Source organism: Hoplias malabaricus, chromosome 5 (assembly GCF_029633855.1).
Source record: "Hoplias malabaricus isolate fHopMal1 chromosome 5, fHopMal1.hap1, whole genome shotgun sequence".
Taxonomy (NCBI): Eukaryota; Metazoa; Chordata; class Actinopteri; order Characiformes; family Erythrinidae; genus Hoplias; species Hoplias malabaricus.
In genome coordinates, this window is record NC_089804.1 from 52,011,088 (window position 1) to 52,151,985 (window position 140,898).

The window sequence follows — 140,898 nt, forward strand, 5'->3', positions numbered from 1 at the left end:
ACAGGAGCAGTTTATAGTTCTACAGTTACAGACTGTAGTCCTTCTTTGGCTCATACATGGTTTGCCTCCCTTCACCCTGTTCTTCAGTCTTCGGGACCACCACAGAACAGGTATGATTTGGGTTGTGGTCATTCTCAGCGCTGCAGTGACACTGACGTGGTATGAAGTGGTGTGCTACTGTGTGTTGTGCTTGTATTTAGTGGATCAGACACAGCGGTGCCACTGGAGTTTTTAAACACTCACTGTCCACTCTGCCTACCTCATTTGTACCGTCAGAGACAGTAGCTCACAGTTTGTATGAAAGCTTATCTGTAGTGATAACATTCTGTTAATTAAGATTACGTGGTGATTAAAGCTGTGAGAGGAACATGTTCTCGAGGGTAAAAGTGCTTCAGAGATAGAAAGAGAGAAATATCTGATGATAAATTCATTTCATCTGAGCCTGCAGGGCCTGTGCAAGAGTAAGTGCTGTGACCGACTCTTCAACACAATTCAGCTGCTCTCGAGAAAATCCAGGAGCAGAAACACACAAGAAGCGAAATATTTCTGAATGTAGAAAACGAGTGACCCATCTGCTATCTTCCTTGTTTATGAACTCATAAAAGCATTAAGATATTTCAAGGAGCTCAGGGAACTTGAAATATCCATGAACAAACAATGTGTCACAAAAAAGGCTCTTTTAAATCTCAAGTGTTCTCTCCATGGTCGTTAATTACCCCTCCAATGAGACACAAGGCTATTCAGCGTGCATTACGGTGTGTTGAATAGGGTTAGCCTGTCCTTTAGGCCCTGTGTATTTTTAGAGCACTAGTATGCTGCTGGAAGCTGTGTTCGTGCCTGGACCTTGTGAAGAAGAGAAGTCCAGCTTAATGGACAGAGCCAGTTTACGCTGACAATCACTGTCACTGTCTCTGACTCAATCAACACTACACACGCACCCATAGCCTAAAGACATCCAGAAGTTCCGTTATGTATAAAGCATAGTGAGCATAGCTTCTATTTTTATGACAGATTAATGAGTGTTAACAACTGTGTGACGTTAATGTATGACACTGAACATGTTTCTGTGGGCACACCTGATATTAGCAGCCCTGTAGGATACAGCAGTGAATGGCCAGCATACAGTGGAGAACCCTCAGGGCAGTTTGTATGTAATATAATCATCTCTGTTTTTTCACTTCAGCTCTATAAATGTTCAGATAACTCTCTTGTTTTGTTAATTTTTGGTTGTGTTCAGATCTTTAAATGCCCAGTAGGAATTTTCAAGTTTTCTGGTGTATCTAGTTAAATACAGCAGACAGAGCAGGTTAGTGTCGCAGTCACACAGGTCCAGGGACCTGGAGGTTGTGGGTTCGATTCCCGCTCCTGGTGACTGTCTGTGAGGAGTGTGGTGTGTTCTCCCTGTGTCCGTGTGGGTTTCCTCCGAGTGACTGTCTGTGTGTTCTCCCTGTGTCTGCGTGGGTTTCCTCCGGGTGACTGTCTGTGAGGAGTGTGGTGTGTTCTGCCTGTGCCTGTGTGGGTTTCCTCCGAGTGACTGTCTGTGTGTTCTCCCTGTGTCTGCGCGGGTTTCCTCGGGGTGACTGTCTGTGAGGAGTTTGGTGTGTTCTCCCTGTGTCTGCGTGGGTTTCCTGCAGGTGCTCCGATTTCCTCCCACAGTCCAAAAACACATGTTGGTAGGTGGATTGGTGATTTAAAAGTGTCCTTAGGTGTGAGTGTGTTAGTGAATGTGTCTGGTGCTCCCTCCAGGGTGTGTTCCCGCCTTGCGCCCAATGAATCCAGTTAGGCTCTGGACCCACCGTGACCCTGAACTGGATAAGCGCTTACAGATAATGAATGGATGGATAATTGGGAAGTGACAGTGAAATAAGACAATAATGATTTGATTTACAGGACGTGGTGCCAGGAAAACCCCTTGTTGAAATCACAGATACATCACCGTCTGTGAATATGAGCTGTAGACAAACCAGGATTCAATCAATTGTTAGAAATACAGCAAAATAAGTAAAAATATTCATTAAATCACTCTAAGAAAACACTAGATAAGAATTTTGAACTTCTGTTGAAATAAAGCTGCACATCTTCATCAGTGTCACTTTATATAAAACCATAAATGGGACATTATTATTCCCTGTCTTCCACAAGCTAACATGGTTAACATCCCTGGGGTTTGAATGAAAATGTGACATGCTTTGGGCCAAAAACCACAAGGATCAAACAATACAGCATTGTTCCTCCCCCGTCTAAACAGCCATGTTCAGGGCAACTGGTTTCAGCACCTGTTCCTTTAAATGAGGATGAGCCACAGCTCAGTTCAGCCCAAGATCTCAGGAGCGAGGAACAGAAACTCTGACTTTTAGCCTTTTTTACTTAGTTCTCTTTCTTTTCGTTTTTATTTCAACAGCGCTGTGATTGGAGAGACTCGGGTGAGGAGGCCAGAAAGCTCTGAATTGTCTGCCCTTCATGTAGGACACAGCACAAAATTTAAATGGCTGACAAATAACTGCCAGGGTTTTGTTTTGATGGGCTCTGGATGCCCAAATTAATGTGCACATGTATTGATTTTTTTTTGTCCCCTTGAATGTTTTTAAAAATTTTTACAAATTGCCAGGAACACTTCCATCTTCAGTGGAACAGACATCAATCAAGAAAACTGTTGAATATATGTGCATGCATGGTCCCTCATGAATTCTGATATGATTATCCTAATGTTAGCTAGCAATGGCTAATTTAACTGTGCTTGTATTTTGTAACAGAATTTACCAGTAAGAATGTACTCAAGACTGGAATTATACGCAATAAATAAACACCTAGGGTTAAACATATATAACTGAGAGTAACAGAGATAAGTGTTTAATTACCTTCTACCAAATGTAGAACATAAGTGGTAGCAAAGCTAGCTAGTTGCTAATTGCTACATACCAACAACATTTAACATTTTTATAGAATTTGTCTTTGTACAGCAAGGGTGGTTGTTGTTATTGTTTTTTTTTTTTTTGTAAGTAGTAAAGGAATAAATATTAAACAATATAATAGCAATTAAAGGCAATTTTGTTCAATGTTAATTTCTTAATTTCTCGTTCATGGCAGGCTAAGGCCCACTTTAGTGTTGAATTAATGACGCTATGTAACAGGCTTTTACATAGATGCGACTGACTGGCAAGCAGAGGGGTACAGCTGTGCCTCTCTAAATTCCATGGGCCAGAGTGCAACAAGTAAACTAACAATGCCCCAGAAATATAGAGTTAAAACTTTAATATCACAATGATTTTCTTTGCTTTTTCGCTAAAATTGAGCCCTGTGTAGAACAGCTGTAAAATTGTTTTGGCACCTAATGTTAACCCACCTGCTCAAGATGCTGATCAGTGACTAAATGTCATGGGTGACAGCCTTCAAATCAAAGGGCAAGTCTGAAAAAAAAGACAAAGTGATGCTGTGAGGCTGATTGCTTGTTTAAACACGAGCAGCAAATTAGTATAAGCCCAGCTCATATCCCAGCACTATTTTCAGCTGTAATGTGACAGTCCATAAATAGGTAATGTTAGAGGAGGATTCTGAGCTGTCTCCTGACAGTGTTCTGAAGGGCCAAATCAAAATTGCAGTGGTGATTCCCAGCCTCTAGGATCCACAGATTTGAATGCTGTAGTCATGTAGAACACTGCTGGATGTTGAGCAGTGTTGAGTGGATTACAATACAGATAAAAGCTATAACAGTGTTTAACGTTGACCTAATGATGTAACTGCGCAACATTTTAGTAAAACTATTTACAGCTCTACTGTCCTTGTTCTCTAAGATCACTGTTGCTCTGTGGTACTTTACAAGCTTTGGAATTGTTGATGGTGCTATCAGTGACAAATTAACATTTAGATGACTGTGACACTGAGGTTTTGAAGAGAGTGAACTGTTTTGAAAGGGTAAGGAGAAAAAAAGAAAAGGGTTAGGATACCTAACCCCCAGAGCCAGAAGGCCAAAAGAGTGTGGATTGTTTATGAAGTCCCTCAGCTCATCACAGCCTATTAATCCAATTAGTGCTGAGTTTCACATACAGTGGGGAGGACTAGGCTTCCTCTTATTGGCTTTATTTTTGGCACTGTCGTGCAGCATGGGGCCGAGACAGTGTGAGAGTCCCCCGTGTCGCTCAGTGAGCTTCTCTGCTCGTCTGACACGTCTCTTATACACCGCTCGCCTCAGGCCTCTGCGACCATCGATCCCCTGGTGCCTGATGAAGCCTGTTCTGAGTCCTCACGTCCGCTCTGACTGGTCCCGATTTTAATATCACATTTCTTGCATATATGCAATAAACTTTTTCTGAGACTCCAGGGAAAGTGTCAGTTAGATTTTAATAGAACAATCAATTTCAGGTTTTTAATTATAACTAACAGCATTATTTTCTATCTTGAGTCTTGAAAACGTTATTCACACACAGTTTTCTCTTTCTGGCACCTTCCTTTTCATTTGTTTCAAACAAAACATGTTTTAAAAGGATTCTTTTTACTGTATGTGTCCCCAGAGAACTTTCCATGGTTGGTTATTAAAAGATTTCATTTTATTGGCAAAGTGAGAACCACCTTTTTTGTCTATACTAGGGGTGGGACACAATATTGATACAGTAATATATTGGGTCAGTCCCAAAACCTAGTGAGCAGTCTAACTAGAGAGCATTTTAAGTCACAATTAGGCTGTCCCGGTTCTTAGATACCTCATTATGCTGTCTACTAATATATCTTAATTTGGGCAGCATCGAACCCTTTCTTAGTCGTGAAGGCATTTCCCAGTATGCAAAGCAAGAACAACTCCCGCCCATTTCGCTCTTGTCCCAGAGCAAAATAGTTAAAATCACAATAAAAACGGGAAGATTAGAATTCACCGCGCTAAAACTGAGGCAATGCTAGCCGCTGAGGTAAAAAAAAAACACCGGTTGTGTGCAGTGGGCGGGAACAAGCGTGACGCAATCGCTGTCTGATTAGAGCGTCTATTATTCCGCCTCAGGACAGACGACCGTTAGAATGCTGTCTACTTAAACAGCTGTCTATGCAGTTAGTGCCTACCTAAGCAGCTCACTAGGCTTTGGGACAGAGCCATTGTATTACATTCTTTTACAATACATTGATGATACACTGGCACCAAATAATGACTCCTCCTCCAGTTTGACTTATCAGAGTCACTACTTCATGACTAAATGTGGTAGCACAAATTAAATGAATAGGGTAAAACTGTGTCTTTCAGGTCAAATGTCTGGGCCCACTTCAGCTTTTTTCGAAAATGAAGATACAAACTAATAGACGAAACCTGCAAGAACATTTTGGTTATATAAAGTATAAAGTTCTGATTTCTGGAAATTTATTTTACATTAGAAAGATGACCCGTCGACATGGCAACTGGAGTCGTGAAGTGTTAGAGGCATGAACCTAAACTATGCAGTTTGTCTCATACTGGTTTGCAGATTCACACGGCAAGGTAGGTACGAGGTAGGTGTGTCTAACAGGACACTGAGTGGACAATGAGTGGACACAGTGTTTAAAAAAAATCAAGCACCACCTCTGTGTCTGATCTACAGGGGGTGGACAATGAAAGTGAAACACCTGGTTTTAGACCACAATAATTTATGAGTATGGTGTAGGGCCTCCTTTTGCGGCCGATACAGCGTCAATTTGTCTTGGGAATGACATATACAAGTCCTGCACAGTGGTCAGAGGGATTTGAAGCCATTCTTCTTGCAGGATAGTGGCCAGGTCTCTACGTGATGCTGGTGGAGGAAAACGTGTCCTGACTCGCTCCTCCAAAACACCCCAAAGTGGCTCAATAATATTTAGATCTGGTGACTGTGCAGGCCATGGGAGATGTTCAACTTCACTTTCATGTTCATCAAACCAGTCTTTCACCAGTCTTGCTGTGTGTATCGGTGCATCGTCGTCCTGATACACGACACCGCCTTCAGGACACAGTGTTTGAACCATTGGATGCACATGGTCTTACTGGTGCAATGTGTAATAAATGAAGATTGGCCACCAGGCTGCTCCAATTTAGCCATGAAACCTCCCACACTACAATGACAGGTGTTTCAGTTTCATTGTCTAACCCCTGTACTCTAACACCACCACCACATCAGTTTCATTGCAGGGGAACAGGGGGAAATAAAGTATACAGAGCAACAAATTTTATAGATTAATTTCTGACCTTGATGTGGTTTCTTTTTGGTTGTTGTTATTTGTAGATCTTTTTAACGGACCTGTTCCTGATACACCAGGGGTGTCAAACCAAATCCACGGAGGGCCGTGTGGGTGCAGGTGTTCTTTTCAACCACACAAAAGCCCCACACTACTGAAAGTCAAGGTCTATTGATTAGATCCAATGTTTAAAAACAGGTGGAATGAGGTGTGGCTTCTGCGTGGTTGGAAAGAAAACCTGCACCCACACGGCCCTCCGTGGATCTGGTTTGACACCCCTGTGATACACCAATGGTAGGTTGTGTTGTTCTTTTTAGACTTGTCTTACTCACCTGTTTGTCAGGTGTCAATGCTAATATTAATGGTTTAAAAATAATCAAGCCTCCTGCAGTGCTCTACTAACTCCAGCTGTGAGGTAAAGACAGACTGAAACATTTAAGCAGATTGAGGAAGAGCAGTAAGGACACAGGAGATTCATCCTGTCCTTCAATCTCTGCATATTGTAATCCATCAATATAAAGGGCTTTAAACTGTCATGTGTCCATACAGCAGTCAAACACAAAGTAGCAGCGATAGGGGGTTTGGAGGCCTTTAACTGCGACTGGAGACGGAGTGGGAAGACGAGCACAACAGCTCCCTGCCTCTGCAGTGCTGCTACCGTACACGTATAATCAGCACACAGACCTGCAGGTCAAACTGCTTGCTTTCATTTACCATCACCTTTCCTAACAGTCTAGCAATCAAGGTTACTTCCCATTCTCGCCGTTTCAATAAGAAGGCTTTTTCACATCAAGACGAGGCTGCTCACAGAAATAGTACAGGATGTTCTGAGCAAAAACCTTGCGAAAGTGAACCAGAAGCATCTGATTAATTAAACCAGCATTAATTAGGACACACCTCAAGGGTTCCCTTCGATATTTTCCAAGAAGGTAAACTATAACATCTGCAGCTGACTGGTCTGTCACTATAATGGCGGAGATATCTGTAATAGAAACCCCGCTCCAAGGTTAGGGCTGGATGCTGTAGCAACTCAGTTCAAGCTTGTTATCTACTGCACAACTCACATCCTTCCTCTGATTGCAGAAAAAATGATACGGCAGCAGAGACGCAGAGTCCTAAACAAGAACGGAAAGTGTTTTAATTAGAGACGCAGGCATATCCCAGGCATATTCATTAGCCTATGTGAGGACAGTGTGAATAATAAGCAGGAACAACTGTGGCAATCTATATTTCACCTCTCTGAGCTGAAAAAGAGCATTGTACATAAGCTGATGTGTCACAACATGAAAAGACACAACCTTAAGGGCTCTATTGATTTCACAAAACTGTTCAGAAACAAGTGGAAAGTCATACACCATCAGTTCATGTTGCATAAACATTTCCTAAGACTGATTAATGCCTTTTAAATTGATGTATCACAACTGTTCGAGCAGCAGGTAGTGTCACAGTCACACAGCTCCAGGGACCTGGAGGTTGTGGGTTCAATTCCCGCTCCGGGTGACTGTCTGTGAGGAGTGTGGTGTGTTCTCCCTGTGTCCGCTTGGGTTTCCTCCGGGTGACTGTCTGTGAGGAGTTGGTGTGTTCTCCCTGTGTCCGCGTGGGTTTCCTCCGGGTGACTGTCTGTGAGGAGTGTGGTGCTGTGTCTGTGTGGGTTTCCTCTGGGTGCTCCGGTTTCCTCCCACGGTCCAAAAACACATGTTGGTAGGTGGATTGGTGACCCCAAAGTGTCCGTAGGTGTGAGTGTGTGTTGCCCTGTGAAGGACTGGCGCCCCCTCCAGGGTGTATTCCCCGCCTTGCGCCCAATGATTGCAGGTAGACTCTGGACCCACCGCGACCCTGAACTGGATAAGCGCTTACAGATAATGAACGAATGACAACTGTTCGAAGAAAAACTAAATAGTAAATTTCAATGGAGGTCAATGAAAAAGGTTATTTCAAGAAATTTGGCAGCATTTCTACTGGTCCATTGAAGTTTTCACCCAATGTGAAGAAAGCCTGCTGTGTTGCTGTGTTGTATTTGAATTTTTAAGGTGTGTATATGTACAAACGTTTTTGTCCTTCTCCTGTAATGTTACTGTTTTAGAGATAAATGTTTTTCTTAGGACAGCAACAATATGCAAATGAGCTCAGTTCTGATTGACTGTCCAGACCTTATCACTCCTTGTAACTTCAGAGCTAATGGATGGGGATAAAGTGCTGAATAGGGAAATATAAATGCATTGGTTTTGGTGAAATCAAAAAATAAAGAGGAAAAACAGCTTAGTGTAGCCTACTTTCCAAGTAAAGACTGGGGATTAAACTGTATGCCTTGAAATGCACTAAACACTGTTAATATTCATGCATCAATAGTAATTCTTCAAACTCTTTTTGCACAGTGCTTTTTCTTTGGATCTGAAGTTCAACAATGTCTTTTGTTTAGGTGCATTGCCTGTTTTCTCTCTTGTGGTGTCGACAAAGGCGCTTGATATTCCTTTTTCTTCAGGGAAGGTACGTTTGGAAAATGGAAACGATCTTTTGGTTGTGCACCTTCTTGACTGTGGAATTTGAATAGAGAACATTTTTACCACTCGCGGATTGTTCTCATTCATTTTCCCCGTGACTCAGACTGAGATTCGCTTTGCTCACTGGTGACTCAAACTTCAGAATGGACTACTCTTTCAATTTATTGAACCCGATCATTTCTACACTGTGAGGCCAAAAGACCTTGAACGCTTGTTCAATTACTTCCTCTGAAATCAAAGGCATTGACAGGCACTTATTATACTTTGGCTTCAGTGATAGCATCTGCACTTCTTGGAAGCTTCTAGATGTTGGAACATGATTGTGAGGATTTGATCCATAAGCTGTAAGGATTTCAGCCAGGTCAGTGTTGAATGACACCACACCAACTCATCCCACAGGTATTGGATGGAGCACCAATCCAGGCTCATATCAGTGGAGGATTTATACCCCTCTAGTCCACGCCTGGCATAGAGCATGGTGACATCAGGTAAGTGTGTAACTGCTCTAAATGTCTTACTTAATTTAACGCTGTTCTACAGAATTTATTAAACTGTGTGCACTACTAAACACATGTCCACAATTGCAGAATTACGTTAATGCACCTGAAGTCATTAAATATAATGGGTGTCTACCAAATGTTTGCACATATAGTGTTTATGTGCCTGTACTCTTATCCAGACAGACTCCTATGCTCCGTGCTTCTCAGCACCCCACTGTTACTGAGCCAAGTACTGTGACCATCAATCTGAAATGTCAGCCACCATCTCATCAAGTGTCATATCTCATCTCTCTCTCTCTCAGTGGAGAGCAAAACATCTCTGAGCAAATGAAGTTAGCAAGGTGCAAACGCCTCTTAGCTATTCAAACCTCACAACAGAGAGCAAACTTCAACAGCTAGAACTTTTATGTGCATGAATAGCTTTATATTCTACTCAGCTGGAATTATATGCAGATGACCAGGGTTTGGTTCCAGAGCAGGCATGACCCCTACCACCACACTCACCAGTCTCTGAGACGTGGTTAGAACTCTAAGTCTCGCTGTATGTGTGTCTGCTGTACAGGGTTTGTTTGCCATAATGTAAGGACCAGCTGAATTTAATTATTCCAAAAACTTCTGCTGGAAAAACTGAAAATGACCGATAAAGAGTAATTTTGAACTATAAATAGTGCTCCAGTGGCCTTTCATTTTAGGAGAAATCTCACAAATGTAGATAAGACTGTTTGCTTGATATCTGCTACTGCAACTGAACCAGCTGCAGTCACTCAGATCTCATTTAAGAGGAAAAGAAGCTCTGGCTCCAAGACAATCGAATAAAAACACGTTCAGAAAGATTTCATTCTTCACAGCAACTGATTATTGCATTAATGCACAAATTCAATTCTGCTGTGGTTCGTTAAAAGGGAATTCTGTTGCTTTTTTAAATTAGGTTTTAAAACCCCCTCCAGTTTTGTTAACATGTCTGTGTGGTGGAAACTGAAGATGTATCATGTGCCAAATTATGAATCAACACCATGGCTGAGCATTTTCAATTTGGAACTGTAGTGTTTCAAATACCGTTTCAAACCGGCGAATTCAGACAGACGTCTGTGATGGCGTTTGTGATGTCATCTGACCGTAATGTAGAGGTACAATATTGGTCACGAAAGGTACACTTTAAAGGTTCTTAAAGTCCAGTTGAATTCCCTAAAGGTAGGTTACATTCTCTTCTCCCAAAGGAGATGTGAATATTTGTATCTTTCATTATAGAACTGGGTAAATAAATAAATAAATACGGGAAGGGTCACAGTCACACAGTTCCAGGGACCTGGAGGTTGTGGGTTTGATTCCCGCTCCGGGTGACTGTCTGTGAGGAGTTGGTGTGTTCTCCCTGTGTCCGCGTGGGTTTCCTCTGGGTGACTGCCTGTGAGGAGTGTGGTGTGTTCTCCCTGTGTCTGCGTGGGTTTCCTCCGGGTGACTGTCTGTGAGGAGTGTGGTGTGTTCTCCCTGTGTCTGCGTGGGTTTCCTCCGGGTGACTGTCTGTGAGGAGTGTGGTGTGTTCTCCCTGTGTCTGCGTGGGTTTCCTCCGGGTGACTGTCTGTGAGGAGTGTGGTGTGTTTTCCCTGTGTCTGCGTGGGTTTCCTCCGGGTGACTGTCTGTGAGGAGTGTGGTGTGTTCTCCCTGTGTCTGCGCTTACAGACAATGAATGAATGAATGAATCCTGGAGATGAAAAGGGGAGTATGAAATCAACAATTTTAAAATCTAGTTACAGAGTAAGGTACAATTATGTTCCCTAACTGAAGGAACTGAAATGTAACCTTCACGGTACCACCACAGTGACAGTTTTTACTTGAACACAAGCTCATTTTTCCTGATGCTGCTCCCTAAAGAAATCCCCACACTCAACACAGCTTTTTCAGTTCTTGTGTGTCCTTTCAGATACACGCCCGTACACCCGAGCTGGAAATTGATTTTTAAAAAAAGCCCTGGCAACCACCAAAATGTTCCTGCATTTACCAAATCCCACATCAACTCCTGCATAACCCTGAGCAACCAATCGCATCAACAAGCAGGGTGGAGCTTTTAGCTTCAGGTGAGTGGTGGAGGGGCATTTGGAGATAGGGGAGAGTAATTGTATAATTATAGATCCATGCTTCCTCAGTGAAGGTGAGGTTTTAGTGTTAAATCTAAGCCATTTTAAGGCATTAGGAGATTTTGACTCTGAAGTTACTTCTACATTTTTCCTTTTGTTAAACAGAGATGCATTTTTAGGTGTTTAATCTATGGCCAGAGGGGGGTATAAGATGTCACTCAGAATGATTTGATGTGAAATGCTTCGATCTTGAGAGACAGAATTGTTCACAGTGTAGATGATAGGAACCAGACATCTGAAGATCTTAATGCCTCCAAAAGATCCTTCACAGAATGTTGTTATATAAAATGACTGTGAACTTTGTATGATGCCGGAAATACTGATTTAAACGTGTTGTGAGTTTATCTTGGTTTACAATGTGGTTCTATGTATTATGAATTTAATCATTTCCAGATGCAGATGTAAATGCAGTGTGTAGGTTCACTGATGAGTTTACATAGTAATTAAAATGGCTACATTTGAGTTGCAGACACCACGACGCCCGGTTCCTATCGCCACTGCTGTAATGAAATCTGAGTCAGTAAGTCTCTCCGTTTCACAATGTCATCTCATTGTTAATATCAGAATGATTGGATTATACCAAATGCTTAAAGATCATTGTAGTTCTACTTTTATAAAAACATTTCCTCTGTCAGAACATCACCTCAGCTCATTTCCCCATGGTCTACGTCATGTAACTCTTCCAGCAGCTCTTAGCGTTATATAAACTTATGACCAACAGGCCATAGATAGGGCCATAGATTAAAATGCCCTTCTTTTTTATCAAATATATACACTTTATATTTCTATAACTGCACCATTGGCTCCCATCCCAGGTCTGGGCAACGGGTCTGTGCTACACCAATAAGACTCCTTGGGCAAGACTCCTAACATACATTGGCCTACCTGTAATACCAGTAATCTTGTAAATCGCTCTGGATAAATGTAAATAACTCTCTGCATGTTGGGTATTATTTGGATGGTTTATGATTCTCAGCCTGTGGTGACACTGACGAGGTTTTGAGTGTGTTGTGATGTGGCCTCCTCTTTCTAAGCAGCTCCTATACTGTAATATAAGGACAGATGTCAATTTGCACCCACACAGATGTGAACGTCCTCTTCCTCTCGTCTGTGGCCTAGTAGCGGGGGGGACCTCCTACTCTCCAGCATGCTCTAAATAAACAGCCCGTGGCGTTCTCCCGTGGGTCCTCATTGATAGCATCAGGATATGGCTCTTTGATTAAGGGGAGGAAGGAGTCATTAATTATGAAAGAATGCGATTAATTTATTTTCCCTGCCCCCGCTTCTGTTAGATCTCTCCGTCACCCTCGACTCAATCCTCATCTCGACCCACTGAGAGCCACACAGAGCAGGAAGACGCAAATATGGCTTTGTGCTCATTACTAAAACATCAGAATGATAATGTGTTAACCTTTGGGGGAAACAGAACATTCAGACCCCTGCTCACCTGTTATTGTTCAAGATACATGCTCACACTAAGTCCTAGGATGGATTCGGCATTTCTTCTTTGAAGGTATAGCTGGGCCTTCTGCTGCAGCAGTGGCCTTTACTCTTCTATGACGGCTTTACGCTAAACACTGTGAAGATTGGATTGCAGTTCAGCCTCATGAGTGTTAGCGAGGTCAGGAGCTGATGTTAGACAGTTGGGTCTGGCACAGTTCCAATGCTCTAGATCCTTAAAGACATTACCGTGTCCTTCCAATACATGAACCCAGTGATGAATCTCCAAATAAAGCCATAGACAAATTTAGACATTAAGACATTTTCTCTTCTCAGTGGGAAGTGAGAAGCAGAAGCTATGGCAGATCTCTGTATTTAACTGTGTCAAACAATAGCTACACAGTGCTAATCCTGCCATAGCCGTCTGCACCACTAGGGGGCCAGGGAAGCGCCAGTCACAAAATGGCCGCTCAAACATAACCTGCTTTTGTGGACTGGTTCTCTCCTTTTAGTTAAAGCTGTCATAGTGAGATTTGCCAGAGTCATTAGCCACACTCTGGACATGTTCACATTTTTTGCTTTACAAACACCAAACAGTTTAAAACGAATTCCATCCCTTTACCTTTTTCCGAGTAAACGACCACTCACCTGTCCGGCTGGATGCTGATGGATGACTGTCGAGCTTCTCCTCCGCGCTTTACACCAGCTGCCCACGCTCCAGCGACCATCAGTTGCCTTGGAGCTGCCCCTACACTGAAGTTTTCACAGACTCCTAACTATTATCACCAGTAGATAGACCAGAGGTGGATAGGTCCACTGTTGTGAGCCTTGGTTCCTCCCAAGGTCTCTTCCTCAGCTGAGGGAGTTTTTCCTTGCCACTGTCGTCCTTGGCCTCGCTCACCTGGGGTTTTTACATCTTTATATTCTTTACATTTTTACATTTCATGTCAAAACTTTCAACAAATTCTGTGAAGCTGCTTTGTGACATCATCAGCTGTAAAAAGCGCTATACAAATAAAATTGATTTGATTTGATTTGATTTGAACTCTACCATGTCCATGAATGTTCTCATAGAATCAGTGAAGCTCTGCTCTTCATTTTAAAGAGCTATTAAAGGAAAAATAATGTCTTATTCTATATTTCAAAATAAAAGTCCATTTTAATTGTTCTTAGATTGAATGGACAGTTAGGAAGAACCTTTAATTTCTTATATATATATATATATATATATATATATATATATATATATATATATATATACAGAACATTCTTGGCTCTATTTTTTCATATATTTCAATTTCAGGACTGTGGACCTCCCTTAAATTCGGCCGCCCACCTTCTCACCTGCACCTGCTCGCATCATCATATTACACCTGTCCTTTATAATCTTCCCTGGTTCCCTGTTAAATACAGCATCCAGTTTTAAATCCTGTTGCTGACATGCTTGAATAAACCTGCCCCTTCCTACTTCTCACACCTTCTTCAGTCTTATAGACCCACCCACACTCTTAGATCTTCCACACCTGGTCCAATATCCATTCTCGTCACAGCCTATAGGAGACTGGGCTTTCTCTCGAGTCCCTCCCTGTCTCTGGAACTAGCTTTCCCCAGAAATCCAGTCTTCTTTCAAAGCTCATCTTGTGACTTGTGTCTGTGGATTTGTGTATAATATGATGCCTTTGTTTATTATTATTATTATTATTATTATTATTATAAACAAAACAACAGTAGTAGTAATAATAATAATAATAATAATAATAATAATAACCAATAAAGACATTCTGTGTAAGACTGAGTCAGGACTGACCATCTTACTCACCCTGAGAGTAAAGCCAGTTGTTCTCCCTAGGGTCCTTGGCCTTCAGTGAGGCATCATTGAGGATCAGACCAGTGATCTCTAGATCATAGGACTTCAGCACCACTCGGGAGCGCTGGAAAAAATGTCTCACTCTAAGTCTAGTAACAAGACACAACCTTCCAAAGATTAAAACTAGGCCACTGAGCCCTCCTCCCACATACTGCTTAGGCTTTAAGAGCCTTTCCATCAGACATCGATCAATCAGCATCAATGGCTACAAACTCTTAATGAAAAATAATTTACCATGATTGTTCTGTGTAGTAAATATACATATATTCAAAATTTCTAAACGTCTAGTGTCCTTTTACCTGTAAAATTCACTATGTTCTATAACCCCTCACAGTCCATCATAAGGCATTACACACTCACTAAATCAGCTATAAAGTTAAATATTTGGAGTTAATAATAATAATAATAAATATTTATATTGAAATTAGTTTAAGGTACAAACACTCCATAGGAAGAAAACAATTGTTTGTTGTAAAACACAGATTCTGTTTTAATATATCATTCAGTATCTGTAACCCTTATCCAGTTCAGGGTCACGGTGGGTCCAGAGCCTACCTGGAATCATTGGGCACAAGGTGGGAATACACCCTGGAGGGGGCACCGGTCCTTCACAGGGCAACACACACACATTCACTCACACCTACGGACACTTTTGAGTCACCAATCCACCAACCTGTGGGAGGAAACCAGAGCACCCGGAAGAAACACGGGGACACGGGGAGAACACACCACACTCCTCACAGACAGTCACCAGGAGTGGGAATCGAACCCACAACCTCCAGGTCCCTGTGTGACTGCGACACTACCTGCTGAGCCACCGTGCCACCCTTTAATATATCAAACAAAAACAAAGTGCTCTGTCTGTTTGTAAATGTGAGAATACTTCTAAGATAAGGTTGATTTTAAAATTTTATAAAGAGAGCTGGGTGTTTTTTTAACTTCTTATTTACAATAACTGCTAGAGAAAAGTTTAGAAAATATAGTCATTTTGTAATGGATTTCTTTTATTATTAAAAACGGGATAAAAAAAAGAGTAACATTGAGATGGAAAGGCAGTTTAATATGATTATTCTCAGTAGATGTGTTAATGGAGCGTGTGCTATGGATAAGTGCTGTAGTTTATGAACACTAATCACAATGCCTCTGGTTCTATTACAAAGTTGTGTGTTGCAGTTCTATTGCAGTTGTGTGTTAAATAAATACAGTGAATAAAAACAATTAGTTTAAGAAGAGATTTGAAGGTAAGACATATTTATGTTTTCCACAAAACACTTCCCAACAGCAGCAAATATCCAGAACGAGACTCAAGCTGGCAGATGTTTAATTTTTTAAGTGTATTAAAGTGGGGTAATCTATGAATTAGACTCTTGTTGGTTGATGACCGGCTGCATGTTCCTCTGTGTGTTCCGTTGAATCATTGCTGTATAAAGTTCGGGTTTCAGAGGAAGAGCTCTGATGTAAATGCAGCTCATCTGCCCAGATGACCTTTCGTCCATTAGGAAAGACACAGTCACATTGAGGACACTAGGAATGTTTGTTTATATTCTGGTCAGACTTTATGAATGGGCTGGATATCTACTCTGCTGCTTGCTTGAATTTCAAACAGGAGATTCCATAATTGGATCATCTGAAAAATGCCCTCTATTTGATCCATAATAAGTGACTATATCACATCTTCTACTGAGTTAATTTTTCTTGACGTTTAAAAATAGAAATATATTCCTTCCAGCTCTTGGCGAATACAGGAGGCAAGCACAGGTGTTAAACACCATGGTCATCTATAAAAAGAAACGGTCTGTTATATGTTTAAATTGGGAGTCAGAACTGTTTATCTGTAAATCGTACAGCCGTGAAAATGTTCTCACAAAGACACCTTTGGACGCATAGTGATACAGAGCTAGGCATTTTCACTGCAGGAAGTGTGCCCTGCCCTTTTCCAAGCTACTACACTGTTACACTGCATTCTCCTCACTGTACACTCAATGTAGAAGCAGTGCCCTCACTCCATTCACCTCGTCTCAATAGAAACCTTTGAAAAGACTTTCATTCAAAAAGAAAAATCATGTTTTACAAACAAGCAGTTTATATTCTAGTGATCACGAGCACTGTGCTGTTTAAACATGGATCTACAAAAGACAGAACTTGTATGGAGTGTTGGTGGTGGTGATGATGTTGCTGCAGTGGGTGAATATAATAGTGATGGTGAATAATGATAATAGTTTTGATGATGATGATTTTGAAGTTGATTTAGAGAGTAACAATGATGAAGCACGGTGGTGCAGCAGGTAGGTGTCGCAGTCACACAGCCCCAGGGACCTGGAGGTTGTGGGTTCAGTTCCTGCTCCGGGTGACTGTCTGTAAGGAGTGTGGTGTGTTCTCCCTGTGTCTGCGTGGGTTTCCTCCGGGTGACTGTCTGTGAGGAGTTGGGTGTGTTCTCCCTGTGTCTGCTTGGGTTTCCTCCAGGTGACTGTGAGGAGTGTGGTGTGTTCTCCCTGTGTCTGCGTGGGTTTCCTCCTGGTGACTGTCTGTGAGGAGTGTGGTGTGTTCTCTCTGTGTCTGCGTGGGTTTCCTCCGGGTGACTGTCTGTGAGGAGTTGGGTGTGTTCTCTCTGTGTCTGCGTGGGTTTCCTCCTGGTGACTGTCTGTGACGAGTGTGGTGTGTTCTCCCTGTGTCTGCGTGGGTTTCCTCCAGGTGACTGTCTGTGAGGAGTGTGGTGTGTTCTCTCTGTGTCTGAGTGGGTTTCCTTCGGGTGACTGTCTGTGAGGAGTGTGGTGTGTTCTCTCTGTGTCTGCGTGGGTTTCCTCCGGGTGACTGTCTGTGAGGAGTGTGGTGTGTTCTCCCTGTGTCTGCGTGGGTTTCCTCCTGGTGACTGTCTGTGAGGAGTGTGGTGTGTTCTCTCTGTGTCTGCGTGGGTTTCCTCCGGGTGACTGTCTGTGAGGAGTGTGGTGTGTTCTCCCTGTGTCCGCGTGGGTTTCCTCCAGGTGACTGTCTGTGAGGAGTGTGGTGTGTTCTCCCTGTGTCTGCGTGGGTTTCCTCCGGGTGACTGTCTGTGAGGAGTGTGGTGTGTTCTCCCTGTGTCTGCGTGGGTTTCCTCCGGGTGACTGTCTGTGAGGAGTTGGGCGTGTTCTCCCTGTGTCTGCGTTGGTTTCCTCCGGGTGCTCTGTTTTCCTCCAACAGTCCAAAAACACACGTTGGTAGGCGGATTGGTGACTCAAAAGTGTCCGTTTGTGTGAGTGAATGTGTGAGTGTGTGGGTGTTGCCCTGTGAAGGACTGGCGCCCCCTTCAGGGTGTGTTCCCGCTTTGTGCCCAGTGATTCCGGGTAGGCTCCGGACCCACCGCAACCCTGAATTGGATACGTGGTTTCAGACAATGAATGAATGAATGTTATTGATGATGATTATAACAGTAGTGATGTGGTGATGATGAAGATGAAAACAGTATTAATTGTGATGATGTTGAAGCTGATGATGATTGCCACGATGATGATGATGGTGGTGCTAATGAAGATAATGATTATGGTGGTGGAGATATTATTGAAGAAGATGATGGTGATGATAATGTGCTGAGAATGCTGCTGGTGCTGATGAAGATAAGAATTATAATTGGTGTGATAGAGATAATACTGATATGGTGATGAGGACGAGGAGCATGATGGTGATGATCAAAGTACAGGTGTTGGTGAGTAAATCTTAGTCATGTTGTTCTGAAGCTCTGTGTTTGGTGTGGGTGGTAGGTAATGTCCATGGTCAGTCAGTTGACAGTCCACCTTAAGAAGTGTGTGTAGGCTAAGACACTGCTGAACTGCTATCTCTGTAATTGCTTCCTACATTCTCGCCAATGGCTCGGTCAATTGCACAGACAGGCGGAAAAAAAGGACAATAAGACCCTACTTAGCAAAGTTAAGAGTTCAGATACACAGAGTCAACAAAGATTACATTTCAGTACCATGACCACTCTTACGTAGAGCTGGGGGAGGAGGGGGTGCAGAAAAATCCAAATAAACATATATAGACACTAATATAGAAACATGTACAGTACCCATCAAAAGTCTGGACACACCCACACAGGAAGGGTTTCCTTTGTTTTGGGCCATTTTCCTCATATTGTGACTGTACAGTACCAGTCAAAAGTTTAGACACATCTCATTCCATTTTCTACATTGTAAATGAATGTGGAAGACATTAAAGCAATGAAGGAACACATGGAATGATGCAGTAAACAGAAAGTGTTTACTTTAGATTCTTCAAAGTAGCCACCTTTTGCTTTGATGACAGCTTTGTACTGGAATGGTTTTCAGCCTCATTAACAGTTCATTTGTACAACTGCTCGCCTTCTTAATGTGTTTGAGACCATAACTTGGCTTGTGCAGAGGTAGGGGCTGGTACAGTGAAGAGCCCTATTCCACAAATGACTAATGACATGTGTCCAAAGCTTTGATGGGTACTGTACACTAACATATACACTTTATATATGTTACACAGTCCAATGGTTTGGACATCATTAATAAAACCATATAAAGTTGTGTGTATATAAATGGTCATTTGTGTTCAGTGTTGGAATGATATGGTCAAATTGTGTTCGTATATTTCAGAATGTAAATACAAATATAAACTAGAGGTCTGCATTTCCAGGAGGAAACGCGAGATGTTGCGCCGCCTAAACCCCCGTCCCCCGATCCGCGTCTTAAAATGTGGAAAAGACAGCCAGTATATTGTGAATGAGGCATTCTTTAAAAATTCCACCTTAAGAAACCCTGGATAATTAAGACGTCCCCCTTAAAAATGACCTTTAAAGTGTTACAGACTGCCTGTGTATTTCTGTGGCCCTCACACCTCTCCCCCTCAGTGTCTGCCTCTGCCCCTCCCCCTCCCCCCTCTCTGTCTCTCTCACACGCACGCTCACAGAACACAACTGACAGACTCAGGATTCAATGAATTTCGACCGGGGGGACCCTTCAAAAAATGACCCGTAGCTCGAAAACTTTTCCCAACCAAAATTGAACGAAGCATACCGTAGCGACAAGGAGAGTCTGGCGCTCGAGATGGTGTAAAACTTTTTTCAGTTTGAGCGAGAATTGATGGTGTAAAGATGAGTTAAAAAAGGGCAAATTTGAGAAAATTTGGCTTTCTGAAAATACATTGAACTCTATGGGAGCCGAAACGTCCTACTGCCAAACAAATCTTCATAACTCCAGAACCGTATCTTCAAATGATTTCAAATCTACATATTTTAGAAAGGGGAAGTTTCTCTACCATTTGAAAGTAAAATGAAGTCTGTAGGTGAAAGTATAAGGAAGTTATGGCAAAATGTTCGGCTAAAAGTTGAATATCGAAAAAGGACAGGCATATTCATTTCAATGTATTCCTATGGGAGCGTACCCACCCTCCGAACAAATGCTTATAGCTCAGAAATGATATCCCAAATGGCTAAACTGCATATACCGTTGCGACAAGGAGAGTGTAAGGAAGAAGCTGGTATAAAAAATTAGCAGTTTGAGCGAGAATTGACCGTGTTATGACGAGTTAAAAACAGGAGAAAAATTTAGAAACCGCACTCTGAGCCGCTCCAAAAATACATTGAACTCTATGGGAGCCAAAACCCTCCCTAGTGCCGAACAAAAATTCATAACTCAAAAACCGTATTTTCGATTATGTTCAAATTTACAGATGCTAGAAAGGACAAGTTTATGTACCATTTAAAATTTAAATGAAGTTTCTAGGTGAAAGTATGAGGACGTTATGGCGAATTGTTCTGCTGAAAAGTGAAAAAACGGTTTTGGCCAGTGAACCCAGAGTGTCTATGACGTCACCCACTGTAAATGTCTTCCATACAAGTGAATGGAGGGATATTCAAGGAGGAATAGAAAGAGAAGGATGAGTGCGAGAGGTCCGAAAACGGAAGTGACGGGTCCCGGTACGCCCGGGTCCGACCGTCTGAAATCTCGTGTCCGTAGCTTGAAAATTGACCGAGTTAGAGCAGTTCGAAAATTAATTCCATAGAAATGACTGGGGAAAAACAGAGCGAAAAACGAGTGTAGCGGACGAACGAGTGCGGGTATCGGAAAGCTGTATACAAGCCCACATCGTCGCTATAGGATGCACGATTTCCAGGTGGAACGGAGTCGATAGCTCGAAAGCTGCGGGACTAGTTAGGCGGACAAGGAAACGTGGAATAATAATAATAAGAAGAAGAAGAAGAATATGACTTTCGGATAACAATATATTGCGCGCTGCTGAAGCAGCTTGCGCAACATAAAAATAAAATATATTTGAAAAATACTAAAGCTCTCCAAAAAATGCATTTTTTTTTCTTCAAAACTTTCTGCTATAGCAAAAGGCCTGATTGCACAGGTATACATGTGTGTTTTTAAACAGAAATATCCTGCTGTAGATTGGGTGCTATCCATGGTGCTGGAAAAAATCACATCCAAGGTTCCAGTTCATTTTATTGAAATTCATTCATTCATTATCTGTAAGCTCTTTTCCAATTCAGGGTCGCGGTGGGTCCAGAGGCTACCTGGAATCATTGGGCGCAAGAGATATAAGGACTGTCCCATGATGCCCCACAGCTCCCACTGAATATATATTGTTATTTCATAGAGTTGTTGTTATTGTGTTTTTACTGATATATTTATGTGGTTTAGTGTGTGGCCTAAGCAGCCCTTCGAACTCGGATCAGGTTGTGCCTCCAAACATGAGGGAGATGAAGAGCAGAGCCCTGCTGCTCACATCCCTGAAGAATAAGTTAAGGGGTGTAGGTAACTTAACAATGCATGTGAATGACTAATCTGAATATAATTAACATACTAATACGTGGGAACAAGTTAATAAGGCAAGTGGACTCAAAAATGACTCAATAATGTGTGGGAATGACTTAAAAAAAATTTATTAATTCATACCCATGCATTAAATATCTCGTCCCCACGTATTATGAATTGTTTTGCAGGCTTTAACAGACTAGGCCGGGACGTCAGCGGTAGTGCTGGGGGAGGAGGTGTTTCCGTGAGTAGAAGCGACTCCTCTTCAGAAAGTTTTGCTCCCAGTGAAAATGGGCTCCAAAGCACGCGCTGTTTTGCCCTTTTAAGGAAAGGCTCGCGCTGGTGATGTCAGGATGCTCGTGTGCGTGGTCATCTCGGCTGGAGAGCGGGGCTCTGTCACCTCAAACCACACCTACAGCTCGGCGTCTGATTGGACTTGCGCACATGTTGCAGTCATTTAACTGCGCGAGGAGCGCGCATCTGGATCTGTGTGCGCCTCTCCTCACAGAGCTCAGCTTTACCTGGGAACAGCGACTCCGACAGACAGGTAAGAGCTCTACCCTGCTGCAGAACACCGTTTCAGGTGTCGTCTGTTCTGTGCGTCTCTGGGAACCTGCGGAGTTTAACATCCTGCAAAAAACTCATCAAAGGCAAAAGTGTCCTGATCTTTGCACGGGTCACGTTTTATGATTTTTCTCTCTATTGTCTTAAATTTAGAAAAGAAATCGAGAAACTGTGCGTTAGTTTGTTGTCAGTGAAGGACGTGCGGAACTTACGTTCACGTAGAAACCAACAAAAACCTGGTTTGACCTGAAGTGCAAAAACTTTTGCACGCGACTGTAGTAATGCATTATAATGACGAGTTAGCATACAGGCCTATTTAAATTCATCCTACGAAACATGGAATTAAAGTAGAGGCGATAAAACAGACTTCACAAACGTTTCTGAGCTCTCAGAGAAAGATAAAAGTCATTAGAGAATACAAAGATTTCATAGGAAACAAACAAAAAAAAAACGCAGGGCGTCACTTAAAACACACTTTAATATTGTTACTCAGTAAACTCGTTTTAATTTTGTAGTTCGGTGTAAAGCCGTTTTAATTACGAGTCTGTAAAGGTCGCGGTGCGCAGTGGAGACGCCGTTATTTGAGGAGCTCACCCAGTAAACAAGGTTCAAAATAGGTCTAAAAGTAGTTTGTCCGTCAAGGACATATTTTAAACGTCAATGGACGTCCATAATAAGCTAGTTATCAAGTGGTGACCAATCGATAACGTCAGTGGACGTCCAAAATGCGTTTTATACAGGTAATTTATTTCGTGACCAATTATTAACGTCAATGGACGTCCAAAATACGTCTAATAGTCGTCTTTTCAATGTCTGTGTTTGGACGTCTTTTCAACATTCATTTTCAACCTTAAGAGAACGTTGATTAGACGGCAGTCATTACGTTAATTCAACGTTGAATCAACAGCTAAATGTTTACTGGGCACGCGCCACAGGTTTTATGAGAGAATTTGTGGCGGCGTCCAACACCACTGATGTTAACAGACTGTACTGTCTTATTGTGTAGTGTGCTTTTCCGGTTTTTAATCGTAAATGTATCTGTTGTATTCACCATGTACTACACATTAGGACACCCACGGGTCAGGGTCACGGCGCTGTGTCTCAGCTCTAACTTTGAAACCACCCTTCTCCCTCAACACTCACCCTAGACCCTCACACTACACTAACGATAAACTTAACACCGACCCTACAACAATAATTCAAAGGTATAAAGCCTTTGTCGTGGGTAGAAAGCGGCTTTATTACACGTGTTAGGCGCGATACTGCGGGTATTTGGCGCAGTTTCTGTGCATTCAGTTTCTCTCTCTCTCTCTCTCTCTCTCTCAGTCTGTGAGGATGTACCGAGCTTTTTTATTGTTCGCGCTCCTGCTCCTCGTGCTGGAAGCTCGGGTCAGTCACTCGAGCTGCGAGGACGGAGAAGCACACAGAGCCCAGTCTGAGGTAAGCCAACGTCCCGAATATTGCCAGTAATTTACACAACACACAATGCTGAGGTGATATGCTCTCAACGGAAATTAAGAGCACACACCATATATATTTTTTTATTTTGAATTATTTATATTTATATTTATATTTATATATATATATATATATATATATAATTAAAACTAAATTAAAAAATGGAAGAGAACTGGACACGAGACCAGACGGCATTATATTCAACGATACACGTTTAAACCTGAGCTGTGATTTGGTCCAAATTTACAGGGACTTCTTTTTTTAGGACGACATACCCCCTTTTAATCCGATGTAGACAACAGAGTGACGTCTTTTCACCATTCATTTTTCAAACAACTCTCAACGTTGGAACTACTTTCCAACTAGTTTTGTTGAGTTGCTGGGTTCCAAATAGCAAATGAGATAGAGGCTTATTGACTCCGACAGAAATTAAATATAGAATAGCAGATATCAGACTAATTTACTAAAGAGTGTACTAGAAAACAGCACTTAGAGCATTAGTGTTCCTTCTTTAGTGCAGTGTGTGATTTACGACAACGTTCCATTTTGAATATGTTCGTTTACGTTAAAAGTGTCACGTGATTTCACACTCCGTTGGCCTGTATGTTACATTTACACAGGGCTTGTCAGAGGTGTAAAATGAGTAATACATTATGTAATTAACTATTTATGTAATTAATTATTTCACTAAACTTTTAACAAGCATAAAAAGGGCAACATTTTAACCATACAAAATAAGAGCACCTGTCCCTTGCCAAATACTGAGCCCACACTTTTTTTTCCTTATCAGGCCGCAATATACCAAGAGGATTTCACTTTTTAATTATGTTACATTTACTTATTAATGTTTTTACAGTGGCCGTGACATGATTACAATCCATAATTAAACCATAAACATTTTGAGCCATTCATAAGCCCTTTATATGAGCCGTCATGTCATAAAGTGTAACCATTTCTAATTTGTGTGCAGGAAGATCCAAGCTTTCGACTCTCAACACGGAACTTCCTCAAACGATATAATGACATTGATTATGACAGTTTTGTGGGTTTAATGGGGAGAAGGAGTGCAGGTAAGTGTGACTCTTTAACCCTTTAACTGCATGAATCTTTAATCCCTGAACACCTCCTACTCCCTAGTCATAGTGCACTACAGTTCATGAAACTGGGTTCTTCACCCAACGCACCTAATGCTTGAAAGAGTGGTGCAGTTAATGGCTGAATATTAATATATTTATATTAGACAAATAAAGCCCTTTGGATGCAGCTAACATTTCAAGACCAGTGCACTACTTAGAGCAGCCATTTGAGATTCAGTCTTTAATTAAACAGTATTTTCTCCTCTGTGTTTATGTCTAAGCCTAAGTGCTCACTCTTGATAACGTTTGTGTTATTTGCTTTCAGATGCTGATGATATTCCGCCTCAACGCAAAAGTAAGAGCAGTCTCTTTTTTTCTGTTCCTCTCAGTGCACCTCTCTCTGAAATGGCTCAATGTGCTCATTTTCTGTTCTTTCAGGAGAAATGCATGACATCTTTGTTGGACTCATGGGCCGACGGAGCAATGATGCTGGTGAGCTTTCACTGATAAAAGCAGTGCATTGAATTCAAATGAATATGGCCTGGATTCCCACTTGAAAAATTATATCAGCTAATTCTAAGTATATTGAAGAACAAAACCGTGTTGATGTGTTTTACTGATATTGAATCAGACAAACATCTGTATCAGGTAAATAAAGTGAAATTGATTGAAATCAGATTTACTCCAAAAATGTGTACATCCATGGAAACTAGTTTTTGAAAAGGAGAGTAAAGAGAATAATATTTTCTTTCTTTTCTCCATTTTTTTAACACAGAAGCTGTTCTTCACATTGTGTGAAATTCTCATGATGAATGGACTTGGAAATGTTCCAAATTTTTTACACTGATTACCATGTGAAGTCAAGAAGGGGTTGGACGATGAAACTGAAACACCTGGTTGTAGACCACAATAATTTATGAGTATGGTGTAGGGCCTCCTTTTGCGGCCAATACAGCGTCAGTTCGTCTTGGGAATGACATACACAAGTCCTGCACAGTGGTCAGAGGGATTTGAAGCCATTCTTCTTGCAGGATAGTGGCCAGGTCACTACGTGATGCTGGTGGAGGAAAACGTTTCCTGACTCGCTCCTCCAAAACACCCCAAAGTGGCTCAATAATATTTAGATCTGGTGACTGTGCAGGCCATGGGAGATGTTCAACTTCACTTTCATGTTCATCAAATAAATCTTTCACCAGTCTTGCTGTGTGTATTGGTGCATTGTCGTCCTGATACACAGCACCGCCTTCAGGATACACACATGGTCTTACTGGTGCAATGTGCAGTTAATGAAGATTGGCCACCAGGCTGCTCCAATTTAGCCATGAAACCTCCCACACTACAATGACAGGTGTTTGTCTAACCCCTGTAGATATATATAAGGTAAAGGTACAAAAAAAAAACATTGACTTCGTGGAAATGGAAACTTGGAAATTAGTGTAAAAAGATTTTATTCCAAGTAATTTTGGAACATTTCTGAGTGTGTGTGTGTGTGTGTGAGAGAGAGAGAGAGAGAGAGAGAGAGAGAGAGAGAGAGAGAGAAACATTGTGGTGGGCACTTACTTCATGTCACACTAACCCTATCACATTGAGTGAGCTGTGCTGTGTTTACTCTGACAGATTCTGGCCGTCCTTGGAGGAGAGAGCAGCCAGATACCAGAGGCTTGTTCTTTAACAAGTGTAGAATGAGGTTAGTTCTGGTATTTGTCATTACAACCCCTCAAATACAAGTGTGTCAGAAATGGTTTTTGGAGCAATGCCATGGAAGAACCACATTTGATCTCCTAAAGCAGTGGTTTTCAAGCTACACTCAGGTTGTCCACATTTTTTCCTATACTTTCAAGGGTTGTGTGATGTGAATAACCCAAAACCATGTGGGGTCCCTGTGGCCAGTGTATCGACCACTGCCCTAAAGAGTCCTCTGCTGAAAAGAAACGTTGGACCTAATTTAATGAAGAATCTTGACGCTTTAAGAAAATCCACTTGGTGTAAAAGGCCAGAGCCATACATTTAAGCCAAGAACTATGTAAAATGTATCTTACTATTTTAGAATGTGATTTGAAGATTTTAAAAGTGACGGACATTTTCTGTGCTACATGCAGAGAGTCAAAAAATAATCACTTAATGTAATTTACTGTAGAGAGTTTATTCCATATCATTAACTGATCTACTCATGAAACATTCATACAACATAAAGGATAGATGCTGTGCTCAAATCACAGAGAAATGATACATTATTTCTGGCGGCAAGAAAATAAACAGAAACAAATGACCTGAAAGATGCCAAAAGTGTTCATTAGAGATGAAGTCATTCATTCAAAAAAGGTGACACTTGTGGCTTTTCTGTTTCAGATTTCGTCGTGGGTCATAGACAGCGATGTTACTTCCCACCCTTAGGACCATCTGCACCTTTCTCTCAAGATCTTTCCTCATCACACCACACCGTGGTGCAAGATAAAAGAGCGAAATACTAATTTAACCGAGGCTAACAATCAAATGAAATTGATCAATAAAATATGACTTACTTTGATTTATGTTGACCTGCAGCTTTAAATGACATAGACTGTATATACACCAGTAGACAGAATTAAACCTCCAGATACACCCTCTTAATTTTGAGTATTTTCATTTTCCACCATTTATTTTTCTTTCTAATGTACAAAAAAAACATGATTTTTGTAAATAAAGATATTATTTAATTGATCTCGTCATCACTCAGTTGCTACAAAATATGCAAAGTCAACACGTGTGGTAATACATTTGAAACAGCAGTATGAGTAGCGTGTGGAATATTATGCTGTGTATTAGATCAGCTACTGGCGCGTTTTGTTTTGTTTCTAAAGCACAGTATCAGTTCGAGAGCACTGTAAACCCACATTATTCAGCTACAGTTATAAAGCCAATTCACAAAGGTTTGTAAGGCATTAGATGCAGCACATCTAAAGTTCACTATGTAGATCAGCCCTTAAAACTGTCACTTGGTATAAAGCAAAGGCCTAATACAACCCACAAACTGAGGGAATGCCTTGTCTTTCTATTGTTTGGAATAAACCTGAAGCCTAACACCCATTGGATAAAGGTTAATCATGTGACCAGAACCAAGCCACTAATACACAACTGATTACATGAGAGATATGAAAATTACTTGTCATTTAACTGTCACTGATGTGTAGAATTGCTCAGTTTGAGGCAGTGTTATAAAGAGAAATAAATACTGGCCGACAGTTTAATTTTACTCAGCCAACAACAATCAGTTTCAATACATTTCAATAAACTTCACAGATGTGATTCCTTAAGTAAATAAGAAGTGCAGAAAACTCAGGGCGCTTAAGTACACCACCTTACAATTATCTCTGATCTGCTCCTCAGTATTCTGACCAATCCCCTAACTCTCAAAAGAATTAAAGCAAAATTGAATTATTATAATATAAAATTTAATTGAAATAATAATAATAACTGAAAATAATGCCTCTCATGAAATAAATAATTTCTGTTGTTTTTTTTTAGAATATATTTTTGTTTCTTTTTTAGAAATTTGATATTCAGGGGTATTTCTGGATATTCTGGTAGAGAACCAACACTGTTATCATCCAACAGACGGTACTTAAAGCTTTTGCCCTTAAAAGAGATGAGAGAAAATCACCCAAACCCTTTATTGAGACCTAAAATGCACTAGAGTTTCTGCCAGTCCTTCCACTATGAGAAGACAACTCAACACTGTGGGTCTGAAAGGAAGTGTAATAATAAATTACATGTATTTATCATAAATGTAGATAGCGTAGTAGGGAAATATCACAATCCAAAATGCTGTGTAGCCCAGGACTAGGCTTAATCCCTGTCTGGAAAACCATCCCTGAAAGTATTAAGTCTTACTAGGACAGGATTAGTTTTACCTGCGGACACTGGACAAAATAATTACTATCACAGTATCTTGATCAGATTTTATTAGTCATTTTTCCAGAGTGCGCTCCTGTTTCAGAAAAGATTCTGGAGTCATTTACCTACTGTAAAACAAGCAGAGACAAATAACCCCAGGTTTATTAATCCCATGCAAACTGACGTGTGACCCAAAGGATCACTCAGTGGAGAGAAATTCTGGTGGCTGTAGGTAGGTTTAGGACACAGTAGAAGCTACAAACATGTTATGAATGTGTCTTACTCATTAAGTGACTCCTGACTGTTTGGTGTGACTGTAATTGTACACCTAGAGACTCGTGTGGTAGGTGTACCAAAGGAAATGACTGAGGAGGAGTATTTTAAGAGGCATTTCACCTGTATTTTTTAGATTTTGGTGTTCGATAAGCTGAGCATTCCTTCGAAAATATTTGTCAATTTCCAGTCTCTTGGTACAAAAATATTTCAGTCCTTTGCTGAAAATCTTATTTTCCTCTGAGGGAGGATTAAGTGTATCCAGCTACAGTAAAAATCATACGCACAGTGTATTTCATAAGGACATTTGCTCTCCCTGAATCAATGGAGTAAATAAAGATGGAGAATATCAGGAGGTGAATGACTTAGAGGAAGAACACAATATACTTCAATGTGACAGAGACAATGGAAACTGATGACAATGCTAATACATGGCTAAGGTCCCTGTGACAATGTTATTTCCATTATATTGCCCATGCATACATTCCCTGTCGCCCACGTACAACACAATCATATCAGCTTCTTCCCAGCTACACTTGTTTCTGAGTAGTGCTGTTGTCTGCTGCCTTTTTTTCTGGAGCTTCTTTTGCTACTTTGTTCACTTCTGTTTGTCCATTTAGTTCAGCCTTGTCCTGGCTGTTTGCTTTTTGTTCTTTTGCTACTGGAGGAGACATATTCTCAGTGGCCACCACTGTCCTTTCAGTGTGAACGGCTGTGTTAAGAATGGATGGTTCCGGAGGCCTGTAGCGATGCTGGTACCCATATGGCCGCAGGTGGTAGGTGTAGTACTCTAGAGTGTACATCAGCTCAGGGTCCACATAATGAAAAGATACAGCAAGATCAGAGCAGCACTGAGGGCCCTGTAAAAGAACATTGAGGATGAAGACGGCTAGAAGTTTGCAGTTTGGAAAATGCAAATAATAATTATGAAGAAATACACAGTGTTTATTACATTTACTTTGACTTCTCCATCATTGCACATATTTCCTAACATCCTACACAATGTACATAGAGCAGTTTCTGGACTGCTGAGTCCAGAGTAGCAAAGATAAAGTGGTTGTGGATATGGCAAACATTAGGCCTCTTTTGTTGCAGAGTAAAGTTTAAGTGGCATTTGTGAATGCAAATCCTTATTGTAGTACTTTAAAGAGTTTTGTCAAATAATCCCTTGTCCACCTGGTTACAGCAGCTATTGATGAATGACTGTTCTTAATGCAGTGCTGTCTGAGGGCTTGAAGTTCACAGGTGTTCAGTGTTTGCTTGCGCCCTTGCACTAAAAGTCTTCCCAATTCTTTGAATTGTTTATGCACTAGAGGGAGAAATACACAAATCCCTTCCCATCTTTCTTTTGAAACACTGTTTTTAAACGTCAATACGCTTTTCACTCGTTTATTGACAAACTGACATTCAGTCAGTCACAAATCAGACATGACTCACCCTTAACTGCCCCATCAAAAGTTTCTTGGAATGTCTTGCAGGCATGAAATGCAGGGCTGCGGTGGGTCTGGGGCCCAACAGGAACCATTGGGCACAAAGCTGAACACACCCCAGAGGGGGCGCCAATCCCTCACAGAGTGACAGACACACAAACACCCACTAATACAGCCACACTATGGACACTTTATAGTAGCCAAACCACCTACTAACAATTTTTGGATCGAAGGTGACCACACCAAACTCCTCACAAACAATTCCCTGGAGCAGGGCTCAAACCAACAACCCAGGACCTTGTACTAGTACACTACCTGTTGCAGACCAGACAAAACATGAAATATATTGGGGTCTGCAACAAAATCAAAATAAATAGAATGTAATAAATGTAAAAAATCCTCATTTCCCCCTCATTTTCCATATTGGGGCAACTTTTCTTTGGGGTTGTAATAACAATCCAAATATACCCTATAATACTGCACATGAAGGTCAGCATTATGTAATCATAAGATATGACTTAAATACATCAGCAATGAGATTTCCCAAATTAATATCTGCAAAAATTTGTCATTTCAGAGCACAGACTAAAATGAAAACCAATAACCACGCTTTATCAAATCCTACAATTAAAGGTGCACTACCGATATTTTGACACCAAGGGTTGCACTAGCATATCAGAGCTAAACAGAAACAATTATTCAGCAACAACCTTCCCTTCAGCCTCCCCCTTTCTCCTGCTCAACCACACATCCAGCCATGTTTGTTTATCTTCTCATAGCTAAGAAGAGCAACACTGACTGCCAACTGAGATTATAACATTCCCAACAAACTCAATATCTATAAAAGCTAATGTAATCATGTCAGTCACTCATTAAAAAAGACATGGACGCTTATAATAATAAAAAAAGTCATATTTACTTTGTGCTATTCCATCACCCAAAGAGGTCCAGAAAACACCAACCCAAAGGGTACAACCAACAGGGAAAATAGAAGTCCAGGGAGAAGTGGAGTTGTTAATGTGCTCAGGGAACTCACTGTTTGGACACAAAGTGTAATCATTCTCATTCGGTGTGAAAGAAGTGAAATGACGGCATGAATTAGAGCTCAGCACCGGCGCAAGTGAGCACTGCTCACCAAAGCATAGGCGATAAATCAGACATTCTCCTTCGGCCAGGAGAGTAGAAAAAGCATGCTCCTACAGGTTTGATGCACAGGAAAACAACATGACTGAGTAAGACACAGCGAACCGAGTGGCTCTCCCTCTTTGCAGCAGATAGCGTCTCATTCAAATTTCCCATTCAACATTGAATGGTGCCAATGAACATTGGGTTTTAACACTGAGAAAAGTAAATAAAGCCCTGTGAAATTCCCTGAAAGGAAAAGAAACATCATTAGGGTAACCTTACAAGTTCAATTTAGAGAACCTGTTTAAGGTGGAATAGGAAATCTGAATACGGAACTATAACCTCAGCCTAGCATAAAAAGCTTCGTAAATGCCCTAAGATGTACATGAACAACACAGAGCTAATTCACAACACAGTGCTCCTTTTAAGGTAGAATGGGAAATCCGAATAAGAAACTGGCTAACGAGATGCTAACTTCAGGCTCGTGCATTAAAGCAGTATGTAACTACAACACTGATTAATGTGGAATGTGAAAATCTGTTCTCCCATTTTGCCAGACGACACACTGTAGAGAGTGAAGCGGGAATTTACCTCATGAAGGAAGTGAAAGACGAGAAAGCAGTATTTCCCTGTGCACCATCACCTCAAATCATAAGGGAGAGGAGTAGCTGACCAAGGAGAGCGCTTCTAGGAGAATAACCATAAGTTCGGAATCTGATTGGAGCCTTTCAACAGAACGTAGTGTTCTGAATAAATTGTTGTCCTGAGTATTTGGCAGTGGTATCCACCGTCTTCCATAGGGAAAGCTTTGTCATTTTGCCTGTCCCTCTGGGGAGGGCAAAACAAATGTGGGGAGGGCCCAGTTTCCACATGCCGCCCCAAGGGTGAAAGCAAGTCCTTGAGAACAGCAAAACAGAGCAAAGTGTGGTTTCTTTCTGTGCTCAGGACGCCTTAACTCCACTACACCTTTACACTGAAAAGAGTCGTCTGATGCTATATAAATGTGTTAAGTCTTGTATAGTACACCTTCCATCCATCCATCCATTATCTGTAACCCCTTATCCAATTTAGGGTCTCGGGGGGTCCAGAGCCTACCTGGAATCATCGGGCGCAAGGCGGGAATACACCCTGGAGGGGACGCCAGTCCTTCACAGGGCATAGTACACCTTTAAGATTCATATAAGACTAGCAAACCCACTTCTGATAACATGTATGACAGGTGAGTTAAACATCTGAAAAACAACAAATGTTTTTGGTGTGAATGTTTGAAGGTGGGCTCGCTGTTGTAGCTGGAAAATTATGCAGTCTTCAGATCTTCATTACAAAGGAGAAAATCCATTAAATGATTGGCAAATGCTAGGCTTGCAGCCATGACAGATTGACACCACACAGGGATTCTGCGGTCAAATTGATTCCTACTCCTGGTATCCATATGGGCAGGCTTGGCTCCAAAATAACCTTGCCTTCTTTTTGGGTCTTTAAGCTTCTTAAAAGCTTATTCATGATTTCTCTGAATGAATCCGTCTTGCTGGCTATACTTTTTCCTATCTACCTTCAACTATTGCAAACAGAATTGCCTTTTCCTATAAACTGACTCTAGAACTCTTCTAAAACATTCAAAGTAAGATTTGGTGTTTTGTAAACATTTTTCACGTAACATATTTCGTGCTATTTCCATATTCTAAAGATCTGATATATACAATATTAAATCAGCACAATTTAGAAGCAATCAACATTTATGAGCAGAAATTAATACGTAGAGGGCTTAGGAAATTTACAGCAAGGTTTGAATGAGAGTTCTCATAACAAGAATACAAGATTTAGTACGTGTAAAAAGATACTAATCACTGCTTATATTATCATCAAGGCTCATAATTATGATGGTTTTCTTTTATCATACTGTAATTTAGATTTTTCTTGCAAAAAAAGACTCAACAAAAGCGCTAATGATAATAGCTCCATCATAAATCAGACAGTACTACCATAATCACTGTGAAGAGATTATGTAAAGTTTAGTCAGTACAGAGCACTTCTTTTTGTAAGGCTTTTGCCGATTGTACTTAATTTTAACTCTTCATTACCAAATTACAATTTGAGGAGAATGAGATATTTTCATTCACCACAGGAACAATACAGTTCCAAAAGAAAAAAAAATGACAACGCACTCCTCAAGGATAGTCACACATCCCTTCATGAAACACTCGCAATAAAATCCAGACAATAAACACTGCCTCAAATAATCTGAGTGTCAGTGGGGAATAACAGTGAAATGTCTGTACACTTCTGTCCTGCCCTCATATTGTAGTTGAGGGACAAACAATGCAAAACCTTTGTACACATGCTATTGATGAGTGCCTAGGGCACGTATATTATTTGAGCATATTTCCCTTGAGCATAAAGTAATAACTTAAGAAACTGCAAGAATATTGAGTTTTCTGAGCCCTTTGATGCTTGAATGACAGTTTCATTAGTGATTTTAAAAGCTTTAAAATATTAGGGATGGACAATATGAATGTGTTACTCATAGGAATGTACTAACATTGATATTTATTTACATATCTATTTAGATATTTATAGATACAATGAATAACAATAGGGAAGAAAATGCGATGAGAGAGAGAGAGAGAGAGAGAAAGAAAGATATGACATTTATGACAGCAGAGGGGTGCATTTGTACTGATAGAAAAGGTAGGTTTATAGATGAGATTTAAAAAAAAAATAAGAAAAGCAGAGGAAGAGAGTTTGTGGTAAAGATTTCCAGAGCTTGGGTGCCATAACACTGAATGATCTAACACCAGCAGTAACTAATCTGAACTTGGGTACTGACAAGAGACCACTATCAGTAGACTATAGAAGTAATTAAATACTGGTCTCAACATCTGTCTTTAAAGCAATCACAGATCAAAGCATCAACCAACAGCTGCAATAAAATAAAGTATCTGTAGTTGGAGCAAGAATAAACTATATGGACAGAAGAATTGGGACACATTACACCTATAGACATGTTTATGACGTCCCATTATGGAGTTGGTTCCTCCATTTGCAGTTGTAACAGTAGGTTTGGAACTCAGAAGTTATTAAGTCAGCAGAGCATCTGCAACTTATACACAGTGTGCCCTTCAGCACTCATCAGGCGCACACTGTAAATTTGTGTGGTAGGCTACTTTGTGGCTGAGTTGCTGTGGTTCCTAGATGCTTCCACTTTTCAGTAATGCCATATATACACACACACACACACACACGTGTGCAAAGATCTCGGATATTACATTACCATCTGTATCTGTCACCTCTGCTTCAAATATGCTGCCAGTACCTTCACAATAGGAAAATAGCAGTATGACAGCCTTACCTCTATAATGTCAATGTAGTAGAATATTACGTCTACACAATAGTAGGAGAGTCTTGCATCTTCAATAGGATACTAGCAGTGGGGTAATCTTACCTGTATAATAGGATGTATCTGTAGAAAAGAGAATCTGTAGAAAATGTATCTGTAGAAATAGGAGAATCTTACCTCTACAATAGGATAGTAGCAGTAGTTCCAGTACCAGAAGCTCTTGGAGAACTTGCCAGTGAGGTGGTGCTCAGGAACGAAAGGGTGAAACGTTTCTCTGTGCATCGTGTCTCTGGAGTCTCCTGCCAGCACTCCCATCTTCTCCAAACACTGGCCCATGGCCAGGTCCTCCACTGAGGTAGTGTGAGTGCACACTTTAGTGCTAAACCCCTCCACAAACCTACGCAGCGCCTCTTTACTGAGCACATAACCAGCGCCGCCACTCATGTAACCCTGCTTGGCATAGGGCTTAAAGCGCTTGCCAAAGTAGATGGGCTCCTCTGAGGAGTAATTGGACAGGACCCAGCGCAGATTGTCCACCACCACGAACGTGTCATCATCAGCTTTGAGGAACCAGTCTGCATCCTCTCCATGGTTCTTCAGGGCATAGTGGAAGGCACGGATGGTCTTCCAGTAAAGCTGATCCCTACCCTCCCCTGTTCCCAGGCCCACGGTGGGGAAGCTGCGGTCCTCAACCGAGCTCATGAAGAGCACAGTGTTGCAGTGACGACTCCAGGTCACTTTTACGTGACGGGCTTTCGATTGCAGATTGCTGGGCCCTGTCATAACCCAGCATAGGATGCGCACCCTTTTATAGAGCTCATCTGCGACATGACTGTCCTCTCCTATAAAACAGCATTGCAGTGTATTTATCAGTAACTGAAAATACAAAGTGTATCTGCTCTAGTTATTCTATAATTGTGTATGAAGTAGTCTGAAAGAACCTTGTGTACCATCAACCACAATGACGTCTGTTATCAGCATCTGTTACTTATAACTGTTCTTATTTTTCCAATTAAAGCCAAGGTTAAAAGAAAAAAAATACCATCTCACTAATTAAGTATTCAAAAAATATAAGGGGAATAGTTCATCTCATAGTTCAAACACCTGAGATGAAAACAAAACAACAGAGAGGTTTAATATGAAAGGGTGCGTAGCAAAGAAAATAATGCATTCAGAGTCTTTTGTCCTGTTGGTTGTTATAGGGACAAGTAGTTTGAATTGTCCTGAGCCTCTCCGACTTAATGGGTTTTTAAATTAATATCTCAGTCCAAACCTTTATGTAATAATTATAATAAAACAAAGACTCAACTTACTATTTCTCTTTGTCATTATCATACACCACATTACATATAGTGTCCAGTAGAGGGAAGCATTGATGCACCTGTGTGATGAGGGTGATTGAGGTTGATGAGAGCGGATCCATCCACCTTCCAGCTGAGGTTGTCTGTGCTCAGCAGAACCTCATCCCTCTCACCACTGTGCCACAATCTGAAACTCTGCTCAAACCACATCTGCCTGAGGAAGAAGTACAGCGTGCAGGAGCCCACCACAAAGCCCAGGAGGAAGGCAGATCTGGGATTCACCACCTTCATGGCCCTGTTTCTATCTGCTTGCCTGCCTTAGTGAAGGGTTGGGAAAAGAGGGGAAAGATTTCCTGATGAATTAAGTGCATAACCAATTTTAAAAAGGCCTTATTAAAACTTATTTAATAAAATAAAGAAATACAGTCTAAAAATACTCTTTAAAAGGTGAAGATTGTAGAGTGGACGTTTAACAAAAGTTGGTTTACCCTTTCATAAAAACACAAAATATATTCCTTCATTCATTTGTAACCGCTTATCCAATTCAGGGTCGCGGTGGGTCCAGAGCCTACCTGGAATTATTGGGCGCAAGGCGGGAAGACACCCTGGAGAGGGCGCCAGTCCTTCACAGGGCATCACAGACACGCACACACACACATTCACTCACACACTCACACCTACGGACACTTTTGAGTCGCCAATCCACCTACCAACGTGTGTTTTGGACTGTGGGAGAAAACCGGAGCACCCAGAGGAAACCCACGCAGACACAGGGAGAACACACCACACTCCTCACAGACAGTCACCCAGAGGAAACCCACACAGACACAGGGAGAACACACCACACTCCTCACAGACAGTCACCCGGAGCGAACTTGAACCCACAACCTCCAGGCCCCTGGAGCTGTGTGACTGCGACACTACCTGCTGCACCACCGTGCCGCCCACAAAATATAACAAAAAATAATTTATAACACACATAATAAAAGTATACAAACACCTCATACGAAAGTGGAATAGTAAAATCTTAATTGTAGGCTTTCTGACATTTACCACAATAATTTATCCACATATTTCACAAATATTCAGAGTAACAAATGTTCTTTCTTGAAAAAAAGAAGCCATTATATATTTTTCAACACACGTGGACAACGAGAGCAAGACAAACAGTGGGGACAGTAAAGACGTGTTCTTAATTCCCAGGTGGAAAGTCAAACACACAGGTAAGATATCATATGGTCACAAATAATTTGATAAGATATGAGAGTTTAGAGGTGGTAGGCTTAAGAGAACACCACTGTTAATGTGTTACAGGTGGGGCTTTGAACTGAAATCTGCAAAGTGACAGAAAAGAAAATATTAAAGCTTATAGTAGAATTCCTTTTATCATGATTTTATTCCATGTAAAAATAATAAGAGACAGATCACTTTAAGGCAGACTATTTGGAAATAAACATCATATATGACCTCCTCTCCTCCCTAGATTATTGTTGTTTTATTTTTAAACAGCACCTTTAACAGTAGTAGCTCAGAATATGTGGCATTTACCTGCAATTTTGAAATTTCTTGATTTGGTCCAATAATCATCCAATAAAATTACCCATGGTAAGACAGTTTTGAGACACCAATCCACCTACCAACATGTGTTTTTGGACTGTGGGAGAAAACCGGAGCACCTGTAGGAAACCCACGCAGACACAGGGAGAACACACCACACTCCTCACAGACAGTCACCTGGAGGAAACCCATGTGGACACAGGGAGAACACACCACACTCCTCACAGACAGTCACCCGGAGGAAACCCACACAGACACAGGGAGAACACACCACACTCCTCACAGGCAGTCACCCGGAGCGGGACTCAAACCCACAACCTCCAGGTCCCTGGAGCTGTGTGACTGTGACACTACCTGCTGCGCCACCGTGCCGCCCCTAAAGGGAAATTAACTACAGCAAAATGAAGCCAAAACTTTATTTCTCTCAGCTATGAGAAGCTGGCACACAGGTTTTTCAGTCATTCTTAAACCGAAGCAACATTAACTGTATCATGGTCTGCCTATCCATAATGCACCCATGTGACCTTACTACAGCCTGAGCAACCAAGCCACCATGGAGCTAATCTAAGCTTTAGCTAATGATGAAAGATGTTTAAAGCTGGTTACCTTGGATGACTGACAAATCGTGGTATTTGCCTTAGCTCCCAGACACCTGCTGTATCTTGGCTTAAAGTCACATAGTTGCTCTGGATGTACTCAGTGAGCTGAATGAAAAGAAATCACAAGGAGCTGCGTGTTAAATGAGAACCCCAATAACTTACTATCCCATGCCATTTTAGTGCATAGAAACAGAGGTAGATGGCAATCTAAATGAAAATAAGTTACACGGGAGTGAGCACCGTTAATAAGTCAGCCACTCCACTTTTATCACGGTTGCAGATCAGTTCACTTCCAAATAAGAAAGGCATGTATCCACCGACCTTCTGCTGGCTCTCGTCTCCGGTGAACTGCCGTTTTGTGAGCCTTATTTTCAGTGTTCAGTGTGTATTTCCCGGCGTTATCTTCTCCCTCATTTACCCGCAGATCTGAGACCAAGACTGGCTCCATGTCTAAATACTAATATAATGCCTGCTCAAGAGTAAACACACCGGTAGTCGATAAATAAGGGCAAAACCCCAGTAGACATACCTAATATCCTCCAGTAAGGCCGTGTAATTCATTATTATTTACGGTTTATGTGGCCGTTTGTATATTTTTTCTGTGTCTCATTATATCGAGGCCTCCTTTGTGTATTTACATTCAGACCTGCAGCTCCGCGCAGCGTCACACAGTTCTGCTCTCTGATTGGAGAATCGCCGCAGAAGCTCCGCCCATAAAAAAGTACTCCGCTTCTTAAGATGCGGGCGTCTAGCTTGGAGTGGGCGGCCTGCACATAGAAGGTGTAACACATATTACCCCGCCCACATACATTTTCATTGGCTGTTAGATGCAGTACCCTGAATGGTTCGGTCCTCGCGTATGGTTCTGGTCAGAGCCGCGGTGGCTCTCTGCTGTTCAGTTAGAGGGCAGGTCAACAGGTGGGTGGGTCCATCGGTAACCCCGCCCCTGCTTCATTGGTTATAAAAATTACTGCAGTAAGACCGTGTCACTGCTCTGAAAATAAATGACTGAGGATTTATTAGTGTTTTAAGTGTACTGGCTACGTATCATACCTAACGTTACTTTAAAGTCAAAAGCTGAGAGTGTATTTTAAAAATGGGAGAAGACTTTTCAAAAAGCACTTAAAGGAGTTTCGTTATAAGTGTTGACTCAGATTTTCACAGCTCGTCCTTAAACTCTCATTGTTTGCGCTTAGATTTGCAACGTGCACCTTTCCGTCTGCTTGTGAACCATTTCGTGTTCTCTCTTGGATTTTCATCGCAATATCACTCCCAAAACCTCTCGGCCAATCAGAAGAGGGTTACTGATATTGGTAACTCTTTAAAATAAGACTACACTTATAATGGCCTATGACTATTATTATATGGTTGTCAATTAGTTTGTAAAAACCTTAAAAGTCATTAATAATCCTTTGTAACAAAGAGATCGGAAGTGCAACAGTGACCTTTTTGTCTAATAATGAAAGTGTCAGAGAACTTCCTGCAAATATCAAGAGAAAGAATAAGCTCAGACCTGAAAATGTGAATTTATTATCATTAATGTATAAAATGATGCCCTGTTGGTGGTTAATTCAATAAATTTTTAAACCTGTTAACAAATATGTGGTGAAGCTGACAGAGAAAGAGATAGAGAAAGAGAGAGAGAGAGATGATAAAGAAGCTCATGTCATGGAACAGCATACATGCACATGTACACCTACACATACCATAACAGCAGCAAAACGCACATCAAGAGGCTATTTTTAGTCAGTTAGGCCCAGATCAGACTACACAATATTTTTGTCTTTCACAATTGTCACTGTGTCTGGTTCAGAAATAATGCTGCCAAAAATGTGTATTTCAGGGAAATGTTGTGTTTTGGTTGGGAGACTGGAAACATTTGCTTAAAACCCATCTAGGACATTGCTGCATTTTTAACATTATGAAATGACTTTCATTCTACATCTGTACTACTATATTTAAAATTAGAGAGTATGAATAATTTATGAGTAGTAAGAATGTGTAGTTAATGATGGACATTAAGAGGAAGTTTTGGATGTGTCTCATTTCCAATCTGACATGACATCACAATATTTATGACCCTGCAATAAACAATAAATCTATAAATAGAGCCTCTATATTGCAGTCCAATCTCTACATAATATGAAGTAGATTACACCTAAGACCTCCTTTCCATTACAAAGTACATTAGATAATGATTCAAAGCATTCATCCATCCATTATCTGTAACCCTTATCCAGTTCACGTGGGTCCGGAGCCTACACATAATCACTGTGCGCAAGGCAGGACGTCACCCTGTAGATGGCAGCAGTCCTTTACAGGGCAACACACACTCACTCAAAAATTCACACCTATGGGCACTTTTGAGTCGCCAATCCACCTACCAACGTGTGCACCTGGAGGAAACCCACGCAGACACAGGGAGAACACACCACACTCCTCACAGACAGTGACCCGGAGGAAACCCGTGCAGACACTGGGAGAACACACCACACTCCTCACAGACAGTCACCCGGAGGAAACCCGTGCAGACACTGGGAGAACACACCACACTCCCCACAGACAGTCACCCGGAGAAAACCCACACAGACACAGGGAGAACACACCACACTCCTCACAGACAGTCACCAGGAGCGGGACTTGAATCTGCTGCAACACCATGCCATAGCTTCTAGTATTTATAGCATTTAACTGACATGAGATCAATTTACAAAAGGATATTTGGGAATACTGTGTACTATGTTAATTCACACCACAGCGCGCAGAGAGAGAGAGAGAGAGAGAGAGAGAGCACGAAGGCGAGAGAGAGCGAGCACATTGGAGGAAAAGAGCACGGCAGCGCTAACATCTGACTGAACCTTGTTATTATCAGTGATATGTGTGTCTGACATTATGTGAGTTAGTCGTTATGCAGTAAGCGTTAACTTGTGAAAGGAATAATACGTTGTTAAGTCGAGTGAAGTAAGGTTCACCATGAACCAGTTATGTTTAGCCTGCAGTATATTCTTATGTTAGACATGAGTGTTCAAGAGTTCATGGAAATACATTTGGTTAGCATGTGATAGTTAATTAATTGTGTGTATTAATGTGGTAGTTATGAACAATCTCTTTTCTCTTTATTTGTTTCTTTAGACCATATCAGAATATCCTCAAATCAGCTACCTATCACCCTCATATCTGTCTCCCATATTCCACCTGCCATATCAATAGACATGTTCATATTAAGTTACCTGTTGAGGTACTCTCCTGTAAGCATTCTGGGTCAGCCAAAGTGGGTGTGAGACTGTATCAAAGAAACAATAATAGTGTCTGGATGAGCTGCCGTTATTCAGTAAACCATCCTAACTTTACACTGACTCTGTTGTCTTCCTGGGCTCTAATAGGCCTTCCCAGTCTGATGCCTATCTATGATTAAGTGAAACCAGTTTTTGGAGTGGGATTGAGTTAATCACATTGACACCTTCACCACACTTAATGGTCCTTTGAACCGGATAGGCATTACCAGGTATCGTTAACCTCCAATAGGTGTAAAGCACCATGCAGTCAGTCCGCCCTAAACGTTGTCCAGCTTATTTACAAGATTATGAAGTAAATATGGCAGGCTTCAAGGAAACAACCTCAGTCACCGATGTTATACAGCAGGTGCCGTATGAGTTCTCAGAGCAGCCACTGGTCAACGCTGTCATCAGCCCAGATGCTGCTACAGTCATCTCGCATGCTCACTGCAATTGAGAAGGAACACCACTATTGATGAATGGCACCTCTACCCTGAATAGTCCATATGTGAAGCTGATAGCAACTTAAGCCTCCAGTCCCAGCCTCTAGCGTGGTCCCTTCCAAACGATGCATAGGAAGCAAATGGATGAAATTTATCGGGAAAATGCAAAATTGTATGAAACTCGGTGTGCAGTACGAGCCTACATAGCCCGTCTCCAAGCAGCTAGAGAGGACTTGCTGATGGAAAGGGCATGCAGTCTTTCAACCAGTGTCCAACAGCAGGAGCTTTTGCCAGAAGATGAGGAGACAACCCCAGCTCTACCTCCATGGGTTGTCCCTGATGCTGAACCATTTCCTACCGTTACCCTTGACTCCATGGCTCCTTCCCACCAGAGGGTTAACCTGGTGGGAAACAAACGTGCTCCATCCACAACAGACGTCCCATTTCTGAGGCACCTCACATGAGCTCTGAACTTACAACCCGTACTCTCCATCAACGCATGTTGCCAGCTCCAAATCCCTCTGGAATAGAGCGATACTACAGAGGACCTCAACCAACCATTCCCTACTTTCGAGATCCCTCAAGCAATCCCTCAGCTTTCGAGAAATTCTCCCTCCAGGTTCAATCACTAGTTGGTATGCTTCGAACTTTGGGACCAGAAGGTAGTGTAGAGCTACGGTGTGGGTCTCATGTAGCTAGACTTCTCATATAAGCTTCCGCCTAATTGAAGAGCAGATTTCTGCTGCCACCTCCTGCAACATCCAAGCACTCTTTACACACTGGAAGGGCTAGCAGAATGGCTGAAGCATGAAGCATGGTGTCAGGATTATGATAGTGAGCCAACTAGGAGGGAAAAGCGGACCAGGCCAGTTCTACAGGGAGGTCCACATCATAAAAATAATAGTGCAACCATTCTAATCGGTGTGGAAAATAAGCACTGATGCAAGAGCTCCACATATGGGCCGACCTAAGTCACATTGTTTCTACTGCTAGAGTACAGAACACCCTTTCAGTCAATGCCCTGCACTCCAAACCCTTACAAAACCCCAGGTGGCTGACTGGATACGTCAGATTCGACGATGCTGGCACTGCGGGCGGCTTCATCAAGCAGCCAAGTGTGACCGGCACAAACCATGTTCCTTTTGTAATAGGAGACATTTGCGGATCCTTCATGAAGTCAATAATCGGCCCCGGACAGATCAATCAAATGTGGAGCCCTGTTTGGAGACTGCCCCGACACAGCTGCTCTATTTAAATAAGCCTGCTAGCAATAATCATGTACTTCTTAGAGTAGTGCGTGTGCTGCTTCATGTTGGAGAGTGTACATTGGGCACGTTTGCTATCCTAGATGATGGGTCCGAACGTACAATACTTTTACCAGAAGCCACAAGGAAACTTAGGTTAAAGGGAAACCCTGAGAGCCTTAATTTGAGGACTATACGACATGACATTCAAATGCTACATGGATTGTCAGTGTCTTTCCAGATCTCCTCCTTCACACAGCATTTATTCCACTGGTACAGACTGCTTTGGACCCCTAATGGTGAAAGTGGGTATGCGCTTGGAGAAAAGGTGGGGAATGCATTTTAAGTGTTTGACAACCAAGGCACTACATATTGAGATACTCCACAGCTTGAGTACTGATTCATGTCCCTAAGGAGGTTCATAGCACGGCGTGGGACTCCTATGGAGCTGTGGTCTGATCAAGGCACAAACTTCAAGGGAGGCGAGAAGGAGATAGAGGAGGCATTCAAATCGATGTCTCCAGAATTACAACGTCTGCTGGCCAAGCAACAGATTGTTTTTAACTTCATTCCCCCTGCAGCGCCTCATTTCGGAGGTGTATGGGAGCAGGAGGTTAGATCGATCAAGGAAGCACTTTACAAGACTATTGGGGCGCAACCAGTTCAAGAGGAGATTTTGCAAACTGCTCTTCTGGAAGTAGAGAGCATTCTGAATTCCAGACATTTGGGCTATGTGTCTTCAGATATAGCGGATGCAGACCCGGTAACTCCAAATCTCTTACTAATGGGACGTCTTGATAGTGCTCTGCCACAGGTGATATATCCTGAAATAGCTAAAATGAAAATGAACGAAAATGGAGACACACTCAGGTCCTAGCCAACCATTTCTGGTCCGCCTTCATTCGGCATTACCTTCCCAACCTGCAAGTTCGAGCCAAGTGGTTTAAAGCCTTACCTGGAATACCAGTAGGAGCCGTTGTTCTGATGGTTGATCCTCAACAACCACAGTGGCCTATGGGTACGGTGGTGAAGTTATACCCCAGCAGAGATGGTCAAGTGAGGTTTGTGGATGTTCTTATCCGAGGGAAGACCTATACTAGACCTACAGCCAGACTCATTCCACTTCCTGCAATAACTGATGGAGACAACACTCATAGTACATCCTCTAACCCAGACAGCCTTCCCAGAGAAACAAATCGCGAAGGCAATTTGGGGTCGGCTGTTATGAAGGCTGAGGGTTCTGTATTGGTTTCAGATAGAGAGAGGGAGCACGAGGCAAAGAGAGAGCACGAAGGCATGACATGTTCATATTAAGTTACCTGTTGACATCCACTCCTGTAAGCATTCGGGGTCAGCCAAAGAGGGTGTGAGGCTGTATCAAAGAAACAATAATAGTGTCTGGATGAGCTGCCGTTATTCAGTAAACCATCCTAACTTTACACTGACTCTGTTGTCTTCCTGGGCTCTAATAGGCCTTCCCAGTCTGATGTCTATCTATGATTAAGTGAAACCAGTTTTTGGAGTGGGATTGAGTTAATCACATTGAAACCTTCACCACTTATATACTTGCAGATTTGGGAGGAGCTGCAATCTCTAGTTTAAAGTGTATATCCTGAATTTCATGTCATTAGCTGTAGCGTCGTTGTAGTAGATTCATATGTTGTGCAACAACGACCCTGAAATGGATTACGTGGAAAAGAAGATATTTTGTGCAGTTGCCAATTACTTTTTTTTTTAAAAACCCACAGCCCTGATATTTTGGGGCCAATTTGGACACTTATACACATTAAGAGGTTAATTTGATGAATAAATAATACAATTATGAGCTGAACACTAGGGTTAATGAGTTGAAAACGGGTTGAACACGTATGCAATATGTAAATAAATAATATGTAAATAAATAATATATATGCAATATATAAATGCATGAGCTCTCAAAGTCTTAAACTTGTTTTTCTGTGTCTGTGGTCAAAGCGTGGGAGCGAGGCAGCACTCATAGCTGTAAACAGCAGCTGAAATGTAGGTGTTGAAACATAGGATGCTATGAGTGCTGCATAGTCAACATTGGATGTTTTGTCTTTATCAGAAGTTTTCCAAAATTCCTGTCAATCTTTGTCCAAGAGCTAATTGGCTTTGCTTGGAATTCTACAAACTGAGCCAGCTGAAGAGTCTGGGAGTCTTAAAGATTATCATAGACTTCATAGAGAACACAGTTTGAATACACTGCAATCTTTAAAAATATGTTGCTCTTCTCTGGTGTACAATCAATGAGCTCAAAGAAATATTAACATAGATTTTCATTTGTTCATTTCATTGTGAAATCGCTATTTAAATGATGATAAGTATCCAGCATTATTAGAACATTTGATGAACCTATGAAGAACCATTTCAGCATGCAATAGGACCATTTGCATATGCAAATATTTTTGAGATTTCATCCCTTTACATTTAATCATAGTTTTGCATATTAGTCACACTGTGTTGCACCACACTGCTCACTTGGTCACGGAACATGGGTCACCCCCATGTTGTTGACTGCGCCACAGAACACTCAAGTTAGTAGTGGTGTTTGGCTAAACATAGGACTGGCTGCTAAATGAATGACCATGTGATGACTGCCAATCAAAGAAGGTCATAGCTGTTGTATTTTGGGAGGAGCCAAAGTGTCAAAAGAAGCCATCACACACTGAGCCTCATTCATGAAACTTTCGTACAAACAAGAGAAAACTGTAATTTACAGGTAAAATGGACATTCCTGAAAACATTCCGCCCAATTCATGAATATTGCTTAAAGACCAAATTTTTTAGTACGTAGAACATGTGTATGTTAGTGAACAGTGGCAGACTCTTTGAAGGATGGGGGTGAAAAAAATATAACGGTGCCCCTAGTGCACGACACGATGATGTACGAACCTTATGATGTAATGGTATCATAATTTATTGCCATATGAAGGGCAGCCAATAGGGCACTTTGTCTCGTTTTTTCCACTCTAGAGGGTCTCATGTTCCTTTAGTTCTGGATCACCTGCAATTTTTATTTGATGCTTTAAGATACTCAAACATTGTGTTTGGGCATTCCCCACTGAGAAATGATGTGTTTTACCACAGTGTTTGCAATGACACCTGCATCCTGTGTACTACTAGGGATGCATTCAACCAATTTAGAGAACATACTGTAACTAGAGCATACTTTCATTATGTGGTTACCATGGGTCCCAAAATGAAAGTATTGATTAAGCTGACAAAGCCTTCCATCTGTGGACAAATACCATTTGTTTGCAACATCAAATCTTGGCCCACAACACACGCACAGAACAGGTCTCATGCACTTTCATTTCTGCCACAGCGTGTGGTTGTACATTATCAGCATGATTCTCAGCCTTCTGCGATAGGAGTTTGTTTTGTTGAGTGATGTTTGGCAATGTGCAGCAGATAACTGTGAGGGATTTTTTTTCCCCAGATGGATTACAGCAACCATGCCTGGCTATACTAAATCTATAGAAGTTTAAACAGCTTTTTCAGACAGTGCTATAATTATTAGGCCTCTGGTCATTTATTTCTCTTCTAAACTAAACGCAGTAGCAAGAAGTCTGCCCAGTGGCATAACAATTATATGTTACATGTATAGAGCACAATTATAGTACTCAAGGTCACTTTACAATACAGAAAATACAGAAAAGATGAAAAAATATCAAATAACAAATAAAAAACACCCACACAGACTGTGGAATAGCACAGCCAACAGTGATAAGAAAAGGCAGCCAAAGAAGCACCAATACACACAGTCAAAATGGGCTCCCACAATTAGCTGAAAATAAGGTCCCTAGGTCAACAGTTCCAGCTAATAAATTGGAAAAAACAGACAGACAGGCACCGACACTACACTTACGATACAGGCTCCACTGTTCAGCAGGCCCAGCCATTAACATCACTAGCATTGACATCCAGGACAGTGTTAGCACCATTAGCCACTGGCAAAGCCCAACAGAAACATTCATTATCTGTAACCCTTATCCAGTTCAGGGTCGCGGTGGGTCCAGAGCCTACCAGGAATCACGTGGCGCAAGGCAGAAATACACCCTGGAGGGGGCGCCAGTCCTTCACAGGGCAACACACACACATTCACTCACACACTCACACCTACGGACACTTACATCGCCAATCCACCTACCAACATGTGTTTTTGGACTGTGGGAGGAAACCGGAGCACCCGAAGGAAACCCACGCAGACACGGGGAGAACACACCACACTCCTCACAGACAGTCACCCGGAGGAAACCCACGCAGACACGGGGAGAACACACCACACTCCTCACAGACAGTCACCCGGAGGAAACCCACATGGACACGGGGAGAACACACCACACTCCTCACAGTCACCCGGAGGAAACCCACGCGGACACGGGGAGAACACACCACACTCCTCACAGACAGTCACCCGGAGGAAACCCACGCAAACACAGGGAGAACACACCACACTCCTCACAGACAGTCACCCGGAGGAAACCCACGCAGACACAGGGAGAACACACCACACCCCTCACAGACAGTCACCCGGAGGAAACCCACGCAGACACGGGGAGAACACACCACACTCCTCACAGACAGTCACCCGGAGGAAACCCACACGGACACGGGGAGAACACACCACACTCCTCACAGACAGTCACCCGGAGGAAACCCACGCAGACACAGGGAGAACACACCACACCCCTCACAGACAGTCACCCGGAGGAAACCCATGCAGACACAGGGAGAACACACCACACTCCTCACAGACAGTCACCCGGAGGAAACCCACGCAGACACGGGGAGAACACACCACACTCCTCACAGACAGTCACCCGGAGGAAACCCACGCAGACACAGAGAGAACACACCACACTCCTCACAGACAGTCACCCGGAGGAAACCCACGCAGACACGGGGAGAACACACCACACTCCTCACAGACAGTCACCCGGAGGAAACCCACATGGACACGGGGAGAACACACCACACTCCTCACAGTCACCCGGAGGAAACCCACGCGGACACGGGGAGAACACACCACACTCCTCACAGACAGTCACCCGGAGGAAACCCACGCAGACACAGGGAGAACACACCACACCCCTCACAGACAGTCACCTGGAGGAAACCCATGCAGACACAGGGAGAACACACCACACTCCTCACAGACAGTCACCCGGAGCAGGAATCAAACCCACAACCTCCAGGTCCCTGGAGCTGTGTGACTGCAACACTTCCTGCTGCACCGCCGTGCCCAACAGAAACTTATCAAAATAAAGAAATAAAAATAGTACAGGAGTATGGTTATTTATTGAGTAAATATAAAATAAAGAGCAAAAAAATAACCAAAGAAAAAATGAAAAACCCAACAGTTAGAACTAGGTAAATGACATCAAAAAGGACAGGACATCTGCATACTGTCTCTGTGTTTTTTGCCTGCATTAATGAAACTTTCAGTGCCTCTGTGGTTTAACTGTCCATTCTGTTTTATACATGGCCACCAAATCTCTACCCTAGATCACATGAGATAGTGGGCCTTCCTTTTTTTAAGCATAATTTGGGATCCATTGCCTACATTGTGATGTAATTCTCAGAAAACTCATCATTGTTTTAGACTTTTGACTGGTTTAGGATTATATCACATATGGTGTTAATCCTGTCTGCTGCAGAACCTTGCCATGTTGAGGTTTTATAGCCTAAATAGTGCATTTCACGTTTGGCAAATTGCAACTTCTTCCTACTGTCTCTATGGTCTCCATCTGCTAAGTATTTTATTACTGCTATTGTGTCTTCACACGTACATCTGATTAAATATTGAGCACGTCCCCAATATTCTAAGTAAACATATCTCTGAAGGTGCTATTGAAATGAAATTCTCACCAGATGTTGGTAACAACCCATCCATGGCACACATGCAAAGAAATCAAGCCATAGATGTCCATAAATTCTTATGTGTAATAATGAGAAATGACACAGGAAAAAAGTATTGAACACATGAAGAAAGAGGTGCGAAAAGCCATGGAAAGTCATGACACCAGCTGAAATCTATCAGTAATTAAATCAATCCTACTAATACCAGCTGGTTCAACTGATGGCCTATAAAAACTCATTACTAAGGTGCCACATAAGAAACATCTCATGATGGTAAAACAAGTGAGAGCTCTCAAGACCTTCACAACCTCATTGTTGCTAAAAATACTGATGACCGTCTGATTGGTTACAGAAGAATTTCTTTACTACTGAAAGTAGTATCCTGTGGGGATTTGAATACGGAAATGGAAAGAACAATTTTACCATAAACTGTTCAGATGATTGTTTCCTCTTTTGGGGTCAAACTGTAAAAGCTGAGCCAGGACTCACTTGGTCACATACCTGCTCACACACAAGTCGACTGGACATAAATATGCCTAAGGTCATGTCTGACAGATTTGACATTTAACTATTAATGGGAAAATGTACTGCACATACACTAATGCTTGAATGGAAGATGGATTGCAATGTATATTTACTGTGGGTGTGGGTGAGTGTGTATACAAGGGGTAAATGGAAATTCATCTACAGAGACAGAGACATTCCAAGTGGGTTACACATTCGTAGACTTTTTAAGCGGAGGTTTTAAAGGATAAGACAACTTGCCACAACATTTGTAACATTCATTCATTGTCTGTAACCTCTTATCCAGTTCAGGGACGTGGTGGGTCTGGAGCCCTCCCAGAATCATTGGGGGCAAGGCGGGAACACACCCTGGAGGAGGTTGTGACACACACATTCACTCACATCTACGGAGACGTTTTGAGTCGTCAATCCACCTACCAACGTGTGTCTTTGGACTGTGTGAGGAAACCCACGAGGACACCTGGAGAACACACCAAGAGGAAACACTTGGACTGCAGTACCCAATTTAAACACTTTCATTCATTCATTCATTATCTGTAACCCTTATCCAGTTCAGGGTCGCGGTGGGTCCAGAGCCTACCTGGAATCATTGGGCGCAAGGTGGGAATACACCCTGGAGGGGGCGCCAGTCCTTCATAGGGCAACACACACACACACATATTCACTCACACACTCACAGCTACGGACACTTTTGAGTCGCCAATCCACCTACCAATGTGTGTCTTTGGACTGTGGGAGGAACCCGGAGCACCCGGAGAAAACCCACACAGACACAGGGAGAACACACCAAGAGGACACACTTGGACTGCAGTACCCAATTTAAACACTTTCATTCATTCATTCATTATCTGTAAGCGCTTATCCAGTTCAGGGTCTCGGTGGGTCCAGAGCCTACCTGGGATCATTGGGCGCAAGGCGGGAATACACCCTGGAGGGGGCGCCAGTCCTTCACAGGGCAACACACACACATTCACTCACACCTAGGGACACTGTTGAGTCACCAATCCACCTACCAACGTGTGTCTTTGGACTGTGGGAGGAAACCGGAGCACCTGGAGGAAACCCATGCAGACACAGGGACAACACACCAAGAGGACACACTTGGTCTGCAATACCCAATTTAAACACTTGCTTTCACTATTACAGGTTGCTGCTTTAAATATGAAAGTTCTGGGAGAACTTCTAAAGCTTACAACATGAGGAGGTTGTGGGGCCGATACCTTTTTTTAAAATTATTTTTGGTAGCACACGCTTGCACTTAACTTCTAGGTAAGGCAATATTCCAGTGAACTGAACTTGAACAACTCACATCTGCTGTGAACTGTTTAAAACATTCAGATAAATGGGAGTACTGCACTATGGAGTAATGAGATAAAAGGCTGTGTCCTGTCTGTGACTCCTCCTCCCCACCCCTCTGCTTGCTTTAGAGACCCTAGCAGAGTTCAAGGGAGTTGTTATTCTTCACGGAGGAGCGAAAGACTCTAGGACCATGACAAAGACTAGATGTTTTGTAACCACGTTTCTGAAGGTAAGAGGAGATTTTAATAACCTCTTTTCCCTCCCCAGTCTCTGGTCAGTTATTTTATTTGTAGGGCTGCATTAGCTTTTCAAAGGTTACACAAAATCAGTAGGGAAATATTATTTGTCAAAATAGGTGCTCTGAAATAGATCAGATAAAAAAACTGTTGTCAGATGTTTTTTTTTTCCTCAGTAGAAATATCTGAGCAGATGGATTTAATTGTGTAGAGATAATAAGGAAATTAAGATGTCCTCTTAGATGTCCCTCATAGCCTTACATTTATATACATTTGTTGTATGTAAAACACAGTGATATCATGAGTCTATCATGAGTTTTTATAGTTGTTGTTACCTTTGTGGAGAATCCAGCTGGATGTCTTTCACTACATGCCATTGTTGTTCGTCATTTTGGCTTTTTCCTGTTCTCTTAAGATTGAAAACATGTGAAGCTGTACTCTGTTTTAAGAGCTGTTCTGGGCATTCACTGCAGTAGAACTTTATCATTATGACTACCTCCTTGTTTCTCCTTCCTTACTGACCGTACAGGACCATATCATCTACATTTTCAAACTGTAAGCCATTTGTTGCTCTGCGTACATTATTTGCTCTTTTTCACTGTGTTCTTCAGTGATCAAGGCCAACACAGAGCGGATATGAATTGGGGCGTCAGCTCTGACAATGTGGTGGCATGTTAGTGTTAGGTGGCATGTTATCCACTCATGTGAGTGGATGAGACACAGGTTAACTGGCTGATCTATATGTACACCATACCTTTCAAATATTTATGTTTAAAAATGTATAGCACCTCCAAAGTTCAGTGTTGGAGACTGGAAATGAAAAATACAAAATAAATATATAATATAAAATATAAAATTATGGAATTTACTTGTTGTTTTTTGGGAGATTACAAATAAAGTGGAGAAAAATACAAAAACAGAAAATGGAACCATTTGTACTGGACTTCTAAGACTGTACAGAGTCTTTGTGTTGAAAAGAAATTAAGCTAAAACCCAAAGCAAAAAATAAACTTCATCATAGCAGACCATAAACAAGCCGTGTCTACAGCTTAGTCATGCACCCAAATGAATAACAAATCCTTTAGACTCAGTGATGCAGGCCTTTGAGCTCAGGATGTTCTAGTTTATTTAAGTCAGGGGAAGTCACAGTGCGATAGGAGCAAAGGGACGGCAAAAAGATAAGATAAATGCTAAGCTTAAACATTCAGAGTTGTACAAACTGATGAGGTGCTTGTTGGTAGCAGTTACATTAAAAGCAAAGTTTGAACATCCCAAGTTCTAAAAACTGATAAGGTGTTAGCGATAGCAGTTGCATGTCTGCTTCAGACATGCTGTCGTTATTGTATTTACTCTGCATGTTTATCTTACGCAGCAATCAGAGATGGCTGGTGAAAAATATTCTGGGTGTGACACTGACTGTTTAATCCACAATATCAGTTTCCACAACCATCCCATTACAATTTAACCCAAATACACAAGGACAAAATTGATACACGGTTGTTTTCTGTTTGTTTTAGTTTGTGTATTCCATGTCCTGCTCGTCGTTTTCAGATTGTGTTGTTTTTGGTTTTATTTGTTGTAAACAATTACTTGCATTAATGCCTGCCTTTTTGTTTCCTGCCTACTGTGGCAATCTGTGTATTCTCACATTTAGTAGGAAAGAGTTAAGAGGGTGACCCAGTAATATCTTTGTAAGGTGTTGGCATGTGTCTTCAAATAAATTGTACTTTCTCCATCAGCTAAGTGCAATGCAGAAGAGTAGGCCTTTTTATGTTTAGTTCTCTGTTTTTCTTTCTACGTATCAGCACTGGTATCATATAGTTCCAATTCAGGCACTTGAGATTCCGTTTTCCAACTTTACCGCTACCACACTCCAGTGATAAAACACTTCTAGTGATTCCAGACCTGCCCTAGGAGCTTATCAGCGAAAGTACGTTAGATACATGTTGATCTAGGGTGACCATTTGTCCTCTTTTACCCGGACATGTCCTCTTTTTAGACTTAAAAAAATGTTCAGGCGGAATTTCATAAACGTCCGGGATTTTTTTTTTTTTTTTTGAGCTTACATAGACTTTCAAGAAGCGTTTCGTTCACAAACTAGTCCCGCCCTCCTCTACTCCGATTGGTTCGCTTGAGTGAGAAGGGGGCGTGGTGAAGTAGCCTAAAATCTTTTGATTGGACGGTCTGACTGTAGAGCTACCGTTATTGGTCGATATCCTTCTCTGTAAACATTTAATTGGTCAGTCTGCACGTCAGTAGTCCTTGTTTACGTCAGGCAAAGCTCATGTACCTACCCTCATCTCGAGCAGCTATGCCGAAACGTAAATGTAAGTTCTCGGATGAATTAAATAAGAAATTCCCATGTTTTGTGTAGCAAATAAAGGTGTAAATGACCTAACCCAGTAAACAAGGAACGTCCCTGGACGTTCAAAATAGGTCTAAAAGTAGTCTGTCCGTCAAGGACATATTTTAAACGTCAATGGACGTCCAAAATCCATCTTAATAAGTTAGTTAAGTGGTGACCAATCGATAACGTCAGTGGACGTCCAAAACGCGTTTTATACAAGTAATTTATTTCGGGATCAATTAATAACGTCAATGGACGTCCAAAATACGTCTAATAGTCGTCTTTTCAATGTCTGTGTTTGGACGTCTTTTCAACTTTCATTTTCAACCTTAAGAGAATGTTGATTAGACGGCAGTCATTGTGTTATATCAACGTTGAAACAACAGCTAAGTGTTTACTGGGAAAAGCACACATAGCGCCCCCCCGTATGTATGTATGTATGTAGATCTGGTGACCCTAGTTGATCTCCCACCTGAAAGTCCATTTGGTTTCGTTTGGGTCCAATTATTGTTGGTGTAAGAAATTCCTGGGCTGGCCACCTGCTTCAGTTCTGGAAGGCTTCTGGTGGAATGCAATCACAGAACTTCATTTTTGATTCACTATTCCAGTTGCTGTTTAGAAAAGGGGAATGTGTGCTGCAAATATATGTAATATGTTTTTGGTATTATGTCATATCCAGGATGTGTCATCAGAGGTTAAGGAAACATGCCAAGTCAAAGCACTGGCATCTGTGATAGCAGGGCTGCAGCCATTATATTATTATGTGAGGAGTGTGTGTTCTCTTCGTATTTTGGACTGTAATCCTGCCCAATGTCCAATCCCACTGAAGTTTACACTCTCAGGTTGCAAGGTATGAAACACAACAGCAGACGAACACAGTGTGCCTCAGCCATAATAAAAAAAATTTACTGTACAATTAAACAAAACAATTACAGGTGTTTATGTATGGAATAAAGTGTAAATTTGGTAGTTTGTGTGTTTTAAAGGATGAACATAAGGAATGAGCATTGTTTCAAATGATATTAGATAGCTAGTAGATAGTTTAATGAAATGATGTACACTCTCTGTGTAAGCTAATAGATTATGGCACATTCTTTGTGCTATGAAGGTCAAATTTTAGCCCCTTCATATACCTTTTCTCTATCTGGCAACCCACGCAAATTCCTGTCTGGGATGACTACAGCTGGGATGGAGAGGGGTATGTTTTGGGAGAGCGTGATAACACTCAAAAATACCTTCTCCAGTTTTTAGAATTAGGAATGCAGTACCCAGTCTTAACACCTGTTGTCAGTATTGCAGTTTTATTTTAGCCACTCACTTTTAGGTGAGTCAGTCTTCAGGCGACATGTAAACACTATCAGTAGAATATGGGGTCTGTTCAGTGTTTCTCAATCCTGGTTCTAGAGGCACCTTGCTGTGCACATTCACTGTTCTTTCTCCCAACACACCTCAACCTTCGACCTGTAGGTCAATTAGCAAGTTCATTCAGAGTTAAAGCATTAGAGACGCAAAAAACAAGGCTCACCACAAAGGGTTGGTGTAACTGCAGGTTTTCATTCCAATTAATCAGGAGAACACCTGAATCTATTCGTTTAATCAACTTGTCTCCTTCTGTTTGGTTGGAACGACAACCTGCAGTCACACAGGCCCTTTGTGGATAGGATTGGTGACCCCTGCACTTAAACATGCCTCGAGGACCTGGGTTGAGAAACACTGGATTAGGAAACACTGGATTCTACAAACTTCTGTTGTGACATAGAAAACTCGTTATGACTGAAGGGAAAGGGACATAGGCAGCACTGAGCCTGAAAGCACTGTCACCTGTTTCATGCTGACTCCTCCCACATTACCTGCTTTACAGCAGTGTTCAAGGGAGTTGTTATCGTTCATAGAGGAGTTGGACACGTCTCCAGGACCATGGTAAGGGCTACAAGTTTTATAGCCGCATTTCTGAAGGTAAGGGGAGATTTTAACAAGCTTTCCTACGCCGATCTCAGTTATTTTATTGGTCTTTATTTTTTAAAAGCAACTTGCTGAAGACTCAGGAGTAGGAATGGTAGTTCTCCTAAAATGTTCTAGGGAAACTCAATTAAGCATAAGTTTGACATACTTCTGGTTCAGATAAAAAATGATATCAGTTGTTTACAGAAGCTGAGCACATTGTTCTTTTGTGTTGGATATTTGTGAGGTATGTTGTGAGGTATTTGCTTGGATCTCCACCAAGACTTAGACTTAACTATTAAAATATCTGGGCAAATGGAGTTTGTGTTAGATGATCTTCATATTTTTAAACACAAGTTGTAGGAGTAGGTAACAAAGTTTTGTTACCATTCTAAAGAATTCCGCTGGAAGCCTTTCACTTTTTTCCATTGTTATCATTGTGGCTGTTTCCTGTACTTTAGCAGTCCAACCATGTGAAAGTGTGACCTGTTTGAGCCTGATTAAGGGAGACCCTGATTCAGTGTCTATTCTCATAGTGGTAATATGACTTCTCTCAGGAACTGAATTCCAGTTTAGAATACCCCTTATTAATGCCCAAAGCTAAGATTATTTATATTTAACCCCCATATACAGGTCAGTGAAACATCATAATGATTTTGAAGCTGTAATTTTATGTTACAGATATTACACACTGTTCCTTCTAACCATTCTGTGAACTAAGGAGCTTGCAGTAGCTGCTGTGAACAAATAATGTGCAGTTCACACTTATTTCCCAGTCTCTCACTGCAGCCTGCTTATCATGGTCAGAGGTGATACGTAAGATCTCGTGCTTGGCCTTCACTGAGAACATGTTGAGAAACTGGAATTGGGGGGGGGCAAAGGAAACGAAGCTGCTTTATCAGACTTCCTCTTGCCTAGCACTGGAAGGCAAATATTCCAGAGCACTGCCATAGATCATTCTTTTGCGCATATATATATATATATATATATGTGTGTGTGTGTATACATATTCACACACACAATGTATGTCTGCCATTTTATAGCATGCTAAAATATTGTAATAGACTATAGCTGTAGAAATGTAGAGAAAGAATTGTGAGGTATAGTTTCTTACGTTTCTGCAGTGAGCTGTGGTGGAGCATGACTCTAATCATGATTGTAAACTCGTCATACTCTGGTCTGTGTTTATAAAACAAGTTTGCTAGGCACAGTTTTGATAATTCACTCCCATTTTTTACAGAGAATATACAGGTGTGTCTCAATAAATTAGAATATCATCAAAAGCTTAATTTATTTCAGTAATTCAGTTCAAAACGTGGGGTGGCACAGTGGTGCAGCAGGTAGTGTCACGTTCACACAGCTCCAGGGACTTCAGGTTGTGGGTTCCGCTCCGGGTGCCTGTGTTTGTGGTGTGTCCATGTGGATCTCCCCGAGGTGCTCCGTTTTTCTAAACACGGTTTTTCAAAAACGCACATTATTAGGTGAATTGGCAACTCAAGTGTCCACAGGTGTGGGAGTGATTGTATCACCCTGAGAAAGACTGCCACTTCCTTCTGGGTGTGTTCCAGCCTTGTGATTCCAGGACCGCTCAACCCTGACCCTGAACTGGTTAAACTGTTACAGACAATGAATGAATGATTTATATCTTTTAATGTTGATGATTATGGTTTACAGCCAATGAGAAGAAAAGTCATTATCTTAGAAAACCTCCTAAGCCGGTAAAATGGTCCAACAGGGAAAACCACAGCCTTAAAAGGTTTCCCAAGAAAAGGCCATTAAATAATTTGAGAGGAAATTCACAAGGAGTGGACTGCTGCTGAAGTTAGTGCTTGCTGAGCCATCACACAGCGTAGGCCAATGTTTCTGTATTTAAAAATCACTTTTTAAATTGGGATTAGACACGCTTGAAATAGTTTGTCATGAATCTATATGATGAGCTTCGCTTATTATTTTTTTAATTGAATATCTGAAATGAACTTTTTGATGATGCACCTATAAACGTACGTCTGAATGATTTCTGGGAATAATTGCAGTTGTAGTAGTAATGTAGTTGTCCAAACAGTCCAAACACAGAAATATGATTTAATTTTTGGTAGCTGCTTTGTCTTATTCCTCCAGGAATCACTGCACACATTCAGGAAACAAACCCTGGGCAGAGCGCCAGCCCAACAAGGCGTCACACTCACCTAGTCACTCCCACACTCGTGTTTGCTGATATAAAACGTTTACATAACGTTGTTATTATATAAACATTTACAAGAACAATACAGAAAAGAGGAACAAAAATAACTACTACCCTGTTATATTTTGTCACCATTTCAACATCCAGCTGGAAACTATTTTATATTTTATGACATACCTGTGTGTGTGTGTGTGTGTGTGTGTGTGTGTGTGTGTGTGTGTGTGTGTGTGTGTGTGTGTGTGTGTGTGTGTGTGTGTGTGTGTGTGTGTGTGTGTGTGTGTGTGAGATATGCAAGGTTCAATCTTTCCTGTTGTAAGAAAGTACAGGGGGGTGGGGATTTATGGAGAGAGATTAGTCTCAAAAAATGTGTATTTCGATTGGGTGAAATGCGAGAGGAAATGAACAAATACACATCACGGAAAACACGTGAGTGACTTGATCCACAAACGCAGATTCTAAATTTTACAAAAATTTTAAATTCGAGACTTCAACTTTACAAATATTTGCAATGTAAATTTATGTTTGTGTTTATTTTCGTATAAAACTGATATATCGATGAAAACCAAATGCATGTATTTACGAATGTAACTGTAGTTGTACAAATTGCAGACCGTGAGACACAGTGTGATGTATTCATTGTTGAACAGTGCAACATATTTGTGACTTGTGTTTAATTTGTGGATTAACATTTACACATTTGTAAAGATTTTGAGACTAATCTCTCTCCAGAGGCTCTGCTTTTTCAGCATAGAGTTGGTGCATAGGGATGATGTAAGTTAGTTGGGGGGATTGGTAGCTGTTCATGTCGGTCCAAAATAAACATCCTTCTTATGAGGAAACCCTTGTTTACAATTTTGACCGGTGGGTAATGTCCTGTTGTGTTTTTTTTTTTTTTTTTACCCCCAATGCCACCTTATGTGACCCGGCCCATAAAAGGATACAAGGTGTTTCCTCGGAGCCTGAAAAAGTAGACTATTGAATTAAACTGCCATACCACACAGTTTTTCTACATGTTGATTTTAACTTTGTTGTTGTAGGGGACGGCAGAGCAAAAGTAGGAATGAAACAATTTATATCAGTTTTAATTACGATTTTAGCCACAGAACCATCCAGACTCATTAATATTCTCTGTCTGGACGACTGTCAGTGAGGATAAATGGCAAATGGCTCTTCTAAGCCAGTCCACTCCATATTCAATGACAAATCAAAAATCAATATTACAGTAAAAGCAGTTATGAATCACGTAAGGCTCAGGATGATACAGAATGAGACTGAAAGTCTCAACTCTTCTCAAACTGCATATGAGGTTACAATCTATCTGAATTTGCTTCTGATTGAAGGTCTGTCGTCCGTTTGTCTGTAATGGTACTTGGTCTTTGATTGCTCACTCTCCAAACCCTTTTAGTTATTGCCATAATCAAATTATCTCTTGGCTTTTATGTCATTAATAATCCCACTGGCTCCCTGACTCTGGTTTAGACATTTTTACTATGATAATGACACACAGAGTGCAGCAGCTAAACAAGTGGCTCTTGTGTCTCATAGTGTAACGTCTTACCTTCCCCACTTTGGCCCTGAAACGTCGTTCACATGTTTGTGACCAACACTTGCCAAGAGGAGTCTGCAGGGGTCACCTTCCTCCTGCCATGTTGCCCTTTTTGTGCTGCCCGTCATTGTCAGTAACATCGGTATACACTTGCTTTACTGGCAGAAAGATCACACCCTGTTATAATTAAATTACCACCAGGAGAAGCCACAAATGATCAGGGTTTTAAAGGACAGGGCTGTCTGGTTACCGTCACAGGATCACCTGAACAAGTATCACCTATCACAGCTGTTTCTGCACTTGTCATGGAGGTCCATTATAGAAAGGGACGGGGAATGAACAGATCTCACCAGCTTCATTCTGTTCATTTATTGCCCTGAGATTAATGTAACAAGCCAGGTACAATGCCACCATTTAGAAATGCAATAGATAAACGCTTGTTTTAGGTGGGTTTTTTGGCAAAGCTTATTTCTGAATCGGTACTCAATTCTTAAATGTTTCTAGTTTCATGGTGAAAGTTGCTAAGTGCACTAGGTATTCAAAGTGTACATGTAGACAATTTATGTTTTAGATACTTTTGAATTATGTTAATATACTGTCAGGAAGTTAAGTTATTTAGCACATTGTGTTTACTTTAACAAATTAAATGTAACTGTCAGTACAGTCACATCCACTTTAAAAGATTGGCAAATTTACTGTTTATTCATTCATTCATTATCTGTAGCGGTGGATCCAGAGCCTATCTGGAATCATTGGGTGCAAGGCGGGAATACACCCTGGAGGGGGTGCCAGGCCTTCACAGGGCAACACATTCACTCACACCTACGGACACTTTTGAGTCGCCAATCCACCTACCAACGTGTGTTTTTGGACTGCAGGAGGAAACCGGAGCATCCGGAGGAAACCCACGCAGACACAGAGAGAACACACCACACTCCTCACAGACAATCACCCGGAGGAAACCCACGCAGACACAGGGAGAACACACCACACTCCTCACAGACAATCACCCGGAGGAAACCCACGCAGACACAGAGAGAACACACCACACTCCTCACAGACAGTCACCCAGAGCGGGAATCGAACCCACAACCTCCAGGTCCCTGGAGCTGTGTGACTGCGACACTACCGTGCCGCCCAATTTACTGTTTATTCAAAGTTAAATCAATACTGTGTTAAATGACTACTGTGAGTGTTACTTAACATTTGTGTTAACCGTATGTAGGGCCAGCAACCACAGCACATCCTGTATAGAGAAAGAAAGATAGTGGTTTGGTGTGAAACAACCTGTATGAGTTTAAATTTGGACAGAGGGACCTCACGCTGCAGTCAGACAGTCACAGTATGCCACAGTATTTTGAGCATGAACCACACCGTTTCATGATTTTATTTTTAAATACTTTGAGTCTCAAGCTTAAAATACATTATCCTTCTGTATTTTGGACTATTCGTCACGACCTTTTCAGTGATCAAATGTCAAGAGTAGGATTATTTTTGTTTAACCTCAAAAGTAAATAAAATACATTTTTATAATACATTGGTAAATAATTTTCAAGTAATTTTAAACAGTGCTGAATAGAAGCCTTATTGTGCACTCGGGGGAACAGCTTCATAAACTGACCTCTTCCAGGAAGAGGAGTGAGGGCAGGAGTCTCCGGTGGATTAATTTAGATCATGATTGTTAATTACATTACTTTTCATGATGGTGTCTTTGTGTTCCAGGCTACTTTGCGAACACTAAGGAAGAAGGTCTTGGTGGGCTGTCTTCTGACACTGATATTTGGGGCTGCTGTTCTTCATCACTGGATATCAAACACCTCGAGTGTGGTCAATGTCCAACAAAGACTGGATTCCAGCATGGAGAAGCTTCGTCATAGTGGAGCGCAACATTTAGATAATGTTTCTTACAACCTCAAACAGGCCACAGCACGGTGAGGACGGATTAACCCTTGTTTAGTAACATTGCCCTTATTTAATGTTGTGCTCAGGTCATCACTAAAGGACAGTTCCACTGAGAAATTTGTCACTGAGGTTTTATAGACATTTGGAGACTTTTTAATAAAGAATGCATTTGTGATGGGAATCAGGGCTCACACATGTTTTACAGATTATTCTGTAGAGAACCTGCTTGTATCTTTATTAATATTTGAAATGGGTTTACAAAAACACACGTTGCAGATTGATTGGCGACTCAAAAGTGTCCGTAGGTGTGAATGTGTGTGTGTGTGTGTTGCCCTGTGAAGGACTGGCGCCCCCTCCAGGGTGTATTCCCGCCTTGCGCCCAATGATTCCAGGTAGGCTCTGGACCCACCGCGACCCTGAACTGGATAAGCGCTTACAGATAATGGATGGATGGATGAAATGGGTTTAAACTTGCCCAGTAAACATTTAGCCATTGATTCAAGGTTGAAATAACGTAATGACTGCCGTCTAATCAACGTTCTCTTAAGGTTGAAAATGAAAGTTGAAAAGACGTCCAAACACAGACATTGAAAAGACGACTATTAGATGTATTTTAGACGTCCATTGACGTTATTAATTGGTCCCAAAATAAATTACTTGTATAAAACGTATTTTGGACGTCCACTGACGTTATCGATTGGTCACCACTTAACTAACTTATTAAGATGGATTTTGGACGTCCATTGACGTTTAAAATATGTCCTTGACGGACAGACTACTTTTAGACCTATTTTGAACGTCCAGGGACATTCCTTGTTTACTGGATGTGATCCTAAACATCATAAAACAGTGTCTTAAATGTCAAGCAGTGTAGTGTGAACCATTTAGACTATTGGCTTGCTGTGTTGTAGATTTGAACACGGTTAATCACTTTTTGTGTTAGGTCCCTGTCATCTCTAATGTAAACAGTCTCTTTAGAATGTGGCGTTTTAATTTCAGACGTCTCCAAATCACCGTATCCACTTCTTGATTGTTTTAATTAAATAACTATTACAGTTAATTAGAAATCTCATTCATTCATTGTCTATAACCACTTATTTACTTCAGGGTTGTGGTAGGTCCAGAGCCTACCTGGAATCACTGGGCACAAGGCATAGTTAGAAGTCTATTTACGTTTACAAACTTTAGCAGGCTCTCTTATCCAGAGTGACTCTCAAAAGTGAGGTTAAAGTCCAAACCCCTCATAAAACACAACACCAGCCATAAGTGTGTGCAAATACATGATGCCTTATAAGGAGCTGTAGAAACAGCTGTCTCTTTTCTGTTGAGTCTCAGATAAGTGTTGTATTCTGATTTCCTGCTTGGCTAAAAATGTAAAAAATTTGATTCAATTTAAAATTTTGTTTAATATGCATTGGGAGGGGTCCTATTTAATGCTATGTAATGGTTACAATAAAGTGACAGAAGGGTGGGAGAATACAACTCAAAGCTCAAAAACAGTTTATTATTTTGTTACACAAAAATGCTTTCAAATGTGTTTGTACACCTAATAGTTTAACCAGTCTCTGGGTGCAGCGCAACACCTGTGTGTGCTGTAAAGTAGCTGTAGAAGAGACCATCAGTATTTAAACATGCGTCATTGTGCATTTGCGGAACTCCTGCAGGTCTGTTATTGATATCCTGATTTAATCATTGGTTGATTATTGATTTACAGCAGTTCCATGTCTTTATCTTATTCCATCCAGAAATGGTTGTGTATGCGAAGGAGAAAAGCGGGGTGTAAACATGCCATTCGCAGATCTGCTGTTTCCTGTTGTTTCTGCTGAGGATCTAAAGCTAGCTTTTGAAGCCTCGAAGTTGCAGGGTGTTCAGGAGCGAAGGAAGGCGGAATTCCAGAACTTCCGCAAAAGGCGAGTTGCCAACAAGACATTGTTTTGATTTAAAACACACTCCCCTGATGCTGAAAGCTGCTTTTGATGGAGAGATAAACAATGAGTTAAAATTAGCAACTGCTTTTATTTCTCTCCTGTGAAACACCATTTGAAAATGCTAGTTTGTCTTTATATGGCATGAGTTAAGAGTCAAATCTTCTTACATTAATTGCATCCTCATTTATTTCTCATGAATTTTACATTAATTACATTAGGGCTACTATATTTTTACTTTATGAATCTGTACTATTTTAAAGGGCACACTTTTGTTGTGTGTGTGCTCTCAGCACAGTATCATTTCCAAAGAAATGCAATGATGTATAAAATATACTGGAGCCACCACATCTGATCCCAGATATAAATACCCCATTCCAAAAGCTAACCAAAATAATATTAATCCCCTAGGCACTGGGCTGTGGAATTGTTTTCTGGAAGTCATGACGCACATCCAGTACATTATCTGGAGTGGTGTTTGTGATACAGAACATTTCATCTAACATCAGCACCTCACTAGTGCCATCAAATCCTCATAGCAATCTTGCAACATCCAGTGTAAGGGCTACACAGAACAGCCAATGCTGTTAATGGAACAAAGTGGGGAGAAAAGACTTACTAATACTCCCTTCTCTTCCCTTTTTTTGGCTTAATAGAGCTCAGTCAGCAGCTGATGTGCTAATAGTTGCAGAAGCTAACAGCCCTCTTCAGTACCCCACCCAGGGAGTCGAGGTCCGACCTAAAACGTCCATAGTCATTCCAGGTAAGCGGTTGCATAACACTGGTTGTGAATGACTAATGCAGCTAACTTGCATCAGTTAAAACACGTTTTTCCTGTGCTTTAGAAGCTGTTGCTCAGTGTGAACAACATTCACTGAGTATTTAGATGTGTAGCCCCAGAGTGTGGGATAAAAATTCAATGTAACATTTAAGGGTTAGGTTTGTCAGGATCTCACTTTTAAATTTGCCTTTGTTTTACAAGTGCAAACCTGCTTCTTTGTTTTTCTGTTCTAAGGTTTGGGTCTGAAACACAAGTCTAGGAGTCTTTATTTGGTATGTTTTCCATGCGCTTGCTTGAGGTCATGCATGAAATGAAGCTGTTATTGAAAATGAATGTAATTGGAGGCACAGGGGGTTGATAATGGGGTTACTTTTTTATTTGAATGCTCCTTTTCCATATCTGTGTGTTTATTTAATGTTTTAAAATAGAATATTCATATTACCAAAAAAAAGCACATTTTTCCATTCACCTCATTCTATTCAGTTTAACAAATGCGTGATCTGATCGAATTTATTTAAAATCCTAGGTGATTTTATCTGCCAGTATGGGGACTTTTTCCATCTCCAACGTAGTGGACAAAGTCCAAGTGACAGGTAATGGACAGATGCAAATGAACATCTCCAGCAGACTGCTGCCAGCACTCAACAGACAGCTGGGTTTCATCATGTACACAAACACCATCTTCCACCCCAACACTGCAGATATAGGTGAGATTTGTTTATGTATCTTCTTCAAACATTTCACAACTCATGTCAAACTGGTTTTGTTTCAGCACAAGGAGAACGGGTGTGGCACAGTTTGGAACTGTGTTTTTTGTGAGCTCTGCATTCATTTGTTTTGCATCAAACATTGAAATATGTAATATTTTTGATCCCAGAGAAAGTGTTGGGTTTTATTTTTATAAAGGTTCAAATAGCAGTCACTTGCACGTATTACCAGCATAAATCCGTATGGTTGCTGTCATATCTGGGTGTTATTGAGAAGCACTGTGCTTGATTACAGAATCATAGAACCAGAGAACAGTGTGACAGACTATGTTCTTGATCTGAAAGTTTTAAAGATTTGCAATCATCTGATATTAAGGGTAATAACAAGTAGTCTGCGGCATGGTGGTGCAGCAGGTAGTGTCGCAGTCACACAGCTCCAGGGGCCTGGAGGTTGTGGGTTCGATTCCCGCTCCGGGTGACTGTCTGTGAGTTGGTGTGTTCTCCCTGTGTCTGCGTGGGTTTCCTTCCACAGTCCAAAAACACACGTTGGTAGGTGGATTGGCGACTCAAAAGTGTCCAAGAATGTGTGTGTCTGTGTTGCCCTGTGAAGGACTGGCGCCCCCTCCAGGGTGTATTCCCGCCTCGTGCCCAATGATTCCAGGTAGGCTCTGGACCCACCGCGACCCTGAATTGGATAACCGGTTACAGATAATGAATGAATGAACAAGTAGTCTGTTGTAACATCATCTGATCTTTTAAAGAAGCTTTACACTAGATGTTGGAATTGTGAGCCAGGAGAACATGGTGAGGTTTGATTGGTGGATATTAATTTTGTTGAATTCCTGCCTGCAATTGCACTGTCCTTGGTTGAAACCTACAACAGTGTTGGTGTTGCTTAACCTGTGTATTGCAAACTTCTGTCTATTTTTAACCAGTGCATTATAGCACCGATGGATTCCAGGCAGCGTTTACTGTGAAAATCCGACATGAAGTCCCTCCCAAACTCTATGATCCTGGACCTGGAGACGGTAACTAACACTAATATAGTTCAGTCATTGGCTGTACTGATTCCTGTTAATGTTAAGAAGCGGCCGTCATTCTGACACCAACTGGCCAGTAACGTTCTGTACAAAACATGTTTAAAACCTGGCCACTCCTCTGTGGTGAACCCGCACCATGGAGAATTAACTGGTTCATTCAGGAAATGCAAAGTGATTTATTTCTTCAGCTCCTGTGAGCTGCTCTTTATAGAAAATAGACTTCGTAAATACACTGTCCTGATTTTTAATGTTAAACAACTCCTGAATCTTTAAATACTGTTTTATTTAGATTTATTTTTTCCTCTCCTAGAATATAACATAAGTGCCTTGGTCACAATTGCTACCAAAACATTTCTGCGTTATGACAAGCTTCAGGATTTGATTGAAAGCATTCGACAGTTCTACCCCACCATCTCCATAATTATAGCAGATGACAGTGAGCACCCAAAGCCTGTGACTGGCCCCTACATAGAGCACTACATCATGCCCTTCAGAAAGGTAAGAGCTCAGGTCTGTCTGCTCAGAAACCTGTTAGTAACCCTTTGAACTTCTGGGCTGAAATGTAATTTATTAATGAATCTGCTAACTTAAGTCACTGTATTAACATAAGTACATTCACAAACTATGTACTGTTTGTTCAAAGGTTTGTGGACACTCCCTATAATTAGTGCTTTTTGGTTTGTCAGCAGTTATACTGAACTTCAATATAAATGCAACACACTTCTTTTTGCTCACATTGTTCATGAGCTGAGGTCTTAAAAATCTATGTTCACAAAGTTGTCTAAATCTGTGTTAGTGAGGACTTCTCCCTTGTTGAGATCATCCTTCCACCTCACAACTGGGGCATATCAAGATGCTGAGTAGACAGTATGATTATTGCACAGGTGTGCAATAATAAAAGGCCACTCTAAAATGTGCAAGATCATGAGGTGATGATCGTGGATGAATGGCATAACAATGGGCCTCAGGATTTCGTCACGATATCCTGTGTTTGTTGTTTCACAACAGGCAGCATCCGCAAAACTTTCACCCACATGATACATCTGCCATCTGCCTTGTGAAAACAGTACAGTGAAAAAAATGTGAAGAGAATACCTCTCCAACGTACCATTGAATGTGAGCATTTGCCCACTCAAGTCGGTTGCGACAAAAAACAGCAGTCACGTGGAGTCCCTGATGAGGTTCTCACAGTTTGTGCAGGAATTCTTTGGTTATGCAAACGGATTGTTGCAGCAGCTGTGCGTGTGGCTGGTCTTAGACGATCTTGGCGGTGAAGATGCTGGACATGTCCCGGGCAGGTGTGGTTACACGTGGTCTGCGGTTATGAGGCTAGTTGGCTGTACTGCCAAATTCTCTGAAATGCCTTTGGGCACGGTTTATGGTAGAGAAATGAACATTCAATTCACAGGCAGCTCTGGTTGACATTTCTGCAGTTAGCATTGCAACTGCACGTGCCCTCAAAACCTCCAACATCTGTGGCATTGTGCTGCGTGATAAAACTGCACATTTTAGATTGGGCTTTTATTGTGGCCAGCCTAAGGCACACCTGTGCAGTAAACATGCTGTCTACTTAGCATCTTGTAATGCCAAACCTGTGAGGTGGATGGATTACCTCAGCAAAGGAGAAGTCCTCATTAACACAGATTTAGACAAATTTGTGACCAATATTTGAGAGAAAAAGGCCTTTTGTGTACTTAAAGATCTAAGACTTTTTCTGAGGTCAGCTCATGAAAAATGGGAGCAAAAACAAGTGCTGCATTTATTTTTGTTCAGTTCATCTACCCTACACTCTCTAAAACCAAATGTTGTACCTTTTGAAATATGAACCTCTACTGTATTGTTTCTTCAGAGTCCAGTTCTGTCCCCTAAAGGTGCATTACATTCTCTCCTCCAGAAGGAATAGTAAATATTTATTTGTAATCTTTCATTAAAGAACTGTGTCAAATATGTCAAACATAATATTCACCCTCCGGGGGCTCCGGTTTCCTCCCACAGTCCAAACACACGTTGGTAGGTGGATTGGCGACTCAAAAGTGTCCGTAGGTGTGAGTGTGTGTGTTGCCCTGTGAAGGACTGGCGCACCCTCCAGGGTGTATTCCCGCCTTGTGCCCAATGATTCCAGGTAGGCTCTGGACCCACCGCAACCCTGAACTGGATAAGCGCTTACAGATAATGAATGAATAATATTCACCCTGGAGATGAAAGTGAGCATATCAATGCAAAACCAACGTTTAAAATTTACAATTATAAATGATTCTCTCATTTAAGATACAGAACATCTACCCCTGAGGTTACCACCACAGTGAGGGAGATTCTGAGTGTACCCTGTGTGCTACATTGAGGTTAAGCCTTTAAGTGCCTCATTTCCTGCAAAGATAGACTATTTAAGACCCACTTCTTGATAAGTGCACCACTTGGACACAAGTAGTTTAGTGACTATAGAGACTATAACCTGCTTTAAATAATCTGTATTAAATTATACTTGATAATTTGCTACTTCTACAGATATCTGTAGAATTTTTTTTATTCTAGGGTTACATAACTATCATGAACCCATGATTAGCAAGGTCATCCTGTCCCAACATACACCGTTTTTGCTAGTGGAGGAGAAAGGGCATTTAAATGGAGAAGTAAGTAGTGGAACTGACAGAGACTCACGTTCACAATCAGCCTATTCACTATAGTGTACTATTATACGGAACTGAATTCAGGAGGGTAGTGAACGATATCAGACACTACTTCATGCAAGTTTCTACCAAACAATGGTAAGGATTATGGGTAATCTGCTAATGTATATAAGTTTTTGTAGTGCATTGTGGGCTTGAGTGTACTGAATATAGTCCACTGTTTTCAGACACTATTGCAAAATGGTGGAACTCAATATAGTGAATAGTGTTTCTGACACAGCGTCAGTCACCCGGAGTAAGGCTGGAACCTACAACCTCAGAACCCTGGAGCTGTGTGACAGGGACACTGCTGTGCCGCCTGACTGATCACATGCATGATTGTCAGGGTTATGTTTAAGAGCAGGTGTATGTTTTGCATTTAGGGTTTAATTTAGTCTTTCACATGCAGTATTTATAATATTTACCTTAGTCACTGGACCCAAGCTCCTCCTAGAAACATTTGCCTTTCCCTGGTTCATGCCTGTTTGTTCAGTGTTTATTTGCATGTCTTGCGTTGCTTTAAAGCTGGCCTGATTTGTGTGATCGCCAGGGTTGGTTTGCTGGCCGTAACCTGGCCATTTCTCAGGTTACCACCAAGTATGTACTGTGGGCAGATGATGACTTCATCTTCACAGACAAAACCAGGCTGGAGAAGATGGTGAAGATCTTAGAGAGCACCACATTAGACCTGGTAAGAAACAATACATGCCACAACTTAAGCTTTTCTGTGGAGCTCAAAAATAAGAATATTGCACGTAATAGAAAAGGATGTCAATTTGTGTTCCATCTCTGTTCTGCTGCCTTCAATAAGGACTTGCCCATAGTTCCATTTGATTCAGGCAGGTGTTTGTTCACAGCTGCTTAAGCATTCACATGACATGAGTCTGTCACAAATGTGGTGGTGATGGTGAGCTATGCAGTGGCCAGTACCATTTTTACTGAGAACAGCTGGCGGCTTCTCTCTTTGATTATATAAAATTCTTGGTAACATCTACAAACCGGATTCCAAAGAAGTTGGGACACTAAACAAATTTTGAATAAAAACTGAATGCAATGATGTGGAGGTGCCAACATCTAATATTTTATTCAGAATAGAACACAATCACAGATCAAAAGTTTAAACTGAGATAATGTATCATTTTAAGAGAAAAATGTTGTGTCAAAATTTCATGGCGTCGACAAATCCCAAAAAAAGTTGGGACAAGGCCATTTTTACCACTGTATGGCATCCCCCCTTCTTACAACACTGAACAGACGTCTGGGGACAGAGGAGACCAGTTTCTCAAGTTTAGAAATAGGAATGCTCTCCCATTCATGTCTAATACAGGCCTCTAACTGTTCAATCGTCTTGGGCCGTCTTTGTTGCACCTTCCTCTTTATGATGCGCCAAATGTTCTCTATAGGTGAAAGATCTGGACTGCAGGCTGCCATTTCAGTACCCGGGTCCTTCTCCTACATAGCCATGATGATGTGATTGCTGCAGAATGTGGTCTGGCATTATCTTGTTGAAAAATGCAGGGTCTTCCCTGAAAAAGATGACGTCTAGATGGGAGCATATGTTGTTCTAGAACCTGAACATAGTTCTCTGCATTAATGGTGCCTTTCCAGACATGCAAGCTGCCTATGCCACAAGCACTCATGCAACCCCATACCATCAGTGATGCAGGCTTCTGAACGGAGCGTTGATAACAACTTGGGTTATCCTTGTCCTCTCTGGTCCGGATGACATGGCGTCCCAGTGTTCCATAATGAACTTCACATCGTGACCCATCTGACCACAGAACAGTCTTCCATTTTGCCACACTCCATTTTAAAAGAGCCCTGGCCCAGTGCAAACGTCTGAGCTTGTGGAGCTTGCTTAGAAATGGCTTCCTCTTTGCACTGTAGAGTTTCAGCTGGCAACGGCGGATGGCACGGTGGATTGTGTTCACTGACAATGCTTTCTGGAGCTATTCCTGAGCCCATTCTGTTATTTCCTTGACAGTGGCATTCCTGTTTGAGGTGCAGTGACGTTTAAGGGCCCGGAGATCACGAGCATCCAGTACAGTTTTACGGCCTTGACCCTTACGCACAGCAATTGTTCCAGATTCTCTGAATCTTTTGATGTTATGCACGGTTGATGATGATAACTTAAAAGTCTTTGCTATTTTACGCTGGGTAACACCATTCTGGTATTGCTGCACTATCTTTCTGCGCAACAATGGTGGAATTGGTGATCCTCTTACCATCTTGGCTTCAGAGAGACACTGACACTCTGAGCATATAATGAACAGCTGGAAGACCAATTAACACTAATTAGGTCAATTGACAACATGACTGGGTATAAAAAGAGCTTCTCAATCTCCTTTTTCCAGCCACTTATTGCTACTTGTCCCAACTTTTTTGGGATTTGTTGACACTGTGAAATTTTGAATCAACATATTTTTCCTTTAAAATGTTACATTTACTCAGATTAAACTTTTGATCTGTCATCTATGTTCTATTATGAATAAAATATTGACATTTGCCGTCTCCACATCATTGCATTCAGTTTTTATTCACAATTTGTTTAGTGTCCCAACTTTTTTGGAATCCGGTTTGTACAGGGCGGGCCATTTTATATGGATACACCTTAAAATGGGAATGGTTGGTGATATTAACTTCTTGGTTGTGGCACATTAGTATATGGGAGGAGAGAAAACTTTTCAAGATGGATGGTGACCATGGTGGCCATTTTGAAGTCGCCCATTTTGGATCCAACTTTTGTTTTTTCATGAGTTATCACCTAAAGAGTGGGAGAAGAGGGTTTCATTGACAATCCAACACACAGGGCAGCACTTTGAACACATTTTATAAGTGGTCAGAAACTTGTAAATAACACATAAAGGAGTAAAGTTACGTTAGAACCAAGCACGCCATTGTTTTTCTTGTGAAATTCCCAATAAGTTTGATGTGTCACATGACCCTCTTCCCACTGGGGAAAAAAAAAAAAAAAAGTTGGATCCAAAATGGCTGCCATGGTCACCACCCATCTTGAAAAGTTTCCCCCCTCCCATATACTAATGTGCCACAAACAGGAAGTTAACATTACCAACCATTCCCATTTTATTAAGGTGTATCCATATAAATGGCCCACCCTGTACACCATCAGACCCCTAAAGGTGAGCTACAGGAGGGACAGGAACAATACTTCATCAATACTACATCATATTTAAAGGGCATTTTACATTTTCATGAGATCTTTATCATTTATATTTACTTGTGCAAAACAAATAACTAATTTCAAACTCATTAATTAAATACAATAATGTTTATAGCCCACCCTTACCTGTATTTTGTGCCTCATTCTTACTTTAAACCCTGTATAAAGAGATTCCCTGAAATGCAAGTCTTTGTACATGCTCTGCTTGAACAGATTTTGCTGATTTGCTGCTGATTTGCTTACTGGCTGCTTTGTATATGCTCCAGGAGCGATGTTCTCCACAGCCGTATAACATTTTGAAAAAGAGCATTACATCTGGAGCTTGACTCCTTGGCTGTATATTCTGTTATACTGTGACTCAGTCTTCATACAGTCTGTAAAAGCCAAACACTGGACAAAGCTGATGGTCAGTGTGCACTTCTACTGGCTAAGATCAGGGGTGCTGAACACTTTTATGGGGAAATTTAACAGCAATTTTGCATTTACATAAATGACATTTGGCAGACACTTTTATCCAATGCCACTTAGAGTTTGTTATGTAAGATATGGCAAATATAGCATTAGGAGTCTTGCCCAAGGTCTCATATAGGTGTATTGTCGTGTTCCTGCCCAAGATAGGAATTGAACCTTTTGTTCCAGTGAGTACACTGCTGCCCTCGATGCATTTTACTTATTTATTTATTTTTTTACTGAAAATAAAATATGAAGAGACTAGCATTAGCTTGTACATTTTTTTTTAAATAATTTTTGCTTTGAAAACTCTTAAGTTAAAGGCTTTTTTGGACAGAGGTGCATGACAGTGCCATTTCACACTAAAATGTAACACTGGTTCCCACTCAGCACAAGTTTGAAGACCACCGGCATAGTGATGTGAATCTCTCCCTTTCAGACAACACATCTGTTCATTGAGATTATGATAGGAAAAAGAAAACAATACCATTAACAGAACTATGAATAAGAATATATAAATGCACATTATGTAACACAATGTTACAAAACCCTACAAACTAAGAGAACAGGGCCCAGAATAGATGTAGAAGTATAAACTGATGCAGAAAGGAATTATGAACAAACAGATTAAGAAAGTAAGGGAAAAAACACACATGACCAATAATTCTAACACTGATTAAAAGCAGAATAGAACAGAGAACTCAACCAATCAGACAGAGACTTATGACCCTTTTCCACCAAAAGAACTCTGGTTTCTTTCAGGATTCTTGGAACTCCAGAGAACTGGCTCACGTAGCCACCAGTTTTGATGGGAACCAAGAATGTTATTAGTAGGGGCTTTGGTTTGCTGAGTTTGTGTCACTGTGGCTAAAATCAGTGCCAGAGCAGACAGAACTGTTTTTTTTTTTTTTTTTTTTTTTTTCCCTCTTCCCCTTTTGTTTACAGCGGGTTCATGATCATAGTAATACAGGATACACACTTGTAAATGTCCTGAGGATGTGAAAATAAAAAGTATAAAAGTAGGCAACGCATCAAGTTATTGCATTTGAGGCTCTGAGATCTTTCTGGAGCTTCTTTAGCTCAACACCTTAATAGACACGGTCCCAACCAAAGAATTGTAGGTTCCAGCTGGGAACAAATTAATTTATTTTTTTTCCTAGTTCGTGAACCAGCTGTTCGAAATTAGATTTGCAGAAGGGACTGAACTAGTTCCACATTTGGTGGAAAAGGGCGAGGACAGAACCCTAGAAACACAGGTCTAAGACAGGAACAACCAAAAATAACCAAGAGACAGAAAAGGCACATAGTCTTAACCATGACACTAACCTTGAGCAGAGACTGAGATAAAGGTGGAAGCACATGGACAAAGATGGAAACACGAGCAGAAAATGATAACCTGAGCCAAACAGAAACAAGAAAACTATGAATGACCAACAAACACACACAGAAACTGTTATAAACAAAAGACCTGTAAGTTAAGGTCACATGACCGTAAGAGAGAACATGTGGAGCACATGACTAGACAGATGTGACAGAACCGAAACACAGTGAGCACAAAAGTGAGGGGAACAAATGAATAACAGAAAGCACAGAGCGAGTTATGGCAAGCAAGTGATTATCTGCTGATTCCATTCAGGCCTGATCCAGCAAACTGCATTTCAGGTTTAATTCAATACGTATTGACATATCCCACTTTCACTTCTGTAAGCAACAACTTTCAAATAATTTCTTAAAAAATGCACATTACAGCACTAAGAAAAATGCAGCATTGCGTTCAGTGTCCTATACCTGCACTGTATTTGTGCGATGTAGGATAGAGTTAGATATTTATCTTAAGTCAATCAGTTGATATACATCAGTAGCTGGAGCAGGCTTTTCAAAAACAGTGGAATACACCCTTTCTTTCATGCATGCTGCTCTTGGTATTTGTAACAAGGCGTCAGGTTTTGTTTTGATTTTGTTGACACCTCATGCCTGATGAAAATAAGTTTGAGGCTTCTGTGTGTGTGTTTGTGTCTGTCTTTGGTGCCATATAGAACCCTTTTCTAAAAGGTAATATTTAAGGTGCTAACTGGATAAGGTACTATGTTAAGAACCCTTTCATGATGCAAAGAACCCGCTAATCATGCTAAAGGTGGTTCAGGGTTCTATACAGGCCCATTTCCTTATCCAAAGAATCCTTGTAGAACCACCATTTTAAGTTTAAATGAGAGGGAGTGTGAGACTGACTCACTCACGTATATCAAAAGCCTGTAATTCCACCACATTGCATGGCTCTGCTTGCCGGATGGGTGTTTCTCAGAGGTCATGGAGATTAAATGTCTGCGCTCGAACTGGGGTGGCGCAGCAGGTAGTGTCACAGTCAGCTCCAGACCTGTTAAGTCCCGCTCCGGGTGACTGTCTGTGAGGAGTGTGGTGTGTTCTCCCTGTGTCTGCGTGGGTTTCCTCCGGGTGACTGTCTGTGAGGAGTGTGGTGTGTTCTCCCTGTGTCTGTGTGGGTTTCCTCCGGGTGACTGTCTGTGAGGAGTGTGGTGTGTTCTCCCTGTGTCTGCGTGGGTTTCCTCCGGGTGACTGTCTGTGAGGAGTGTGGTGTGTTCTCCCTGTGTCTGCGTGGGTTTCCTCCGGGTGCTCCGGTTTCCTCCCACAGTCCAAAAACACACATTGGCAAGTGGTGTGTGTGTGTCTTGCCCAGTGAAATACTAGCGCCCCCTTCAGAGTGTGTTCCTTGCTTGGGCCCAATGATTCCGGTTGGGCTTTGGACCCACTGCAGCCCTGAACTGGATAAGCACTTGCTGATAATGAATGAATGCACTCCAACCGGAATCAGACAAGGTTCAAATTGCGTACACCTGATTAGCTTATGGAAATGCTATTGCAATCATTTGCATAAATTTGTCACAACATAGTGAGTCAGAATTTACCTCTCTGCAGACACACAATAATTTACCTAATCTCTCTGTAATAATAAGTAGTATAAACTACACACAGACACACACCTGTTTAGTGTTCTACTAATATAACACTAACAAAAATGTGCAGTGGAGGTTGCGTTGTGTACACTTTAGACATTTTTTTTCCTCAGTGTCACTGTCTGTTTTTACTAATTGTTTTTGTACTTTCAATTTAGAAGTGTGATATTTGACAGATTCCCCAGCTTACACCTACATTGGGCTTGAGGGAGATTTCACTTAACTCCACTCATCGTGTGTGTGTGTTTCATTTTATGAGAGAAAGAGAAGTACATGCTAAAATGAATAATAGGGCACTAAAACTCAGTTGTAGTCATCTATTGATGTATCAAATGTCACTGTTCCTTTTTCTTTAAATATATTTTTTAAAATCTGTTTTTCAGCTCTCTGTGGTTGACCATGTCATCACTGATGCTGCCTTTGTAATTGCGTGGTGTTCCTGTATGAAAGTGTTGCAAATTTGCCCACACCCAGGCAGACTTTCTCAAGAAGAACTGAACCGTTTCTTTATCAGACCTGTCTCTCTCTCTCTCTGTGAGAGAATTATATACATTGCTGTCTGAATTAATTCTTAGGGGTTTTTAAAAAAGTTTATAAATCAATGCAGCCATATTGTAGAGCACCGAACTGGTGTAGAGTCATCGTCACAAGTGAAGAGAACCTTTTCAGTTTCATCAGTAAACACAGGTCCACCCATTTTACCACCTGCCTTACAGTGTACTCTGGCCTGCTTATCAATTAGCTGCTCTCTGTCAATAAAGGTAAGGTTATACTGTAAATGAGAACTTTTTTTTTCCCCGTGTCTGTTTCATAATAAACCCCATGGCGCTGTTTATTTCAGTTCCTCATTGCATTTCTCTGTTTGTTGTTGACATGGGTTTTGAAAGTTTGAAATTGACTTGGGCAAACTGTAATTTGATCCGACCGTAGAGAATCAATTTCCCTGGATCTTTTGCAGCTACTACAGCAAAGCTTTTGTACAGTGTTGTGTTTTTGTTGCGTCGTTTTAAATTAGACATATTTATTTAAATGTTCATATTCTAAAACAATGATAATCGTATGCCCTTAGCAACACGTAAATACAAATCAGTACACATTTTGCACGTTACATGTAGCTTCACATTAATAATAATATTTAAGACATGACCCTGTCTCATTCAGTTCTCAAATATACTTGACTTCACTGGTTAAGAATAAAATGCAGGTTATGGTCGAAATATAAAACCAATTTCTGTCAATTAAATGTCAGCTTTTCTCCAAGTGTCTCATCTCTAAAGGAAAACTAATTAATAAAAGCATTTATAAATACTCACTATAATATGGAACATTTAAAACACAAGTTGTGGGTGGGTCTTTATTTCTGTAAATTTAGATTAAAGAAACACTCCACACCACTGCAAAATGTTTGCTTGGTGAAAAGAGCTCTCCTTTATGATCCTAAATGTGTGTGTGGGCAGCTGTGGCAATTGCCTTTGAAACCTACTCTAATGGGTTCTATAGAGAGGCCAGTGAATGTTAACCATGTTCTCTCTCTCTCTCTCTCTCTCTCTCTCTCTCTCTCTCTCTCTCTGTGTGTGGGGTTAGGTGGGAGGGGCAGTGAGAGAAGTCACAGGCTACACTGCCACCTATCGACACACCATCTCCACAGAAGACGGTGGAGAAGAAGGGGATTGTTTACACATGAGACAGGGTTTTCACCATGTTATCGAGGGCTTCCCCAACTGTGTGGTCGCTGATGCGGTCATTAACTTCTTCATGGCTCGCACTGAGAAGATCCGGCAAGTGGGTTTTGACCCTCGTCTGGCCCGGGTCGGTCACTTGGGTGAGCAGCATTTTATGTACATTTACTTATACATACTCTTATAAAACTTGATTACTTGTTGATTTTTACAGAGTACAATGTACATTCACTAATTATATATTGGGCCTTTCGAATGAGTAAAAAACTAACCGCACAATTTGCTGTGATTAATTGCAATGTCTAAGACTGAAGCTTTTAATAATCAGTATTTACATGTAAAATCAACACAGCTGACGGCACGGTGGTGCAGCAGGTAGTGTCACAGTCACACAGCTCCAGAAACCTGGAGGTTGTGGGTTCGAGTCCCGCTCCGGGTGACTGTCTGTGAGGAGTTGGTGTGTTCTCCCTGTGTCTGAGTGGGTTTCCTCCGGGTGACTGTCTGTGAGGAGTTGGTGTGTTCTCCCTGTGTCTGCGTGGGTTTCCACCGGGTGCTCCGGTTTCCTCCCACAGTCCAAAAACACACGTTGGTAGGTGGATTGGCGACTCAAAAGTGTCTGTCCCAGTAAACAAGGAACGTCCCTGGACGTTCAAAATAGGTCTAAAAGTAGTCCGTCAAGGACATATTTTAAACATCAATGGACGTCCAAAATCCATTTTAGTTAGTTAAGTGGTGACCAATCGATAACGTCGGTGGACGTCCAAAACGCGTTTTATACAAGTAATTTATTTCGGGACCAATTAATAACGTCAATGGACGTCCAAAATACGTCTAATAGTCGTCTTTTCAATGTCTGTGTTTGGACGTCTTTTCAACTTTCATTTTCAACCTTAAGAGAACGTTGATTAGACGGCAGTCATTAGCCGTTGATTCAACGTTGAAATAACGTAAAGGTTTACTGGGGTAGGTGTGAATGTTTGTGTTGCCCTGTGAAGGACTGGCGCCCCCAGGGTGTATTCTCGCCTTGCGCCCAATGATTCCAGGTAGGCTCCGGACCCACCGCGACCCTGAACTGGATACAGATAATGAATGAATCAACAGTTTGTGTTTATATTTGTTTATTAGTGTGTATATATATTTATTTTTTAATATAATCACATTTTGTAATCACGAAGTAATGCTAATACCATTATTGTCAGATTGAGAGAAAATTGTTAAAATTTGATATTTAATACATTAATATTTAAGAATTTATATATATATAGTCTAAGTTCTGAATACAAAAGTAGCAATGCCAAATTTGGTAAGTTTATTCATTATCATTTATATCTTTTCCTTTCAGTATCTGCCTCTTGATGTTTTGCTTCACACATTTTTCTGATATGTTTATAACTGTGTAAATCATCTATCTGTAGAATTTTTTGTGGATGGCCTCGGCACCATGCATGTGGGTTCCTGTGATGATGTCATCGTCAGTCATGCGTCCAAGATCAAAGGGATGTTGCCGTTTGGACAGTCGAAAACGGATCAGGCTTATTCCAAGTTCCGTTATCCAGCCCCGTCCAACCTCCAAAACTCTCTGTTTTACTTCAAGAACCACTTCAAATGCAAAACCAGCAATTCCTGACTATACACTCCATAGGAGACTCTTAGTATTTAACATGTGCCTTTAGTGATGCTTCCTAAATAATGTGATGTTAATGTCATGATGGACCAAAGAGCCAGTGGAGGTCATCTTCCTGGGGAGCTAAAGGAAGTAAATGCAGAGCTCTACAGAGGCAGGTTTCATTGTATTTATACTCTTTATAAAGCTGGGGGATTTAACAAAGCAGGATTTCTTTGTTCAGTTCATCCCTGACGTCAGCATTGTCCCCCAGTAAGTGACTTGAGACATTTTCTCTGGACAGTCCTGATGCCTGGGTTAATTGTAAAATCGTAAAAAAAAAATCACTGGGTTTAATTCATTATATTTATTACTAACAGAGAAATCCTGCTCTGTAAAATTCCTGGATTTTCTTGACTTACTGAAACCGAATTATAAGAATGTGTTTCACACATGTATTGTTTTTATACTTCAGAGTAAAATGGCGAGATATTAATTTGTGTTTTTTAAAAAAACAAAACAAACAAACAAAAAAAAACTTTGCCATTGTGATAGCAATGTTGATCATTGTCCACAAGAGGGCGATAGACCAGTGTTTGTTTGAACCTTGGTCAATTTTTGGATATGTGTGACGTTTCAGTTCAATTTCCTTATTGTTCGAGGCTAAATACAAATATAAAAAACTAGGTTTAATACTTCATTTTTTTTCATTTGTGATAGTAAATGAAAGGTATTTTTTTCCCTAATTGTTCGTTTCTGCTCCTCAAAATTGTGAAAATATCCTCAAAAATTAAAAATTATTTTTTATTCCATATCCCTCTCATTTCCCCCTTTACCCCGTGTTGTAATGAAAGTGTTAGGACTGTACCATCACAGCGGGGGAGTCGCGCTCTCTGAAGGTCAACCATAGACAAATATAAACCACAGACTTTCCACTAAACGGTGGATAAAGTCTTCATACGTGTTAAAGGCCGACGTTATACAGAGAAACTCTGAGTTTTTGAAGTGTAGAGGGTTTGACTGCACCCTGCTGCTCAGTCAGGCCCGTGTAGGCCACCGAACAAAAGGCACTCCAACCGTTAATTACTCATTATTTACTGATGTTTTTATCACAAAACCAAATCTTACTTGTCGAATAAGGGTTGTAACCCTTAAACCAGCAAACCCCATAACCTGAATTAAATTGTATTCCAGATATTAAAAATCAAACCGTTTGTGTGTTGTGTAAACGCTGACACTGCTGTGTGTTTGAGTACGGAGACATTATTCGCTGTTTGGCGGTCAGTCTGTGGTTAATCTGCAGAGGTGCAGTAGGTTGGTCTCCCCCGTTGTCATGGTAATAATAACGCCTTTTACAAACCCATGGACGGTTGGTAGTTCTATCACTTTTATTACAAGATGCAGTAAATGGGAATATGAGAAAATGGAATAAGGAAATTATGATTATAACGAGAAGAAATAAAAAAAAATAATAACGAAGGAAACCCATTCTTTTCTTAGTACCTCAAATAAGTTTTAAACCCAGTTCCCTTAGCTTCAAACGGTCATGAAATTGTACTGATAAACATTACACGGACCCTAAATGCTGCGCAGTTTCACATTCATTTACTTTGAATGATTGTTTACATCTTAGTAGTGTGTGTGTGTGTGTGTGTATTTTTGATATAGCTTTTCTGAAATCATGCAATTGTCTCAGTGGCTAAATGTCTGTTTATACATTGACCCTATCCTCAGGGGATTGTCTAATGGTGGTGTCTGTTAGGTGCTGTTCACACCGGTCCCGTATGGTCATGTCCATGGAAAATGATCTCCATCTTTGTCAGTTTTTTGTTTACTGCAGCTGTGAGCTGTCCTTTATGATGTGGAATTTCATGATGAATGGACCAATAGAAATTCCCCAAACTTACTTGGTATGAAATGTTTTTTTTCCATTAACAGGTTTTGCTCCCTCCATTTTAAAGTTACTATTTTGAGACATGTTTTTCTTTAGACAGCAACAATATATGTCCCATGAAGTGAGCCCCAGCACACATTACCCCTGGTTTGTACATTGGGGCAATGTACCACCAAATGGGGAAGAGAGGATTTTATTTATTTATTGTTATTATTACTTTTAAATTTCTCTCATTCTACCACAATATTAACCTATGGCTCTGTATTAACCAGCCTCTGAGTAACACAGTCCAGTCAGCATTAGGCTTTGCTCCGTACAGTCCTGCCTCTTTGGGCAATTTCAAAATGGTGGAATATCTTATAGAGACTCATATTAAGGGTTTTTTTCTTTTCTTTTCCTTCCTCTTTTCCCCCCTCAAGCTGCAGAGCCTTTTCTGGGGGTTCTGGTAGGGCTTGTCCCATTGACGACTTTTTTTATTATTATTTTTTTTTCTTCTTCTTATGCACCACGTTAGGCGTGTTCCAAATCGCCCCTATGTAGTGAAGTGTAGTGAATAGGGCACTGATTAATTTCAGGCACAGCCTTGTAGGGATGACCAGAGCAGCCAGAATCGAGTAGAGTGAGAAGCTAAAGATCTGGGCTGTGTTTCCCAAAAGCATCTTAAGATTTATAAGTGGTAGAGTAAGCATCACACTGAACTCTCTCTCCCTGTTTAAGAGGATTCTCGCACTAATATGTCTTTGGGAAACCGGACCCTGGACAATATGGCTACCATAAACTTAATATTGTTTATTCTGGATCTCCTGCACCTCAAATAGAATGTTATCTGAAGACCGAATAGTGAAGAATATAATTATAAATGAGGAATGATAAAGCTGGTGTCTCCACATTATTTGTGAGAGTGACTAACTGATATTTTTTATGATCATAGTTGACTGCTCAGTCACTGTAGAGGCAAAGTCATTTTATTAAAGACCTTTTTTTTAATGAACTCATGGATATAGCTACCCATAAATACTGTAGAGTACGTCGATAAAGAGGAACTTTGTTTTAAAATAAGTCTAGTGTGGTATTTCTACATGAGGTGACCACAGAAATTAACCTATTAAACTGTTCCTGATTAATTTGCACAGTGAAACGTGACAGTCGTCTAGGTGTCTAACTCTTAATTTACCCAAAGAACAAGCCCCGCCTGAGAGATCTGGCAGGAACCTCCGCTGCCCCTGGCTGTTAAAACCTTTCTGTTGTGTGACCTGCTAGGCCAATGTGAATGGGAGAGGAGTCTCCAACACAGTACGTCACTGTGGAAGTCATGTCAGGACACATTACCATTAACGCTACACTGTCCCAAAAAAAAGTACAATACAGGTACATTGTCAATAAAGTTTAAATGTAACATTAAAAGTACAAAAGTCCATTTGTGTTCTCTAAGGGTACATTGCATTCCTCTCCAGGAAGAGAGGTGATGTTTTTGTTGCTAAGTTGTGTAAAAGAACATAAGTCATGGAGATGAAATGCGGTGCATATAATCAATACTACAACTTTAAAATCTAAATTTAATATAGAATATGGGACAATTATGATCTCTGACTAAAGATGGTGAATATGTCCGCTTGGGGATACACTATGCAGTGGCTGCCCTCATGTCTCATTGTTTAGGGGCTTTGTAAGATTGGAAGAGACCTTGCTAAGTCAAATTGAATAACTTTATTAGGTGAGGCCAACTGCTGTATGTCCACCACTGAATTTACTTGAATGAAGTACAGCCAAGGAATGTTGTATTGATACGTCACCTAAATAAAGCTTACACACGCACATATTTTAATCAGAAATAAACATTTTATTTTTATGTATCATACATAGTCATTGTTTTTTTCACCAAATACATAAAATCCACAGCTCGCGAGGACGGAATGAAGGAGATCCAGCTTTTTGGAATGTGGTTTGTGGTATGTTTGTTTTTGTGTGTGTGTGTGGGGGGTGGTGTTGTAAGTTGGATAGTCTTGTAACACACCCTGTAATTGGTGTGGACTAAATTATGTCCTGCTAATTAGTAAAGTACTCCTTCAGCTTTAAAGCAAAGCCCAGAGGAGGCAGTGTCTGGAGGCTTCTTTGAAATACACCCTGAAAAAAAATATTAATAAATAAAAAAAATAACCCACACATATGGGCATCCAACATCCTGCAGGACATTAATGAATGTGTGGCCCGGTTCTCAACCGCACTTTAATGTGATGAGGTCAGGGTGATGGCCTGTGAGGAGGTGGCCTTCAGGGAGTGATTCTATAGAATCAACAGCAGAGGGCAGTGTGTTATTTCATTGACCTTCAGCTGTGCCAAGATCGCAGGATCAAGTATCTCATTTCTGTCCATTTTAAGTTTACTACATCACATTTGAACACAGCAGATGTTCTTCATATTGTGTGAAAATTTCTTAATGAATTGACTAATAGAAAAACACCCAAATTAACTGTAATTAAATCTTTTTACAATTACTTCCATTGAAAATTTATTTTACTATTACTATTTACTAGTAACTATTTTGGAGATACAATGCCCTTTGTAACAATGACCTTACTTTGTTCTGATGCTGAATGATGTATCTTAGCCTTTCTTCACATATTTATAGTTGAAAATAATATTCTGAAATAAATAAATACATGTACAGAAGTGCTTACTAATTTTCAATCTTTTTCCAGTACTCAAACAGAAAACAGGAACAGAAGAGGCTGAAAATAAAAACTGAAGGAAACAGAAATGAAAAACTACAAGACTGCATGTTGTTGTGTACACAAGCGTCAACGGCATATGAGTATATACAGCAGCTGTCTATTTCCAGATGTGGTTTTATTTGTGCTTCATTGAGACAAGTGTGAACCTTAACACCATTAGCTCTGCAAACATCAGAGACTTGCAGCACTGCACAAATACATCATTTTGCATTCTTCAATGAGTATGAACTTCCATCAGGTTCTGGAACCACCCAGTGGTGAACTGAGGAGCATTAGCTAAAATGCTTCCAAACTCTATACTAGCACCCCTATGAGTTTTTCCAGTAATATGCTAGCACTATGCTAATGGCAGTTCACATTGCCATCCTTTGGCAGGTATTTGAAGCCTAGAGATTTCTATGTGAATTGCCATTAGCATAGTGCTAGCATATTACTGGAAACTCAGATGTTTTCCAATTCAAACATCACACTGAAATGATAATTAGGGACATATCTCGGACCTTTCTAAAGCAAAATATGTTTGGTTGATTCCTCTCTCAATTTTTCATTATATTGCAAGTTAATCTGTCAACTGCTATCCAACTCCTGCAGGCCTGATCAACGTGAATGTTTACTTGAAGAGAGAGAGAGAGATTTTGATTAGCTCATTTTCAGAAATGTAACCCTTTTGTTTCCAAACAAAATTAGAGTACTACTAAAAAACTAACTGTTTTTAAATACATCATGTATCATGATTATACTAAGTAAAAAGAAAATAATAATAATAATAATTGTATTAACCTTTTTTATTTCACAGAAATCATTAGGCCTTCTCTGAACTCTGTACTCCGGCCCAAAGCGTTCACAACGGAAGCTCCAGAATATTTTGAATGGCCACTATATAGCCTTAAGGCAAAACACCACATATTGCCGGTACAAACCATTATAGTTAGTGGCATTCTGAAACATGGCAAATCTGAATTCCTTAGACGGTGTGTGTCAAGCTGTTCAGCATTAAAAAGCCAGGATTTATTCTTTTAAGAGATTTAGGCTTCACACCCAAATCATTGTGCTTTCTGAAGGCTTCTCCTGTGAAAAAGAGAAACACCAATTTAAAAAATAAACTCCCTTCCCAGCAAATCCAAATATATAACAACCCGGTCTCACACTCACTCGTGATATAGTCACATATATAGGAGACTGCAATTCGTGACATAGTCGCATATTTTCATCATTTTATGCGACAATATCACGATCATAAGTGAATGGGTAATTACCATAGAAACAGTATGCGACAGTAACACGAAAACTCCTCATTACAGGCGTCATTACTCATAACATAGAAAAAGGCATAATGCGATTTACTGATCATAGGTTGTTATTCCAACAAAGGCATAAAGACTTTTATAAAATTTCTCCAAAGCAATGCTTATTATTGGTGTCCTACTTTAGCTTTAACTCTAACAAGAACATTTCTTTCACTTAACGTTATCTTGACTAATTTTCAAAAGGTTATTTGATTCGATATTTTAGCAAATAATGAATTAGTAACGTTATATTTTCCGTAAAACAAAATAAGGCCGTGGTATTAACGGATGGTAATGACGCCTTAATGAGGAGGAGTTTTCGTGTTACTGTTTCATACCACGGGGTACGGATATGACGGTTTCTATGGTAATTACCCATTCACTTATGATTGTGATATTGTCGCATAAAATGTCGAAAATATGTGACTATGCCACGAATTGCACTATATATAACTCCTATATATGTGACCAAATCACGAGTGTGTGTGAGACCGGGTTGTATATTATCACCAAGTAACACCCCCTCTACTGAAATCAAATAAATAATCCAGAAGCATTTGTAGATTATAGACAATTGTTATAAGACATTTGGCTCAAAACACACATCATCGAAGCCACTGGGTCATTGCTGAATTCTGTCTGTAAATGTTTATTAAAAATATTGGCTAAAAGTAAATCATATCCAAAAAAAAACAAAAAAAAAAACATCTTTGGTAAGTCAGACTAAGAGTTGTAGGTTCAAGGTCATGTTACATGGTATTATTCATGGAGCTCATCAGGTATCTGACACAGATCTTTGTCTAAACAGGTTTTCAGTCGAGGAAGAGAAACAAGTCAACATAATAAACATATTACAGATAAATTAGCTTGGAATCAACTTAAATATTTATTTAATACTGGGTACAACCACTTATTGACTCAATATAAACATATTAAAAATAGTCATCTATACCCTCTGTTGTAGAATGTAGGTAACAGCATCATGGACAGTGACAAAGATGTGCTGTGGGTTCACGTAGGTCATCAGGCCGCTGGATGTGAGAATCTTCAGCACACTCTCTATAGAATATGTTTGATTAGATTAGATTATTCTGAGTGTGAATGGAGCAACAAAATCCCATTTTAGTATGGAGAGAGATTAGTCTCAAAATATTTGACAAATGTGTAAATCATACTCCCCTAAATTAATTAGATAAAGACACAAATCACAAATATGTTGTGCTATTCACAAATAAATATATTCCAGTTTGTGTCTCATGTTCTGCAATTTGTACAAATGTGTACATCATTGGTGTACATAATTTTTATGTGTTTACATTTAAATTGCATATTTTTGTAAATTTGCAGTCTCTAAATAAATAAATAAATAAATAACAAATTGTTGAATCTGCATTTGTGGATCAAGTCACTCGCCTGTTGTCCATGACATGGTTTTGTTAATTTCCTCTCATGGGTTTTTGGATTTTGAGACTTTTCTTTTGGATTACACTTTAATGCAGCCACCCATCCACAAATGTGTCCAGCAGGTGAACAAGCTACTGCTAGATGACACTGTTGATTTGGAGGGGGTGGGGCCACCTTTAAGGGAATGTCTACGATTGTAATAAAAATGACAAAAAAAAGGCTTTTTGTCATATTCACAAGTTTATCCAGTCAGTTTGTGCACTGGAAACTGGTCTAAAGTGTTTACGAAGCCCCAATGTCAGTAAACGAGTGAAAAAAAACAAAGTGGCTCAGTCAGACATACTAGGCTTCCTCTCTATCTGCTCATGGCAAAGAAATGGCAAAGAGCCTCCAAACCTTGAAACTCATGAAGATAAACCAGAATATAGCTTTATTCCTGTTCCACAGGTGGGTAATATTTATTTTTGCTGTTTCAGATTATTTGGAATTTGGTAGGAACCCACTCTAAACTTGGGAGTGCTTTAATGCATGAAAACAAACAGCGCTGCAAAACTGAAGAATTCGAGTTACAGAAGAGTTTCTGAAGATAACAGTGCCACTTAGTGGTAGCTTGTTCGCCTGCTTGCCACATTTGTGGATGGATGGCTGCATGTGTGTGGATTGGGAGAAATGCATAAGGTCTCAAAATCCAAAAACCTGTGAAAGGAAATAAACAAAAATACTTCACGGGAAACAGGCAAATTCAACATTATATAAATCATTTTAATCTGAGGCTGTGACTTTACAATTAAACTTTTTAAATAAAAATGATATATCTATGAAAACCAAAAACATCTATTCATTAATGTAACTGTATCGTACAAACTGCAGAACATAAGACACAGACTGTGACATATTTATTTGTGAATAGTGAAACATATTTGTTATTTGTGTTTTATTTTTTGCAATATTTAAATATTTGTTTAAATATTTTGAGACTAATCTCACTCCATGATTTTAAGGTAGTAATTAATGTATGTATCTGCGTTCGAAAAAGGCGAAATAAGGAACAATGGGTGAAAGTATTACCTTTAAATGCTTATTCTACTTGAAGCAATTTGCTTATACTACAAACGTACCATTGCAATTGGCCAAGTAGATTCGCACTCCCATCTTCTGGCATTCAATACACATCTGTAACAGACACAATGTATACATGTTTATGATCAGAAGTTCACAAAGGGCAAAGGTAATTATCAAAACAAGCCAGGATGACTCAGCTTACCTGTATGAAGAGCTTGGCTCCTGCAACATCCACAAAAACAACACTGCTGCAATCAATTAGTACTGCCTGGACATCATTCTCTGCCATTTCTGCAATGATGCAGACAAATTGTATTATTTCATTTTCAAACAATCATTTGTCATTTTCATCCCAATGCCTGAAGAGTCACAGTAGTCATTGTTCAGTTAAAAGAGAAGTGTTTTCTGAATGAGCACTAGTCACCTGACTTGAAAAACTCATGTTCAGAAGAAAATGATGTGTTTGCAACTCCTCTTTCCTGAAATTCAGAAAAATAATAAAGTAAATTTTGAGTTTATTTATCAACAGTAATTGAACATTTATGATAATATCTGACCACTGTATTGATGGCTTCTCTTTCTCTCTTTTCCAAGGCTTTCCTGGCTTTCTCCCGACTACGGATTCGCTCGGGTGTGAGGCCCAGCAGCTTGTTCACATCTGCTTTAAAAAAACTGCGGTTGCCATAAAAGATAGGACCATTGTAGGTCAGAATCTTCACTCCAGGAACTTCATAACACTAGGGTACAAACAAGGGAGCATATTTTAGCAATTCTTTCAATTTCATTTCATTTGTGTCCTTATATTCTTTTGTCTTTCTCCTTCCTTATACAAATGGATTATATCTCCTCAGAAATACCTTTATTACCATTTTGACTGGAAGATAAACAAATGAAGAGACATTTCTGAATTTTTCAGAGTAGTGCATAATACAGTATATTGTTTTTAATAAGATAAAATCACTAGCATGATTTGACGCTGCTGTATCACCTTATTGTGGTTATCGATGGGGCGGTAGATCTCTGTGTTGGATGCCCTCCCTAGAACTGAACAGCCGGCCCTGTGAAAACAAGAAGCAAGTTTATTAAAGGTTTAGTTATGTCTCAACTTTATTTACCCTCTCCTTATGTGTAGCCTTATGGGGAAATGAAACATCCTCCAGGAGAGAGATGTTGTTTTGGAACAGGGTGTTTTGTAAGGGATACTTCACAGTTCACAGTTTTTTTCCATACTGCCCCTGAGCTTTGGAAAGCATAATTAGAGGATATAGTAAACATGATTATTGTAGCTGATAAATGCACAAATCTAATTAGGTAGTTTCAATCTCTATTTACACAGGCAATTATATTACTGTATGTGCTCGATATTTGCTTTCAGCGGGACTGCTCCAGTTGGAGAGCTTATTCTATGGTCCCCTGATGCCTAGACGGGTTTGTGAATAGTAGACTCATTCATCAAGTGACCACAGGGTTTTTCTTGGTACTGACATTCCTACTGACAATGTTCATTTATTGTGCTACCTCTGTGTGCGACAGATGACTGTCATCATGGAGAAAACCACTCCGATCGCCAGACCCAAGTCCACATTGAACACCACCACTGAGAGCCAGGTCACCAACCACACTGTCTGTACACACACATTCCAGCAATTCAACTCTGCTTTGTATAACTGTCCATCATTATTCAGAAGCGTTATTATAAGGTCATGTACTGATGGTGAAACACTTACAAAGTCAATTCTGCTAATCCTCCACAGATCTGGAAGGTCCTGGAACTGGATGAACATTTGCCTTAAGCTTGTCACATTTATACATGCAAGGACAGCCTAACGGAGGAGAGGAACAATTCAGCATTTGCCCTGCTGCTGCAACTGTGTTTGGAATGCCTTTTATTATTTTGTGCATATATTTCTGGAACTAACTCACTTTAGGTAAGAAGTAGAACAGAGGGCCAATGAGCAGCAGCACCACCAGCACCACCAGACTAGTGAAGAGGCCAGAGAGCTACAAGATTTAAAAATAATTCAATTTACTGAGGAGATACACTTTACCTGTGCAACTGACTGACAATTAACTTCTGCAAATGGGTCTCATATATACCATAGGTATCTTTAGGTACCTGTGTGTATCCTCCTGCACTCTCTAGAATGTTAGTGGTGGCCAGTGTGGCTGAACTGGGAAAGCAAGTGAAGACAGAAGACACCGTGTTGGAAATGCCATGTGCCAGGAGCTCCTGCAAAAAAGTGATGGCAAAATAAACAGTGATATTGATGGTGATTACAGTTAAGCAAAGATGGGAGTGTTAGATCTTGAAACACTGGCACTGGTAAACAACACAGTGCACAGTATACATTCAATGATTATAGCACAACTGTAGATCATTTGATTTCTGAAGTTCATTTACATTCCCTGTCATTACAGGTGGCTATTTCTGAAGTCTAGGTAAATAATGAGTGATACTTAGATTAGGGAAATCATAGTAAGTTATGTAGTCATTGGCAATAACCTAAAAGTAAATACAACCCCATATTCATAAAAGTTATGTTAAAAAAAAGTTAAGTTAAGTTTGACACTGTTCAAAATGTAAATAAAACAATGCAATCATTTAACACTTAACACATTTAATTGAAAACAGTACAAAGACGATATTTCTCAAAAACAGTTGGGATGGTGCAGTAAAAGACAGGTAATGCTAAAAAAATAATAAATTAAGTTAACTGGCAGCAGGACAGAGTCATTTGTTTAAAAAGAGCTGAAAAAAACACTGATACTTTTGATACTTTATGTCCTGTGAGAAGAGCAGCACTACGTAATATCAGAATTCATAAGAAAATAAGATCCATTTTTGCAGGTAAAGTTGGCTCATGTTCACAAAAAGCCACAGCAGGAAGTTTATGTGACAGGCTTCTGTGATATTATTGGCTGTTGTAAACCAGAAGTCAGATTATTGCCGGACTCATGTAAACTCTGAGTTATTAAAAAAATCTGATTTTGTGCAGTTATTGGATCATTAAATGAATGTAAAGGCACTCATTGTTAACACAGGTGTTGGAACAACATGCTACTAATCGGGACATTGTCTTTTTCAGGGAATAGTTAGTTTATTTCAGTAAGACAAGGCCAATTCACACTTTTCACAACAATATGACCCCTAGGTAAAATAGTCCAGGTGATAACTAGAATAGATCTGCCACACACTGAAAAACAACTGGTAATTTATGAAACAAACAACACTATAACAGAGACCTCAAGCTGTTGAGCAACAGAAATACTGAATCTAGCGAGAATTGAAAAAAAAAAAAAGTTTACTGTTTTTTTGGGAGTGACTCTGAGTGACTCCTCAGTTCCCAAATGATTACAGTGTTGTTGTAAGAAGATGAAGCTCAGCGGTAAACGTGCTCCCATCCCAAATATTTTTGGAACATGCTTAGGGCATCAAAATAAAAATGCTCAAATATTTTTCAAAAAGCAATAACCTTTCTCAGTTTAATTTTTACAGTTGTATTATTTACAATATAGGTTTTAAATAATTTGCACAGTAAGGAATTTTGTTTTTATTGGTTTTTTGCTAAGTGTCCCAACTGTTTTGGAATTGTGGTTGTATGTTATTATTATCAATATTTTTCAGATTGTACTATATGACAGTTATATACATATATATATATATATATATATATAATGAAAGCATCTGAGAATGGTTTTACCTGATTTGGTTGAATAGAATAGCCATGCTTATCGGCATATATCATGGCTAGTGATACAGACACAGCATAGCCTACAAATGTGATGGCAACAGTGTCCCCAGCTATTTCTGGCACTGTCTGCAAAGCAGGCAGCCGAGGCTGAGGGAACCTGCACAACAAAACCCATGGGAAATAAAATAGACATGAAGTTACCTCAAAAACAACATAATAACATCAAAAACTAACAAAAGTGCAACCAAGGCTAGATGATATGGCCAAAATATATGTCACAATAAATTTCTTAGTTTTGGTCAATACCAATATTGATACGAACAATATAAAATCCACTGAAAATCTTCAAAGAACAAACAAGAAACATGACATCACCATCAAAAATAAACATATTGGCTTAGTCAACAGTAATACTTTTAAACAAAATTTTAAACAGTGTGCACTGAACTGACCTGTATGAACACCAGTCAGTGTCAGATGGTGTAAATAATATATATTGAAATAATGAAAATGTGTTCATATCATTGTTACTGAAACATTTTATATTGCGATATATATTGATATTGAATTATCGTCCAGCCCTATGTATAACTGAAAATTTAAAAGACTTACCCAGCTGGAATATGACCCACTATCTGTACATCATATGTGGAATCCAGCGAGGAGGCATAGCCCACTCCTGTTGCAATAATCACCTACAATCAGGCAAAATAATATGAACCTGGTAGTTACAATATGATCATATGAACTAATATAAATCTCTTTAATTACTCTGAAGTTACATTGCAAAGTAGACGGTTCTTAGCTTTGTTCTTAGTTCTGTCACAGCACCAATCTAAAAACTGTTCAATTTCAAGAAGGTGAGGGTGAACAGCTAACTTACTGTGAGAATCTCCACAGGAATGGGAGTGCGCAGGCGCTGTCGAAAGCGAGTGTTCACTTCTTTAATAGGAATTAACATAGACAGGCACAGTAGAGAGATCAGCAGCTCAGCCAGGTTAGTGTGGGGCAGGCTCTCCATCACTGAGGCCAAAGTCTGCGGGCCAGGGTTAATAAGATTACAGAACTAACGGTAACAAACATGATGAACTAATTGCTAAGTTTGCTGATTTTAGTATTGGCACTATGCTGAAAATTTGGTCACATGATCATCAAGATTTCTTCTTTCTTTTACTCTCTGTTATAATCTGTCATTCTGTTTCTAGGGCTCTAACCTTAAAGAGGGAGAAGGTGCCAGTGTAGCGAGGAAGACGTAATCCCAGCATGCTCTGCAGCTGTGAGACAGTCACATGAAAGGCAGCTGCGCTGGTGAAGGCCTTAACAATGGGCTCGGATAGGTAGGTGGAGAGGAAGCCCAACTGGAGACCAAACATGCAGAGCTGAGGATGAAAGCCATGAACACAAGTGTCGTTACTGTTGTTATTACACAAATTTAGAGCCACCCACAATTCAGCCTGAAAACACACAGTAAATGATTGAGCAAATAAACTCTTGTTGGTTGTATAGACAGATATATTTAATATATATCAAAGCAATATTTCTGATATCGGAAAACCATGAATTCAAAATGGGTTGTTTTGCAGCTTGGTTGCCACGTGTGGACTGTGTGCACTGATGAGTGCATGGTCTATAAAGAACCATTCATTGAAAGGTTGTTCATAGGTCTTGATAATAAAAGCCTTTAAGGCTCTTGTTTGTAAAATGTTTGTGGAGATGTTTTCTTACCATCATCACTCCTGAAAGAAATGCTATGGCTGAGGCCACGCCAATCCTCTGAGCTTCTAGCTCTGCAGCTTCTGAGCTACTGGAGTTCAAAGAAGAAGGAGTGGGCACCAGCTGCTCAACCACTGAGCCAGTCATCAGACTCACCACAGCAAAAGTACCTGTGCAGGCCAATACAGCATGAAATAATACTCAAGTACTCAAAGAAATAAATGTATTATAAAATACCTGAATGTAAATGTAATCGCTGTCTAGCATTGCTTTTATAGCATTGTACCCTGCTATTATATCTGTAATAATACATTCAATGTACATGTATATTTATGAAGGCTGTATTTTTACATAAAACCTTCCATGCGACACAGTTTCCACTAATTCACTGTAAATTACATTTCAGTTGATTTACAGTAATTATGTTATAGCACAATTACATAATTACAAGACAAATAGCACTACAGACATAATGGTTAAGTGTGAGATAACAAAACTGAACACAGAATAACCAAAGGTTTTACCTGTGGAGACATGGCGTCCTGTCCCAAAAAGCATGTAGAGCACCACAGGGAAAAATGATGTGTAAAGACCATATATTGGAGCCACTGATGTCAATAAAGCAAAAGCCATCCCTGAAACAGAATAATTTGTGTAATTGTGAGATTAATCCACATCAATCCACAATCCAATTACTAATCGACATCAAATTTCTTTAAACATAAATGGAAAAATGCAGCAAAAAAAGTTTTAAAGTTCATGAAATATATGTGGTGGTGCAGCAGGTAGTCTCGCAGGGTTCGAGTCCTGCTCCGGGTGACTGTCTGTGAGGAGTGTGGTGTGTTCTCCCTGTGTCTGCGTGGGTTTCCTCCGGGTGATTGTCTGTGAGGAGTGTGGTGTGTTCTCCCTGTGTCTGCGTGGGTTTCCTCCGGGTGATTGTCTGTGAGGAGTGTGGTGTGTTCTCCCTGTGTCTGCGTGGGTTTCCTCCAGGTGATTGTCTGTGAGGAGTGTGGTGTGTTCTCCCTGTGTCTGCGTGGGTTTCCTCCGGGTGATTGTCTGTGAGGAGTGTGGTGTGTTCTCCCTGTGTCTGCGTGGGTTTCCTCCGGGTGATTGTCTGTGAGGAGTGTGGTGTGTTCTCCCTGTGTCTGCGTGGGTTTCCTCCAGGTGATTGTCTGTGAGGAGTGTGGTGTGTTCTCCCTGTGTCTGCATGGGTTTCCTCCGGGTGACTGTCTGTGAGGAGTGTGGTGTGTTCTCCCTGTGTCTGCGTGGGTTTCCTCCCATGGTTCAAAGCCACAAGTGTGTAGGTGGATTGGCGACTCAAAAGTGTCCATAGGTGTGAATGTGTGAGTGTGTGTCACCCTGCACAGGTCTGGCGCCCCTTCCAAGGTGTGTTCCTGCCTTGTGCTTACAGACAATGAATGAAATTTATGTGTAGTGTTGCTGAACCACTGTGTGATGTTGTTGAATGTGCTAAAACAAACAGTGAAGTAAGCATGACTGAGAATTTCTGTTTTAAAGCTGTTCCAAAGACAGCCTTGAATGGGCAAGTCAAGGTAGCCAGGGTTTCTGATATCATAAACCTGAGAAACACATCCTGTCAACTTTCGGATGACACAATTTGAGCTGGTGAGTGGTAGAGATGTAAATGGAGACAGATGGGAACCAATCGCATGTTCAGAGAACCATGCATACTAAATGATGATGAAGATGTAGAGTTACATCTACACTACTTTGAAGGGATTTTCTTGGAAATAACTTTGTAATATGTAATTATTTGAACAGAGATGATTGTTTAGTGTTTTAAACAATGACCAGAGATTAACTTTAAAGGAAACATTGATATCCAAAACAGTAAAAACTGATGAGTTATTACATAGTCTCACTCAAATACTGCAGTATTATTTGACATTGCTATACTTCTTGAGATCTAGTCAGCACATTTGATTGCACCTTCAGCGAACATTTTGCCATCATTTACTTACATTTACTAATAATTGTTTATCATTAGCCCCCTCCAGGGTGTGTTCCCGCCTTGCGCCCAATGCTACAAGTGCTGGATTCAATAAATCTGAATATAAGACAGCGTAATTCAACAGTATATAAACAGTCTATGAAAGAATATTAAGTCAAATATTAAGAGACTAAATTGGCATTTTTAATGTTACTTATGAAAGCAGAGTAAAAAGGTCTTAACCCTTCCCCAACAAAGTGTTAACTTTATGAGAAGTAGAAGTACATTTCCAAAAAAATATTTTAATTGTAAAAGTAGGCTATAAGTTTACAATCTCATTTTTCTACATAACTGCAGTAAAACTTCAGAGAAGATTCTGAGGGCACCATCTTGTTTGCTGTGTGTAATGTTCTCATATTCTTCCATTTGTAAGAACTGAGCTTTAGAAAACTAACGGCTCTATAAATGTTATAACGTATAATGGAAAATACATACTTCACTAATAAAGTGTGATATCAATCAAAGTAAACACTAATAGCTATGGTGTGGGTAAATTAAATCACTTCCATCACTGTGTATCATAAAAAGTACAAATACAGACTAATGAGTGTTTTGAAAGGAAAGCCCTCCCAAAATTGTAGTTTTGAACGGCACTGATATGGGGAAAGAAACACACAGAAATAAGCTTGAGGGGAAAGGTCTAACGAAATACCTGAATGTTCTCATTTCAAGTTCTCTGAAACGTTTAAACTAACAGTGAACCGATACATTCAGCTGATTCCCGCTGCTATATTTGAAGCGTTGTGTTAAATTCTAAAGGTGCTCGAGCGCGTTGAAGTAACGGACTTTTACACGGAGAATTCAAATCCTGAGCCAGGAGATTAACGGACGTGAAGTGAAGGTTTACCTTGAGGAATGTGCAGGATACCAACCGTCAACCCCGCTACAACGTCCCCTAAAAGCCATTTTCTAAGTCTGTATTTTGGCAGCCAGTTGAAAATGGGCACTCGTTGTCTCAACAGGTGAAGACATGTCTCGCGGGAACACCTACACGACCTGGAGAGTGTCTCTCTGAGCCGAGCTTTTCCACTCGGTTTAGCCTCGGTTCCGTAGGTTTGTTTGAAACGGTCCTCTGTGTAAATATTCCTGTACACAGCCACAGAAGTGCTCATCGTGTCCTCTTCAATATAGAAAAATACGCTTCTTTGTCAAACGGCTGTGTGCCCCGAGAGTGGACTCTTCACAGCAGTTAGGATGTACGACCTGGCCATTCATATATAGCTGTCAGGTTTGACATCAGGAACCATTGTATTTTCCTGTCAAGTGCTTGGAGCCAATTGACAGGAGGCATTTTTTTTTCTCTGTTGGTAACTGAGAAAACTACTTTTTTAACCATCCTACTTTGGCAGAGACCCCATAAAGGTGCACTTGTCCAACTTAAGTGTTGATGGATTCAAGCAATCCTCTGGGTCCTAATGGTAAAAGCTTTCACAAAGGCAAACAATGAAAGTGACATGCATATTCATACACAGTTTGGACTCCATAGATTAAATGTTTGTTTTGCTATTTTTCATATTCTGATCTGCCAAAACATTAAAATTACTTCCTTGATTCTGAACTCAGCAGTGAATGTACACCCAGGTGTTTTAAAACTCCAGAAACTCTGCTGTGTCTGATCCACTCGTACCAGAGCAAACAGACTTCTGCTACCAAGTCAGTGTAACTGCTTTGCTGAGAATGACCCACCCCCCAATACCGGCTCTTGGGTAGTCCTGTGGGGTTCCTGAACACTGAAAAACAAGTATGCAGTACGCAGAGGAACTGATGGTCTACTGTCTGTAAGAATAGAATTCTATGTAGTAAAAGAAGCTGAACTGGCGTGATGTTTGGGATGCAGAACTAATCCATTAACATCGTTGCCTGACATCACTTTATGGCCCACATTAGACAGCACGTGCCAGTGCCTTAACTGTGCCATAAGTACCCAAGGTGGCCCAGATTAAGCTCAAATGTGTCTGCTCACTGTGTTTTTGGAATAATAGTGGGGGTTACTGCAGTAAAGGGGGACCAGCTCCTTATTAACAGGTTCAATTTTTAACACAGAATTAGCAAAGATCTGCAAACATCAGGTCATACAGTGCAAACAGACACTACACATTAAAAACATGCTTTACATCTCTATGTAATTCACCCCAAATGTATTTTAAGTTAGGAAATCAACTAAATTTGACCCTGGGTGTCCAAATTTTCACACACTTTATAGGCCTTAACTCTTCAGGGCCCAGTCCCTCCTGGCTGTGGAATAAAGTCATACAGGGGGTAAAAGTGTACAATGTATACCTCTGTGTAAGACCCTCGCAGAGATCAAAGTGCTATTGTACCATGTCTGTTTAGCCGTTGGTCATTTCCTGGGGTAATAGATTGCCGTCTGCGTTTTCAATATGCTGTTCAGATCCACAGCCTGAGAGATGTAATCATATCTGTTGGCTTTGCCTCGCTGATCAAACTGCAGCTGAACTCTGATGAGTTTGTATTGTCTGTCATTGAAAAAGCAGTGGAATGGATGAAGGCAGGAGTTCAGATTCTGTGTAGTTAATAGTTCTAACCTTAATATTAATGCTTTATCACAACATTTAAGTAATTTACACCTGCTTTGAAAGTCCATTACATGAAATACCCATTTAAAAATATTTAATTTTGATTTACCGCCAGGATTTTCATCTTGGCACAGTGGCGCAGCAGGTAGTGTCGCAGTCACACAGCTCCAGGGACCTGGAGGTTGTGGGTTCGATTCCCGCTCCAGGTGACTGTCTGTGAGGAGTTGGTGTATTCTCCCTGTGTCCGCGTGGGTTTCCTCCGGGTGCTCCGGTTTCCTCCCACAGTCCAAAAACACACGTTGCAGGTGGATTGGCAACTCAAAAAGTGTCCGTAGGTGTGCGTGTGTGTCTGTGTTGCCCTGTGAAGGACTGGTGCCCCCTCCAGGGTGTGTTACTGCCTTGCGCCCAATGATTCCAGGTAGGCTCTGGACCCACCACGACCCTGAATTGGATAAGCGGTTACAGATAATGAATGAATTTTCATCTTGTAGCTGAGCACACAAGTCAGCATTTATAAATAAACATATTATACATGTTGATGTATTCTTTATGAGTTTCCAATTCCTTTGCGTATTATAATCACACATCTGCATTTTTCTCCATATATGCTTAGACATGGCAGACAGAAAAGATTGAACATATAAAAGTTTGTTGCATAATTTTATTTTGTTGCATATATTTTATTTTATTTATTATTAATAATATTTATGGGCATATTTTTTTACTCCAAGTTAAATTCATTGGTCTCCAAGCAGTTTGCCACAGTAATGTTATGAAACTGAACTCTCCATAAAAAGCATTATCAGAAAACTTACAGGATCATAATAAACTTCACTGACACAGTGGGTCCAACTGATGTCAGTTTTTCAAGCTATAGTGTGAACGTGATGGAGCTCACTACAACCACGACTGGGCCAACAAACCCAGTGGCCACCCTTTAAACAATATACACAACCCTGCTGGAGATACCAGTCTCAGTCACAGTCAAACCCAGTGCGAAACAAAGAGTGACTCAGCGTGAATGAAAGGTTTGTTTTTGTAATAGCCCAACATTAGGCCTCATGAATGAGCTCTTCTTAAATATTATTATTATTATGTGCTCAGGGCTCCGTGCAGAAGGCCATGCATTCAGCATGAAACAGTCACGCCTGGCATCTCCTGTAGTGTCCTTCAGAGTGGCCTGGTGGAGCTGGAGGATACAATGAGTCATAATGTTATTCCAGTATGAGATTCTTGTGACTTCGTAGGTTAATACATTTTATAATCACAAAAATGCTAAGGAATAAATATGCCAATATTCTGATTGATGGAAGTCTTGACAGAAGAAAAATATTGATGGTTTTTGGTGGTCTGTGAAATACTGCTATGCATTTTTACCATTATATACATAGTGCTAATCCCAGATTTATATTCTATTACAGAAATGCAAAGCTAATGAGGTAAATTTAAACATTAGGCCTTAAGTGGAGTATTAAGAAATGTTCACTGCTCTATAGGTTTAGACGTATTCTCTGTGTCTGTGCTCCAAAGAGAGAAATGTTTAGGATAAGCTGTCACTGAGGGTAGGAGACTACAAATTTTACCCCTCCCTTAGTCCCTTAAACATGCAAATGTAGACCAACCTCTACGTTCACCATATTTGGAAAGGAGAAAGAACCATATACATCGGGGTCCTACCCAAGGAGAGGGGAGAGAGAAAATAGAGATGGGAGAGAGAAGATAGAAAGGAGAGAATGGGGCAGAGGTGTGCACGCACTGAACCGGGAAAACTCTCTCACTGTAAATAAAGATGTATTTACACCTTTAACCGTGTCTGCGGAGATTCTTTTCCATCACCTGTCTTCACAATAGTTAACAACAAAGATGGCGATGAAGGTGAGATTTTTCACAAATTTGAGCGCTGGTTGGTTGTTTGAGCTGTCTTTTGCCAGAAGAGTTGCACCATAATAGACTCATTAGTGTATGCAGTATTGTGTTGATGATGGTGTTAGATAAAGTTTCTCTGTTCTAAATTTTTAAACTTCATTAATAGAAAAATAGAAATGAAGGAAATAAAAGAGAAAAATGAAGTAAAAGTAAAAAGGAACAGATGTAACAGAAGAAAAAGAAAAGGAAAGGAGAAGTTGAAGTATAAGAGTAGAATAACTTAATTAGGGGCGGCATGGTGGTGCACCAGGTAGTGTCGCAGTCACACAGCTCCAGGGGCCTGGAGGTTGTGGGTTCGATTCCTGCTCCAGGTGACTGTCTGTGAGGAGTGTGGTGTGTTCTCCCTGTTTCTGCGTGGGTTTCCTCTGGGTGCTCCGGTTTCCTCCCACAGTCCAAAAACACACATTGTAGGTGGATTGGCGACTCAACAGTGTTCGTGTGTGTTGCCCTGTGAAGGACTGGCGCCCCCTCCAGGGTGTATTCCTGCCTTGCACACAATGATGGACCCACCGCAACCCTGAACTGGATATGATAATGAATGAATGTTGAAGTTTGTAAATTCTTTAATTACAAGGTAGTTATTGAATGCTTAATAAATCTAAGTTTATGGTGTACTTAGTAGTTATATTACTTAGTAAAGGGGATTTAGTGGTGTGAGTTGTATTGCATGTTAAGGTTTGATTTCTCTGAAGTTGGCAAATTCAATCCGGGTTTAATTTTTATTGATTGTGGAAATATAGTGGCCTGTAAACAGAGGAAAAAGGGAGAGAAATAATTTAAAAAGTGTAAGTTGGAAACATATTAAGCCATTAATTTGCCAAAAATGGGCACTAATGTTTCAAAAGGGGTTACTCCTGTTTATATAGTTAAGAAAAATAATCCTTTAATAAAAGGCATTGCAAAAATATCAGAAAAAATTTATAAGCGATGGCCTGACATAGACCAACCATGGCCGGTAGAGAGGACACTTAACCCAGATGTAATTAAAAAAATAGAGGTACTTGTATGAACATAAAAAGCAGGACAGAAGAAAGAGCATCAAGGAGAAAAGCGAAAGGAAAAAAGACAAATAGAGCTTGGCATTCTCCAGTTATTTGAACAAGAGAGTCAGAAACTGATAAAGGCTGCAAAGGAAAAGAGGGAGAAAGGTGCAGAAGCAATAAATCAGCATACAAAGGCTACAGAAAAACAAATGGCAGAAGTTAATGTGCCTTTTTCATGTGAGCTCATTTAAGACACCACCACCTTATGAGAAGGAAATGAAAACCGAGGAAGTCTACCCTCAGCTTCCAATGATCAGTCAAGGAGGAAGTTATCACATTCGAGATGAAGCTGAATACATCATTGAAACAGGACAAGCAGAGACAATGATAAAACTGTATCCATGTTCCAAAAGCAAGAAGAGAACTCGACGTCTGCAGACTAGAGGTGACCTGAGAATGAGAAGGAGGACCGTTGGAGATGAAGATCTGAATTACCAGTAGGAGGCCATGGGTGGACACAACCCAGCCATCAGGCGAATAGTGGATAAAGCAGAAAAAAGAGGAGATGTGAGTAGGAGTGAAGAAGATTCAAGAGATGGAAGTTCTGATGAAACAGAGAATGAAGACAGCGATGATGGAAGGAAGAGTAAGTGACCTCCCCAGGTCTGGTCAGATGATTCGGACAATCGGGTTTGAGGGAGTAAAACAGCTGATTCCTCTCACAGAACCAGTTGAGCTCTGCTATAAACATCTGAAGACTACAATACCCATACTGGTATCAGAACATACACCTATTGCATTTTTGGGAAGAGATTGAGTTATAAAATAAAATGTACACCGGACGGCTGCCTGGTGGAAGTGCCGAGTGAAATGATTGATCAATTGTTGATGAAAATGGAGACTGAAGCTTCTTCAGTATTTTGGATTGAAAATCTTAGCGAAGAATTCTTGGAACCAGCCAAGATGTGGGAGAAGCTTATTGTAGCAAACATGCTTGATGCAAAGGTTCTAGATTATCCATTTAATTGTACACTGAAATACTTTAAGGATGCTGAACAATCAGACGCAGAACAATGGTTGAGTCATCAACCAAAGCAAGTTGAATTATGCTCATGTTGCATAATTTTGGGACAAGGAGCTGCTATGAAGATAGACAAAAATGATTATTTGCATAAAGAGTTTGATATGGGAAAAAGTGTACCACATGTGACTTTGCTGGTGTCTGAGGACTGTGAGCAGAAACAAATAGGTGAAATGATGGCAGAAGCAGAAGAAGTCTTTAAACCACTGAAAGAGAATCTTTCCATCTGGAGGAGGAAAACAATTAAGATTATGATCACTGCTCAAGGACAAGGACAGCCACAAGTCGTCAGTATGACACATGAGTCACTTTGCAATGAGAAGATGGATTCAAACTCTCTGAAAGAGGAAAGAGGAAAATATGTTTATGGTCACAACATAGCACTGACATTGGATTTGTGAAGTCAGCTCAACCAGTGAAAGTTGAACTCCGACCAGGAACAAAACCTCCATGGAAGCCTCAGTATCCTTTGAATGAAGAAGCAATCAAAGGGATCGAACCACAAATTGAAGGTCTTGTGAAAGCAGATGTTCTGAAGATAACACAGAACCCACAGTGTAATACACCTTTGTTGCCTGTGAAGAAGCCAGATAACTCTTATCGTTAAGTACATGATTTGAGAGCAGTAAATGATCTAGTAGCAGACTTTTAGTAGCAGCGGAAGTGCCAGATCCACATGTTTTGTTAGCCCAAATTCCTCCAGATGCAAAGTATTTCACAGTATTAGATTTATGTGGTGCATTTTTTAGTGTTCCACTAAGTATATAAAGTCAGAGTTTATTTGGGTTCACATACAAGGGACAATTCTATGAGTATAAGAGATTACCACAGGGATATAAACATAGTCCTCACATTTTCAATAAAGTATTGACGGATGATCTAGCTGGGGTAGATCAGAAGTTAAAAAGTACTGTCATTCAATACATGGATAATATTCTTCTTTGTGCACCAGATGAGGAAACATGCCATAAATTCTTGAACGCAACCGTGTGACGTCACTGGTGGACAACAGCTGAACAACGCCGCGGTAAAACACCGTTATGACTGACTGTTATGACAGTATCTAGCTAGCTAAATAACCAACATTATTCATGACAATAGCCTAGCAATAAGCTAAACTCAAATGTAGAGGTACCGTTATTCTTGTAAATGTGATCGAAGTCGAACTCGAATTTATCCGACACTATAAACCTCCGTAATGCAGCTACGTAGCCGAGTATAATCTGAGCCATCGAGTTTAGCAAGTCAAGCTAACGTTGATCTCTCACAGGATCCTTAAGAACCCGTAAGACACTGTTTCTGTAAATAAAGATGTATTTACACATTTAACTGTGTCTGCGGAGATTCTATTCCATAACCTGTCTTCACAACACAGCAAAGTTAACAACACTAATGCTGGTAGATGTTTTAGTGGAGACTGGGGCTGGTTGTCATATGGGTAGCTGTAATTTATACTACACATATCTATTCCTATTTGAGCTGGAGATGCTAAGTAGTTAGTCTTACTGGTTTTTCATCCCCAGTGTTAGATGATACCGCTATGTGTTGCCTGGAGTTCAGCAGGGGATATATGGCCTCACATTTTCTATCGCTCAGCGGAATGGTAGTCAATCCAGATGTCTGTTAGGTAACAGTTAGGCAGTAGGATATTCCTCCAAAGCCCCTTCCACCGGACATTACCTGGACTTTTCCCTGCCAGCCCCTAGTACAATAAACAGTAATGTCTGAACGAGCTTGTATGTGAATAGAGCCGCTAATATTCCGGAGACTTCACAATAAATCCATCCCGTGCCTTGCAGGCACTGCCCCTATGCTTAAACCACACAGAACATTTCCAGCTGTGAGAACTCGGACACGGAATCTCTCTGGTTGTATACTACATGTATGAAAATGTTCAGAGAATATCTGGACATTTTCCATAGTTCATACCAGAAAATGGCTTAAGAGAATTCAGATTTCCTACTCCACTCCAAAGAATCTACATGTATATGTAAGTGTTCTACCTAAAACTAATAATATCAGAGCAAGCTATTTATATTTATTCATGTTAAACTCTATATATTTGTGGAATTACTAGCAGGAAATTGTTATAAACACCACTGAGCTGTTACATGCTCTTTGATGTAAGTTGTCAGCTAGTTTGAACTCATATTAGAGTCTCCCTCCAAAATGAACTTGAAAACCTATAAAAAAATGTCTTTCACCAATATTCTAACAAGAAATCTAGAAGCAAAAGGCCCTGAACATGACAGGGAAAGGAAGGTGTTTAACGGTGTTGTTGTGAGGAATTTCTTTAAAAGACACCAACAAAAATTAAGCTATTTTTATTTAAATGTATGTTCCTTACATGTGTAACAGATCTCTCTTTAGTTATAAATAAAGATACCTTAATAATTCTTTAGGTATGAAGAAAAAAAAAGTCTATGCCTACCCATAGTCTAGATAACATGAAATGGACTGATATATTGATGGAGAACAAAAATCCGATGTAAATAAACACTGAATCTCACAAGATGAAGTGACTCATTCACCCACTAGATTCAGTCTTAAAGTGATTAAAGTGAAAGTGATTAAATCCCCTGTGGAGGATGTGAGATGGATTTCGTGACTTGAAGTGACCGCTATAGCACAGGCCTCATTACTGATGATCTAATCCTCACTGCACCACAACATTAGAGTAGATTGTAGTTTTATTTCAAAACATTGTAACACTTGATTGTATGACTTAGTGTCTTAGTGTGTGCAGAATTGCACAAGCCAGCAGGGGAGTATTACATTGTTGAAACCATTCCAGAATGTGAAATGTAGCTATTTTGGGTTCACTTTTTATCGATGGAGCCAGAGTTACTTGACGTGATGTCTTTGTTTTGATCCCATATTCCTTGAATCTCCTGCTCTCCTGAGGTACTGAGATGCTGTGATATGCGAAGGCCTCTGCTGAAGAATGCGGCCATTGTGTTGATCAGCTCTGGAGAATTTATGGACACGCTGATGGCGCATTGCGCCTGGTGGCTGTTTAAACAAGATATTAATCAGCGGTAAAAGGAACAATGCGCCGAATGGAAGAGGATATGGAGCGTTAACCCCCACAAGCAAGACGAAGCCCAAGCACTCCACTATGAGTTCCTAAAAGCTGAACAAAGACAATATAAACAACAGACTGACAGCCTGATTTGCTTCAACTGCTGTGTATATATAGTCTGATCTAGATGTCTGTGTCCATGGACTTGACAGATTTTGGGCACTCAATGTATTGTACATTACCCACGATACATTTTTTTTTCTTTTAAGGCAGGAACACACCCTGGAGGGGGCGCCAGTCCTTCGCATGGTGACACACACTCACACATTCACTCACATCTATGGACAACTTTGAGTCTACCGACGTGTGATTTTGGACTGTGGGAGGAAACCGGAGCACCTGGAGGAACACACCAACTCCGGAGCAGGACTTGAACCCACAACCCCAGGACCCTGGAGCTGTGTGACTGTGACACAACCTGCTGCGCCACCATCCTGGCTTTAAATACAATATTATTCCCAATAACAGAACAAATTGATGCAGGTGTTTTGCTGTGTTTTTTCCTAATGGAACTCATAACAAATGTAGTGACAAATAATTTCTTCTCGCTTGCCCTTTTTAATCTACTCAATATTGGGGTTATTTTTTTGTTGTTGTTGTTGAACACAATGAGAATTGTCATTTTTAATTAGGGTTGGACAATATGGCAAAAACTTGAAATTCCATCAGTGATAAATGCTGTAAATATTGAATAATAATGAAAATGTGTTAAAAATGATATCATTTTTATTGAAACATTTTATATTGCAATATATATTGATATTGAATTACCGTTCTGCCCTATATTTAATACTACATTACTATAAACGGATATATGAATATAATTATCTTTTACAAAACAAAATGCTTTAAAATGTCTTTGTACTTGTGTTCTCCCTGTGTCTGCGTGGGTTTCCTCCGGGTGCTCCGGTTTTCTCCCACAGTCCAAAAAACACACGTTGGTAGGTGGATTGGCGACTCAAAACTGTTCGTAGGTGTGAGTGTGTGTCTGTGTTGCCCTGTGAAGGACTGGCACCCAATGATTCCAGGTAGGCTCTGGACCCACCACGACCCTGAATTGGATAAGCGGTTACAGATAATGGATGAATGAAATGAATGTCTTTGTACTTCTAATACAAGAAATAACAAAAGAAAGTTTGCAATTATTGGGGTCTTTAGAACCACCCCAGAACACAAACCTCAAACTAACTGTATGAGTTTGGGATTACCTAGAATGTGACCAACTTGTAAGAATGAACTTTGGAAGTGTGGAAACATATCCCTGCAAGTTTCTTTGAAAATTGAAAGCAGGTCTCATGAAAAGAATGGAAGCTGCAGTGAAGGCATTGTATGGACACATTAACTAATGAAATATTTGCTTTATTTCCTGACACACTGTTTAACACTAAAAGTGCTGGGCCTCCTCAACCTAGTGATACAAGAGCACCTATTTCCAATTAAAGCACAATACTTATATTGCATTTCCACTGTCTTTTTATTCATTCATTGTCTGTAACCCTTATCCAATTCAGGGTCGCAGTGGGTCCAGAGCAGGAATACACCCTGGAGGGGGCCACTGTGTTTTTATTTCTTTCAAAACATGTATTTCATTGGGCGGCACGGTGGTCGCAGTCACACAGCTGCAGGGACCTGGAGGTTATGGGTTCGATTCCCGCTCCGGGTGTCTGTTGGTGTGTTCTCTCTGTGTCTGCGTCCAACAGTCCAACAAACACATGTTGGTAGGTGGTTTGGTGACTCCCAAAAAAGTGTGTGTGTGTGTTGCCCTGTGAAGGACTGGCCCTCCAGTGTGTACTCCCACCTTGCGCCCAATGATTCCAGGTAGGCCCTGGACCCACCGCGACCCTGAACTGGATAAGGGTTACAGATAATGAATGTATTTCCTATAAATTTTATATGTTCTCATAATGGTACAATTCCTTGTTCCCAGTGATTCCAGATAGGCTCTGGACCCTGAACTGGATAAGCGGTTACAGACAATGAATGGTGAATGAATGAATGAATTAATATATAATCGGGTTTAAAATATTCAGTTTAGACCTCGTTATTTGTATTCTGTCTATAATTTGTAGTAATAATTTTAGAATACTTTCATGTTAAATGCTTGGACTTAGTGTATCAAGAGCTAAAAAGGCACTGGTTGTAATATAGGCCCCTAAATAGAGTCACATGTGCATGTATTAAGGCCTAACTTTGCAGTTGTCCAATCAGAAGCTTCTAAAACTCATTGCCTCAGTTTCTGAAATCCCTCAGACTGTTTTTTAAATGATGAAAACATGATTCTATATATATATCTATATTGTATAATGAAAAATATATCAATTTTCTGAGCACTTAAATGAGAAAGTAATGCTGTCCTGAGCTGAACATGGGGTCGGAATGTGTGTGTTTATGTACTCAAAGGTATGAATGTACGAAGGTTGTGCAAAGAGGGCACACTTAATTATCAGTGTCTCCATGCCTTTGTGTCTTATCACATAAACATTCATTTCATTACAAAAATATCTCGCTGCCTCCCTTGACCATTCCATGCTGAGTGTGTGTCCTGGTCCCCTGGGTCAAGCGTCTGTTTGCTTCATCACTCTATTCTTCTCTGTTTGGGAGGGGTCATAGAGATTTTTAATACTGTAGTTCCTCTCATTGTTCTTAATCTTTTTTATGGGCTACTGCTGCTGACCACCCGAGCTCTGTCTTTTGGTTCTGACCTCGTCTCTGAGACTCATGCTCTACTTCTCCGTCTGTCTCCATACCCAGCACCTCTCCCTTCCTGTTCAGTGTGTGTGTGTCCCTTTATCCATTTTTATAGTCACTCCCGATAAATTATTTCCTTCTCGGTTCATTACCTCTCATTTTTATCTTTTCGAAATATGGTATTGTTGTGGAGGGGGAGGCATCTCAAAGACAAGAATTAAACATTTGTCAATAGCAGAAGGGAATAGCTTGCTTTCCTAGCACATTTTGCAGATGAGTACATTGAGAAGTACTCATAAAAATAACCACTTTAGTCATATAATCGTGTATGGATTAGATACAGGCCACAGTTTACACTCAGTCAATATATTTTCTTCACTCAATTCCAGAAACAAAAGGACACTTGGTAGAGGTCAAGGTGTGGTCTATCATGGTCTGTCCTCCTCTCAGAACAAAAGGTCAGGTCATTGTCTCAGTGCGCTTTTGACAAGTAGGCTATAACTACTGACACAGCACTCGCAAGGCATTTTAAGGGCCTGAGGTTTCACAGGAACATGTTGTTTTGAATGTCCACAGAGCAATAAATATAGTAATAAATAAAGTGGGATCCATGTTTGTTTTATTTTCAGTTTTGCTTCTTAGCAATGTGTGGATGTTCTGAACCTTGGAAATAAATAAGGCGTAATAGAAATACATTTTTAGACAAAAATTTTTAAAACAAACATTACGAAAACTAGAGCGGAAATGGCGATCAACCAAGCTTGAAGTGTTTCATTCTGCCTGGAAGGACAGCCTTATAGAGTATAGAAATGCCCTCACTAAAGCTCGCTCAGCATATCTGGCCTCGCTGATCTCCAATAATAAAAATAATCCGAGAGCACTGTTTAGTGTGTTTTCTAGAATTACAAAAAATCAAGCAGGTTCTGAACAACTAATTCCAGCAACTCTCACCAGTAAAGATTTTATGGACTTTTTTAATAATAAAATTGAGAATATTAGACAACAAACTCTAGCCACAGGATCAAATCCATCCTGGCTGCCACCTGATGTGAATGAAATAAAACATAATATAACTGTAAAAGAAAGACTTGAAACCTTTTACCCACTCCCACAATTAGAACTAGAGAAGATTATCACCTCCGCAAACTGTACAACTTGCACACTTGACGCAATTCCCACAAAGTTGCTCAAAGAAGTACTACCAGCTATTATTGATCCTCTTTTAACTATAGTAAACTCATCGCTTAGTCTGGGCCATGTACCCAAAACTTTTAAACTAGCAGTTATTAAACCTATGATCAAGAAACCAAATCTTGATGCTAGTACACTGTCTAATTACAGGCCTATTTCTAATTTGCCATTTCTGTCTAAGATCTTAGAAAGAGCTGTGGCCCAACAACTTAGTTCATATCTACAGAAGAATCATATATATGAAAAATTCCAATCTGGATTCAGGCAACATCATAGTACAGAGACAGCTCTAGTCAAGATAACAAATGATCTTCTTCTTGCCTCTGATCAAGGCCACGTATCCCTGTTGGTGCTTCTTGACCTAAGCGCAGCCTTCGATACAATAGACCACAATATTCTCATAGAAAGGTTAGAAAACATGGTTGGAATCACAGGGACAGCCCTATTATGGTTCAAATCTTACTTAACGGAACGTTATCAATTCGTAAAAGTAAACAATCTAAATTCAAATTATTCTAAAGTAAGATTTGGAATTCCACAAGGCTCTATTTTAGGACCATTATTATTTACATTATACATGTTACCGCTAGGCACAGTTATAAGAAACCATGACATTAACTTTCACTGTTACACAGATGACACACAATTGTATATTTCAGCCAAGCCCGATGACAAACACAGATTAAAGAAAATAGAGGACTGTGTAAAAGACGTGAAAGGCTGGATGTTGCGTAACTTCCTCCTTCTAAACAGCAACAAAACAGAGGTCCTGCTTTTGGGTCCAAAAGTGACAAGAAATAAATTATCAGATTTAATTTTAGATCTAGCTAACTTTCCAGTTAAACCTGGTTCAGCAGCAAAAAATCTTGGTGTCATAATTGACCCGGATTTATCATTTGATCAACACATAGGTAGTATCACTAGGACAGCTTTTTTACATCTTCGCAATATTGCTAAGATTAGAAATGCCTTATCCCTCCAGGACGCAGAAACATTAGTACATGCCATAAATTTAAACATATCAGCCCAGTTTTATCATCACTTCATTGGCTGCCTGTTAAATTCAGCATTGACTACAAAATTTTGTTATTAACATATAAAGCTCTACATGGGCTTGCTCCTGAATATCTTCAAGATACAATTTCCTATTATGAGCCTCCACGTTCACTCAGATCACAGAATACTGGATTTTTAAATGTTCCCAGAATTCAGAAGGCCTCAGCTGGGGGAAGAGCCTTTTCTTATAAAGCCCCCCAACTCTGGAATGATCTTCCAAAAAATGTTCGGGACTCAGACACAGTCGCAATCTTCAAATGTAGGCTAAAAACTCATTTGTTTAGTTTATCATTTGGTAGCTAATGCTCCCCCATAGATAAAGGCGGCAGATCCGGGGGGTCCATGGACACAGGGAATTATAGTATACTGAGACGCTGGTGCTGTCGTCCCGCCGCTTCTCGCGATCACTCAGGTTTGTTGACGGTGGAGCGGAGGGATGCCAGTGTTTCAGGATGCTCCCGTGTCTGTGTGTCCTTCTGGTTCTCTCCTTTTAGTTAATGCTGTCATAGTCAGATCTGCCGGAGTCATTAGCCACACTCTGGAAATTTTCATATTTTCTACTTTACAAACACAAAACAGTTCAAAACTAATTCCATCCCTTTACATCTTTCCGAGTAAACGACTGCCCACCTGTCTGTCTGGACACTGATGGATGACTGTCGAGATCCTCCTCCACGCTTCAGACCAGCTGCCCACGCTCCAGCAACCACCAAGTGCCTTGAAGCTGTCCCTACACTGAAGTTCTCATGGACTACTAACTATCATCACCAGTAGATTGACCAGAGGAGGATGGGTCACCCCTTGTGAGCCTTGGTTCCTCCCAAGGTTTCTTCCTCAGCTGGGGGAGTTTTTCCTTGCCACTGTCGCCCCTGGCTTGCTCACTTGAGGGTTTTACATTTGTCTTTACATTTCATGTCAAATCTTGTCTTACTGGAATTCTGTGAAGCTGCTTTGTGACAACATCAGTTGTGAAAAGCGCTATATAAATAAATTTGATTTGATTTGATTTGATTTAGAAGCGTTATATTTTTTATTACACATTATTTTATGTAGCACATAGCAGTATTAGCTTTTTACCTGTACTGCAAACTAAGTGTCTGAGTTTAAAATAATGTTTTTTATTACCTGTTAGCAACATTAGCTTTTTATGTCCTGTACCAAATTGCTGAGACATTACAGTCAAATAAATAATCTTTGGCTGGTGAACTCAGTTCTTTTTTTATTGAAGCATATATAAATTATATCTAAATGTATCTATTGAATGAGAAAACAAAATGGCAGCAGTGTAGCACTACCTGTTATGTCCCTGTCACACAGCTCCAGGGTTCTGGGGTTGTGGGTTTTAGCCCTGCCTCAGGTGACTGTCTATGAGGACTTTGGTGTGGTCACTCTGGGTCAACATGGGTTTCCTCAGGGTGCTTCAGTTTCCTATCAGAGTCCAAAACACATGTCAGTAGGTGGACAGCTATGTGATTTGTCCACTGGTGTGTGTGTGTGTGTGTACGCTCCAACCTTGTCCTGATTCCTACTGGGTCTGGATAGGCTCAGAATCCACTACTAAAAGGAAGGATATAAAGTTTACTGAACAGATTTTTTTGATGACTGAGTATGTCCACTGAATGAAACATTACATCTCCAAAAAGATATATTGTACACATTGACGTCGTTAGACCTGTTTAAGGGGGGCTGTAGCCCCCCCAGTAAATGTTCCTTAGTCCCCCAATTGTTTCATTTTCAACAATGGCTCTCTCTGTCTCCATATTAACAATGTAATAAACTTGGGCACGCTAGGACCTGGGGTAGCTTCTACTATTACTGCATGTTGACACATTTGACTATCAGTCTGTATTACTTGACAGAATATGCACACGGTGTATGGGGAGAAGGTGTAGTGAGTAAGTGTCAAGCCACACAAACATAGGGAGTAAACCCACACAGACACAGGGAGAACCCACCAAACCCCTCACAGACAGTCACCCGAGACAGGGCCCCTGGACCCTGGTGCTGTGTTACAGCGACACTATTGCACACACTGTTACACCACCATTCAGTATATATATATATATATATATAGTATAGAAGTAGAAATGCTAATAACATAAATGGTTAAATGGTAAAATTAAACATATGGTTTAATTTTGCAGGTATTAATGAAAGACTCTGAGTTAGTTTGGTTAGGCTTGTTCTACTTGGCACGCATCTCAGTATTGTGATCCCCTACTGCACTTTAGGGACACAACCCTGAACAGCACTGTGAAAAAAAACTGCAATACTCTCCAAGTCTCCAACTCTCACTGTGCTCTCTACCCATGTGTCCCTTACACTCTGTACTCCAATTCAGATCGCTCCAGAGAGCCTCAGATAGGAGAACTGAAAAATATGACCTAAGAGAGAACTGTAGTGGACTAAAACTGTCCTCACACATTCACAAACAAACACCTTCACACACAGACACACACACGTACACACATACACACACCTATTGAATAAAGAGGCCAGAATGCCTGAAGGACACTTGGCTTACCACTGAATGAGTGCTGACATCAGTGCTTTCTACATTGACTGAGATTATAAGCCTTGCAGGATCTCAAAGTAAAACGTGGATTTCAGTCATTGTAGATAAAACTGTTTTACTCAGCGGTATACTGAGTGGTGGTTGTGATATAGCTGACAAGCTTTAAATTACAGTTGAAGTTAAAGCCATGGTTTCTGACACTGAATCACTCACGTGGATCTTACATGTGTGGTTTTAATGGATGAGCTACTTACGCTTCCAAAGGCAGGGGCAGACAGAGAGTAACACTAGGCAAAGAGTACCACAGACACCATCCCAACAAAGATAAAGACAACTTAAAAGGGTGTATAGAGCAATTCTATTGCTCTATACAATAAGGAATGTAGAGCAGTTCTATAAGGAGTGAGTGGAATATTTAAATAATTATTTCATATTAAACATATTCCATGCTGTACACGCAGTTACAGTGAGTGAATGAATGAATGAATGAATGAATGAATGTTTTCACAAATGCTTGAGAAATACGTTTTAACACCCCTACATTTTAACACTTCTCAAAATCATTAGCGAAACAGCTAGCTTAGTGTTGTCATGAACGGATCTGATGAGCTTTAATATTGTCGCTGTCCAATTAAAAACAAGTATCTCCATTTTTGTTGATTTTCAGTTTACTGCATCATCGGAACACAGCAGCTCTCCTTCACATCTTGTGAAAATTCCACGATGAATAAACCAATAGAAATGTTCCAAAACTACTTGGAGTAATATATTTATTCTTTCATTGAATGTTAAGACATCTTTTCCTTCTCCTGTATATTTACTATTTTGAGAGGTACATGTTTTAATTGGACAGTGACAATATGTGAAATACAATATATTGCCAAAACTATTCACTCATCTACCTTCGCATGCATATAAACTAGGGTGATATGTATGTATGTACCTTTACACTTATATAGCGCCTTTCTAGGCACCCAAGGACGCTTTACAATCCACACTGCTCAGAACGCTCAATCCACACACACACTGGTGAGAAGCGGCAGCCAAACGCACACAGCATACTCTCGACCAGGAACGACCGTCCACCTGGAGGACTGCATCGGGCACTAGGGTTTAACCCAGGATAGAGCGCCAATCCATATCTGGGCTCACACATACAGACATTCATTCACACACCAGGACAGTTATTAGAGAAGCCAATTCACCTACCCTCCATGTTTTTGGACTGTGGGATATCACATTCTTAATCCATAGGTTCTTCTGGGAAAGCTTTCCACAAGGTTTAGGGGGGTGTTTATGGGAATTCTTGACCATTCTTCCAGAAGCACATTTGTTTGGACAGTCACTAATGTTGGAGGAGGAGTCCTGGCTCGCAGTCACCGATCTAATCTATCCCAAATGTGTTCTATCAGGTTGAGGTCAGGACTCTGTGCAGGCCAATCAGGTTCTTCCACACTAAACTCCCTCATCCATATCTTTGTGGATCTTGCTTTGTGCACTGGTGCACAGTCCTGTTGGACTAGGAAAGGGCTGTCACCAAACTGTTCCAACAAAGTTGGGAGCTTGAAATGATCCCAAAACAATTGGTATGCTCAAGCATTAAAAGAGTCTTTCGCTGGAATTAAGGGGCCAAGCCCAACTCCTGAAAAATAACTTGCACCATAATGCCCCTCCATCAAACTTTATACTTGACACATTGCAGTCAGACAAGAACCGTTCTCCTGGCAACCGCCCAACTCAGACTCTTCCATTGGATTGCCAGATGGAGAAACATGATTCGGCATGTTTTACACCGCAGCAGTTGATGCTTGGTGATACAAGGCTTGGATGCAGTTGCTCGGCCATGGAAACCCATTCCATGAAGTTTTCTGTTTTATGTGGTTTTACGTCACTGTTCTTGAGTTAATTTAAGGCTAAATGAAGTATGGAGGTCTGTATCGATAGAAAATTGGCGACTTCCGTGCACTATGCGCCTTAGCATTCGCTGACCCCATTCTGTCATTTGATGTGGCCTACAACTTTGTGGCTGAGTTGCTGTCGTTCCCAGCTATAGTTTGCAGTAGCGAGGAATTTTCATGACTGGACTTGTTGCACAGGTTGCATCCTATCACGGAACCATGCTGGAATTCACAGAGCTCCTGAGAGCAACCTATTGTTTCACAAATTTTTGTAGAATTAGTCTCCATCCCTAGGTACTTGGTTATATACACCTGTGGCCATGGAAATGATTGTAACACCTGCATTCAATTATTTGGATGGGTTAGTGAATACTTTTGACAACATTGAATGAAGTGACATTCATGATTGCAATCAAATAACAATTTTAATAAAATTCAGAAGATATGTCCTCAATTTTTGCTTAGCTCAGCAGTTTTTTGTGCACTGGAAACCGAATTATTTTTGCTGTTTCAGATTATTTAGGTAGGAACCAACTCTAAAATTGGGAGTGCGCTAACTGTATAAAACTAAACAACTGGATTTGCAAATGAGTTTCTGTGGTAATTCATCAGTGAATAAAAACTTTCACATTAAAAAAAATTTACATTTTATATAACATAGTGTCTAACAATGTGTCAGGCCATTCAAAGTTTCCTAGACAGTCCTCAAGGGTCTTATTACTGTCACATCCTTATGAGGCTGAACTGCTCATCATTTTAAGCAGGAGTGTGCTCAAACTAAGGGACTATATTTAGGTTGTATGCCTTTTGGGTGCATATTCATGCGTTGTCACGGCAGTGTTCCTCTGAAGTCTGTACTGTCCCCTGTTAAGTTGCTTAATCAACAATGGAGTTCACTCCAAGAGTTGATGAGAGAAAGACAAGCTACTGGGAGGAATACACCAAAATGTAGCTGCTTTTTAAAAAATACAAACAATATGAAGGAAGCTGTCAGCAAAGACTTATAACATGTAAAATATTACATAAATAAAGTATGCAGTTAGCATGCTGCTAATTGGCACTATAGGGAAACTACATTGAAACAATAGCTTTTCAAGCAACAAGCTACACCTGATTAAAAGTAGCTTTAGCTACTGTCTTTAAAAAGCTTTTAGCTAAACTACTATGGCATCAAAATGGGGTCAAATATTGTGATATCCAAAAAGCAGAAATGAAAACCACAAAATAAAATGTTATAAATATCAAAAGAGTAAAAATAGGTTTTGTACAAAATATTTTGATAATTAATTATCCATTTAGTATTTTAGGTTTCTTTTTTCATTATAATTCCCAGTTATGCATCTCTCAGTCTCACTTCTGAGGTTTGGCCCTGTTTTGAGGTTTGACACAGGTGCAGGATCCAATCAGCAAATTGGTTGCTGGAGCAGGCAAAGTCACATCACCACATTAAAAAGCATGTAAATTAATTTCCAGAAGTGACATCTATTTCAAAAACTCTGCATCAAAGAAATAACATTTTCACAGTATTGCATTTAGAAAGGCACTAAGGTTAACAGTCCTAATTTTCTCTTTTTTAAAACAGAATTGCAGGTCATTTAAGAGAATTTCAAGTTCAGCATTAAGCCATTCAACAAGTCTTGGTCTAGCCACAAACCAGTTAACATGTGATACAAGTGCAAGCTGGACTCAGGTCCATCCATCTCTGTCTACACTAGCCTTGGAGTTGCAAACAAGCAACTGTTACTATGTTTGTGTAAGGAAACTGTATTATTCACTTCACTTTACCAGACAGTTCTCTATGTTTGTGTTATAGTGTTATGAACAGCTCATATTGTTTTAATTCATGCCATTGGTCCCTTTGGGATAGAGCAAGTGAAAAACATGAAATGTCGTTGAATGGAACCCAGTAACTGGGCAGCGGTCCATAGCACAGTCTCCGTCTTCTGTCATGGAGCGCCTCTCTCTGCACCCACCCTTAACCTTCGCCCCTCTGCTTCCAGCATCAAAGGGCACTCATGGCTCCAGCTGGGTGGCCAGTAGTTTCTCATTTCCTCCCACGTGCACTCCAGTCATTCAGCTCAGCCCGGACCCCGTCAGGGCTGAGCAGGCCCCAGGGGCCGCTCACAAGCACTTCCTGGTCATTTAAGAAGCGGAGCACAGAATGGAGGGCCATTGTCCTACACGTTATCTGATGGCCTAGGCCAGAAGCCGGACGAAGCCAAGTGCCTGGGGAGTCCCTCCTCCCCTCCTTGCTGACTGCAGTAGGGCTTATTCTTTTTTGAAAGAAATCAAGACTGACTGAAGCAGGTGAAAGGGACTAACACTGATAGACACCGAAAGGTCACGGCATTAACTCGATTAATCCCCATCATATTAACCTTAAGTAATATTATATAAATGTTCTGTCTACTGTTAAAAATACAGAGACTCAGAGAAAGTAGGCCACTGTTGGCAGTCTGAGTGTGAAATATTTGACTCTGTATTGAGCTGCTAACAAGCAATGAGGGGTGGAAATGGGCTTATTTGCTTTGACAACAATTTGCACCTCTCGAGAAAAAATGCAAGAGTGTGGTGTAGATGCATAACTTCAAGTAAGTATCTAATTTAATGAGAGCGGTGTTGGCAGTGTGGGGCTGTCTGCCATACTACTGAAGTGGGAATTGTTCTACAACAACAATGTCCAATTTTAATGATTACTACACAGCTGCATAGTGTAGTGAGTTGTCTACTGATCACAGAAAGCATTTTAGCCAGCTCTAAAAAAAATACCTTAAAGGAAAAACAAACAAAAAAAATGGATTATTGTTGAACTGCAGTGCGAAATCTTAAAATAACTTAAAATAATACTAATAATAATAAAAAAGATGGGTAAAATGGGAGAAAAAGACATTTATACGGCTCTATATGTTCTATTTATTGGATTAATCTGGTGCAAAATAAAAAAAACCCCAAACGTTTATATTAAATATAGGGGACCTAAAAACATTGTCTCAGCACACGTAAACACTAAAGAATGCCAGAGCTATTTAGTGAAGCTAGCAGAGTAAAAATCTGATTACTTTACTTTCTCCAGACTTAATGAAATGATAAAGGAAAGGAATATATTCACCTCTTTATTTTATTTATTTTTTTAAAATAGCTGTTAAAATAATAAAATAATTTATTTAATGTGGGTGACTAATTTCCCTCACAAAATGTACCTCTCCACCATGAATGGAATCTTACTGGAAAACAATGTCTCAGGAAGTAGGCAAGGGTTTGTAGTCATTTTGTGCTTTAAAGAATCTTTGAGAAGATTTTTACACTATAGCATCATTCTACAGCTAATGCAGATTTTCATTACGAACATCAAACCAAACTGTTTTTATATTTCACTATATTAAATATATATATAAAACCCTAAACCAAACAAAAACCCACACCCAGTTTAATGCTAATCCTAGGTTAGCATTGCTAATAACCTGGAGAATTTGAGCTGCTTTAGTTTTTGTATGCATCAGAAAGAGTGCAAACAGCAGCCCCTAGTGAAGAGGAGGATAAGAGAGCATGGAAGTCAGTCTTGTTTTTGTGTAATTAGCAGTGCTTTTCCTTCCCTAAGTCAACTCTGGTCTTCATTACCCTTTCCAGGGCAGTGGTCTGTTTTTTCCCACAGTGAGACAGGTGACTGCTGCCACACAGACCCTCTATTGTGTGAGTTCTTTGAAAGAGAGATTTGTGCTACAGTATCGTCCGCATCAGTGCAGGTGTCTGGAGGGGGGTCATGGTGCCCGAACTGCTCCCATTTCAACCCCGTTTGGCCTGCAACCATAAACATGAGAAACCTTCAGTGGACAGGCTTCATCCAGTTAACTAATTAACACACTGCTCGAGCGTTTGTTAAATGTAGCTGTGTAAAACCAGCAGAAAATGAGTCTGCGGATAAGTTTAAGAGGGTGACCCACGGCCTAACAGAACGGCCTTTCTTTTTCCTTAGATTTAATAGTCTTTGACTCACTACTGCCATCTTCTGGAGCAACAATAATAGTACACTGAGGAAAAACGCGAGGATGCAGCCCAATATCTTTCCAATATCCAATATTTATTTTTATTTTGCAGGGGACAGTCGTGTGCTACAGTTTGGACACCCCGGTCAAACGATGCTTTGTAGACATTTTTTTTAAATTGCAACATAATTGCTGTTCATTTGCCGAATATTGGAAAATTTTAAGAATAAATAATAAACATAGCAAAAGTCAATGGCGTGTTATTTTATCATTTTTGTTCCCCTCACCATTTAACTACATTTATGCCAAGAACACCATATTTAAGACGTGTTAACGTAGTTCAGTTAGAAAATTAGAAAGAAATGTCTTTAGCTGAGGGTGCACACAACTGTACATGTGTTTAATGCTTACAGATATTTTATGATATTAAAATATTAAAAAAATTAACCTTTGTATACAAATTATAATAACATCATTAATAATAAAATGTATATTCATAAATGATAGAACTGTAATGTTATATGTACTATTAATTAAATAAACTAAATATTAAAATATATTAATTGTAAGGGAAATAAATGATTTTATATTAGAACCAGTCAAAGCCAAGTAAACGTTGATTTCTTGTGCTGCTGATGCAGTGATCTGGATGGGTTTAAATAATGACTGAAATGTTGGGGAGGGTGGAGTGTTCTGGTTAAATCCTCTCCTCAGTAAACTCCTGCCATTTTCTCTGTTGTGAAATGTGAAAATAAGCACATAGGCTACAGCCCTGGAACAAACAACAAGATGGCATCCGACTTAGTGTGATCCATCCATCCATGTACTCCAGTTTCTCCTCTTTTATTTCTGAAGATCAAGCAATGGCAAAAAGTTGAATAATTCCGTGTCTTTGATCTACACGCACAAGTATGGGTTCATTTCCATTTTTAATTTTTTTTTCCTCCTTCTTTTCTGTAAGAGTGCCAGCATCAAGATTTTACCTTGGTGTGCAAATGTGCTGGAATAGGTTAAAAGGAAATCTCCCTGCTCTCTCAGAGCTGAAGTGCAGATGTTACGAAGTTAATTAAAAATTTAGCAATTCGTTTCTTCAGCACCAATTTGGGTTGCATCAAATGGGAGAAAACAGACGGAAATAATTTCGAAAGGTGCATGCGGCCTGTCACTTTACATGTTTGAATGAGACGAGAGTCTGGATAGTTTCAAACCTGAGTTTAAATCCAGAACCTTGCTTTAAGTCTAAGTAGAATTTTTTTAAATAATTTGTGGGTCCTTCAAAGTATTCTGAATCAAACACCACCATTGTGTGCTCAGATAAATGAACCTCAGTGGCTGGTTGATTATCAGAGACATTAACTGCATGTGTGAAGTCTAATAACTAACTTTCTCTGGAAAAGATTGGACAGAGTAATAACGGCACACAGTGGACTTTTATTTTGTTTTTGGTTCCCATTGGAAAATAAGAGTCCAGGTGAATTTGTTCACAATTAAACACATGATTTTTAAAACTTTATGGAGCTTTTGGAGGATGAACTCCATCAAAACCTAGCCTCGGCAGCCTGAGTTGTCACAGCACATAATGTAGCTGAGGATTAGAGTAAGGAGACAACAGCACAGGGTCTATTCCACAAAGCTTCCAAGCAGCCATCACTCGCTGTACAGTATCCCACTGCTTCATAAATAATTATCAGTGTTTACTGATATTGCGTCAGATTGTTGACACAGAGCGTGTGTATCCCCCCCACAGACGACTGAAGAATGGTGCTGTGAAGAAAAGGTGTCAAGTCTCCAGGTGCGTCCCCTGCAAACACACAATTACACACTCGCACACACACACAAACATATACACACATACACACACACTCCCCCAAAAGCTCATGATCATGCTCCTGACATGAGTAGGATTTGATTAACTGCACAGGTGTTGCAGTTGTGTTGGCACCAGGCTCTCATGCCTACACACACACACACACACTCAAACACACCAAGGTTTGTTTTTGTGCAGTGTCAGGACGTAGTTAAATCCATATGTTTCAGTGATGTTGGAACAACTCATTCTATCTCTGTTTGACAGATTTAGATACATACATTACAGATGTTCGCTGCTCCTCTAATTGTGTGTACATTTCAAAATGGGCCAATGAATGTGACCAATAGAAAAGTATTTAATACAAAAAAATTATTTTTAAATAACATTTAAAATGTCTACAGATTAAAAAAAACAGATAACAAAATAAGGACCTTTTTTTTTTGGTAATAAAATAACAGCCTAGACTTGTCCTCCTACAAAGTCAGGACCTGTTTGTCCCAGAAACGTAGAAAAACAAACACAGGTACACACACAGAGGGCTCAGTGCTAACCACTATGTGCTGCCTCTTCCCAGTGGAGCTGTTCTTCCATTGAGGGATATTACAGGCGGCAGACGCTCTCCTCTGATCTGCATGCAGCAGGCACACTCCTGGTCCTGGGTGAATAACGCTTGACTTGTTCAATTTGTTTAGAAGCCTCATTCAGCGCTTTGAAGCCACACATCTTAGCATAAATCATAACCTGTCTCCTTGCTCACAAGTGCTTTGAAATGCAACATCTGCTTTTGAGTCCCCCCACCACCCCCTGCTTTACAATTAGTTAGGCAACATCAATAGATTGACTAAATATCATCTTTCTCTATAATGAAGTGTTTGGGGGCATACTGCAATGTGCAGGAATATGGCTTTTGTATTAGACCCTTCAAGCACACCTGGATCTGATGGAACGGCTGGATTTCTTCACCACACACAACCAGCACGCGGCTTTCTGCGGAGTGAACTGGGTTACTAGAAGTGTAACCTACTTAGAGACTGTTATGGTTGTGGGGCAAATAGTGTGAGTTGTTTGCTCTTTCATCACTCATCACTTCATTTCTCTTTTCTGTTTGTTCGTTTGTTTTGCCAACCGCTGCCTTCTGTTTGATTGTGGAGAAACACAATCGTTTATTGGAGATGATGTGATGGAGGGGGTGACACTGATGAGCCTCGTCCTTTTTGTTAATCTGAATAGGACACTAGAGGTAAGCACTGCGTGCAGAACGGGATGCTCTGCAGCAGCTGTGATGCTCTGCAGCAGCTGTACATGAGTGTGAGGGCATCATGCCTGGTGCCAAGACTCGGCATTCATTCATTGTCTGTAAGCGCTTATCCAGGTCAGGGTTGCGGTGGGTCTGGAGCCTACCCGGAATCACTGGGCGCAAGGAAGGAACACATCCTGGAGGGGGCGCCAGTCCTTCACAGGGCAACACACACTCACACATTCACTCACACCTATGGACACTTTTGAGTCGCCAATCCACCTACCAACGTGTGTTTTTGGAAACCCACACAGACACAGGGAGAACACACCAAACTCCTCACAGGTCCCTGGAGCTGTGTGACTGTGACACTACCTGCTGCACCACCGTGCTGCCCAACAGTTAACTTGGTTTCCACAAATCATACAACACTACCAAGCTGAGAGGATTAAGGCTAACATAGCCTTCTTCTGAGGTGTAACGCACCACTGCTTCTTTTTCCAATCACTAGCAATAAATCACACCACCTATGTTGACCCCTCAACAATCTAGGAGGAGAACACTAACATCCCAATTCTGTTATATTAGCTAACAGCCACCTGTGATATCTAGCACTGAGTGGTGGGAAGAGGGAGTGCCATTCTAACAACCTAGAAACAACTAGACCAACTGTGTTCTCTTGAATGGATGGATGGATGAATTATGAATGAATGAACCCCTGGACTCCACGTGGCACTAACATGTCACCAGCAATTATATTTCCAAACCCAGAATATTAAAGGAGACCTACCCCATCCTCGTGTTGTTAATGGTCAAAATACCACAAGGATCCGACTACATAGCGGGATTCTCCCCCTGTCTAAACAGCCCTGTTCACAATGACCAGTTTCAGCATCTTTCCTTTAAATGAGAATGAGTCACAGCTCAGTTCAGCACGAGAGCCCAGGAGTTGGGAGCAGAATCTCTGGATTTAACCATTTCTCTCAGTTACCTTTCTTTTCCATTCTTGTTTTCACCTTATGTAATATGCTCTTATTTCTCCACATTCATTGAGTTGGTCTTTCTCTGTTTAACCTTGTCTTTACATTCTCACATAAACACAGTGTATGATTTAAACCCAATACACATTTTATACAATTCAGAGTATATTTCCACACCATGCGGTAGTTCTCTGGTCTGTTTGCACACTGGAAAAAAGTCCAGGGAGATATTTGGGATCCAGTCGATCTCTTGGTGCAGCTGTAAAGCACGTCAGTGTGCTTTTTTTCATTTTTATTATAGAGCTGTTTCCTCTAGAGCAAAATTGAATGTACACGAGCTACTCAGTAACTTTTCCTGTTTTAATTCAACAAGTAATCTCACAAATACATTGGTTAAGAAGGTGACGTGAATAAACATAGGGTGACCAGATCTGAGACGTTGAAAAGAAGACACGTTTTGGGGGGGGGGTGGCGCATGAGCTCTCGCCCCTCGCTGCCGTTGTATGCTTAGCTGAACGAACCTATGTGTGCTTTAAGGTCTTTACACCTTTATTTGCTACACAAAACACGGGTATTTCTTTTTTACTTCATCCGAGAACTTACATTTTCGTTTCGGCATAGCTGCTCGAGATGAGGGTGGGTACACGAGCTGTGCCTGACGTAAACAAGGACTACTGACGTGCAGACTGACCAATTAAATGTTTACAGAGAAGGTTATCTACCAATAACGGTAGCTCTACAGTCAGACCGTCCAATCAGAAGGTTTTAGGCTACTTCACCACGCCCCCTTCTCACTCAAGCGAACCAATCGGAGTAGGGGAGGGCGGGACTAGTTTTGAACGAAACTTCTCGAAGTTCTATGTAAGCTCTAGAAAAACAAAATCCCAGACGTTTGTGAAATTCCGCCCGGACATTTTTTAAGTCTAAAAAGAGGACATATCCGGGTAAAAGGGGACGTCTGGTCACCCTAATAAACATAATCAACGTGTGTATATGTGCCGTTTCAGAGGCTGATTTGTTCATATTAAAAACAGATACAGGACCCTTATATTTATGAATGTGAACACCGTAGCTTTAAGTGTCTCAGTCCAAACTGGCTCAGGAGCTCTCTCCTTTTGTCATCCCCTCAGGCATGGCCGAGAAACAGCACCTGGAGCCATATGGACAGTGGAGAGACCTCCAAAAACTGAAAAGCTTGAAAAGAGAGCAGGATGTTGCTCTAGTCCTGCTCCATAGGTGAGTAATATTGACATATTTTACAGTTACGCTACTGTACTGGAGGAACTCCAAATTTTGTAAATTTGGAAAATAAATTTGTTCATTCATTCATTCATTGCCTGTAATCACTTATCCAGTTCAGGGTCATGGTGGATTGGGAGCCTACCCAGAATCTTATAAATTAACCATACGGTTTCTACCATAAAAGCTGCGTAAAGTTACATTATTTAACATGGATCTGGCTGTAATTCAGTAGACCTCTAACTGTCTGAAACACATAAACACATACAGAAAGTGCTACCCTTCCACTTTAAAAGATGCAGAGTTTCTGAAAGAACACAAATTGGGGGCTGGTGTTTATTCTGCTGTGAGAACTGTAGCTCTGCTGAATAGTCAGTGTTACCTTTAACTAAGTTGAACTAGCGGCCATAGCACCTGAACATTAGAACACACAAATCCACTGAAGCTAAGCAGGTCTGGGCCTGGCCAGTACTTGGAAGGACGACCTCCAGTGAAAGCTTGAATGGCAACTGGAAGTGGTGTTGGTGGAGCCAGCAGGGGGTGCTGTTTTCGTGGTCTGTGTTGATCCCAATGCTTGAGTGCAGTGATGGGGACACCGTGCTAAACAAATTGCACCATCCATTAAATGAGACATAAAATTGAGGTCTTGACTGTCTCGGAAAGAGCAGGGTGGTTATTGAGGTGGAAGCTGCACGTTGGTGATGGTTGAAGTGACTTCCTAATGTTCGAAAGAACATACAGCGCTTTGAGTGTCTAGAAAAGCACTGTATAAGTGTAACCATCATCATCATCATCAAAGTATCCACCTGTAGGTCATGAGTACAGAAGATGACGTCAGTGTTATCAATATTTTTTGAACCATAAAGAAACCAGTCTTAACAAGGTCTGGACCAGCGTACCGTATTGTGGACGGCCGCATTAATAATGATCTGCCACTGAACACGGAGTGTAGGCTTGGCCTCTTTATTGCCTCCTCTCGCAATTAAAGGCAAAGATCAAAAAAAGTAAACTCAATCTGCCGCTCCCCTCCATCATAATGCGCGTCCCCCTCCATCTGCGGCATTAAGAATTCTTTTTGCACACTGAGCAGAGTGAGGGGAAGGAGGAAAAAACATATTTAAGTTTCTTATTTTCCAAAGGCAGGTATTTGATGAGTAGTCATCAATTAAAAGTATGGGGGTGCGGATTACACCGGGAGGATTAGATGAAAGCACCTCCCTGTCACATGGTGGCACCCTCAAAGCCCCTTTGCTTACAATCCACACAGCAGTACACACACACACACAGCTGTCTGCAGGGTGACATCCTCCATAGGTTCAGTACACAGGCCGTGCTGAGTGAGGAGACCAACAGCTGTTGACGACGCTCTGCAAACACAGCTACAAATCCTCACCAGCTCATCATTAATGTAGAACAGCAGCAGAGCAGAGCAGGCCTCTCCTGGTCTCTAGCCATAGCTGCAGGTGTTTGTAAAAAAAATAAAAGCCAGTTTATTTACACCTTTCTTTGACTTTTATATCTTTTGCAAGAATTTTTTATATATATTCTTTTGGATTTTTACGCCTGTTACCATCATTACTTTTACTGTTCCTTCAAGAAATCCTAAGCACCACTGGATCTTCAAATTGAAACAAAATGGTGGACAGTTCAATATGTTTGTCTACTCTAACACTAACTGCCCATTGTCTAATCTTAGCTAGCACATTGTTGGCTGGCATAGTGCTAGTTATGAGTTATGAGAGGACATCCAATACACCCTGCCAGAGTAAGGCCAGTTGTTTTCTCCTTATGTCTTGGAAGCCTGAGACAGTAGCAGGGGCCAACAAGGAAAGCCTTCAGACTCATCTGTTCATCCCAAATCTCATCCCAAAGTACTGGTCAGGCCCAAACCTGCTTATCTTCAGTGGATTTGTGTGTTCTAATGTTCAGATGCTATGGTCGCTAGTTCAACTTTGTTGAAGGTAACACTGACTATTCAGCAGAGCTACTGTTCTCACAGCAGAATAAACACCACCCCCAGCCCCCAATTTGTATTCTTTCAGAAACTCTGCATCTTTTATAAAGGAACGGTAGCACTTTCATTATGTGTTTACTTTCAGACAGTTAGTGGTCTGCTGAATTACATAAATGAAAGATATTAATAGATGTGTTTCCCATTTGACTACCACCTCTGAGAATGCTCAACACTAGATTTTAAAACATCTAGTGTTAGGAGTTTTTGATGCGATCAGTGAGATCAGGTACTGATTTTGGACAACTGGTTCTGGACCACAGAAGCCACTCCAATTAATCCCAAATGGTGCTTTCCCACTGCATAGTACCTATTCGATTTGGCTCTGCACTGCTCAGCACGGCTCAACACGCTTTCTATCCCTGGTCCCTCACGTTTCCATTAGCATGGTCTGCCTGCAAAATGTAGCTTGTGATGTCACAAAACTGCATCACTAAGAAAGATCACAGGCTTTAAAAACCACAACAATCAATCAATAAATCAAAATTTATTTATATAATGCTTTTTACAACTGACGTTGTCACAAAGCAGCTTTACATAATTAGTATTTGAATCAAAGCCTCATAAAAGAGATCCATCCTCCTCTGATCAAAGAACTTATAGAAATTTAAGTATCACGATTTAAGTGTCAATATGCTACAGTTTAATAATAATAATAATAATAATAATAATAATAATAATGTGCCCTGTGAAGGACTGGCGCCCCCTCCAGGATGTATTCCTGATTTGCGCCCAATGATTCCAGGTAGGCTTTGGATCAACTGCGACCATAAACTGGATAAGCAGTTACAGATAATGAATGAATGAATAATAATAATAATAATAATAATAATAATAATAATAACAGTGACATCAATCTGGGGACACAATAACAGTGCACTAACAACAATGGCGGCGGTGAAGTTAAGCGATGTTTACTCAGTGTGTATTCCCGTGTTGTTGTTTTGGGTTTTTTTTCCGACTGAACACGGCTCCACGCCCTAGTTTTTTCATAACTTGTCGCAGGTCCACCCCGCCCTGGAGTTTCTTGTCTGCCACAAATCCAAGGAGCATTTAAGCCTTTTCACAGAACCTTGGCATAATTTTACCAGCTGCTGTTGTGAGAGTTGGATAAAAACAAATGTGATATCTGCTGTAAACTTGAGATTTTACAGATGGCTAGTTTCTGCTGGAGGTCTGCATTTCATGGTGATTTAAGTCTCATTTGGGACCTCACGCGAACAAGGACTTAAAAAAGTACAAATTCCACGTACCAGAATACAGATTTGCCTAGTGGACAAGCAAGAAAGCAGAGCCAACCCATGCTGAGTAGATACCATGCAATGAAAAAGTGCCAGAAAGTACTGGGGGTGGTCCGTTAATCCAGAGCAAGACGATTTCCACTGCTCTCAAACCCAACTGTTGCGGGATTTGAAATAGAACATGGTGGCCTTAAGGAATCTAATTTCATTTCACAAACTGTGCCTGCCTATCTGAACATGTCGACAAGGTGTGCACCTTAAAAAATACTGGATTCTCTAAATAGGAACAGTGCTCAACCCAGCAGAGGCTGAAGTATATGGGATTAAATCCAATGTGAGGATCAGATCCACCACTTCAAATGTAACTGAAACACTAGCGTCTCAACATGACACAGGCCCCTGAGTCTAAGCATCAGTCTGTTTCTGAGAAAACTGCCAAGGGTCTGTGTGCTCTACAATACCCATATTAACTTGATGCTTGTGAAATGACACTGTCAGCTGGTTGGACTAATTATTTGCGTTTGTTCATGAGCTTGTGCTGGTGTGTTAGGAGCTGCTTTGTTGATTGATAATCGCATTGTTCTTTCCCCTTTGTCTTCACCATGGCTTCTTTATTATTCATATTATGTTGCTTTAGCCTGACAGCTATTGTGGGGAATTAGTCTTTTTAAGGGGTTTAACAAACATGGTCCATAAATAAACCATTTTTTTTCCCGGAGTAAATTAACAACCATTAATTATGAATGATACAAAAGGCAAATAAATGAGGAGCGAAATTCTCAGTAAATCAACCGTTATAGATAATAATAATAGGGTCCACGGGCCACAACTATCATCATACACTACACATACTGTACATTAATTATTAATATAAAAACATGCATGTCTCTAATGTTAAGTTTTTATTTTATATAATCATCATGTCACATACAGGAACTGCCCAAAGCAAAAATGTCCAATCAGGTTTTTTTCTGTGGTATCTAGGTAGTTTCAACCAAGTAAACTTTCACTTTGTTTAAGAGCCCTACAAGGTATTTCAGTTTGATATTTAAAAAATAAAAAATAAAAGCAACAACAGAACAAAAGACCAGAAATCTTTACTCAAAGTGTCACTGTACAACTACTGTATCTAAAGTAAGTAATGGATATATTTAATCCAGAATGACCAAATATCTTGATGTGAATTAGCATTAGCATAATGTATATTAGCATATATGTGTATACTACTTGAATCCCATTGGAGCGCCAGCAGAAATTAGCATTTTCAAAGTGAGGTTTTTTCCCTCAGTTTTGATCTCACTTTTGACATCTTTGGCCCAAAATTAAGTTTTGAAAGTAATGCCACAACCCTGGTACAACAGTGTGATCTAATTAGCATAAAAGAACTGCTGATATTGGTTTAGTTGTAAAGGCTCAGTTGTACAACATGGATCAAACAGTCCTGAACTCATTTACTACTAACTTTCACGGTGAAAGTCAAATTCTTTTCTTGTTTCCAGTGTAGCCAAACCTTCAAGTCTTAATACTTGCGCTTCAAAAAGAGTGTCTTCTTCAAAGTGCAGAGGTGCTCTTCAAAGCTTAAGACTGAGCTAAATTCCCTCAGATGCTAGAAAGCAAAGGACTGAAACATTCAGAAGAATTGTACTATTTAGTTTTCTTTACCACTCTACTGAGCTTATTTATTAGGGCAGAGAGCCTGAGAAGCTAGTGTGTATTTAAATGACACTCGTAGCAGTTTGCTGTGAAGGAAGTTGAGCAGTAAAAAACTCAACTCTCTAGTCCTTTAATACAGAGTTTCAATAGCCCCCCTCCATGCCTCTCTCTCTCTCTCTCTCTTCTTTCGTCTTCCGTCTGAGGGAGTGCGGGTGCATGTCAAGCGATTGTTGAATTGAAATATTGATGTGGAGTATCAAAGCGTGGCGTATAGCTCCTGTGTTTCCTGAACTAACCGAAAGGCGCTTTGATCATGGGCTCCTGTGATCTGACTTCTGAAGTTGTTAAGAGTACTGAAAAACAAAATGCAAACAAACTTCAAGTGCCCCTGCTAGTGATAAAAGTTTTCTCTGACAACTAGAAATATGTGCTTTTCTGAGTCTGTTCCTGAGCAGAGGATTCCAGAGTTACACATCTGCAAGTGGACTAGCACTGAAATTTTGGATCATAGGACAGCCTTGACTCGTCTACAGCACCCAACTCTAGTGTTGCACATGCATACTATTATTTTTACTTCTTTTTTACTTCTCATTCACAACATTCTACACAATTCATTCATTCGTTCATTCATTCATTCATTCGTTAGTTATCTGTAACCCTTATCTAGTTCAGGGTCACAGTGGGTCCAGAGCCTACCTTGTGTCATTGGGCACAAGGCGGGAACACACCCTGGAGGGGGCGCCAGTCATTCACAGGGCAACACACACACTCACACCTACGGACACTTTTGAGTTGTCAATCCACCTACCAACGTGTGTTTTTGGACAGTGGGAGGAAACCGGAGCACCCCGAGGAAACCCATGCAAACACAGGGAGAACACACCAACTCCTCACAGACAGTCACCCGGAGGAAACCCACGCGGACACAGGGAGAACACACCACACTCCTCACAGACAGTCACCCAGAGGAAACCCACGCGGACACAGAGAGAACACACCACACTCTTCACAGACAGTCACCCGGAGGAAACCCACACGGACACAGAGAGAACACACCACACTCCTCACAGACAGTCACAAGGAGGAAACCCACGCGGACACGGGGAGAACACACCACACTCCTCACAGACAGTCACCCGGAGGAAACCCATGCAAACACGGGGAGAACACATCACACTCCTCACAGACAGTCACCTGGAGGAAACCCACGCGGACACGGGGAGAACACACCACACTCCTCACAGACAGTCACACAGAGGAAACCCACGTGGACACGGGGAGAAAACACCACACTTCTCACAGACAGTCACCCAGAGGAAACCCACGTGGACACGGGGAGAACACACCACACTCCTCACAGACAGTCACCTGGAGGAAACCCACGCGGACACGGGGAGAACACACCACACTCCTCACAGACAGTCACACAGAGGAAACCCACGTGGACACGGGGAGAAAACACCACACTCCTCACAGACAGTCACACAGAGGAAACCCACGTGGACACGGGGAGAAAACACCACACTCCTCACAGACAGTCACCCAGAGGAAACCCACGTGGACACGGGGAGAACACACCACACTCCTCACAGACAGTCACAAGGAGGAAACCCACGCGGACACGGGGAGAACACACCACACTCCTCACAGACAGTCACCCGGAGGAAACCCATGCAGACACGGGGAGAACACACCACACTCCTCACAGACAGTCACCTGGAGGAAACCCACGCGGACACGGGGAGAACACACCACACTCCTCACAGACAGTCACACAGAGGAAACCCACGTGGACACGGGGAGAACACACCACACTTCTCACAGACAGTCACCCAGAGGAAACCCACGTGGACACGGGGAGAACACACCACACACCTCACAGACAGTCACCCAGAGGAAACCCACGTGGACACGGGGAGAACACACCACACTCCTCACAGACAGTCACCCAGAGGAAACCCACACAGACACAGGGAGAACACTGTACACAATTCACTGAACACAATAATATACAGCTGAAAAACACAATGAAAAATAAGGTATTCTTTTAATAGTTAAGTTTCTTGCTCAGAAGTATAGTCTTCTATAAACAGACACTGATTGATTTAGATAAGGAAAGTTTTCTTTATGGAAAAAAATACGTTTTTCTTCCCCTTTGGAAAAATTTGCCACTCTTGTGTCCTGTGAAAAAATATTCCAAATCATCTTGTGACTTTTTCTCTGCATGTCAATGGATCCTCTGAATTATGGCGTCATTAACGTTTTAAATGACGAATATTTCTACATGTTACATGTCGTTAGGCTTGAAACTGCTTAAACATACCTCACACCAACCAGCAAGCTTAGTCCACATTTCTCTGAGAGAAGCAGGCTACAATTTGTGTAACTGATGATGTTATATAACATTGTTTAAGAGGAATATATTTCCCTTTGTATAGCATCATATCAGTGTGCTGGAGTGTTAGCTGTCAAGCAACAAACAGAGACAAACTCTGTCCTGGAGAAGGATCTCTTTCTGATCTGATTCTTGTGGCCAGTTTCTCAGACACTGATTAAGCCTGGTGCCAAACTCTACAGCTTTTTTAAACTGAGATTCTCCATTGAAGAAAAACGTAGTCCAAGACTAAGCATAAGATCTGACTGTGAAAATGGAGAAAAAATATAGATAGCTGGCCAAAACTTTTATAACAATATATTTCTTAATTTCTGTCAATACGATGTAATTCCGATATCGATATGATTAAAAAGCCACAGAAAATATGTCCAGAACTGAGAGTAAAATGAAATCACCATCCAACAAACACCTCTTGGCTTTGTCAATATGAATATTTTTAAACTAACTTTAAAATTGAGTGAATGAACCGATGGCAGTGCCCTGTAAAGGCCGTCAGTCAGTGACTGATGCTGTAAACAATGTATATTGAAATCATTTATAAAAATCATATCACATTTTATATTGTGATATATATTGATACTGTATTATTGCCCAGCTCTATATATAAGGTATAAATTTAAAAAATGTGCACAGTTCTTTTATCCGGATTTGGTTTTCTCAGAAAATAACATGTCAATCGTAAATTTGAACACAAACATTTTTATTTTAGTTCCCAAAGGCATTTCCATTGTGTTTGGTCTTAAAAATGGACAATAACTTGAGCAAAAGTATCATTTGTCCAAAACCACTGACATTTTCCAGCTTAACTCATTGTGTCAGATGATGATTTACACAGAACTCCCAAAAAATAAGTGACCTGTAAATAGCGAGTTATGGCAACAGTTTTAACATATGGTGCCAATAGGGGATAGGTGTTAAAATATTTTAGAACAAATGATCCAGACTAAAGGAACTCCACTTTGCTGTTTAGAGCTCTTTTGTCCTGCTTCTCTCTCCTACGGAGTTGACCGGGCTGGTTATGGGCAGGATTTGTCTCAGTCTGCATTGATTAAGGCTTAAACCTGGAGAGATTCAGGGAGCAGCAGGCTTTTGCGCTTTTATCTAGGTCTCATCCATTATCCCACATTTGTCACGTTGACCGTCAGAGGGTCATTTAGCCAACACCAGGCTGTAAAACTGGCATTTGGAAATGGCCACCAGTACAAAAGCTTGTGGCTGGCTGTTTGGAGTGCAGATGGTCAAGACAGCTGGGACAATTTAGTGATCTGAGGCTCTAAAACTGCCCCCAGACATGCTAAACACAGCTTGACAACATGCCTGCTTATCCCTGCATTGTTCAGGCCCTTTTATGAGGACGCTGTGCTTTTTGTCATCTTTGATGGAAAGAGTGCAGAACTCAATCGTTTTGCATTTTCTCTTGTTTTCTGTCTTTCCCTTTTCATCTCTTTTAGAATCCCCAGTTCAGACATATGGAAAAAGAAGCAGGACCACCCTTTGAGTTTACAATCAAAGACCACCTTAAGATGAACATTTCAGTGTCTCTGGTTTCGGAAACGGTTGTTTCTGCGGTAATTGAAGCTAAAGGGAAAATCCAGATGTTCCCAAAAAAATGACAAGATATGGCATGCATTTGATGGTCATTTAATTGTAAAGTTATGTAAGTTATGTAAATGATATTGCCTCAGATGTTTTGTTTCCCCTTGACTTGAGAAGACCCCTCCCTTTAATTTAATCTGAGATAACACCAAAGGGAACTTCCCACTCCCGCATCCTGCATATAGGCCACACAATAAGAGCAGTCATTTACAAATAAATGCAAAAGTGGGCCTGTTGTTATTCATCTTAATAACATGCTTTACTTGAAAACAGCTTCTCTGTGATGATTTCCACCACAAAGCTCTCTCTTTGCTGGTTCCCAGAAATTGCTTACCACACTTCTATTACTTAAGTGTGTTTTCATTGTAGGCGCAGTTAGGATGCAGTGAGCCTGTGAGTGTAAAGAGTTAATGGTCATAGGAATGTTCATTTCTTAAATCTTAATTTGGTCTTAATAGTTTGATACTTCTCTATACTCCACACAATTTTAATTCTGTAATGAGGGCATTAAAATCAATGTATATCCATGAAAGGGGTTAATTTGTGTAATAGTCCTTATAAGGAACGAAGCATGTGCAGCTCAATTTGCATGTTTAAGAAATATTTTAAAAAAATAAGGTGGTAAGCACTTATAAAACTGAGGAATGAATATTATGTAGAAAATGTGTGGAGTGTTGATTGTCCTTCTGCTGTTGTTTTGTCTAAAAACAGAAGTGAAGGGATTGTATTACTGCTAAGTAAAAAGTGTAGACGCAATAAGATAATACTTCAGTCTAGTCCTTTTCTGTATTTGTTTTGGATTGTCATGTCTATTAATTTAACTTTTAATTTTATTTATTGTTGTGTTCTTATGTATTTTTCTATGTTTATTTTCTTTAGAAACTAAATACACATTTAAATATACCATCAAATAGTTGAAAATTGTACAAAATTATTTACATTTTTTAAATTTTTTATCTATAGAACACAGCTTTTTACTAATCTTTTGATTATATATATGGGGTATGATTATGTTACGATTGGTACATAATATATTCAACGTTTTATTTATTTATTTTATTTTTATAAGTAGGAAATCTGGGAATATTCCGAATAAACCTGAAATACTCCGATTAAAACAAGAATATTCAGAGTAACTATTTCTAAAACTATATTGCAGGTTCTAATGAAAGCATGAGCTGCAGAAGGCAGTCATCGGTGAGTGTTACAGTGGCGAGTGGTGAGGCGCTGAGTGTCTGAGACACTAACAGAGTGCCTGCCATCTCTGCAGCTGTTAATGAAGGCTGGGATGAGTGCTCTGGAAATGAGTTTTCCCTTGAAAATGCTGGAAGTCGGATCCAGGTCTATTTAAATGAGGTAACATGGGGAAGGTAAGCACAACCACAGGAGCATTGTTTTCACAGTTCAAAGTAAGGCGAGCATACTTTGCACTTCAAAGACACTCATCTGGGAGGCAGTGAGAGTGGGGGTAGGGTGGGGGTGGGGGGTAGGAGAGGGGGGCTGGTTAAGGGACAGGAAATAAGAATCAGGGTAATTAACAACTTCTGCTCGGTAATGAAGCCCACAGAAAGAGACAGAGGTGGCCTCCCTCTGTAAAAAAGCCACCAAATATTTGATGTATTTAACTTGTGTCCTTTACCCCCTTTTCCCTGCTATTTGACTGTTATTTTGTTTTATTAGTATCACACACCTTAATTGCCCCCAAAACACTTTTACGAGAATGCCCCGCTGAAGATAATGATGTTGTGTTTCTGTTTCTGTATTTCCAACACGGCTTTTTTTCCTCACAGAGCTGTAATTTTTACACCGGATTCATTCTTGGTGAACGGATGTTAATGATTTGTTCTTCCATGTTCTTTAGGTTAACCAGAAGAAACAAAGACTCATGAATAATGTAGCAGTGCTGTAACAAACATGAATCAGAGCATCAGCCGAGTGAGTGAGGGGCTCACACCACATCCACATCAATCAGTCGTTACGGGGATGAGAACAAATAATGGAGGTTTGGAGTCAAATGGCTCTACAAAATACAGTGAAATTTGTGTTTTTTTTTAAAGTTTTATTTATGTTATAATATTTAAACATTTATTACAAAGGATAATTCTAGGTTTGTTTATGAAAATGCTTTTTAACAAACAATAACACACACACACACACAAATATATATATATATAAATTTTGAGTATAGTACTGGCATCACTTTTGTGCTGTCTTTGTGCTAACTTCTTCCTTAATTTTTTTCCTTTAAATCTTTTTAAATTATCTGTGTGTGTCATTCTATTCTAAACCATTAATTAATCAATTGTCCACAATTCTCTCTGTGATCTGACCTTTGTCTTTATTTATTGTTATTGTAGATTAGCTGGCTTTTCGACACTTTTCCAGATGTAGCCATTGTTATTAATGCACTGATAAATGAGCTAATAAGCATGTAATATTGTAGCTAAAAACAGACTTCAGAGTGCACTATTAGCAAAACACACGATGTTAACAGAGCTGACTTATAGTTGTTTGGAGCCTACGGATTAGTTACTGTTAAGAATATTGGTATGAGTGAATAGCAACACCTAGTGTATCCCTTCTGTTTACACCTGCTCACTTGAATCCGAGGAGCTGAAAAGACATTTACATTCAAATGAGTTTTGTGAAATCAGTTCCTTTACCTGTTTTGTTTTATGTTATGTCTATATTTGTATAAAAGAAGCAGTATGTGAGAGGCAATAAAATGTATAAGGTTCATGAATTTAAAAGGCTTCAATGCGTACTCACAGTGCTAATGATAGAAGTGTGAATTCTTTTCAAGATCAGGGTCCAATCGAACATCATCATTATATTCCTATTTCCACAGGGCATTTATGAATAAATGTTAAATTTAAAGATTTTCACTGCCAATTTTATGCTAAGATTTAATCATTTACAAAATAAATAGAAATGTCCACATAAAACAACAAACAAAAAATGTGTTATATGGCAAAAAAGCTTAAATTAATTGTTTACAAATTCTCCTGTTGAGGATTTATGAAGTGAGGGGTGTGTGACATGGTGGAAAAAAAAGTATGTGATAGATACTATTGATATTATTGATTTTCTGAAGTCTAGTACAGAACTGCAGCAGTAATGCCATATTTTTTGTTATTCTGTTTCATTTCAAATATTGTGCAAAACTAATTATTTAAATGTATTTATTATAAAATATTTTTGTGTTTTCCACAAACATGCTTAGAATATATTACAATAATGATAGAATATTGACATACTACCCAACACTGATGTGATGTGTAATGTTGTACGAGGTGTGTGTATTAGATGTTTCTATGATTCATGCCTAAATTAGGATGTATATTGGTGCCTTTAGGCTAATTATACTTTGCTATTATTAATCAAATCATCATTTCCCTCCTTTTTTATGAGGAGGACAAAACAAGAGGACAGATAGAATTCAGGCCATTCAAATACTCCAGTGTAAAGTAGCAGGTCAATAAGCAGCTCTGCAGGACTTTTCATACTCCAGGGTCAAGGTAAGGGCAGCCAAAACATTCTGTATTAAAGCAGAGAGAAGCCCCTGTAAAGGCTGGGGGTCTGCTGTCCAGATAGTTGAAGGGCTTCTCTGGAGAAGTGGTTTAAACATGCTAATGTGTAGAAAAAGAGCAGGATTCACCTCAGCGCATAACAATCAACTGGCAGCCACAGGGGGCTTCAGATCATGAGCTGAGATGAAGAAATTAAACTCTTTTTTACTTTTGTTCTTTTCTATTCTACTGAAGCCCAGGCCAACTTTTTTTTTTTTTTTTGCTTTATTTAACAGTCTGTCCAGGATTAAACACTCCTTATAATTTCTGCATTAATCAACAGTGACATCACAAAAACAAAGAATTTACAACAGATTGATTAAGCAGCTGCTCTGTGATGGACTGTCGCTCCGTCCAGAGTGTAATCCTCCCTTTCATCCAGTGATTCATGGTAGTCTCCAGAACTGAATAATTAAACAATTTAGTTCCTATATATGTCCTGCATGGCCGATAGATTTGACAGGATATTGTAGAACAATCTTGGTACAGGCCCCCTTATTAGTCAACATGTTGGATACCTTAGTAAACTGGAGAATCAAATGTTGCCTCAAGTCTTTATCTTAAGTTCCTACTTACGAGGTTGAAGGTCTGAATTACTACATGATATGCATTCATGTGGCTTTTGTTCAGAGAAGAATGTTTTTCAATGAGCATTCATCATGACAGTCACCGGCAATGAGCACCAATATACATCCAGTCAGTACACCCAAGTCCTGATGTTTTGACATTACATGGCCCCAAATTGGAAATCCAGTATACAACATTGTGGTGGCATTCATGGGTGCCTATCTCATGCTCAACTTGTAATTCAGGTATTTCCAACAGGACTTTAAGGCGGCATAAATGTATGAAAAAGGAACACTGCATCCAAAACCACACATACTGAAGCAGTTATCAGAAATTTCCACTTAAACAGTTATATTTAAGTTGGAAACTGAAGAAGCTGGCCAATAAGAAGCCAAGTTAAACTTTTAACAATTAAATAAAGGGCAAACTCCAGTTTACGTAGTGTGAATAACTGTTGCTGTTTATGCTATAGGCTAATCTTAAAATTATTAATAGCCAATTTGTTTTTATTAATTGTACATTCTAAACACACGTCACCCTAGAGGCCCTAAATATAAAAAACAATACATCCAAACAATAAATCTTATTATTTACAGACATATCACACGTCTTCCCGTTCCGCCTTAAATTGTGCAGCAGCTGTATATAGAAATGATGTAGGCAAATAGGAAGACAACTTCTTCAGATTAATCAGAGATTACAGTTTAATAGCTCTGGAAACATGTCATTTGTGGTATTAAAGAGACAAAAAGACTGCCTTTATCCAAGGAGAGTCGTACATTACCCAGAACAAAGCAGAGAAACGCCGCGGGAGTTTTTAAAGTTATGTTTAAAATCAATGCTAGCTGCAGCATTACAGTGACTAGCCTTCAGCCCGCGGGAAGCCATTTAGCCATTTGTAGCTCTTCATTTTAAATGTAAATATAAAAATAGGGTTGATAATTTTAAATATTCATAAACAGAATGTGTTTAGGTGACAGGTGGAGTGATTATTTACAGACACAAGTGTAAATCCTTTATGACCTGGAGTAACTTAACAAGATAAAGCAGAGTTAGTGTGGTGTGGCAAGGTAATATTGGACATTGTATGTAGATTTAAATAAATATGTACAGTGTTTTGACTGCCCTAGCCCAGTATCACATCTAAAAAAAGTGCCATAGGTTTTTGTGGAGGGATTTTTTCTTGAGTTGAAAATGTCTTTTATGTTTACATACACATATGGTGCTGTAATATCAGAAGACTATATCAGTTGGACACAAATGGCTCTACATTTATGAGATCTCTTCTCTATACTGCTGCCCACAGCTGTTAGGGGGGCTTCACAGGTCAGCATTTGTTAAGATTTCATTAGAATGAAATAAAGGTTAGGCTGCTGGGGTACAGGTAGCCCCCCCCCCCCGAGCATCAGCCCTTTCTAAGAGACCCCCGCGGTGAGGGGCTTTACTCTATAAAGGGAACATGCAGTGGAGCCTGAGAGGATGGACTCAAACACACCACAACTATAACACTGCCGAGAGAGGACAGAGAGAGGGGCTGTGAGGAAGAGGAAAACACAACACACACTGGAGGAGTCGCTGAAGTAGATGTGGAGGGAAAAAACTTGGAGAAGTGAATAAGGAGAACGAGAACTACCGGAGAAAAAAGTGAAGAGGCAAAGGAGAAAAGAAATAGAGGAGTGGAGGAGTAAAGAAGTAAACAAGAAAAGCGGATGAGTGAAGAAGTGGTGGAGGAGTTCAAAGGAACAGGATAAAAAGTGGAGAACTGAAAGTTTAAATCGCGCAGGATTACTGCCGTGTTAATGCGCGCTCCCGCGACTCGGAGCTCGGAGTGCGCGTCCTCGTAGCGCGTCCCCGCCGCGCGCGCTCTTTCGCAGGTGCGGATTTGGAGAAGGCGCGAGCACATGGCTGCACTAACACTGAGCAGAGCGGACAACTTCCTGCACAACTTCCTACAGGTCTGCGCCTTTAACTTTTCAATATCTGTCAAATAATATCTCTGACAGGACTCAGGGCACAAGTTTGGGCAACACGTGCTGTGGAGTTCCTCGGTGAAAATAACCCAAATCCTTCACAGAGAACACACCAAATTGTAGCATTTTCTGCACAATATTCATTTACTTGGTGAGAATAAAAGAAAATAAATTAAGATTTTACATGTTTCATTAAAATTTAGCAGAGGGCATTTATTTTTTGTTGTTATTATTATGAATAATAATATATATATAATATATATGTTTAGCAAAAAATGTGTTTATATTTAATAAGACAATTAACACAACAGCAGTTTGATCAAATGATTTGCTTGCTGTGTTATGTTCTTGTAATCATCCACCCATACTTTAATATCTTTAATGAGTTGTATATAAAATGCAAAATTACGTAACTTTTTTTATACAACAGTGGAATTACGTCAGTTCAGAGTTTTCATATATGAGAGTTAAAATAACATTTTATATTGCAATAAAGTTTTGTTTAAGTTATAGAGTTATTCAGAGTGATTTTGTTTTTATACATTTATTAAAACCAAATTAAACATTTAAATAAAATTTATTGTGAACTTCTAAAAGCACTTTAACTGAGAATAATAAAAAAAAGGTAATACAGGATTAATTTAAACTTGTGATATGAATTGCTTTGTGGCATTAATAATGCAAAATCTAAAACAGTTTTGAACATGTGTAACTTTGTATATTAATTTTTTATTCGTTTAATATAATTTGAAAATATCAGTCGTCCCATACATTTTGTCAGTTTCAGTCCATGAGTGGAGCCATAAACACGGTCCAGAATTACTTGGAATTAACACTGCTTTTATTTCCATTAAACAACAACAATATTTTGAAAATACAGAGTTTTTTTTCTGTGACAAATTATTAAGTATGGTTTTACAGTCTTTACTGTAAAAAAAAACTAGCCTTGTAACTTAATTTATTTACAAAATGAAGATATGTAGTGCCCTGTACGTTTGCCAAGATTTCATGATGAATGAGGGTCACAGTAAAGTCCACTTGGATAAAATAAAGAAATGAGTTTCCTCTTTCTGTAAAGTCGCTATTTTGTTTCAGCAGTGATGAATATTAGTTTTATATTCAGGACAACCTTTTGCTTTATATGAGATTTGCTATTAACAGTGCCGCTGTAATGTGGGTCACTGACATGTTCATGTGTTTCCCTCAGGACCGCACCCCCAGTTCATCTCCAGAGAGCGGCCCAAACCCGCTCTCCTTTCTGGCCGGCACGTGCAACCAAGCTTGGCAGGTGGCTGGCAGCGTGGGCACCGAGGGGCCTCAGTTCCCTTATGAGGGACCGGTGGGTTCTGCATCCAGCATGTTTCAGCTATGGGGCAACGAGATGGCGCCCAACTCAAGCCTGAGTGCCCACCAGATGGCCTTCGCTGTGCCCAAGGTCCAGTTTCCCAGCCACGTTCAGACGGGCCTGGGCTCACACTCCCACCACCATCACCACCACCATCATCACCATCACCATGAGCTGCCCCTCACACCTCCTGCTGAGCCCCCTTCCACATACTCCTTCGAGCTGTCTCCAGTCAAGATGCTGTCCACTCCGGCACAGGGGAACACTCAGTATTACGCCCAGCACAATGCAGTGGCTCAGAACTTTCCATCTTTCCTGCAGAGCAATTCCTCCAGGCCTGCTCACCTGGCTGGAGGTCCGGCGGATGACAGCCAGCAGTGGTGGAGCCTCCCCCAAGGCAATGGCACCCCCTCAGGTCACCACTTTTCCCTGGGACGGCAGCTGGTCCTAGGTCACCAACCACAAATTGCCGCCTTGCTTCAGGGAACGTCCAAAAGTCTGCTGAGCTCCACCCGCCGCTGCCGCCGCTGTAAGTGTCCCAATTGCCAGACCTCAGGAAGTGGCAGTGGGCTAGAGTTCGGTAAAAAGAGACTGCATATCTGCCACATCCCGGAATGCGGCAAGGTCTACAAGAAGACCTCGCATCTGAAGGCGCACCTGCGCTGGCACGCGGGTGAGCGCCCCTTCGTCTGCAACTGGCTCTTCTGTGGAAAGAGCTTTACGCGCTCGGACGAGCTGCAGCGGCACCTGCGCACACACACCGGAGAGAAACGCTTTGGCTGCCAGCAGTGTGGCAAGAGGTTCATGCGCAGTGACCACCTTTCCAAACACGTCAAGACCCACCAGAGCAGGAAGGGCCGATCCACGGGTCAAATTGACCCGCAGCTCAGCAACATCAAGAAAGAATGAAGGACGTTCATAGTTTTTCAAGAGACTTTTTACATTTGTCAAAGCGTGGACTGAACGCGTTAGTGCATTAAAACGGACCAATTTTGCAGTTTAAATGTGATTGTTTTCTAAAACTGAAGCTGCAAGATTCCTGACGGCTTGAACTTTGATGTAACAGCCCAAAATGTCAATCTAGAAAGAGGGTTAGAAAGAAAAAAGAGAAAGGCAGAAATAAAAAAGAATAAGAGAATGATTGAGAGAAAAAGTGGAAAAAGGAACGAGACAAAGAAAGGACAAATCAAAAGAGAGGAAAAGTGTGAGGGACAGAGGGAAAGAGCGGGAGAAAAGAATGCACTGCGCTGAATAATGTTGGGTTTAATAAAAATGCCATCTTACCATTTAAAAATGTCACTCTTTCACAGTAAAACTTTCCACTATAAAAGAATAAACAGCCCTAGACAAAGCCGAGCTAAAACGCTCCCAGTTCATTTTTGATGAATTGTGTGGAGTTCAGAGTGGTTTATAGAGCCACGCAGCAGAGGATCACTTCAGGTTTGGGCTGAACTCTGAGGCTCTATAAAGACTGAGGAAACCCACAGATGGCACCTAATCAAATCGGCTCCTTTTCTTTCACAAGGTTTCAGGCCCATAAACCCCTTAATGTCACCTACAGCCATCTTTGCACAAATCTACGAAGAGTTATTCGTCATGAACTGTACAAGCACAATATCAACTATTTATTTCATTAGTAAAAATGTTCTGTTGTTTATTTTTTTACAGAAAATGTTGCCTTAAGATGAAATAGTTGGAATAGGAATAGTTCCTTTGTCCCTTCTTTTGTGAAACCTACTGTAAATCCTTTTTTTTGTGCATTGCGTCTAAAATGATTCTCTCTCAAAACAAGTTCAATTTGAAAATGTCGATTTGCACTCAAACATTCCTTTTTGTTTTCAGTCTCAGTTTCTGAGCATTAACGGTGGCCTCAGAAAGCCCAGGAAAATGTATATAATGTTCATATGGCACACAATTCTATGAAGACTACAAAAAAAAAACAGCATGTGGAAAAACAAATAAAAGCTACGTAATTGGATGCATTATCTCCGGCTTTGTTTTTCACTCTGTCGCATTCTGCCACGCTACTCACGTCTTAATTAATGTGTAAATATGGGCAAATGGCTGGGGTTAAATCCAGCATTGTGTGAGGGCCAGGACACGGGGGACGATTGAGATGTTAATGGGACAGTGTTGTGGATGTCCATTGTTGCTAGGTGTGAGAGAAATACTTGAAAAGGACAAGTGGGTGGAAAAGCTTGAAGAAATTTTACACCTTCCTGTTAATAGTAAAGACCATTGATGGCGACGGTGTCCTGACCTTCTGCCGTCAAGTTCACAGTCATGTGGCCTTTTAATGGCCTCCGCTCTCTCTGTGGTAATGACACAGTCAACAGTGAGTGAGGATGGGGGTCCACAGGGGGTTCCAGTGAATAGACCTCCGGCTGTGATGACCCCGCCCACAGTTACACAAGTTGCTTTGATTTGGCACCATTCTGAAAGTGAATATCTTAAGACCCTCTCTCACCAGTCCCCTATATCACACACATGCCACTGTTAACTCTTTACAATGCACACAGTGTGAGCCCTGCTCTGAGACAAATGAAGCAAAGGCCTGTATAAATCCCGCCACATACCACTGTCTTCAGACCTTTAAAGCAACAGCACTAAAACACAACTGCGTTTATTTATTTTGTGTGTATGTAATATTAATTAATGCTTATTTGAAGGCTACACAGGGGATTAAATGTGAATTTATGAACAGCTTATATCCGTGTGCAGGGTCCTGCATACACAAGTGCGCATAAATTAAAGTGATAGAAAAGTGATAA

At 40.5% G+C, this 140,898-nt stretch overlaps 5 protein-coding genes across 16 annotated transcripts; 3 read left to right on the top strand and 2 right to left on the bottom strand.

Annotated features, from left to right (window-relative positions):
* The first annotated feature begins 21,835 nt into the window (after positions 1-21,835).
* tac3a (tachykinin precursor 3a) lies at positions 21,836-27,307 on the top strand. 2 transcript variants are annotated; one of them, XM_066672756.1, is made up of 7 exons: positions 21,836-21,910; positions 23,254-23,367; positions 24,356-24,455; positions 24,787-24,816; positions 24,900-24,953; positions 26,079-26,148; positions 26,811-27,307. In XM_066672756.1, exons 2-7 carry the CDS (start codon positions 23,263-23,265, stop codon positions 26,827-26,829), a joined length of 378 nt encoding a protein of 125 aa, XP_066528853.1. In that variant the 5' UTR covers positions 21,836-21,910; positions 23,254-23,262; the 3' UTR covers positions 26,830-27,307. The 2 variants fall into 2 exon arrangements, with proteins under 2 accessions (XP_066528853.1, XP_066528855.1); XM_066672758.1 differs by lacking the exon at positions 21,836-21,910 and adding an exon at positions 22,982-23,132.
* Positions 27,308-28,384: 1,077 nt separating this feature from the next.
* Positions 28,385-48,946, bottom strand: c1galt1la (core 1 synthase, glycoprotein-N-acetylgalactosamine 3-beta-galactosyltransferase 1, like a). Of its 7 annotated transcripts, none has more exons than XM_066672750.1 (5): positions 48,811-48,940; positions 37,964-38,061; positions 35,881-36,113; positions 34,677-35,341; positions 28,385-29,467 (listed from the first exon to the last, which is right to left on the bottom strand). In XM_066672750.1, exons 1-5 carry the CDS (start codon positions 48,829-48,831, stop codon positions 29,138-29,140), a joined length of 1,347 nt encoding a protein of 448 aa, XP_066528847.1. In that variant the 5' UTR covers positions 48,832-48,940; the 3' UTR covers positions 28,385-29,137. The 7 variants fall into 7 exon arrangements, with proteins under 7 accessions (XP_066528847.1, XP_066528851.1, XP_066528850.1 ...); XM_066672754.1 differs by having other exon boundaries at positions 35,881-36,117; positions 48,811-48,842; XM_066672753.1 differs by lacking the exon at positions 48,811-48,940 and adding an exon at positions 38,278-38,587 and having other exon boundaries at positions 35,881-36,117.
* A 1,803-nt stretch (positions 48,947-50,749) lies between these two features.
* On the top strand, positions 50,750-79,686 carry b4galnt1a (beta-1,4-N-acetyl-galactosaminyl transferase 1a). 3 transcript variants are annotated; one of them, XM_066671144.1, is made up of 11 exons: positions 50,750-50,854; positions 60,600-60,808; positions 62,525-62,689; positions 63,361-63,467; positions 63,720-63,757; positions 64,012-64,192; positions 65,128-65,220; positions 65,543-65,730; positions 68,449-68,589; positions 76,083-76,320; positions 77,593-79,686. In XM_066671144.1, the coding sequence occupies exons 1-11, from the start codon at positions 50,816-50,818 to the stop codon at positions 77,802-77,804; spliced, it is 1,611 nt and encodes a 536-aa protein (XP_066527241.1). In that variant the 5' UTR covers positions 50,750-50,815; the 3' UTR covers positions 77,805-79,686. The 3 variants fall into 3 exon arrangements, with proteins under 3 accessions (XP_066527241.1, XP_066527240.1, XP_066527242.1); XM_066671143.1 differs by lacking the exon at positions 50,750-50,854 and adding an exon at positions 54,769-55,164; XM_066671145.1 differs by lacking the exon at positions 50,750-50,854 and adding an exon at positions 54,771-55,128.
* A 2,591-nt stretch (positions 79,687-82,277) lies between these two features.
* Positions 82,278-94,816, bottom strand: slc26a10 (solute carrier family 26 member 10). The gene is made up of 18 exons (XM_066672615.1): positions 94,422-94,816; positions 92,088-92,198; positions 91,576-91,733; positions 91,065-91,229; positions 90,734-90,886; positions 90,463-90,545; positions 89,860-90,007; positions 88,275-88,388; positions 88,082-88,159; positions 87,886-87,981; positions 87,677-87,783; positions 87,147-87,216; positions 86,716-86,895; positions 86,583-86,637; positions 86,361-86,449; positions 86,215-86,269; positions 84,645-84,751; positions 82,278-83,474 (listed from the first exon to the last, which is right to left on the bottom strand). The coding sequence occupies exons 1-18, from the start codon at positions 94,684-94,686 to the stop codon at positions 83,439-83,441; spliced, it is 2,070 nt and encodes a 689-aa protein (XP_066528712.1). The 5' UTR covers positions 94,687-94,816; the 3' UTR covers positions 82,278-83,438.
* A 26,621-nt stretch (positions 94,817-121,437) lies between these two features.
* sp5l (Sp5 transcription factor-like) lies at positions 121,438-140,061 on the top strand. Of its 3 annotated transcripts, XM_066671102.1 has the most exons (5): positions 121,438-121,526; positions 121,672-121,777; positions 131,836-132,046; positions 132,538-132,611; positions 137,990-140,061. In XM_066671102.1, exons 4-5 carry the CDS (start codon positions 132,591-132,593, stop codon positions 139,034-139,036), a joined length of 1,068 nt encoding a protein of 355 aa, XP_066527199.1. In that variant the 5' UTR covers positions 121,438-121,526; positions 121,672-121,777; positions 131,836-132,046; positions 132,538-132,590; the 3' UTR covers positions 139,037-140,061. The 3 variants fall into 3 exon arrangements, with proteins under 3 accessions (XP_066527199.1, XP_066527200.1, XP_066527197.1); XM_066671103.1 differs by lacking the exons at positions 121,438-121,526; positions 121,672-121,777; positions 131,836-132,046 and adding an exon at positions 134,091-134,194 and having other exon boundaries at positions 132,217-132,611; XM_066671100.1 differs by lacking the exons at positions 121,438-121,526; positions 121,672-121,777; positions 131,836-132,046; positions 132,538-132,611 and adding an exon at positions 136,333-136,767.
* The last annotated feature ends 837 nt before the right edge of the window (positions 140,062-140,898 follow it).

Excerpts from the sequence above, each read along its gene's own strand:
- tac3a (XM_066672756.1), top strand. The coding sequence starts at position 23,263 with ATGTACCGAGCTTTTTTATTGTTCGCGCTCCTGCTCCTCGTGCTGGAA. Across the intron at positions 23,368-24,355 it reads CACACAGAGCCCAGTCTGAG|GAAGATCCAAGCTTTCGACT; the intron begins GTAAGCCAACGT and ends ATTTGTGTGCAG. Across the intron at positions 24,817-24,899 it reads TATTCCGCCTCAACGCAAAA|GAGAAATGCATGACATCTTT; the intron begins GTAAGAGCAGTC and ends CTGTTCTTTCAG.
- c1galt1la (XM_066672749.1), bottom strand. The coding sequence starts at position 38,265 with ATGCCTTTCTTATTTGGAAGTGAACTGATCTGCAACCGTGATAAAAGT. Across the intron at positions 35,342-35,880 it reads CAATCACCCTCATCACACAG|GAGAGGACAGTCATGTCGCA; the intron begins GTGCATCAATGC and ends GCTGTTTTATAG. Across the intron at positions 29,468-34,676 it reads GCTACTATCCTATTGTAGAG|GGCCCTCAGTGCTGCTCTGA; the intron begins GTAAGATTCTCC and ends GTTCTTTTACAG.
- b4galnt1a (XM_066671144.1), top strand. The coding sequence starts at position 50,816 with ATGACAAAGACTAGATGTTTTGTAACCACGTTTCTGAAG. Across the intron at positions 62,690-63,360 it reads TTCCAGAACTTCCGCAAAAG|AGCTCAGTCAGCAGCTGATG; the intron begins GCGAGTTGCCAA and ends TTGGCTTAATAG. Across the intron at positions 64,193-65,127 it reads CCCCAACACTGCAGATATAG|TGCATTATAGCACCGATGGA; the intron begins GTGAGATTTGTT and ends ATTTTTAACCAG.
- slc26a10 (XM_066672615.1), bottom strand. The coding sequence starts at position 94,686 with ATGAGCACTTCTGTGGCTGTGTACAGGAATATTTACACAGAGGACCGT. Across the intron at positions 90,008-90,462 it reads GTGGGTCATATTCCAGCTGG|GTTCCCTCAGCCTCGGCTGC; the intron begins GTAAGTCTTTTA and ends TTTGTTGTGCAG. Across the intron at positions 86,896-87,146 it reads CCATCGATAACCACAATAAG|TGTTATGAAGTTCCTGGAGT; the intron begins GTGATACAGCAG and ends TTTGTACCCTAG.
- sp5l (XM_066671100.1), top strand. The coding sequence starts at position 136,714 with ATGGCTGCACTAACACTGAGCAGAGCGGACAACTTCCTGCACAACTTC. Across the intron at positions 136,768-137,989 it reads TCCTGCACAACTTCCTACAG|GACCGCACCCCCAGTTCATC; the intron begins GTCTGCGCCTTT and ends TGTTTCCCTCAG.